Source organism: Chrysemys picta, chromosome 15 (assembly GCF_011386835.1).
Source record: "Chrysemys picta bellii isolate R12L10 chromosome 15, ASM1138683v2, whole genome shotgun sequence".
NCBI classification, from domain to species: Eukaryota; Metazoa; Chordata; order Testudines; family Emydidae; genus Chrysemys; species Chrysemys picta.
In genome coordinates, this window is record NC_088805.1 from 3,975,262 (window position 1) to 4,119,440 (window position 144,179).

The 144,179-nt window shown below is 47.6% G+C and overlaps 1 protein-coding gene and 1 long non-coding RNA gene across 4 annotated transcripts; one reads left to right on the forward strand and one right to left on the reverse strand.

Annotated features, from left to right (window-relative positions):
- Positions 1–2,562: 2,562 nt before the first annotated feature.
- On the reverse strand, positions 2,563–98,317 carry MORC2 (MORC family CW-type zinc finger 2). 3 transcript variants are annotated; one of them, XM_065568250.1, is made up of 26 exons: positions 98,053–98,317; positions 89,361–89,414; positions 88,222–88,256; positions 85,677–85,745; positions 68,184–68,274; positions 59,349–59,457; positions 58,792–58,951; positions 58,575–58,686; positions 56,145–56,270; positions 43,974–44,053; positions 34,353–34,435; positions 33,212–33,297; positions 21,593–21,733; positions 20,463–20,617; positions 20,186–20,314; positions 19,173–19,278; positions 14,698–14,830; positions 13,761–13,835; positions 13,254–13,640; positions 12,541–12,687; positions 12,400–12,454; positions 10,052–10,193; positions 9,572–9,763; positions 9,376–9,469; positions 8,267–8,455; positions 2,563–2,897 (listed from the first exon to the last, which is right to left on the reverse strand). In XM_065568250.1, the coding sequence occupies exons 1-26, from the start codon at positions 98,118–98,120 to the stop codon at positions 2,829–2,831; spliced, it is 3,087 nt and encodes a 1,028-aa protein (XP_065424322.1). In that variant the 5' UTR covers positions 98,121–98,317; the 3' UTR covers positions 2,563–2,828. The 3 variants fall into 3 exon arrangements, with proteins under 3 accessions (XP_065424322.1, XP_065424323.1, XP_065424324.1); XM_065568251.1 differs by having other exon boundaries at positions 12,541–12,684; positions 98,053–98,267; XM_065568252.1 differs by lacking the exon at positions 88,222–88,256 and having other exon boundaries at positions 98,053–98,148.
- Positions 98,318–140,082: 41,765 nt separating this feature from the next.
- LOC135975810 (uncharacterized) lies at positions 140,083–142,909 on the forward strand. Its single transcript, XR_010592857.1, has 2 exons — positions 140,083–140,220; positions 142,403–142,909. It is a non-coding gene; the product is annotated as an uncharacterized LOC135975810 (long non-coding RNA).
- The last annotated feature ends 1,270 nt before the right edge of the window (positions 142,910–144,179 follow it).

Sequence of the window (144,179 nt, forward strand, 5' to 3'; positions counted from 1 at the left end):
TCTCTAGGAGCCGCCAGGGTTTTGAAGGCTCCCCTCTCTTTGCCACTAGCAGCACGAGTGCCCCTACTCCAACATGCAGCACATTCACTCAGCTTTGACCTCTGAGCTAGTTTTTAACCTACCCGAAGGGCAGAGGATCCACACCACCAACTGTGAAAGCGATGGCTACGGACCCAGGAGACCAAAGCAGCACCCACATGCTTCTTCCTTTCACCACGGGTCATCGGTTTACATGAGTTTAACTCTTTACGACTCTTCAGAAACGAGTTGCTGAGGGTTCAGGTTTTAGTGGGGTTGGAGTAGCCGACCCTATGGATGGATCTCTTGTTCCCTTTCTGGTTTGGCAGAACCTCCTCTACGCCAGGGGAAAACATTTTTCCTAGTATTTGCTTGGACATTTCTAACAGCTGTGGGGTCAGAGGGCTCTGCATCTCTTGCATATTTCTCTGTGCATTCCTCAGCAAGCCAGGCTGGGTTTGGTTGTGTGGCCAAATCCTCCCCCCACCAAACAAAAGCTTTAATTTTCCCTAAGGGAAGGGATCCCTCGGCTTCACACAGCCACAGCGTTAGCCTCATATTATTTACAGGCCTCGTTAATATCTGCTGGTTTTGAGTACTTTCCCTGGGGAGGTTTCTGTTGCTGACATCCTTTTAGCATTGTCCAGCTGTTGGACCTGTTGGATGAGGGGCCCGTAGGCTTTATTATTTGAATCGCGGTGGAGAGTCTGATCAGGGCAGTACATCCTGCTCCTGTTTGCTACAGGCCATGAAGCCATTAGAACAGCAGTTTGCTCAGCAGGAAGTAGTTGGTAATAATAAAAAATAATAATATATGCCTATCTCATAGAACTGGAAGGGACCCTGAAAGGTCATCAAGTCCAGCCCCCTGCCTTTACTAGCAGGACCAAGTACTGATTTTTTGCCCCAGATCCCTAAGTGGCCCCCTCAAGGATTGAACTCGCAACCCTGGATTTAGCAGGCCAATGCTCAAACCACTGAGCTATCCCTCCCCCTTGTTAGGAAAATTATGGCCCTCCAATGATTTGTAGTGCCGCAGTGCCTACTGAGGCCAAACACCTGAGGTTTTTGGAGTAGGGTGAGGGTGCAGGAGAGGGAGGCTGAATATGTTGGGAGTTGACACACTTCTCAGTGATCTGAGAGTTATAACACAATCTCCCTTCTTGGTTTTTGCTTGTAGGAAGAGGTCACCTTGAGCATGCCGCTCCTGCTAGAATGCCAGTGCCTCTCCCAAGAGCTTTTCTGTTAACACTATTTGCATTTCCTAGAGCAGTTTTGGCACAGAGCGAAGAGCAGTGATGAGGCTTAGTGAGCACTGATGGCTATTGCATAAACACAGTACCAGCATGCCTGGGGTGCCCACTCTGTGACAGACCCTGGCCCCCACCACAGGGGTTCGCAGCCTTTTCCTTTCTAAGGCCCCTGGAAACATGCTCTAAAAACTCCAGGGGCCACCTAAGCCCAATGAAGCTAAGATGCTCAGGCTTCATCTTCAGCCCCGGTTGGCAGGGCTTCAGCCCTAGGAGGTGGGGCTATAGCTTTCTGTCCCAGGCTTCAGGGCGGCTAACACTGGCCCTGCTTGGCAGACCCCCAAAGCCTTCTCGTGGTGCCCCAGGGGGCACTAGACCTCTGGTTGAGAACCACTTTTAAATACAGCCTCCAACCCCCGCATTCGAGAGGCTAGGGCTCTTCCTTGCTGCTGAGCTGGGGCTGGGTGCAAGCCAGTGACTCAAAGGGGAACGGCTCCATTTCCAGTGCTCTGTTTAAAAACAACTGGAAGAGTCCAAGTGGAGCAAAGCAAGAAAGAGCCAAGGGCGTGGCACTTAGAACACAGGGTCAGCTTTATTTTGAGCTGGTCCGGGAGTCCATCTGCCCCTTGCAACTCACATCTCACAATGGCAGCCCGGGTGACGACGGTGCAACAGGGGGCTGTAGAAGTGGTAGGAACCTTGCACTCCAACCCTCGCCCTTCCCTGCGCTGAGAAATCACAAGGTACCAGGACCCCCGCAGGCTCAGTCCCCTTCCTGTGAGCCTCTTCTCCCCCCCCCCCTCCATTAAAGCATCAGTGGGTCTAAGTTTCCTGGGCCTGCTAACAGAGCCCCATGCCCCATGGCTGTGTAGTGAGGACTCTGAAAACCTCTCATCCATGCTCAGCTACAGAGTCGTTAAGGTTCAAGCCCCACCCCATCCATGGCGAATGTGTGCGCCACTCCCTTTGTGTAGACAGACACCCTGGCTCTGAGCCTCCTTTGGCCCAGTTACCATAGTCCTGAGGTCCACGTCCCATCCAGCTTCTGCTCAGTGCCTCGAGGCCTCAGAATAGGCGTTTCCGTTAAGGTGGTGCTAGATTTTTCCCTTCTTTATCTGAAGAGGCATCAGCTACAAGGTGCTGGATAGGATGTTCTGGTGCCAAGAACTGGGCATAGATCTCCAACATACCCCAAAAGGAAAAAGGTTCTTGCATTGTTACTGTACTTAAAAAACAAACAAAAAACACCCCCCACAACACAGCTGACCTCCCGTCAGACCAGGCACAGTTCCTGTTTCTTTTAAAAAATAAATATTTATAAACAAAGGGAAGAGAGTTGAAGAACTACAATGTTAAAAACTGTCCTGCCAACAGCACCAATGTCTTTTGCATGTAAAATCACAAGAACAGGTTGTACACCGACACATCAATATAATACACAGTCGAACGGCCCTCCCCTTTCATGCGCTGCTCGGGTCCCCTCCACTGCAGGACTCCACACCTCCGAGATCACAGGGACCAACTCCTCCATGCTGCTCGCCAGTGCTGGGTCGGGACTGCTCAGTCTCCCTTGGTGATCAGGTCCTCAATATATGCATCCAGCTCATCATCAGTATTAATATCGATGTCCTGAAACCAAAGGCGCAAGAGGTTACTTACCTGTAACAGGAGGTTCTTCGAGATGCATGGTCTCGTATCTGTATCCCACTGAGGGTTCACACATGCGCCATGTGTCCAGAGCCAAGAATTTGAAAGTAGTAGTGTTCACTGGTATGCACATCTGCCCTTGCTTCGCCTCATGGTTTGTCCAAGGTAATAAAAGGCAGGGCGGACTGACCACAGCCTCAGTTCCTTCTCCCCCACAAACTGAACAGATTCGCAGCAGAGGGAAAGGAGGGTGGGAAGTGGAATACAGACAGGGAGCACACATCTTGAAGAACCTCCAGTTGCAGGTAAGTAATCTTCCCTTCTTCGAGCGATGGTCCCTACTGTATTCCACTGAGGGTGATTAACAAGCAGTACCTAATTTGGAGGAGGGTGCAAGGAAGAGGATGGAATGGTGCACCGGAAGACAGCTGTGCCGAACAAGGCATCCCTCCCAGAGTTTTGCACCAAAGTGTAATGAGCAAGGAAGGTTCGTACTGAACTCCACATGGCTGCCCTGCATATGTCTGAAAGCGGTACATTGTGAAGGGTGACCGTAGTAGATGCTTGAGCTCTTGTGGAATGGGCTCTCTCCCCCCAAAGAGTGGAGGCTGTCCCAATAACCAACAGCAGAGCATAATACACCCTGAAATCCACTTAGACATCCTCTGTGTGGAGATTGCCTGCCCCTTAATCCTTTCAGTGACAGCAATAAACAGTCTAGGGGACTTCCTCAATGGTCTTGTCCTCTGCAGGTAGAAGGCCAAGGCCCTGAGGAGGTTGAGGGAGTGAAGGCGCCGCTCCGCTGCTGAGGCATAAGGCTTCGGCAAGAAAGCAGATAAGTGCATGGGTTGGTTGAGATGAAAGCAAGAAACAACCTTTGCAGAAACTTGGGATGCTGGCGCAGAGGAACTGTGTCACTATGGAACACAGTGAAAGGGGGGGTCTCCCATCATTGCCCCAGTTCACTGATCCGTCTCACAGGAAGTAATAGCTCCAGGAAGGCACGGAAAGGAGGGACAGGGGACATGAAGCCAGTGGCTCAAAGGGCAATTTCATTAAATGACAAGAGAACAAGGTAGGGGTCCCATTGGGGAGCAATAAGTTGAATGGGTGGGGAAGGTTCTGAGGAGACCCTTTCAAAACCTGGTAGTCAACAGATGCGTAAATAGGGAGTGCTCTTCCACGGGGGAAGTGGGGGGGATGGAAGGCACTAAGAAGAGGAGGTAGTCCAAAAGACAGGGAAGTCCTCAGGGACAAGGCCCCTCTATTGGGCCCAGGAGGTGTAGCGCTTCCACTTGGCCCACTAGGAATACCTTGTGGACTCTTTCCTACTGCTTGAGAAGATGTCTTAGAATTATAGGACTGGAAGGGCCTCAAGAGATCCTCTAGTCCAGTGCCCAGCACTCACAGCAGGACTAAGTATTATCTAGACCATCCCTGACAGGTGTTTGTCTAACCTGGTCTTAAAAATCTCCAGTGATGTATTGCCAACGAACATTCCCATTCTAGCAAAGATGCCCAACCAAAAACCCAAGCTCTGAGATGAAGGATCTGTGGATCAGGATGCCTGATCCTGCTGCCATGTTGCATGAGCAGCTCCAGGAAAGTTGGCAGAGGAAGCAGGGGAGAAGCTGACAGGAGAAGAAGATGGGGAAACCAGAACAGGGCCTGGCCAGAAAGGGGTGATCAGAATAATTGTGGTCTTCTCCCTTCTGATCTTGTGGGGGACTTGTGGCAGCAGTAGTAGAGGGGGAAAGGTGTAATTGATCCAGTCTGACCAGTGGAGGACAAGGGCATCGCCTTGGGAATGGGTTCAGAGCCCCCCCGGAGCAGTACGTACTGCACTTGCTGTTAGTGTGGGAGGCAAGGAGGTCCCTGGTTGGAGTCCCCCATAGGCTGAAAATGTCGTTAACTACCGTGTTGTGAGGCTCCCAATCGTGATCGACTACGTATTTTCTGCTGAGAGAGTCCACAGTCATGTTCTGAGTCCCCAGAAGATAGGCTGCTGACAACAGGATCTTATGGGCAATGCACCAATCCCATAGATGAACCGCTTCCACACAGACTGTAGTTGACCTCATGCCCCCTTGTTAGATGATGTAATAAATGGTGGTGGTGTAGTCAGACACAATGAGAACATGATGAGAGTGAATGGACAGAAGAAATGAGAGACTCTCTCCATACCACCTGAAGCTCCAGGATATTGATGTGCATTCTAGATTCCCGAGGGATTCAAGACCTTTGCATCATGTGCTCACCCATGTGGGCACCCCATCTGGCGAGTGATATGTTCGTGATGATCGTTGTGTCCAGGAAGGATGGGAGGAAAGGCATCCCGGTGCAGTCCTGGCTCAGGTCCATCCACCACCGGAGGGAGGAAAGCACCTCGAGGAGAGGGGTGGGGGGGAGAACTGACAACAGAAAGTCCATAGTATGTCACATAGGTGAATAGACCTTCTGGAGCCACAGCTAAAGACGGCCAAGTCGAAGGTGAGTGAAGGCGATGACATACGTGCAAGCTGCCATGTGGCCAAGGAGGGATAGGCAATTCCTGTCCGGAACAGAAGGACCGTTGACTACTCAAGTGACGAGTTCCTGCACGGTCTGGGACCTGGGACATGTTGAGACCATGCTGATGGAGGCCCCTATGAAATCCAGGGACAGTGTAGGAACCAGAGTTGATTTTTCGACATTTACTGTTGTAGTTATGTTCCTGAAGTGGGGATAGGGTCAAACCCTCTCTTGCTGAACGGGAAGATTCTGAATGTGGATATTGAGGCCAGGACCCCCAGTGCAGCCAACAGGATGGATCCAGCAAATGCTGCAGAGGGCCCCATGGAGTGGGTTACTAGTGGCTTCTCTGCTGGGGGAGAGGAGGGTACTGCTATGAAGCTGGAGACCCCTTTGGGTAACTTGTAGTGGCAGTAGCGGATGGGTGGCCCTTGTGCTCCATCCAAATCCTCTGATGATGAAAACTAGGATTTCGGTTCCAAAGGTGGTATTGTTGGAACCCTATAAACCAGTGGTTCCCAGCAAGGGTCCGGGGCCCCCTGGGGGGCCGCAAGCTGGTTTGGGGGGGTCCGCCAAGCATGCCTGGCGTTAGACTAGGGCCCAGGGCAGAAAGCAGAAGCCCCACCATGGAGGACTGCAGCCCGGGGCCCTGAGCTCCAGCACCTGGGGCTGAAGCTGAAGCCTGAGCAACTGAGTTTTGCGGTGGCCTGGACAATTATCACCGGGCAATTACCCTGCTTCCTACCCTTAATGCCAGCCACAGCTTTTATACGGAGAAAAACAATTGTTGTGGTACAAGTGGCCCGTGGAGATTTTGTAGCATGTTGTGGGGGCATCAGAAAGAAAAAGGTTGAGAACCCCTGCTATAAACCATAGGGGAAAGGATAGAAGCACAATTCGACTGAGTTAAGTCTGGGCTGGAGATTGTACTTCCCTAGGCACAGACTGTAGAGGAAGGCTTAGGGACCTCGCTTCCCCTATAGCGAACCATTCATGAGGCCCAGGCGCCATCTCCAACCTCTCCAGAGTCAGTGGCATGTGCTCTGTAGCTGGAAGCGGAGCTGGAGCGGAGGACTGTTTCAAAGCCGCCAGTTCCCTTGACTTAGGGCAGGCTGACTTGGAAGGTGTGTGCGTCTTGGTGCTCGGTACTGGCCGATCCACTGGCCTGTGTGATTTCTTGTCATGCTTGTGAGCCTGCGAACGCACAGCTTCTCCATGGCTGCAACTCGTGGAGGGTGCGTCCTCCTCCTTGGGCCTGGAGGAAGACTTACTGCTGTGCATATGGCATATGCTTCCTTGCCTCTCGAGTAGACCCCAGCATGGGGTCCGTTGTACTGGTACCAGCAGAACTGGACTCGATCTCCGTGGTCAGAGACGCGTTCTTGGGTTTCTCAGGCTGATGTACAGCGGGGGTGCCCTGGCCTGGATCTCATTGCAGCTGCATGGAGACCTCCATGAGGTGCTTCTTGAGGGAGAGAGCCCGCCTTCCTGGTTACAGCTTGGGAAGGACAAGCAGATACTACACCTAGATGAAATGTGGGCTTCTCCCAAGCAGTAGAGGCAGCGTTGTTGTTCGCTGCTGATTGAGAACAAGCTTGGGCAGGAGGCGCAGACCTTAAACCCTGGCATCTTCGATATAATCCAGTACAGGTATGGGTGCTGGGTTGGGGTGGAGAGACAGGTAAATGGATTCCCCAAAGTCTCTTATCGCCTAAAAACTTCTACTAGACACCAAACTACAGTAAAAACAGCAAAAACTAGGCTAAAACCAACTATGTAAAACTCTGACTTTTTTTTTTTTTTTTTTTTTTTATTAAAGTAGGTATGACTCAGATCAAGTGGCGGTGAGAAGGAACTGAAGATGTGGGCAGTTTGCCTCGCCCTTTGTCACCTCAGACAAAACCATAAGGCAAAGCAAGGGCGCGTGCGTGGGCCAACTGACACCACCACTTTCAAATTCTCTAGCTCCGGATGCATGGCACATATGTAAACCCTCAGTGGAATACAATCGGGACCATCACTTGAAGAAGAAGAGATGTTACGGCAGATACATCGGGGGCAGGGGATGGGAAGCAGGGAGAGAAGTGCTGTGATCTCTCTCTTCAGACGACTCTGCAGCAACCCTTGCCATAACTTTCCTGTCAATCCCCCTCAAGCCCAGCCTGCAGGACTCATTGTTATTCCAGGAGTGAAGAACTTCACGTTTACACTGCAGATGAATACTTACCGGTAGTACTACCAGCTTTCCTAGCTGTGGCCTCATTAATAGCCAACCAGGCCCCAAAGCCTATCAAAGCCCTGATGCTCCCCCCTCCCACCTTACAACCCTACACTCAAGTTTCCACATCAGACACCGTCCTGCTTTAGAACTGGGCAGAAATTCTCTCCAGAGCACATCACCACTTCTTAACCAGTCCCAAGGATTGCTACTGAGACATATGAAGCACTCTCTCCCCCCAGGAGCAGAGCACAGAGCTTCTTCTACACACATGGTCCCTGGTGACACAGAAAGCCAAAGCCAAGGGATGTTTCTCCTCTGCCTAGCTGTTGGTATAGTCAATGACACCTGAGGACACTGGGGTGTAAACCAGAACTCCCCACTCACTCACGCAAAGGGCAGCATCACGGACCCACACACAAGTTATAAGACAGTGAAGAATCAGGCTCTGGGAATTTAACCCCACCTGCAACACAGAACACTGAGTTACTGAGGACCAAAGACAAAGCTGGAATGTAATCAAGTCGTGGACTAAGTGAAGTCCTAACTTTCCCCAGCATCTCAGCTGGTCCCAATCCAGTGGCACTCAGTAATTCTAGTCTGCACCTGGGGTCTCACCCACCTCCTGCACTTTCTGCAGAAGTGCCACAATATTAGTCCTCAGTTTCTGCAGTTTCTCCTCTGTTTCCTTAAGTTTTCTCTCTGAGCTGCGGAGGTTTTCCTCACAGACTTTGGCCCGGGCGTCAGCACGAGTCTGATAGGAATTGCACAAGTTCTGCAGACCCATCTCGTACTGTTTGAAATATTCTTTCTGTGGGTAGACAAAAAAGTGAGTCAATACGCTGTGACAAGTGGCAAGATCAAGCAACACCAAAGCCCCACGCCCAGCAGAATTCCCCCAACAGCTGCAATCTGCCCATAGTAATGAAGGGAACTCCAGATGCCGACCTCTGATACTGCCTGGGAAACAATAGAAAAAGAGTCACCAGTTACACTGTTCATTTCTGGATTTTACCATAGAAAGTTAGCAGACAGACAGGCTGCCCTGTTCCTCCAAGAGCAGAGCCCAAAGCTCAGAAATGGACTCTAACATGTATCCTTCCTCACTCTGCAGCCATAGAAGTCCCACACACCCTGCTCCCACTGTTCCATTGTAGTTTCCTCCCTGGTTTACTAGTAGAAGCATCCAGGCAGAGCTAATATAAAGTTGATTTGCCTAGCAAAGGACATCAGCATCTGATCACCATCCATCCCATTTGTTTTACATTATGTAAACTGTGCCTTCATTTACCTGATTAAAAAAAAGAAGAAAGATGGATGGAAAACCCCTGAGAAAATCCAGTAATAAAACTGAAAGCTTTGTTTCACAGGCTAGTTAAGGTTACCTTGTGACAACAAAGTCCTAGCATTTCTAAACCTGGGCAGCATGACCCTCAGTGGATCAAAAGAGGCACTTGCTGGCTCACACTGCATCTGCTGACAGAGGGATGAGGAGGGGGAGAAATCAGCAGAACTCCATGATCTTTCACCATTTGGCATCCCAACAGATCTTCTCTGAAGAGCGATGATTTGGTAAAATAAACGTTGTGTTCACATTTCCTCAGGAGGATGAACACTCCAGAAACATCCATTTGACCCCCCTATTCCCAAAGCAGAGAAACCCAGGATCTGAAAATTTTCCATTTGTAGACCCAGCACAAGTTTAGAGTAAAAGAGAGGCACTGAACTCACCAGAGGAAAAGCCATCAATTCTTCTGAACTCATGGAACTCAGCTCCTTCTTGGAGATGGGAAAATTTGGAGGTAAGAAGTACCGCAAACAATTCCTACCCAAGAGAAAACAAGCACCCACAGGTAGCGTTTAAATTCTTGTTTGGAGATTGAAATGTTCAGAAATGGTAACTGCTGTGAGCACCAAATAAACCCACCGGAGTGTCTGGACTAGTAAATCCACAGTCTCCTGGTTGCTGCTGGGACCGGTGGTGTCTGGCTCAATTCGGGCACAGTCTGAGGTAGACGGCTCAGCTACAACCTCCTCTTCTTCCTGCTGTGTGTCTGGACTCTGATGCTCTGGAGAGGGAGGCTTCATCAACCGTACATCCTCACTGCCCTTCTCTACCCTAGGGGGGTAGCAGGGAGTCACATACTAGCCAGACCCTGTCACTCTGACAACAGCTCCTAGATTACACCGCTTCTTCCAGAGCCACCCCCTACATACAGATGCCTGTTCCCTTCACAATCACAGAGCAGCTTTCTCCAAACATTCCCGTGTACACAATCTTCCCAACGTAAGAACGGATTATTCCTCTCTTCAGCACCTGTGAAAATATAACAGGGTCCCCCCTCTCCTCCCTGTTGAAGGGGGAGCATCTCCAGAGCTCCCGCAGCCAAAGAGAATGGTTAATTACCAGCGATCTCTTGGTGTGGTGTCTGTAGGTACGTAATCGAATTTCACCTTCCAGCGTATGGCATGCTTGCCCATCTCCACAGCCGTGACACGGCCTGTGAACCATGCCTTGTTCACTCGTACCTCCACATGCAGCCCTTTGTCTGAGACACAGAAGAGTAGGCGTTAGGGGGTTTGGACAGAGGCTGAAAGCACATTTCACACAGCTTTTTCAAGAGGGAAGCTCATGTTTCCTCAGTACTCTGCTGGGAATGAACCCAAGTTTACGGAGGCGACGCTCCCGAGCTTCCCAGGTGTGGGGCGGGAAAGACTTACCGATGAAGCAACAAGCTGCGACGTGGGCCTCGTCGAGGCAGTAAAGGCACCTCTGATGCTTGTCGCTCACAGAGAATGAGCACGGGCAGGAAACACAGTTCTTAAACCCCAGAATGCGGGGCATAGTCCCAGGGGAAGAAAGGTCCCCGAACTAATGCTAACTTACTTACTAATTAATTAATCCATCTATAACTACTATATACACTAGCAACAACTATATACAACTACCTATGCAAACGGAGAAGGTCACACACTCAGTCAAGCTAAAAGTGCAAAGGGACAGGGGTTCCTATTCAGGCCATGTGGTGATAAGAGGGAATTGGAGAGGAACCAACCTGCACAACCTATTAGCCCCTCAGCTGTGAGCAGGGGCGGCGAGTCGTATGGGCCCATGGTGCCCAGGCTTCACCAATATTCAGGGGCCACGGGCCTAGCTCCACCAATGTTTGGAGCGGAGACTCTCCCTCAGCCCCGCCTGCTGCCCCCCCCGTGCCTCCCCCGGCTCCCCCTGTGCACCTCCTCGGGTCCCAGAGCGTCCCTGCCTCTCCCCTGCAGCTCCAAGCTGACTCTGCTCCGCTGAGAATCAACTGCTGCCGCAGGATCCTAGTGCCCCCACCCCCATCCACCAGTGGCAGGGCAGGCTGCCCTTACCCTGCCCTTCCGCCTCGGACCCTTCCCTTTTCTGGTGGGACCCTCCACCAGCACAGCCCCCCTACCCACAGTCACTGCTCCTGCCCCACGCTGGACAAGAGGAAGCCCCAACCCTCACCCCCAGTGAGGGGCAGCAGCAGGGGAGGAGGTGCACATGTGATGGAAGCCCCCCCAGGCACCCACCACAGGGGAGGTGAGGAGGCTTCCTGTACCTGAGAAGGGGTGCAGTGACAATGGTGCGGGGTGAGTGTGCTGCCGGGGGGTGGGGGGGCCCGGGGGGGCCCTCCCCCAGAGCTCACTGCTGCCAGCGGGGGGAGGGTTGGGAGGAATCCTCCTCTCTGGCCCCAGCCCCGGGGCAGCCTGCCTGCACCCCAAACTCCTCATCCCCGACCCTACCCCAGAGCCCACACCCCCAGCCAGAGCCCTCACCCCCCACGCCCCTACCCTCTGCCCTAGCCCTGAGCCCCTCCCACATCCTAAACCCCTCATCCCCAGCACCCTACCCTCTACCCTAGCCCTGAACCCCTCCCAAACTCCCCTTCCCCAGCCCCACCCTACATCCCTCACCCCAACCCTCTGCCCTAACCCTGAGCCCCCTCCCACAGCCCAAATCCCTCATCCCCAGCCTCACAGCCCTCACCCCTGCAACCCTCCTTCTGCACCCCCTCCCACCCCCAAACTCCCTCCCAGAGCCTGCACCCCAATTTGCTGCCCCAGCCCAGGGCTTGCACCCCAGACCTCCTCCCCCGACCCAAACTCCCTCCCAGAGCCTTAGGCAGGTGGGGAGCAGAGTTTGGGGGCGGGGGGTGTGGGTTCTGGGCACCACCAAAATTGCTATAAACCTGCCACCCCTGGCTGTGAGCACAAGGGGACACATGACGCATGTGTGGGTCAACGGACACTGCTAAGGAAAGCTTCCAGGCTCAGGCGCATGGCATCCATGCACACCCACATATGGAATACATACAGGGACCGGCACTCAAAGAAGAACCTAGAGTTTTCACCACCCTTCACGTGTCCGGGGAATGGGACATGAGTCACTCCCCTTTGTGGAAGTTTTTCTTGTAACCCACGACACGGATCGAACTGCCTGGGAACGAGTGAGGGGGCTACACTCCACAGACAGCCCTGCTGACCCTTTGCGGCAGTACACTACAAACAGGAGAGCTCACTGATTCATGCAATAAGGCCCAAAGCCCCCTTCACCGTTAATATAAATGTGCAGCCCAGAGATTACAGGTCCCAGCATGCCACGTTTCAGCACGGTCAAAGCAACCTTAGCCACAATCAGTTAAAGTGTATGTAAATTCCTTGGGGTTGGGCAAACCATGGTCACTTCTGGCACAAACATGGTAACTCCAAGTTTAATGGTTTGCTCCTCACCTTTTTGGGCTTTTTTCAGATCTGCTAGTTCCTCCTCCCCTGCACTGTCTGTGAGCTGTAAGCATAAGGAGCTCATGTTAGCCATCGCCCAGGAAGATCATGAGAGCTCACTAGCCACAGGGAACCCACTGCAATCCTCACCTCAACCACCACCTCGTTTGAGTCCTTCTTCTCCTCTTTCACTACCACAAATTTGCCCCGTTTAGTTTTCTCCTTCTTCTGCTCCACTTCTTCCTCAGCTCCATCCTCCACGGTGTTAAATGTCCTCTTGCGGATGCTGGAGGCCTGCTGAGAGCAAGTGATTTCTGGCTGAATCTCAAGAGTGCCACCAACCATCCATTTCAAGGGGGTAGGCTTTCACACGAGCTCAGTGCCTCTACAGCCACCTAAATAAAGTAGCCAGGGTTTCAAAAGAGCTCAGCACCCAGCAGGTCCGGCTAAGGACAATGGGAGCAGCTGGGTGCCGAGCCATTTTGAAAATCTGACCATAAGACTTTCTACAGAAGATCCTAGCACATATCATATCACACATATATCCACCCATGTCACAAGGGATAGCCACGAATACCACCAGTATCCTTCATCACCATGCACCTGTTGCCATGTTTCTACCCCATGCAGGGCAATCACTGGGGTCTCACAGCAAGCAGCTGGGGCAAGTGATCCCACTGAGGATATATCGTTGAGCTCTCCCCTAGCACAGTATGGTTCTTCTATCCTATGCAATTAATATAGTGTGCGGGGAGGGGTCTCTCACACCTGGAGGTGAGGAAGATGCTGGGTAAACACTGGGTTTGTCCAGGTTGAGGGATAGGGCTTTGATGATCTCCCATCCTACCAAATAACAGACTCACCTGGGGAGGTTTGAGTGCTGCAGGTTTTTTCAGCACCGGCGTCTTTACAATTTTGGGGCTGGGAGTCTCACGCTGGCTCATGGAATTCTGCAGAAGCATGGGGGGTGGCCTCCCCGCCTGGATGGGTTTGGCAGGAGTCCTGACAACTGTGCTGTTTGACTTTCCCGCAGTCACAATATGCTGCTGTGTCCTGGAAGTACTAGCTTCCTCCCTGGATAGCACACTTGCCAGTTTGGGGGTGCTGATGGCTGGCCGAGCCAGGGGGGCCTTTCGCAGTTGGCTGATGGACTTGGGGGGAGGCGGCGGCGGCCTGCTGGGAGCATTTTTAATTACATCAGGTAAAGGAGGAGATCGTGGGCGTTGAGGTCTGCTCAGTGATTGGGAGTCCTGAGAGAGGAGAGTGCGCAGGATAGAGGAAGAATAAAGAGTCAGGAATGGCTCACAGAATAGTTCAGTATGGTACTGGAACACACAGGTCTGCAGCAGTATAGGAGCTGTGGTACTTACCTCCACGATAGGCCGTGTGGTCACTTCTAGAGGCAATTTCTTCAGGTCAGCCTGGGACCGGATTGGAGTTGTTTTCTGTGGTAAAACAACAGGAACAAGGTCATTTTAAAAGATATCAGTGTTTCCCTGAAACCCACCCTGTTAGCAGGTGGTGATCGTGCGGGGAATGTTAAACAGGTACTGCTGGATCACTAAGGCAGGTGGCTCACCACCCCATCTAACTATAAAAAAATGTGGAGCGGCCCAATAAAGAGAGGACACAGGCTGTGGACTGCTCAGCCCACAGGGAGGAGTCCAAAAAGAAGCGAAGCCTGAAGACTGAGCTGAACTTTGTTTTACTGCTGCTCGTTTTTTTACTAAAATAAACCCCAGGAGGTTTGAGGAACAGGATTTGGACTCTACGCCGCATATGTTCTCCAGTTCCATGATGCCTCCATCATCCAATTATTAAATTTTCAAATAAGCACCTTCATGCTTTCTCCTTTGCTGACCCTCACACGTGGGAGAAGCTCCCCATAAACATCCACAAAACGAATGCACTAACCTCCTTCAAAACACTCCTTAACATTCTCTTTTTCCATTATGCCTACAAAAAACTTTACAGTGGCTAGTCTGCTGGTATGCTAAGCCTACTGCCTATCATACTGACCAGCATTGTCCTTGTTTCCTTGTACTCTCTAGTCTATCTGCATCTATCTGATGTCTTGTCTTACACTTAGATGGGAAGTTCCTTGGGAGAGTGAATGTCTTTTTGTTTGGTTTGTACAGAGCCTAGCACATGGGGGTCCTGATCCTTGACTAGGGCTCCTAAGTACTACGGTAATACAAATAAAATGAGAGAGGGTTGAGAAAGACATTTAACTCAGCAAAATTCATTTGCCCAAGGAGGCGTCTCAGATTCTCTCTACCATGCTCAGCTCTAGGTCTCTAGATTCACCTGCAGAGCCTCCAGTTTCTCCTGCTGCTGGCGAATTTTCTCCGTCAGCTGCTTCTGCTTCTCCTCTTGTGATCTGAAGTCCTTTTTCAGTGTTCCCAGGGGCACCTTCTGCTTCTGCTCTGAAGCTTCACACCTACAATAGAGGTATAGATAATAGACAAACTCAGCAAGAGACCAAAACGTGACTTTCAACAAGCTTTTACAGTTAGGGAGAGCAATATTGGCCTCAAAGAAACCTAGTTGTTTCCCTACTACTGCAATACCCTAATCTCAAGAACAATCAAAGATTCACAGGTTTTAGCCAGCCAGAAATGCAAACACAGAAGCTTACTGGCTTTACAATTGAAGGGTTAAAAACATAGTCTTTAAAACACACCTGTTTATGCTGGGAGCTCACTGGCATGAGCCACCCATTCAGAGAGCAGGGGCCACACAGGGAAATGCCACAGTTAACTATTCCGGCCAATGTTGCCTCCAACTGTCAGTTCCTTCATTACTGCTGACAACTGAGGAGATCCCTCTGGCTACCATCATAGAGTCCCTTTTAACTGGTTTTCCATCTATTCCTGAATTTTAAGCTGACTGGCACCAGTTTTCTTGCCCATCAGTTCTACTGCAGAGGGTGATATTTTGTGGGTTAATGATCTGGTATTTCTCTGTTTTCTGTATAGAAACACTGCCGTGGCTACCACAAACCCCATGAAAGGTCTCTGTGGTGCTTCTGCTTGGCAGCCTCGCTCACCTCAGACTGTCCTCAAACATACTCTACACTGATGGTTGTAGACCCCACACTTGGCCTGTTATGCATATGTCAGACTCCAGCGGCTTAATTTTTACTGCAACCGGACTGGTGTAGATGTGTGTCTCGTGGTTTGCACTGGAGTTCACAAGCTGTGGAGACCGAGCTTCACCAAGAACACCTGAGGACAGTGAGGACTCCTCGTCCCTACACCAGTACACCGAAGGAAGAGCATTAAGGAAACACTTGTGCTAGGGCAGTCTCCCTTGAGGAGAGGACAGTAGAAAGTGGTCGATGTGGTGGACAGATCAGTGTTCTCCCTCATGCTAACGAACAAAGGGGAAGGGTGATGAGTAGCTTGAACCATACTATGAATGTTGTCCCATGGCCATAAATGCATTGGGAGTACCCAACACATGCATTAGAAAAATCTCTGACCCAAGAGATCCTTGTGGAAGCAAGCATCACTGGGACATCTGCAGACAACATCTAGGCCTCTCTGATTAACAGGCTGGTGTGAAGCTATTATAGTTTACTGGATCCTTCTCTTTCCTGAACGTCTACCAGGGTCCTTCCTAGTTTAGGTACTGTATTTAAAGCACATTGAAGTCTTCTTCCCCAGCGGATGCAAAAGGTGTTCCACCAGGCAGCCCAGGGAAAATATCCAATTAGGAATGGGTTTACAAATGCTGCCCATTCAGATTACAGTGATCAGATGTGTCCACCTGCGCTGCAAAGCCCACACAGACACACGCTACACCCTGGGATCCTGGCAGCTTTGCTAATGAGAACACACAATGTTTTGGAGAAGAGGGCAGTCCCCGTGCCCTAAGGACTTTCAGACACTGGGTAATCCAAAGAGTGATGCCCTCACTCACATGGATAATCAGCCCACTGCACCGTGTATAAGGAGAACATGGCTGCAGACAGTTGGAGTCCATTAATGATATAATCTCATGAGTAAATTCTTAATCAGAGAGTACTGGATCAAATCTTCCTCCAGTGGGAATACCAGAGGTGGATCTCTTAGGCTGTCTGTGCAGTTTTTTATTCTTGGCTTTAGGAAGAGACTGTTTTAGCATGGAACACTTCTCTCCACTGGGGAAGGAGACTCCTCGCTGCTTTTCCACCTGTGACTTAGGTAGCAATGGTCCTGGAAAGAATTCAGGAGGAACTGAAGGATCCGATAACCCAACAGCCTCACGTGGGCCAAGGCAGTCTGGTTCCTAATTCTGTGGCAGATACCCAAAGATGAATTTATCAGGCAAAAAGTCTAGCCTCAGATCCTCAATCAAAGCCAGTGCACCTCGCTGCCCCCAGCTTAGCAGCTCTGTCCCTGAGAACTTGGCTCATAAAAAGGCAAAGACCTTCAAACAAGTGAGATCAAGCTACCAGTCCCTCCACTGTGCATGTAAAGGTTTACAGTGGGGTGCAAACAGGTGCACAAGGTCTTTTCTTGTTCTACACAAAAAGACTGCTTTGCTATTTTGTCACTTCTGAGTACAATTTAAAGACCAACTCCACCTTGTCTATATGGTAACTGTTTCAGCCTAGGTAAAAGAGCATCTGACAAAGCTAATGACAACTGCTGAGCCACTCAGTACCTGCAAGTTCAAGTTTCTTACATGGCAGATCATATTCCTAGTGGCAGTGTCTTTAGCTCGAAGAGCTGCTAAGTTTCAGGTACTAATAACCCACCTTAGAGGAGATTTTACAAGGATAAGTCTGATTCATCACAATGTCTAAGTTTTATCCACAAGGTGGTGTTAGTGTTCCAACCTTAATAAACCTATCATCTGTCAACAAACTGTTCACACCACAGGCCTATCCCAGCGAGCCCTCTTCCACACTCTCAGATGCAGTTAAGTCTGAAGAATTCTACTTGAAACAGATTAGAAGCACCAGAGTTCACGCAACTCTTAGTTTACTGGATATCAATTCTTAGTGTATGAAGACTTCTATCGCATTCCACACTATTATTGCCTAACTCATGTTTGCCTCATATCATAAGCATCATTTCCTGCCAGCCCCAGCGATGCTGCAGTGTACAGAAGTATGCACTCGAGCGATGATTCACCCCTACAGAAAAGGAATAGGTCTCAATTTTAAGTTTCCACAAAACCTCTTTTCAAAATAGGGAGCACAAGTTCTCCCACCTCCTAAAGTTTTTATTTAATTCAGGAACTTTCTTATTCTGAGCTAGCCAAGAAGGCTATTTTGTTCAACTCATCCTCAAGTCTTTCTGTTTTTATACTTCATGCTTGTCTGGAGGTTTCTCTCCTTCCCCCAAACAAATCATCAATAAAGCTAAATTCTGGCTTACTTAATATGGCCTTTATTACTGCCTGTGTAGTTCTTCGCTTCCATTTGAAACACCCCTTGAGCTACTTATTTTCCAAGAGTGGGAATCCTATGATAATAGCATATTTAAGGAAACAGAATTACAGGTAAGTAATTTATCCTTCTTTAAAAGACATCTCAGAATTCTCTTATCCACCACCCCTCTCTAATAGGGATGTGGAATTTTCTTCCTCCCTGGAAGGTGAATCTGTCATTGAGACTGCATGGGTGCCAGTGTTTTTATGGAGGTGCTGACCAACTCCATAGTTAAGGCTGAGTTCCATTTTGCACTTAAAGCAGGGATTCGGACTTTGTTTTTATGAAAAAATACAACCCACCCTCCCCAAATTTGCAGTGCTTACTTTGAGTACAGAATGAATTAATTGAAAACTACTCCTTTAAGAAAGTTAGCACCTATGTCAGACTTTTCTTTTCCTGGATATTAACAGAATTACGCACACGTCAAACTTTCCAGGTAGTTAAAATTAATTTAATTTATCCAGCATTTTGCAACCCTTAACTTGTACCTCATCTTTGTTCTATGGGTGCCCCCAGTAATTAGCCCAACACCACTCTTCGCTTCAGACATCCCAACTGAAACCAACAAAGTGTGCGAGAGAGGGGGAAGCGGGAAGGTCCCCCCAGAGGAAGAGTGTCAAAGAAGATAATCCCCTCATTTGGGTTGCCGCAAACAAATTAGGTCACCTAATGGTAACGTTGTTAACTAGTTTCAGAGTAGCAGCCGTGTTAGTCTGTATCCGCAAAAAGAAGAACAGGAGTACTTGTGGCACCTTAGAGACTAACAAATTTATTAGAGCATAAGCTTTCGTGGACTATAGCCCACTTCTTCGGATGCATATGCTTTCGAAGAAGTGGGCTGTAGTCCACGAAAGCTTATGCTCTAATAAATTTGTTAGTCTCTAAGGTGCCACAAGTACTCCTGTTCTTCTTATTGTTAACTAGTTCACTGAGGCTCATTTTCAGTAGAAACATCCGGATTCACTGGGATTGTGGTCAGAATCTTGTGATGTAGGCAGAACGCCATCACCTACCCAGTCAAGTGGGAAGGAATTTTTCTCCAGGGCAGATTGGCAGAGACCCTGGAGGTCTTTCGCCTTCCTCTGCAGCATGGGGCATGGGTCACTTGCTGGAGGATTCTCTGCACCTTGAGGTCTTTAAACCATGATTTGAAGACTTCAATAACTCAGACATAGGTTAGGGGTTGGTACAGGAGTGGGTGGGTGAGATTCTGTGGCCTGTGTTGTACAGGAGGTCAGACTAGATGATCATAATGGTCCCCTCTGACCTTAACGTCTATGAGTCTATAAGTGCCCAAAACAGCACGGCGAAGGCACATTAATGCCAATTCCCTACCATGGCCCTCACTCATACTCACCTATCCTGCTCAGGGTCAGGGTTCATGGAGCACACCCAAGTATCCGGGTATTCCTTCTCCACGGAGCTCAGCTGGAATGGGAGGGTCCGCCATTTCAAACACATATCTGTTACACAGAACACACGATACAGTCAGCACACAGATTATGAGCCTGTTCTCTGGGTCCACAGCAAGCCCATTTGGCCGTTGAGGCCCTCACAACTTCTCAGGGCATTAGTCTGGTGACAACAACCCTTTCCAGCTGCTGGAGCACTTGGCATCGGGGACCAACTTCCATCTCCCTCCAAGACACTCCACTGTGTTGCAAAGTTTTGTTTTCTTTTAAAAAACAAAACCAAAACAATCAGAAAAATAATGGAAATGATCATCAGGAAGGCTGAGACCCATCAATGCCCAGGGTCTCCTTTAGTGGCAAGAAAGGCAATTGTGTGGGATGTTCCCATTTGATACTCAGGCTATTCCCACTCAATGTTCCAAAGGGAGGGAACACTCCCCAAAGTCCTAGAAAATGCAGCCGTGGGTGGGGAGGGGTGGGGGGAAGAGAGCGGGGGGGAGGGGGGGGAGAGAGAGAGAACTGAAGTGCAGTTCTGTCCTAGTGAGGGACTGTAAAAATGGCCCTGTGAGACTTTATGTTCAGCCACCAGTGATGATTACTCAGTATTCCCAGCTTACAGTTAAGTCTCCTTTTTTTTTTTTTTAAATAAGCTGCCAGCCCCCAAACTTCTCTCTGGGCTCTGAATGTCTGGCTTGTGCATCGTCACCAGTAAGATATTTGGCAATTAGAATTGAGATTACAAATTAACAATCTGGTTGATGAAGCATGAGTCAGAAAAGAATCCAGCTCCCAGAGCTGTACTGGCTTAGCTAAGTAGCAGAAAAACTAAGATGCTAAAAACCATCTCGTGTCCATGAGCTGCTTTGTCCTCTGAACAGTAGTTTCTACTCCCTAGCCCACATGGCAGAACAATCTCCTAATCCCAGCCACCCTGCTCCCTCTGCCTGGTCAGACGCACCGCACTGAATTGTGGTAGGGATCTCCATGGCTCGACGGCGTTTGTAGCGCAGATCACTGGAGGGAGGCTGGTTCCAGTTTGCTGATAAATAGCCAAATTCATCCCAAAACTTGATTATACCTCTCTGGGCTGCACAAAAAACAAAACAAGAACATTCATCATGCTGTCACTATCAGCAGCATGAATATCAAGTCCTCCTCTGGTAAGCTCAACCCTCTGTCCCACCAGCCATCCAGACTCCCCTCCCCATCCCTGTAAAGTTGTGAAGCCTCATTACCAATAGCAACATCCTTCCAGTACTGAGCCAAGTGGTCCCCCATCGCCCTCAGCAAGTGTCGATACTCTTTAGCATCTGCGAAGTCCTGTTTATTGTGGGTGGGCTCGAGAACCAAGTAGGGTATGTCCACCACTCCTACCACTCCACCACATGCCCTGGGGGTGAGAAACAACCTTAATACACTGTCCACTGCTAACATCCACCAAGACACTTGTCCAAGGGAGCAGCACTGAACAGCAACCAGTTGGCTCACTGAGTACATCCTGCAGCAATATGCGTTTCAGACAGTGAAACTCTGGTGCTGTTTTTTCCAATATTAATGTAGTATCAACCCCTTAACACCACAGATTTAGGGCTGTATTCTGAAAAAAGTTTTCTACTGTCAAATGTCTATTCCTGGGAGAATTCTGCACCAAAAAATTAGAAAATCTGCACGCAATATTTTAAACTTCTGCATATTTTATTTGTCAAAACAACAATATAATCATCGGGAGTCCCAGTCACCGTGGGGCTAACAGCAGGAATATGGCTGGCCTGCCGTTACTGTTCCCTGCACAGCTGGGTTGCCATTCTTTATTCCACATAGAAATCACAAATTCTGCAGGAAAAAATAAAATTATGTGTGGAACATTAATTCTGCGCAAATTCTGCATTGCACAGTGGCACAGAATTCCAGCAGGAGTAAATCTCTTTGTTTTCCTCTTTGTGCACAAAAAGGGATCTTTGCTTTCAAGTTCTGAATGTTCAATTAGTCCCAATAATCCTGCCTTGCCCCAAGGGTTAGTCTTGTTTGTGACACAGGCGTGGTTAGTAAGTTTAGTGAGGAATTGTCAACTTTTATTCGGCAGGCTTCTCTGGGAAGGGCCCAGTACCAAATGCTGGCACAGAGCAGAAAAACCTTATGTCACTGCAGGGCAAACTCCCGTCTCTGGATGCAGAACTTTATCTTCACTGGGAAATCTGGGGCTTTAAAATACATAATAAAACAGAACAGACTAGGACTGTGGCTGATACTGAATGACTGTACTGTATCTGGAGGAAATGGTTCATGCTGCCTCTCTAGCTCTGGTGTACAAGCCAATTTCGGTCCTAAGCAAAGGGAACTCTGAAGATTTCTGAAAGGAACTCACATGCCACCCTCCAACTGTGGGCCGACCTTCTCATACATCTTAATCAGCCGACTGCAGTTATAGATGAACATGCCATCCAAATCCCGCTGTTCGATATTCACCCCGAAGATGAAGTTCAACTCTTTAGGCTCCTTCAGTGCCCTGGAACAAGAGGCATCAAGAATCAGAAACCTCCATGGTATACAGAGAAGAAAACCCCTCCCCCCCCCAAAAAAGTGACCTAGACCAGCTCTTTGCCACATCCAGAGACATGACATCAACAGCCATAAAAACCCCACTACTTGTGTCCATTCAGGACTTACAGGAGTATTTCCTGATGATGTCACTGTTTACATTTTTAAAAAAATATTTACTGAATGCAAATTACAGGTTCATTTTTGCAACACTGACATGTACATTTGTTGAGCTAACTACAGATCTGGCAATCCATAATTTTTGACGTTTTAAGAAGGGGCCATAGTTCTGGCTTCTGGTCCAAGTATTTTTCTTTTAAGCTGTCAAGGAAAAGGAGTTAGAGTTGATCAAAGTCTGTAACTTGTCTGTATGTTTTGTAGCAGATTATGCCCTTTAATGGTAACACTTTCATTGTTTCATGATTTGTGGGTTGCAGAACATGCTAACTATGCTTTGCAGGCAAAACTGGACTCAAAGGTTTCAATACATACCTAGCACTATGCCCGACAATTTCAGTACATAACCCTTGGATTTCCTGGGGATGAGGGCTTATTTTATTATGAATACTTATTCTGCAATACCGTTCCAATAGATTTCAAGCTGCAGACACACCCACACAGCACACAGAGCAGAGCTCCTTTCTGGGCATTATGGGCCAAATTTTCAGAATTCCACTTCCATATAGGTACCTAAATAAAGTGCATGGATTTTCACCAAGCAGCTTCCGTGAAAATCTGTCTCCAGTTGTAACTGCTGAACACTTTTGAAAACCTGACCACACATCTTTGACTACTGGGGATTATACCAGTTGGCATGTAGAAAAAAAATGGTTACACACCTTCTCGTAACTTGCTCTTTGAGATGTGTTGTTCATGTCCATTCCAATCAGGTGTGCGCGCGCCATGTGCACACCAGCCGGAAGATTTTTCCCTTAGCAGCATCCATAGGGTCAGCCTGGGCGCCCCCTGGAGTCGCGCCTTCATGGTGCCCAATATATAGCCCTGCCGACCCACCACCCCCTTAGTTCCTTCTTGCCGGCTACTCCGACAGAGGGGTAGGAGGGTGGGTATTAGAATGGACATGAACAACATAGCTTAAAGAACAACAGTTACAAGAAGGTGAGTAACCGTTTTTTCTTCTTCCAGTGCTTGTTCATGTCCATTCCAACCAGGTGACTCACAAGCCCAAGTTTAGGAGGTGGGGTCAGAATCATCCACTTATTGTAGCACCGCTCTCCCAAAGGCCGCATTGTCTCTGGCTTGCTGGGTGATTGCGTGGTAAAAGTGTGTATGGAGGACCACATTGCTGCTCTGCAGATTTCCTGGTTGGGAACCTACGCCAGGAATGCCGCTGAGGAGGGCTGAGCCCTGGTGGAGTGCACAGTGATTGAAGGAGCAGGCACCTTTGCCAAGCGGTAGCACTCCCATATGCATGACGTGATCCATGACAAGATACGTTGAGGAGACAGGAAGACCTTTCATTCTGTCCGCTACTACCACGAATAACTGTACCGATTTTCTGAACGGCTTCATTCTCTCGATATAGAAGGCTAGCGCACTGCGGATACCCAGTGAGAGAAGCCTTTGCTCCCTGGTGCTGGAGTGCAGCTTAGGGTAGAATACAGGGAGGAAAATGTCCTGGTTGACATGAAATTGGGAGACAACCTTTGGGAGAAAAGCCGGGTGAGGCCTGAGCTGAACCTTGTCTTTATGGAATACAGTGTAAGGGGGCTCTAATGTTAGGGCCCTGAGCTCAGACACCCTCCTAGCTGAGATTATCGCTACCAGAAACGCCACCTTGTATGAGAGATAGAGCAGGGAGCACGTCGCCAAGCACTCAAATGGTGATGCCATAAGTCTGGAAAGGACCAGATTGAGGTCCCAAGCCGGGATAGGCTGTTGGACCTGCTGGAATAACCTGTCCAGACCTTTAAGGGAACGTCTGACCATTGGGTTTGCAAAGACTGAGCAGCCCTCTGTGCCTGGGTGGAAGGTGAAGATGGTGGCCAAGTGAACCCCTATTGATGACATGGACAGTCCCCGCTGCTTGAGAGGGAAAAGATAGTCCAGTATAAGTGGCACTGACGCAAGCGTCGGGGATGGAAGATGCTGCACAGACCAGATTGAAAATCTCTTCCGCTTGGAAAGATAGGTAGCTCTCGTGGAGGGTTTCCTGCTACCAAGAAGAACTTGTCTGACTTAATCAGAGCAAGAGAGCTCCACTGAGTTCAGCCATGGAGCTTCCACGCTGTGAGGTGGAGCGACTCGAGGTTTGGATGTTGGAGGTGGCTGTGATCCTGCATTATTAAGTCCGGGAAGAGCAGCAGGGTGACCGGGGTTTCCACGGATATTTCCAGGAGTGATGTGTACCAGTGCTGGCGGAGCTATCAATATTACTAAAGCTCGGTCCCTCCGAATCTTGAGGAGCATCCTGTGAACGAGAGGGACAGGCGGGAACGCGGCTCCTCATGGGCGAAGGAACGTGTCCGTGATGGAGCCCAGGCTGTGACTCAGGAAGGAGCAGAATTGCTGACACTTCCTGTTGCGTTGTGTAGCAAACAGGTCTATTTGGGGAAAACCCCACCGATGGAAACTGAGTTTACTATGTCCGGGCAAAGGGACCAGTCGTGGCCATGAAGCGACCTGCTGAGATGGTCTGCCAGCTCGTTCTGTATTCCAAGGAGGTACAATGTTTGGAGGTGTATCGAGTGCTCTACACAGAAGTCCCACAGCATGAAAGCTTCCTGGCAGAGGAGAGAGGAGCATGCATCCCCATTTGTTGATACAAAACATTGCCGTGGTGTTGTCTGTCAGGACTGATACACATCTCCCTGCTAGGTGATGTTGCCCAGGGACCGAAACCTCGCTTCTGGGAGGTATGCCCTGGCTTGTGTCGAGCCCAGTACTGCCCCTATGAACTCTTTTCTCTGAACAGGGGACAGCGCTGATTTCCCTTCGTTTAGAAGGAGACCCAGTTCGCCAAACGTCATTCTCAGGAAGCCGACCTACGCCTCCACTTGAGACCTGGAGCGGCCCTTGACCAGCCGGTTGTCGAGGTATGGGAACACCTCTACCTGCCACTTGTGCAGGGACGCCGCCACGACTGCCATGCACTTGGTGAACACTCGAGGAGTCGCTGACAGGCCAAAACGGAGGAGTGAACGGATAGTGGTTGTTGTTCACCACAAACCTGAGGTATTTTCTGTGGGGCGGAATTATTGCTATGTGGAAGTACATGTCCTTCAAGTCGATGTTGGCATACCAGTCTCCTGGATCCAGTGAGGGGATAATGGAGGCCCAAGAGGCTATGAGGAACTTGAGCTTCTGCATGAACTTGTTGAGTTCTCGCAGGTGTAGGATGGGCCTGAGCCCACCCTTGGCTTTTGGTATTAGGGAATACCGGAAGTAGAAACCCTTGCCCCTTCGCTCCGGAGGAACCTCTTCCACTGCCCCTAGAGAGAGAAGCGAGTGCATCTCCTGAATAAGGATTTGCTCGTGAGAGGGGTCCCTGAGGAGGGATGGGGAAGGGGGTTGGAAGAGCGGGAGGGCACATAATTGGATGGAGTATCCCCTCTCTACCGTGCGTGATACTGGACCATGCATGGTAGAAAGGAGATAGTTGGGACGAAAAGGTAAGGTGCGGTAGATCCAGTTCTTGTATTGGTGCACCGTCCTTGACCGCACGCTCAAAAGGCCGGTCTGGGCCAGGAGGTGGCTTGGGCTGGCCAGAGCCCTGGCCCAAGGACTGGTGCTGTCTTTTCCTGCCGCTCCTATTCCTCCTCCGAGAAGCGTCCTGCTGGTTCTGCAGTTGGTAGAACTATGAGGGAGGCTGAGGCCAGAAGTGCCTGCGCTGAGTGGCAGGCATGTGGAGGCCCAAGGACTTGAGGAGGGCCCTTGAGTCCCTTAGACTGTGGAGTTTTTTGTCCATTTTATCAGAAAATAGGGCCGAACCCTCGAAGGGGAGGTCCTGGATGGTTTGTTGTACCTCATAGGGGAGACCAGAGACCTACAACCAGGAACTCCTCCTCATTGCAACCCCTGTGGCCGTTGTGCGGGAGGCCAGGTCTGCCGCATCCAATACGGCCTGTAGGGAAGCCCGAGAAATTAGTTTCCCTTCCTCCACCAGTGCCAAGAACTCCGCATGCAAGTTCTGCAGCAGCAGCTCTGCAAATTTGGTCATCGCGCCGCCAGTGTTATGCGAGTATCTGCTAACAATGGCCTGCTGGTTCGAAATGCGAGCTGCATTTCCCCAGTGGAGCAGTCTTTCCTCCCCAAAAGGTCTAGTCTTTTAGCATCCTTATTTTTAAGAGGAGGGCCCCGATGGCCCTAGAGCTCACGCTGGTTAGCTGCATCAACCATCAGGGAATTGGGGGGGTCGGGAGTATATAGGTGCTCGTATGCCTTTGAAGGGATAAAGTACCACCTCTCATTTCTCTTGGCCGTAGGGGACATAGAGGCCGGGGTCTGCCACAAGGTCTTTGTGATCTCGGCAATAGTCTTTATTAATGGCAAGGCTATACGAGAGGGTCTGGAGGGGGCGAGGATGTCAACCATCGGGTCAGCGTCCTCTTCCACCTCCTCTGCCTGGATTCCCAGGCTTTGGGCCACTTGTCGCAGCAGCTGTTGCAGGACCCATGTCCCCGCCATGGTTTCATCTGGGGAGGATGAGGAGGAAAGTCTTGGCAATGGGCCCTACTCACTCCCCTCAGTGCCCAGGGGGTCACAATGCCGGCAGTGCCGATGTCGGAAGAGTCAGTGCCAGCGCTGCAGGTGAAGGTAGGGGTGTAGGTGGCACTGCTGCCAGCGGTGATTGCAGAGGGATGAAAGATGCCAAAGACACCGAGATGGACCTGGATCTTGACCCTTGGATTTGTCCCTAGCTCTGATGATACACCCAGGGTGTCCAGAAGGGCCGAGTCGAGGGTTGCCACTGCGGTGGCGACAGCGCCGAATAAGGTTGGCGGTCACGGCGGGACCTGGACCATCTGTTCCTGGTCCTATCGGAGCAGGAGGACCAGGAGAAGCAGTGTTCCGCTGTGCCTGCCAACAGTGCCATGGGACCAGTGTGGCTCCCCCACATGAGTGGACTGTGCTGGGAAGAGGCGCGCTGGAGATGGGGATCGGCGCACCATCATCGCCAGCTTGCCCCTTGATGGGAACAGGGGCTGGGCAGTCACCAGCGATTTGACTCTCCTCTGCGGTGAGGACGGCGCCGTGAGACGCATAAGGTCCTGAGTCACCTTGAACACCTCTGGCGTTGAGGGGAGCTGTAGCTGCCTACCGTGTCGGGCCAGAAAGCAATGAGGGGTCGGACTCAACTGGACTCCGGGGAGGGCAGGAGTCAACAAGACCCTAGGAGGCGGAGGAGCCGAGGTAACGTGGCCCAAATCAGATCTACCTGCCTCAGGCTCCTTGGGCTTGGAGGGGGAAGAGTAACCCCTCTCTGCCTCTTCTTTTTCTGGGGCACCGGGGATTGAGACCAATGCTTCACAGAAGACTGTCTATGGGCAGAGCTGTGGTGGTGCCCTGACTCCTTGGGGGTCCTTCCTCGTACCGGCTTGCGCACTGTCGGCACTGGAGCACTGTGCACCGACGAGGAGGTGCTGGGTGTGGATTCTGCCGACTCCGTGTCAGATTGTGGCTGGAGTGACGCCTCCATTAGAAGGATCTTGAGTCTTTGATCTTGGTCCTTTAAGGTCCTAGGGAGGAACCCTTTGCAAATTCTGCACTTCTCCTTCTGATGGCTCTCCCCGAGACACCGCAGCCAGGAAGAGTGCAGGTCGCTCTTAGGCATAAACTTTCCAAAGTCCTCACAGAGCTTGAACTGTGGGAACCCGGGCATACCCCGGTACCAGGGAAGAGTTGTTGGGGGGGACCCCCAAAAGGAAACTAAGAACTACTAAGACTATTAACTAACACTACAAACTATGAACACAAAGAGTGGACACTGCCCAAACGCGCTTGCAAAGTAAAAGCAACAGTTTGTTCCAGCGAGACATCACCGGCGGTAAAAAGGAACTAAGGGAGTGGCAGGTCGGCAGGGCCCTATATTGGGAACCATGAAGTCGTGACTCCAGGGGGTGCCCAGGCCAACTCTACAGATGCTGCTAAGTGAAAAATCTTCTGGCTAGCGCGCATGCAGCGCGCACACACCTGATAGGAATGGACTCAAAGAAGAAACATGGTGGCACTGATGTACCTTCAGTGCAAAATATTTAAAAGTACTTGTCTACATTTCACATAAACTATGGTTCTCTAAATTAGATTGTAAATTACTTGGGGCCCAATGATGCAGAGTGATGAGCCACCTGTGCAATCCATACTTAGCACCTGGTAGACTTTAGACTGGTAGATCCGGACCAGGAAGGGACTGCGTGTTCCTTTGGATCTTGTACAGCCCTGATCGCTATATCAGCACTTGCATCAGTAATAGTTACAGAGCAGAATATAGCCAATTTTTGTTTCCCAGTTTACATCAAGATTTGTAACTCTCATGTGCTTCACCCAGATTAATCATTTCATGCCTCATCCGGTGAAAAGCTAGAAGCCTTTTCTGGAGCTATTCAAATGTCTGTTCATAATCATAATTCACATTCTCTTGTTTTCTCTAAGAGTATGAAATGTGTCATGTATGTGTCAGTTCTGATGATTTGCAGTTGTTAGATGGAAGGTTATCCTGTGCTGCTGAAATATTTTAGAATAAATGTCTGACAAGTTGATTTATTCAATGTCCATTCTCTTATTATTTGCATTAATGTGATTCTATACTCCTGGATGTAGTCAGACTAGGAAATACGGGGATATTTTTAACTGCTGGGATCTGCTTCATGGCCCGATAGATCAAAGACACAAAATATCTCCTAAAAAAACTGATCCATTAAATACTTTTTAAGTTCACTTTCTGGAGCTTTTGGGCTGTCCTAGAACCAAGGTGTCCCAGTTGGGAGGCTAAGGGTACATCTACACAACAACAACAAAACCTGCAGCAGGGAGTCTCAGAGCTTGGGTCTACCGATTTGGGCTCATGAATGCTCTGGTTCAGGCTGGAGCTAGGGTTCTGAAACCACCCCTCCCTGGGCTTCAGAACCCAAGTTCCAGGCTGAGCTGCAAACATCTACACATCTATTTTTAGCACTGTAGCACAAGCCCGGTAAACCTGAATCTGTAGACCTGGGCTCTGAGACTTGCTGCTGAGGGTTTGGGGTGTTTTGCTGTGTAGATGTACCTTAAGTAATAAAGGCAGAAGCTAGGGACAGCAATTTCTTCCTTCCTTCAGCTGCTGGGTTAGTGTGTTGTAATCATCTCTTGGGACGCCACTGGCCCAGAGCAAAGCTGATATGGCAGCCTTTTAAAGGAATTCTTTGAAAATGTTGCTGTCTCATTAACAAAGTGATAAGTGCACATTACTAGGATGAACATTTTTATTAACGTTAACTTTGGAGATAAGAAGAACAGGAGTACTTGTGGCACCTTAGAGACTAACAAATTTATTAGAGCATAAGCTTTATGCATCCGAAGAAGTGGGCTGTAGTCCACGAAAGCTTATGCTCTAATAAATTTGTTAGTCTCTAAGGTGCCACAAGTACTCCTGTTCTTCTTTTTGCGGATACAGACTAACATGGCTGCTACTCTGAAACCTGTCATTTTGGAGATAAGGAATATCAGAAGGAGTGCCCACTTGGCTAGCAGTTGACAGACTTTATCTAGTGTTAGGTGATCATTTATTTTGTAAATTAGATCGATCTCATTGTCACATACATGCCCAGATATTTAAGAGACACAACATTCTTTAGTGGGGTAGGTTTTGATTGAACCAATTGTAGCGAGACTACCTGGAATATTTCTGTCCCAACTGATTTTTAATCCTGAGCATTTAGTGAAGGAAGCCAACATTTTGAATACTGCAGGCAGAGAAGTCAGGGTTAGGACAACACAGAAACAGGTAATTCACACAAAGAGTGTTTTGGTGTTAAACTTTGCCAGTTGAACTCCGGTGACTTGAGAATTTATGCCGATGTGAGCTTCTGTGACAAAAGGAAGGGTGACAGTGCACCTCCATTGCCTGGTGCCCCTCTGGAGCTCAAAGGCAGGAGAGTTATTTCCAGTTTCTAAAAGGCTTCTGAACAAGGTATGCAGTAGTTGTCTCACTGTACAAATTTAAGGGAAAGTCATTTTTCATTGGGTAGTAAGCAGGTTAATAGAAGCTTCTTTCAATGTGAGCTCTCGATAGACCTCCTCCTTCTTACCTGTTACAAGGGGCCAGAGTTGGTTGACTTATCTTGCCAGACAGACAGTGGAGTTCATAATACAAAGCTTGTGGCACCTTTAAGACTAACAGAAGTATTGGAGCATAAGCTTTCGTGGGTGAATGCCCACTTCATCAGACGCAAGAATGAGAAGTGGGCATTCACCCACGAAAGCTTATGCTCCAATACTTCTGTTAGTCTTAAAGGTGCCACAGGACACTCTGTTGCTTTTTACAGATTCAGACTAACATGGCTACCCCTCTGATACAATACAAAGCTTGTTATTAATTATTGTTGATATTATCAATTCTGTCCCATTTGGTACATTTTTGTTGACATTTCATAAGGGGCTGTCAGGTTGTGTTACAGAAGGTGCATTGGGTTTAGCATATTAATGAAATCAGAACCAATGTAAGTTAACACAGTAGGAAGATGATCTAACAGGGGTTGCAGAAGTCACCTATAATTCTCTTTTTTTAAGTGAAGAGTTTATTGGGAGTCTGGGGAAGGTGTTGTTTTGTACAAAAGGATTCCCTTTACCTCCTGGGACCTTGTTCAATATCCTGCTTTCTAGACTTCTATAGTTCTTCAGTTAGGGAGAGTCCTGACCTGTTTAAAATGTCTTTGCTTACATAGGGGCCTGGAGGGAGGAGAGAGAGAGAGAAACAGCACATAGGGTTTTATGCTCTATTTGCAGAGCTGAAGTTACTTGACAATTCACTAATTCTAGCTCCGAAATAAATTTGGCCAAATCTTTGTGTCTGGTTAATCAGGATGGGAGTTTTCAGTTTTTGTCACACACATTCATTTCCCCACCCTGTGAAACCTTTTCGGACATGTTTAGCCAGGGTTAGGCGATCTACTAGAGCTAAATTTGTTTTTGAAATTGAGAGCTTTAATGTCTGCTGAGGTTTTACAGCCTAGGTATATATTTTTGATTTCTGCAGTGGATTTCAATATTTATTTCTTTAAAAAAAATTTATATAGGGAAGTATGATCATGTATGTTAGCTTTAAAGGTTTCCCAACTACACTCGGGGGTAAGTGCAGTGGTGCTATTTCTAAAGCTTTCTTGAATTTTAGTTCTTATAGTTTCACATTTGCGGTTTAATAGTGGGATGCTGTATTTGCAAGAGGAGTTGTTTGCTGGATGCACTAGGTGCTTTATGTCTATTAATAAGAGAGAGTAGAACATCTCCTTGGGCCCCATTCATAGGATTCTATTTTATGCAGCACTTCCATCAGAACCAAGAAATAATTAATAAGGGAAAAGAAATTATGTACAAGGAATAGGAGGAAAACTGTCTCCCACAGGGATTTCTGCATCCCTGAAGTCACAACTCTTCTAAGATCAATTTTAAATTCAAACTATTTTCTCTCCTTCTGCTGTCTGTGGGAGAGTCTGTCTAGGTCCACATCTAGCAAAGAATTTAGGTCAGTGCTTCCCAAAGTGCAGTACCCTGGGGGGTGCAAGGGAATTTATGTGGGAGGAGAGGCAGGCAGACAGACAGACTTCTCAATTGTTCTCAAAGTCTCACCTTTCATTTTAAATTGCTGAGTCTCTAAGCTGTTATGGTTATGAAAAAAACCTTCAAAATGTGGAGTGAGTATAACCAATTCATAGACATCTGCTTGAGTTTGCAGAAAGCCTGAAATCAACAGATTCTGGCACGACCTACCCCAGTCATTTTATATGGGTGTTTACTCAATGACAATGATGACCATTAACAACAATGACATTTGAAGTATTTCACTGCTCATGAAAGCATGTAAGAAAGATATATTAAGATCTATACCTGCATTTCCCAAAGTGGGAAGGGAATTAATCAGGACATGTGCGCACAGAAGGTATACACATTAAGCAAGTTGGTTAAGTCTACCACCACCTTCTGGAGTCGCAGGGCGAATTCCATTTTCTTGAAGGAGGCTCAGCTTTTGATCTCATCATATGAATTTGCAATGGAAAAAAGGTCAACAAAGCTCCCACTGGCATACTACTGTTTTCTTCTATGGGCTCATCTACAGTAGCAAAACTACCAAGATGAATCGTGTTATAAGACAACAGTCACCCAATCCTGCCGTGACATGTTATTGAGGCCAGGTCTACACCTGTGAATTAAAATGGATATTGCTATATCACTCACACCGTAGTTAGGTCACTAATTCCCACTGTAGATTTTGTTAGTTTGACAAAAGAATTCTTCAGTCAACCTAGCTACTGCCTCCCAGAGAAATGGATAAACTACATTGATGGAAAAATGCCTTCAGTCAAAGCAGGAAGCTTCTACACAATGGCGCTACGATGGCATAGTCACAGTGCCATAGCTGTGCCACTGTAGTGTGGAGACAGCCTGAGTCCTATTACAGACCTAGTGCCACCACTGGGTAGCATGGTTATAGTATGATTTGGTCCCATCCACTCAGGCAAAGCCAAATCATGCTGGAATGGCTATGGCATTAGATTGCAACCCCTTGACCATGCTAGTGCAGCCCTAACCTCATCTTCTGGTAGTAAAGGAAGTCTTCAGGACATAACAGAAGTATCATCTTTGTGAGTTTCCAGCGCACAATATCTCCAAGAGAGCAGGGAACCCCCCATTTACCTCAATGGGAGAGAACTTAATTATGAACACTTAGGATGACCTCTCCGGTACTCATAATACTGAAAACGTCCAGCTAATGTGCTTATCCAGGATGGCTTTATGGACCCCTCAGGTCCGGTCTTTGCATTCATTTGAAATGATGTTTTATGGGGATACGCAGGCCATGTTGTCTAAACAAACAGTCCCTATTCTTTTCACTGCTGGACAATTACGTTGCTTGGTATCAACATTAAATTGCCCATCCCAAGAGATTACTATATGGATTACAAAACAGTGTGGATTTCTATAAAACCAGGCTCGCAAATCATAACAAATACATTTTAGCAAGTTCAGTAAGGAAGAGGGGCATGGGGAGCCCCAAGCTATCAGAACAGCACACTCCTCTCAACAAGGTCACCTTGCAAGGTCAAAGGTGCAAAGCTCTGGTTACCCTCACCTACATGGGCGTCAGAGTAGCACTGGATATGTTCCTCCAACAAGGCCAATTGGGTGGTCCCTTGGGATGAGGCAAGATAACAGAGGGACACCTGCTACAGCCTGAGAGGTCTATGGAGTAACAGCTCAGGACAACTGAATCCCCAAGTGGCTTTGTACTCACCGCTGCTTTGCCTCCTTGATCCGCCGCTTGACATCAGCCTCTCTACGCATGGTTATGGCTGTGTTCTGGACTTGCCGTAGAGTCACCTGCAGACATGAAGCATCTCTCAGTAAAACCAAAATTAAACATTTCTGTGGCATCTCTCCTTCCAAGGATCCAATAGCATTTTACAGACTTAGACACAGAAATCTTCTCACTAGCCACAGTGAACAATGAAAACAGCTACCTTTGGGGTGAAGCACAATTGTTTAACCACTCTCAGCAACATTACACAACAGATTAGAAGAGGAAACAAAGAATCCTGTAACCAACTGAAACAGTAGGGGGAATTTAGGAAGGCAAAATGGAATTTGGCTAAGACACTGGGACTAATACACCAACACAGTGCTGTGGATTAAGGAACGTCATTTTACAGTACTTCTCACGAAAAATCCAAGTAACCTCTAGTAGTAGGTTGATGGATTTTTTAATACTGAGTGCCACCTTACTGATCGCCTGGTATTTCCTTGAAAGTCTCTCATCCAAGTACTGACTGGCCTAGCCTTGCTTAGCTTAGCTTTCAGCGCTGGCATGAGTGTTGCACAAGGTGCGGCTTCAGAGGAATACCGCTTATGAGAAAAGAAAAAAAAATTCTAGCTACGAAGAGGGGAAAGTTAGGCCCAAACTGCAAGCCCAACAGGAGAGTGGAAGCCATAGAAACATCTGGAATTTTACTACTATTCAGGCTCTCTTCACTTTCCTCCACTCTCTTCTTTACAGCAATGGCACTGAACAAAGGACCTTTACAATCAAGCTGACCAGCACCCTACACGGACACTCTGGCAGAGTCTCGCCTGCCCACTGCATACACATCCTGGGGTACTTCACCCCATGCAGAAGCAATGCTCACATGACTCCCTCAACGGAGTGGAAACAACACACTGTCAAACCTTGCAAAATGTAGGCACATCTGTTGAGGAAAACAGACATTAAGGATGCCTGGGAAGACTGAGCACAGAATCAGCACAATAGCATCTCTAGCAGGAATGGCCACCTGTCCACACAAACACTGGTTAGTACTTGGTAATACCAACTCCACTTAGCTCAGGGAGGGGTGGCTCTGAACCCTCAGCAAACAGGCAGAGAAATGCAGACGTCTCACCCTGGAGTCTCGTGTGAGATCCCCGCCCAGGCGAAGTTCTAGTGCACGGGCTTTACTCTCGGCCTCGCGAGCCTTCTCCTCCGCTGGAAGATATACAAAGAAGTAATATTAATATTTAATACTCAAGAATGTGTCACCAGCATGCATGGCACTTCCCAGAAATACAGATCCCAGAGAGCTTACAGTCTACATCTGACTAATACATGCAAGGGAGAGATGACAAGCTGACATCAGAAGGTACACAATAAAATCTTGGACATGAGAGGTCAGACTACCAAATGTGAGCCTAAGGCTGGACAAATGAGGAGAAGCTAGTGCTACAACTGAGGAGAGTGGAGGAAAGCCAGCCACCAGTGAGTCAGAAGGAGATCTCTAAGCAGACACAAGGGTGTTGTGGGCACTGGGAGTGAGGGCAAGAAGTAGAAAGAATAAAAGGCACAACAGCACAAGTAGGACTCAAAGGGAGCATGAAGGTGTGAAGGATGGCAGAGAGCAGGTGAGTAGGGAGAGAAGGACTGAGAGGCAGAACTGTGCAATGCTGTGAAAGCAAAGACAGAGTTTAAACTTGATGTGGAAAGAGGCAAGAAGTTAGTGAAGGGACTTGAGTTGTGGGGGGGGGCATAGTGGGGTGGAAAAAGGTTACTGTAACAGTAATTTCTTAGAAAGGCTGAAGAGGGGAGAATCTTGGAGGAATTAAGTGACTTTTGCCTGGAAAGTCTCAAATTTGTGTTATGTACAAAGCACAAGGAACCCAATAGCATGAAGATTAATCTAAAATAACAATCTGAGCATTTTTGTCCTTAATTGCCAGGGTCTTCATGCACACTCACATCTACATAAAAGCCCATTTGGTAGCCTGAGACACTCAATTGTGAGAGGAGTGAAAGAGACAGGATGGTTCCTGACTCTAGCTGGTGGCATCAAAATTCAGACCACCTACTGGTCTATCTACTTGACACTCCAACCAAAGCCACAGCTATCTCTATGCATACCTCAATTAGAAAAATGAGAAGTTACTTATCTTGTACAATAGGAGGAGATCTTTAAGATGTGCTGTCCAGATGCATATTCCACTAATGGGTGCACATGCACTCCATGTGCTGCAGTTTGTAGTCTTTTGGCCAGCAGTGTCTGTATGGTGCAAATGTGCCAAGAGTCATCTCATGCTTCATGTCAAAGGCATACAAGGGCAGAGCAAGCCAACTGCCACTCAATTTCCTCAACTGCAGAATCCAGGTGTAAGGACTTTGACGTAGAGTGAACGGAGGGCAGGCAGTGGAACATGCATACGGACAAAACATCCTGAAGAACTCAAATTACTACAAGGTAAGTAACTTGTCATTCTCAGGTGCTTGTCCATATACACATGCGACTAATGGTGACTTCCAAGCAGTGATCCTGTGCCATGGAGCTTGGAGTCTTCAATAAAACAAGGACTGCAGCATCGCTTCAGCAAAGGCAACATCGGACCTGGAGGGATTCGGCCCGTGCAGAATGTTTTGTGAATGTGTGAACCAACATCCAAGTTGCCCATGCAGATGTCAGAGATAAGCACATTCCTAGGTGATGCTTCTTGAGCCATAGTTGAATGAGCCTTGAGTGTAGTAAGTAGGTCTACTTTGGCCAGCTTGTAGCAGGCTTTGACCCAGAGATCCAGTTTGACAATCTTTGCATTGATACAACTGAGACATTCATTCGCTCTGCAGTGCAGATGAACAGTCTGGGTGAGGAACTGAATGGTTTTGTCCTCTGGAAGTAGAAGGCCAAGGCCAAAGCTTTCCTTACTTCCAAGGTGTCAAGCGTCACCTCCATCCTTGATGTATGAGGGTTAGGAAAGAGCACCAGTGGTGGATTTGCTGGTTTAAGTAGAATTCCATGGCCACCTTAGATAGAAATTTGGGATGATGTTCTCAGAGATACCTTGTCCAGATAAAGGAGATGGAGAATGTGTGGGGTTGAGCCATCAGTGCCTAGATCTCACACCAACCCTTCTCACCAAAATAATGGCAATCAGAAATGTTGTCTTTGTATACAAGTGTAATAGAGAGCAGGTTGCCACTGGTTTGAAGGATGTGCCCATGAGAGCTGAAAGTTCTGGATTAAGATCCCATGGGGAAACACGTTCCCTAACTGGTGAAAATACCTTAATCAGACACTTTAAAAACTTAATTAGTCAGACAGGAAAAGACTGGTTTTCTGTCAGAGTGACTGGTTGAAACCGCTATGAAATGTACCCTGACCGAGTTCAAGGACAGGCTGTTCTGTTTCAGCTCCAGTAGATAATCCAGTGTGATAAGACTGCCCCTCCTAAGGTGCCCTCCAGCAGCAGGTTGAGGCAGAACAGGCATGCCTGCCTCAGTTTTCCTCCTTCAGAATCACCAGTGACTCCGCTCAGGCTTTCTTGACTCGGTAATACCTTCCTTAGGGATAGTTTATTACAAAAACGTAGTTCAAATGAGCCATAACAAAAATCCCAAACAATCAATTCCTCTCTCACAGAGCATACAGTCCTTAAAAGCCCACACTTTCAGGAAGGAGCTCCTGCTGGAGAATAGCAAGGAAGCACTCCCAGTATCTTCTACTATACACCAGGTCTTTTATAGCTCTTCTCCTTTACCAGGACAGCCACCCCAGCCCTTCCAGGTGGAGTGTCATACACCACTCTTCCCAGCAGAAACTGCCCCTTCTCCGCTAGGAGAGCTTCAGCACTCTCTGGCCCTCTGGCTCCAGCCGCTCCACTGCTCTCCTCTCTTCAGCCCTCTTGGGCCCTTGACTCTGGCTCTCCAGCTTAAAAGCCAGCAGCAGGGAAATCCCTCTGCTACTCTCCTGCTTTCAGCCCTGGCTCTCTGGCTTCAGGATTAGTTGTCAAACCCCTCTTTGCTACTCTCCTGCTTTCAGATACCCTCTGCTTCCTTCAGGGACCTTCTGCAATCTCCTGGTCTCAGGCAGCAATCACCTGCCAAAACTCTCACTCTCATACAGCTCTTGCCTGGGCTTTTCCTGACTGACTCCACTGGTGCTCTAAGGTAGCTCTGCCTCACCAGGAATCTTCCCCCTCTAGGGCCCAGTTACCCTCTTTTACACACCAACTGGAGTGAGCCAATGAATCAGAGGCACACTAGACTTGTTCCCTCTCAAACGAGCAGTCACCCTATAACACAGAGGCACAGAAGAGTGATGAGAAACGATAGATTTTCACTGGCATCAGTGAGAAAACATCATCCATTTTGTCAGGTAAGTTTGTCTCAGTCTTTTCTGCTATTCATGAGAACATTTCTGACTGGAGAAGAACAGGCATACTCTATAGCCAACATCCATTGAGGCCCGAGGTTGTGAGATGGAAGGATCTCAGTTCTGGATGCAGGATCTCTCCCATGGTTTGCAACACCAGAACCAGAAGCAGAGGTAAAGTCTTGGGCTGAACAGCTGATAGCGTCAGGAGGTCTAGGAACCAGAATCATCTTGGCCATGTTGGGGCTGTCAAGTGCAACCTGGCTGAGTCCTATCTGACCTTTGGAGCAACCTGGGAATCACAGGGGCCAGAGGATAGGCATGTATCAAGGCTCCCAACCACTGGATTAGGAATGTATCTGTTAGGGAATTTGGTTTTATTTTCCCCTGGAGCAGAACATCCAACTCTTTTTGCCATCTTGTGTTGTGAACAGGTTTCCTAGGAGGTGATCCCAATGTGCGAAGGTGTTCTGAACAATGGAATTCTTCAGCTTCCATTGTGATTGGGAGAGAAGTGTCTGCTCACGTTGTCTGCCAAGGTGTTCTGCAGATCTGGTCAGCTATACACTTACAGGAAAATTTATGCCTGATACACCAGTTCCATAGTCTGACAGCTTTTTGGCAGAGCGGGGAAGACCTCACACTGACCTGTTCAAAGCAGAACATGGTGATCATGTTGTCTGGCATTATTTGGACTGTCTGCCCTTTGATATGATGGAGAAAGGACTCAAAAGCCTTGGGCCTGGCTCTGAATTCCAGGAGACTGATGTGTATCCTTGCTTCTCTTGTAGTCCAGCCTTGTACCCAAAGGTCTTTCATGTGTGTTCCCCATACCATAAGTGATGCTTCTGTCACCATAATACAAACGCTCCCCGACTTACGCAAGTGTTCCGTTCCGGAACGCCTTGCGTAACTTGAATTTTGTGTAAGTCGGAAACATATCTCCAACCATTAAACAAAAACAAAACCCTCCTATTTCTAGCTTACGGAACTTTTTCCTTAAGTCCGGATTTGCGTAGGTCGGGTTTACGTAACTCGGAGAGCGTCTGTATGGGATGGAAAAGCAGCTAGAAGGGGGCAGGCATTTACTAGATCCTGCCACCTTCTCAGAGATGACAGTATTAGAGAGAGTACACAAAGAGACGTCAAGATGTCTGGTGGGCATATAGACCAGCCTGAACCAACCCTCCATGCAGTGAAAGTGAAGTCTGGTATGCAGCGTCACAAAGGTACAGGAGGCCATGTGACCTAGATGGGCATGACATATCCTTACTGTGGTAAGTCTGATTCCAAGTCAACAGATTCCAAGGTTGACAGATTCTCAAATCTGCGTTGGGGAAGGCAGGCCATGGATTTGGTGGACTTGAGGATGACCCCGACGAATATGATTCTCTGGATTGGACTCAAGTTCGATTTCTGTACGTTGACTTTCAGGCCTAGTGTGTGGAACAGACTGAATGTGAGGCCGATGGTCTGATAAGATTGCTCACAAACCAGCCAATTGCCCGGGTAGGGTTATACCACGATACCACTTTTTCTTAAGTATGCCTCTACTGTTGTTAGTGCTTGGGTGAATGTTCTGGAGAGACAGAGAGTCCGAAGGATAGCACATGGTGGCCCACCATGAACCTCATGTACTTCCCATGCTGTGGAATAATTAATAGGTGATATGTAGGGGGGTGGTCACCCGCTCCTGCCTTAAAAGGCTTAAATCAGCCCTGGGAGAGGGCTGAGGCTGCAAGAGGGCTGCTGCTAGGAAAAGCAGCAAACCTTGTCTGATTGAGGAACCAGCCACAGATGCGGCCACGTCCCAATCAGGGCCCAGCTGGCCCTTATAAGAGGGTAGTGGGCCAGGAGCACACAGACAGTCTCTCTCTAGCGGCAGAGAGGGAAGGGCCTGGCTGCCTGGAAGCTGAGAGGGTACCAAGACTGGAGCAGGGCTGGGGGAAGGCCAGAGGAGCTGGGGAGCTCCGGCCTAGAAATAGGGTTACCATATTTAAAAATTAAAAAAAAAGGACACTCCACGGGGTCCTAGCCCCCCCCCCAACTCCGCCCCCTCCCCTGAGCGCCCGCATTCCCCCTCCTCCCTCCCAGCCACGTGAAACAGCTGCCCGAGCGCTACCGGCTTCGGGCAGCCCCCATACCTCCGGACCCTGCGCCCCCGGAGCAGAAGTGCCCGGCTGGCGGTGCAGGGTCCGGAGGTATGGGGGCTGCCCGAGGCCAGTAGCGCTCGGGCAGCTCAGCTCTTACAGAGCTGAGGAGTCAGGGAGCACAGCAGCCGCCGAAGCCCGCTCTAAGGTAAGCCAGGGATGCCGGAAGCTGGGAGTATTTTTCCCAGACACGTTCGGCTTTTTGGAAATTCCCCCCGGACGGGGGTTTGATTACCAAAAAGCCGGACATGTCCGGGAAAAACTGGACGTATGGTAACCCTACTAGAAATCCCCCAGGCTGCAAGGCCTTGTTAAAGGCTAGAAAAAGGTACTGTGGGGCAGGGCTGGGGGAAGGCCCGAGGAGCTGGGGAGCTCCGGCCTAGAAATCCCCCAGGCTGCAGGCCTTGTTAAAGGCCAAAGAAGGGTACTGGGGCTGCAGAGGGCAGCCCAAGGGCAGGCAGAGGCAGCAGGTCCAAAAAAACCCTTGCCTATGAGGCTCTGTGAATTTTAGGAAGACAATGTTGAGGACCCACATGGGAATTGGCTCTCTAACTGAAGGGAGATATGAAGGAGGCTCTTAAGGTATTTTGTTACTGTCGGATGTGAAAATAGTACGGCTCCACTGGAGTGACACACACCAATATTGCTGCAAGGTAAGGTGACCAGATGTCCCGATTTTATAGGGACAGTCCTGATTTTTTGGTCTTTTTCTTATATAGGCTCCTATTACCCCCCACCCCCTGTCCTGATTTTTCACACTTGCAGTCTGGTCACCCTACTGCAAGGTGAACCATGAGAGAGTTAAATGCCAGCCCAGGATATTTCATGTGCAGTTTGTAGTCAAGCATTTTCAATATGAGAACCTCTACTGTTGGGTAAAATCTGTTTATTACCTGTTTTATGTAATGTCCATCTCGGATTTGTAAAAGGACAGCTAAGCCTCCATCTTGGATACCCCTCTCCTCAGATGATTTAGTGCCCTTTCGGCCTTTTTCAAATCAAGGAGGGGAAAGGTCAGGGCAGTTAGTCATGTGACAGCCATAATCTGCCTAGCAACTGCAAGTTATTTAGTGAGTGACACACCTATCACTCAAGGCTGTCCATCTGAGTGGCAGCCAGAGTCCCACACAGTTCAGCTAGCTGCCAGGAGCCCCCGAGGGACCAGGACTCATAGGAGTTTGGATTCTTGGTTTCTATTAACATACTTGCACTCAACTGCTACAGACCATTAGTGAGCGCATACTTGCACTGGACTACGAGGTCAAGCAGAGACTGCATGGACAAGCACTGAAGACTTATCTGAGGGAGAAGTTCTGCCCAGAGGACCTGTCCAGAGGGAGAAGAATACCCAGTTCCCAAGTTCCTGTTTGGTGTCCAGCGCCCCGATTTTCACCGCTATCCCTGTCGGTAGCCTGAGTGTTTGTCATTGTGTCCCTGTTTTCAGGATATGGTATTGTAATACCCACTGCGGTTTTCCTCTCTTTTACATCCATAGGTTAAGGGGGGTTAAGGGCTCTGAGCTTCACGCTCTGGTAACTGTTAACAACCGAGTGTGTCTTGCTTATGTTGTTTATTGTCTGAAGGGGTCCTTGTTTAGTTTACTGACTAGTGACATAATAAACGTGTGTGTGTTGCATCTTATTCTGCCTCTGTCTTAATAAATCACCCGATAATAGATGTGGGAGGGGGTGGGATTTGCAGACAGCCCAATCTTCTGATCTGCGTAGACAATAGTTAAACTGTTTTGGGCTAACACTACTGGGTCCAGATTGTGTTGGGCTGCCTATAAGGACATTTCCCTCCCACCCACACATTTTGACGAGTAGGTCTGTCTAGCAAAAGGTTTTATGCTTAGCCTGAGAATTTCCTGAACCTGCAGAGAGCAGTCTGTCAGTAGTGCTCAACCAGCCAACATTCAAGGCATCAGGTGCAATGACTGCAGATCTGACCTTGCTTCTGAGACATTATGTCTGGGCAGAATGGGAGGTGTACGTGAAGCTGCCTGGACATCTGCAATAGTCTTGTCAGTCAGCCAAACTGTCTCAGCCAGTAAGAGGTTATTGGGTAACAGAAGTTCATAGCCTTATCCAGTCTCATCTGTGGGGATCAAGGGATGCAGTAGAGAAGGATCAGTCCTTGAGATCAACCAAGGAGAAAGGTATCTGGTAAAGACCCAGGGCTCAGACCCCTCCTGGAGCAGAAGTATGAGCATTTGGTGTTTTCCTCTGTGGCAAACAGGTCTATTATGGGAGTCCCCACTGATGGAATACCAGCTCTAGGCCTGACTTCTTGAGCAGACTTGCAGTAACCAGCCATGAGTGGCTGCAGCAGAAGTCTGCTAGGTCACTTCTGATCCCTGGAATATGCACAGCCAATGTGGCTACCCTGTGTTTATGATAGGAAGCCATCAGATTTTGGATATGCTAACAGAGAGGGGATGACCGCTGGATAGGGACTGGATGAGGCTGGTTTGTTCACTACCAAGACTTTGGAGCTCTTCTCCTCTGGGTCTGAAAAGACTTTCATGGATTGGTACAAGAGAAGGCGCTTCAACCTTGCATCTCACAGGTCCTTGCAGAGAATGATAAGCACACCAAACATATCTGTATATGAGACTCTCCTACACATCTGTATAAGAGACATCTACTATATCCATCTTTCAGAGGTATGAGTCCATCACGGATTGGATAGGGCTTGAAGCCTGCAGATTTCAAGACCACCATGTTAAGAGGCACTGTATGAGAGGGTCTAACCATCACTACTCAGTCTAGATGAGCCAACATAGATCACAGTGGTAGTTTCAAAGAATCAGAAGAGTTCTGTAGAAGATTTTTGAGACAATTCAGCCAAACTAGGAATCATCGGGTTGGACACGCACCAGATTAAGACCTGCTGCCACAGGTGGTAAGAGGGAACTGAGGATGAGTCCCTTCCATGGGAGCATAAGGTGGTACAGGGCACATACACAGCTCTGATGGACACTGCTAATCAAAAAACCCTCCAGTCTCACGAACGTGGGCACTGCCAGTAGGATCCACACTGACACATACCTGAAGAACTCACTTTATTCATTTCCGTTAGTTTTCAAAGGTATCTTTGCATACATATAGAGAGGGGAGGTAAATGCTTCTCAACATAGCATTATGAATTTGTTCAACTGACCAAACCTAAGGTCATCCTGTACTGTCAGATTCAAATGCAGATTCCTCCACTGGACATTTCACCTTCTTCACAGAGAGGAGCAAGAAATCTTTATTCTTGTTAATAGATTTGGTTTTGCTCTCCGTGAAGGAGGACGAAGAGGGTATAGAATGACAAGGTGGGGAGAACCAAGATGAGTGTCCCACTCTGTAAAGTGAGAAGGGGACCCCTCTGCAGACACTTCCAGAGTAATTTCTAGAACCAGACTAGCTGAAACAATAAAAAGAAATCTCCTTGCGAGTGACTGCTCCTTTAAGGTGGGGGACGTGAAGGAATAACAGAAACAAGAGGTTCCAGGGCACTGAAAGAAGAGAGCAGCAGAATAGGGGAAACAAGGAGGAAGCTGCTACTTGGCTCCAAAAGGAGTAATGGAGGAGAGGAAAGACATACACAAATGTTTGGTAATTCAAGAAAAGGGAGAGAAAACAAAAGATGGTGCCAGAGAAAATGAAAGAGAAAGATGAAAAAAAAACTAAAGTTCCAGTGGAAACATGATTGATTCACCACCACCTCCATTTTCTCCTCACTCAGACTTAGTGACCGATTGTCAGAGCCCCCCTGCCCCACTCCCAATCTCTGCCAGATATGGGGGCACATTTATCCCTGTATGGAGACAAACTTCCCAGGAGGGAACAAAGTAATCAGCTCCAGGGAAAGGAGAAGCAAGTAAGGAAAACTAAGGTAATGATTTCTGTGGGGGGAGTTGGGGATAATGGTCCCTTGGGATAATACATGCACAGGTTAGACAATTAGGGTCAGAAAGAGGAGAATGTTTGTGTGCTTAAGGAAAGTGTTCTTTTCTGGATCTGAGCTCCATATAGAATGCTCACAGAAGGAATCATCTGAGAAGCTAGTTCTGTGCAACAGAGGGAAAAGGCTAGGCTTATCCATCTGACCATCATACATGTACAGGCAGGGCACCTGAGCAATCATGGTGTTCACGACAATGGTTGCCATTACAGGGCAAGTCAGAGGGGCAAGCCTGGCTTCACCATTCCTGCACTAATGCAGGACACCCATGCACACACCCAGCACCCACCTATCCGAGCCATGTGCTCCGCTTTCTTCACCTCCTGCTCCGCACGGGTCTTGAAGCGGTTTGAAGTGTATTTATACATCCTGGGATGAACAGAATGTATTTATTAGTGAGTCCATCAGCCAGCTCAGGCACGACTATACAAAGGCTGCATGTAGCAGGAATGGCAAAACAGTCCACAGGTTATGCAACGTGCCAGAGGCCACCATCAGCCTTAATAACCATCTTGTCCAGAGACTAAAGGTCCCCACATTCCATTCTCCTCACCAAAAGAGAGACCCTTCATCCAGCCATTCCCTCACCCAACCCGGAGCCTCCTGACCAAGATATGTTGATCTCTCAAGCAGTCCTCCCCCCAAAGTCTGCATTGCATATGCTATCATATCATATTTAAAGTAGAACTGGGCAAACATTGTGAAGATGGAGGTTTGAGAACCTCAAACAAATTTCTGACCTGGCAAAAACAGAATTTGTGAGCTTCATTTCTTGTCGTTTAAATCCATCCCATTTGGGCACAGAACTGGGAAAGGGGTTCTATTCTTAGTTCTCCCACTGAATCACTTTGTGACCTGCAAAAATCTCGAAGGAATCCATTTTCAAAATTAGTCACGGATTTTTGGCTTTTAACTTGATACCCCTCGGGTCTGGTTTTTAAGCGGTGCACAGAACCCACAACTCCAAAGCCAATGGGAACTAGGGTTTCTCAGATGGCACCAAGATCACCGTATTCTTAGCCCTGGTCTACACTTGGGGGGGAGGGGGAAGAATCGGTCTAAGTTACACAACTTCAGCTACGTGAATAACATAGTTGAAATCGATGTACTTAGATCGACTTACAGTGGTGTCTTCACCGCAGTGAGGCGACTGTTGCCGCTCCCCTATCGACTCTGCCTGCACCTCTCGCGGCGCTGGAGTATAGGAGTCGATAGGAGAGCACTCAGGGGTCGATTTATCGCGTCTAGACTAGACTAGATGCGATAAATCGATCCCCGCTGGATCGATCACTGCCCGCAGATCCAGTGGGTAGTAAAGACATACCCTCAGACGCTTCCAAGAACGGGGATTCCATAACCTCCCTTGGAAGCCTATTCCAGTGCTTAACTATCCTTATAGTTACAAAGTTTTCCATAATATCTAACCTAAATCTCCCTTGCTGCAGATTAAGTCGACTATTTCTTGTCCATTCTTCAGTGGACAGAGAATTGATCATTGTCCTCTTTATAACAGTCCTTAATATATCTGAAGATTTATCAGGTCCTCCCTCAGTCTTCTTTTTTCAAGACTAAACATGACCTATGAGGAAAGATTATTTAAAAAAAAAAAAAAAAACTGGGCAAGTTTTTTAAGCCTTTTATCATTTTTGTTGCGGTCCTCTGGACTCTCTTCAATTTGTCCACAACTTTCCTAAAGTGTGGCTTCCAGAACTGGACACAATACTCCAGCTGAGACCTCACCAGAATCAAGTAGAGTAGAACAGTTACCTCCTGTGTCTTACATATGATACTCCTGTTAATATACCCCAGAATGACACAACCCTTTGTCGCAATTGCATCACATTGTTGGCTCATTCAATTTGTCATCCTCTATAGCCCCCAGATCCTTTTCATTGTTCCCCATGTTGTATTTGTGCATCTGATTTTTTCTTCCTAACTGTAGTACTTTGCACTTTACTGAATTTCATCTTGTGGCATTGTCAATGTCATTTTGAATTCCAATCATGCCCTTCCAACTGCAAGCAATCCCTCCCAGCTTGGTGTCATCTGTAAATTTTATAAGCACACTCTCCACTCCATTATCTAAACCATTAATGAAAATATTGAATAGTACTGAACTCAGAACAGACTCCTGTGAAACCCCCACTAGATATATCCCCCCATTTTGACAGTGAACCATTGATAGCTATGGAGTACAATCTTTCAACAGTTTTATACCCACCTTATGGACATTATTTCCCTAGTTTCCTTATGAGAATGTCACTTAGAAGTGTATGAAAAGCCTTATTAAAATCAAGATATATCACTTCAACAGCTTTCTCCCCAGCCACTAGGCCAGTAACCCTATCTAAGAAGGAAGTTAAACTGGTTTGGCATGATTTGTTCTTTGACAAATCCAAACCAGCTATTTCTTTATAACCCTATTTTCATCTAAGTGCTTACAAAATGATGGTCTTATAATTTGTTCCAGTATCTTTCCAGGTATCAAAGTTAGGCTGTCTGGTCTAGAATTCCCCAGGTCCTTTTTATTCCCCTTTTTAAAGATAGGGTCTTCATGTACCCTTCTCCAACTGTCTGAGACATCACCCATCCTCCATGAGTTCTCAAAGGTAACTGCTGACAGTTTTGAGATTGCTTCAGCTGGTTCCTTAAGTGTCCCAGATGTGTATTGCACTTCAGTGTGTGTGTGCCCAGCGTGCTGGAACATTTTGTCTAGCAATACCCATAGAGAGATGGCACTCACGCCTCTTGGCTGTGGCTCTTCCCCTGGCTATATCAGGCAGTGCCACCCCAACCCCCATCAGTTCCTTTGCACCAGAAGTCTGATGCAGAGGGGATGGAGGGTGGGTTGTGGAATACACGCCTGCATCAGTTCTCAAAGAACCACAATGACAGTAAGTAACCATTTCTTCTTCTTTGAGTAGATGCAGACATGTATACCACTTTGATGCCTCACAAGCAGTACCCCAAATCTGGAGACAGGGCTTGGAGTCCGCTGGAATAAGGATCACAGGACCGCCCTTCTGAGGCCTGCGTCCACTCTGGACTATGCAGTAATAACATAATGGTCTGTAAACATATATGTGGCCAGACTCCAAATGTCCGGTATGGAAATATCATTGAGGAATGCTATCAACATCGCTTGCGCCCTCATGGAGTGAGCCCATATCCTCTGAGGAGGCATAGCCAAAACTATTTCATACGCAGTCTTGATACAAGATATTATCCATCTAGAGATGGTCTGAGCAGAGACCGCTTGCCCCTTCATGCAGTCCGCATAGGAGACAAACAGGCAAGGTAAAGCACGAAACGGTTTAAGTCCTGTCTAGATAAAATGCCAGACATCGCCTGACATCCAAGTTATGGAGACGCTGTTCCTAAGGGGAAAGAGGACCTGGGTTTTTCCCTAAGTCGCAAATTCAGGCAGTGTAACTGAGATGCCACCTTGAACAAAAACTTTGGGTGCAGTCAAAGTGTCACTTTGTCCTTGGAGAATTGAGTGTAAGCTGGCTTGGCCATGAGGGCTTGCAACTCTCGCACCCTTCTTGCGCATGTGATAGCTATCAGGGACATAGTTTTCTGAGACAGGAGGGGGAGTGGACAGGACTTAAAAGGCTCAAATGACAGGCCCATGAGAGCAGCCACAACCATATTTAGGTCCACAGGGGCACCAGTTTCGGATCGGAGAATGAAAGTGGAGAAACCCTTTCCGAAATCTTGTCACCATGGCATGGAAAAAAATGACTTACATCGGCCTAACTGTGTAGTGTAGACCAGCCCTTTGTTTTCCTTTGTCGCAAACAGGTTGATGGTCCAGAAACCCCCATGTTGCAAAGATGACCTGGAGGACACGCTCCTTCAGAAATCACTTGTGGTTCAGGGAGAAGACCCTGCTGAGATGGCCTGTGAGATGATTTTGCACCCCTGGCAAGTGGACTGCTACTGGAGTGATGTCTTCTTCGATGCAAAATTGCCACAGATTGATCACCTCCACACAGAGTAACCTGGAATGTGCTCCCCCCTGTCTGCTCACATAGTACATCATAGTGGTAACATGCGAACCACTGAGTGTCTTATGCGGTCCCCGAAGGCACAACATACATTGTGGATGGCCCAAATTTCCAACACGTTGATATGGAGCGAGGCTTCCTGTTCTGACAAAGGCTCTGCAACCTCAACGAGTCCAGATGCGCCCCCCACCCACCCAGAAGGGAAGTGTCAGTTGGAGAGGGCTAAGTGAAGGGGACTCCTTGGCACACATTGTGTGGGGACTCTCACCAAGGCAAAGAATCTAGGACTGGTGGATGCAGGTGAACCAAACTGTGTAGAGAATGCAGGGCAGGGTGGTAGACTGTCCTGAACCACATCGCCAGTTTGCGCCTTCTCCCTCTTCAGAACTGGACCACTTGCGTGCAAGTGGACATGCGACCCAATAGGCTCAGACACATGGCGACTGTCGTGGCGGGCTGAGATTGCAGACTGAGGAAGAGCTGTTGCATTGCCTGGAAGCGGTCGGTCGGCAGGAACACCTCGACCTCATGGAATCTAACAGGGCTTCAATGAACTCAATTTTTTGAGTGGGAGCTCAACAGGAGAACTGTATACTGAAAGTGGCATTCTCCTACCACAAAACAAAAACTTTCTATGGCTCAGGAGAATTGCCACATGAAAGTAGGTCCAGAGCAGCAAACCAGTCATTCTGAAATTGTGCGGGGAAGATCGCTGATAGAGTGATCATGCGGAATCTCACATACTTGATGGATTTGCTGAGGCTGCGAAGGTCGAGAATGGGTCTCATCCCCCCGCTGGATTTCAGTATCAGGAAGCACCAGGAGTAAAATCTGTGGCCAGAGTGTTCTGGCAGAACTTCCTCCACCGCTCCCAACGTCAGAGAGCTGACTTGCTCACTGAGAGTGTTTTGTGAGAGGGGTCCCTGAAGAAGGATGGGGAGGGGTGTGGAAAGGGGCTGTGGAGAGGAACTGGATTATGTAGCCAGATCTGACAGTGTCTAGGACCCAGCTATCAGAAGTAATCGAGTCCCAAGCACTGTAAAAGTGGGCCAGCCTGTCCCCAAAGGGATGGAGGAACAGAGAGGATGGGGTAATGACTGGACCAGTGCTCTGGACTCAAGAGTCAAAATGGGTACTCAGCCAGCGCCGGGGGAGGGAGCATGGAGTGCCCGAAGCCTGAGCCTGACTGCATCCTCTTTTGGGATCGATCCCCTCTTTCTAGGGTATTGCCGTTGTTCCAGGGTGAAAGACTGCACAAAGGAATGCTGTGGGCAATACTACTGCTGCACCCCATAGTGGCGTCTTTGCGTGGACAGCACAGACACTCCCAAGGATCTTACAGTAGCTCGGGAATCCTTAAAGCAGTGCAAAGTGTCATCTGTCATGCCTAGGAATAAGACTCAGCTGTCAAAGGGTAAATCCTCAATGGGTTTCTGGATATCCAAAGCAATCCCAGAGTTTTGCAACCAGGAAGCCATCCTCACAGTTTCTGCCAAGGTCATGACACTGGCCAAGGAGTCCACAACATTGCAGGGACGTTTTGGCTACCAAGCAGTCTTCCATGATGAATGCCCGAAACTCCTCACGTGAGGCCTTGAGCAACTGGTCATTGAATTTAGACATGGCTGACAAATTGAGGAAATCATATTTGGACAGCAAAGCTTGTTGATTTGTGATCCTCATCTGTAGGGATGATGAGGTATAAATCTTCCTGCCCAGAAGAACCAATCGCTTGGAATCTCTGTCCTTGAGGATAAACTGGAACCTACCCTGCTGGAACCTCTTACCACCACTACAACCAGGGAATTCGGGGCCCGATGGGAATAGAACCCCTCAAATCTTTGCATGGGAACAAAATAGCACTTTTCCATGCACTTAGTCACTGGTGGTACCGAGGCCAATGGTGTACAGCACAGGACTTTTGCCAACTCAAGGAGCACATCACTGATTGGGAGGACCACTCTCCCAGGAATGGCGGGCTGTAAAATGTCCACCAGTTTGGTGTGTTCTCTTGGAGAAACTCCTCCTGGATGCCCAGGGATCCAGCTACATAGCGTAAAAGGTCCTAATACACCTTGAAGTCTTCTGGAATAGAAGGGGAGAGTGAACAAGAAAGTATGGCATCATCCGGTGACAAGGACGAGGGTCTTGACTGAGCCTAAACCAGCTCTCGCTCCCAGGAAGACATACCCGGGAGGACTCTGGCAGCTCAGCAGAGGGGAAGATCATTGATGCCTGGGTTTATGGCTAATCCAGGTGACTTCAGCTTTGAACAGGATGAAGAGCAGGAGAGCAAGGAGCATCCCACTGAGTCCAAGGAGGCCACTGATATGGATAGGGCATTGGTGGCCAGTAGGGGCCAGGACACGGGCCTCTGTCTCAGCCACGGGGCATGTGCCAACTCTGGGAGTCATATTGGTCCACTGGCGGTCCCCGGAGTTCATCGGGTAATGCAGAGTGGGAGGATGATGACTCCAACTTAGAATCAGAGACCCAAGAGGAGCGACGCCTAAAGGCATCAACAGGCGTTCTGATTCATCCATCGCCCAGAATGAGGTGTGGATTGGTGCCCCCGATGAAGGCAGTACTATTGGCACCAACCATGCTGGTGCCACAGGCAGCGTCAGTCCCAGCGCAGACAGTGGTACTGGAGTGCCCGAGTACATCGATGTTGAGAGTTGTATGAGCCACCATGGGAGCACCTTTGGCGTTGACTGCAGCGGGTCCAAAGATAGTCTCAGTGCTGAGGTCCCCTGCACCAATTCCAGTACTAGCTTCATACCTGTCACAGGAAGAGAAGCATCTAGGCACGGTGCCAAGAGGCACAAAGGTTCAGTGGCACACTATATTGGACTGGCTGCCAAAGGCACAAACCTTGGAAAGCCCTGGACCAGCAGGGAGGACGGAATGGAAAGGCAGAGCAGGTCCACCACAGCCTGATACATTGACTCAGTGGATAATCAGTACCAGCATTGCCCACGTTGGTACCAGACTCAATGGACGCCCGGAGGCCAGAATCAGAGTCAACAATATGGGATTTCTGCCCTTGCCACTTGGTTCTTGGGAAGAGTCAGAGGTACCTGCACCATCCTGCATGCCAGAACGGTCCTGTGCTGGTCTTTGCTTTTCCTGGGGAGGCAGAGGAGTTAGCCCACGACCTGGAGCGGTCCCCACTGGTCTTATGACATTTTTTCCTTGGTGCCAATAACAGAGAACAGCTCCTCAACATCTTGGGAAAGTCGCCTGCTCCAGAACGAGAGTCAGCAGCACTCTCTGAACATGAGGGTGATCTTCGAGCCAAGTAGAGCCTCGGTACCGGATCAGGCTGCATAGCCTGGTCAATCAGGTGCTGTTTGAGACAAAGGTCCCTCACCACCTGAGTCCACTTCTTGAACAACCTACAGAATGACCACACTTTTTAAGGTGGGTCTCGCCAAGACAAAGCAGGCACAGCTTGTGGGGGTCGCTCTTGGGGATCACCCCTCCATATGAGGGACGACAACGAGGGCATCAATGGGGAACACTATCAACTAACTATACAATAAACTAAGCAAAGACTAAATGCAAGGTTGTGCATACAAAGCTCTGATTCCAGCTACAGGTCGTAAGAAAAAACCGAGAGGGGTCACGGCGGTGCCACCTCATATAGCCAGGGGAGGGGCCACAGTCATGAGCATCACCCCTCTACAGTTACTGCTATACAAAATCCTCCAGCTCCAGCGCGCTGGCATGCACACACCTGAGTGGAATACATGCATCTACGCGAAGAACTGCCAGCTCTACAGAACTCCTTTATCCCTTAGATTTTCTTTCCATGGACCTTACCTATCCATTCTGAGTTTGTTAGAGTCTGCTTTTTTGACGTCCTTATTCTGCTTCTCTCACTCCTTCCCCTTTCCTTAGAATTATGAAATCTATAATTTCATGATCATTTTCACGCAAACTGACTTCAACCTCCATATTTACAACCAATTCCTCTTAGTCAGAATTAAGTCTAAAATGGCTGTCCTCCTGGCTACTTCCTCCATCTTCCAAAGGGGTCCCCCCCCCCCCCCCCCCGGCGCTTTGGTGCAAGAGCCTCATGGCCCTTAGAGACAGAGTACAGGATCTTGAGACCAGAGTGGCTGAACTGGAGGAACTAAGGGAGACAGAAAGATACACAGACAAGATGTTCTGGAACACAGCAGAACAATCCAACCCACAGTCTGATAGCATCTGTGCTGTTGAGGAGGATGAAAGTCTCAGGGAAGGAGGAACATCATGCAGCAGCAGAGGGAATTGATCCCATAGTTGGGACCATCCTTCCAGATGATGTCATGGTATCCTCTCACACCGAGGATTTCTCTCCAGGGGAGGGAACACCTCTTATTAGGAAGAGGCAAGTAATAGTAATCAGAGAATCATAGGACTAGAAGTTACCTCAAGAGGTCATCCAGTCCAGTCCCCTGCTCTCAAGGTAAGTCTAAATATTATCTAGACCACCCCTGAAAGGTGTATGTCTAACCTGCTCTTAAAAATCTCCAATGATGTAGATTTCACAACCTCCCTCCGCAATTTATTCCAGTGTTTATCTACCCTAACAGTTAGGAAGTTTTTCCTAATGTCCAACCTAAACTGCCCTTGCTGCAATTTAATAATGTTGCTTCTTGTCCTATCCTGAGGTTAAGGAGAACAACTTTTCTCCCTCCTCCTTATACCAACCTTTTATGTACTTAGTTTTATGAAAACTGTTATGTCCCCTGTCAGTCTTCTCTTCTCCAGACTAAACAAACCCAATTTTTTCAATCTTTCTGCATAGGTCATGTTTTCTAAATCTTTAATCATTTTTGTTGCTCTTCTCTGGACTTTCTCCAATTTGTCCACATCTTTCCTGAAAGGTGGCATCCACAACTGAACACAATGCCCCATTTGAGTCCTAATCAGTGCAGAGTAGAGTGGAAGAATTACGTCTTGTGTCTTGCTTACAACACTCCTGCTAATACATCCCAGAATGAGGTTTGCTTTTTTTGCAACACAGTGTTACACTGTTGACTCATATTTAGCTTGTGATCCACTCTGACCCCCAGATCCCTTTCCCCAGTACGCCTTCCTAGGCCATCATTGCCCATTTTCTATGTGTAAAGCTGATTGTTCCTCCCTAAGTGGAGAACTTTGCATTTGTTCTTATTAAACTTCATCCTATTTACTTCACACCATTTCTCCAGTTTGTCCAAATTTTAAGCCTATCTTCCAAAGCACCTGCAATTCCTCCCAGCTTGGTATCATCCGCAAACTTTACAAGTGTAGTCTCTATGCCATTATCTAAATCACGGATGAAGATATTGAACAGAACCAGATCCAAAACGGATCCCTACGAGACCGCACTTGATAAGCCCTTCCAGCTTGACTGTGAACCACAGATAACTACTCTCTGGGAACAGTTTCCTACCAGTCATGCACCCACCTTATAATAGCTCCATCTAGGGTGTATTTTCCTAGTTTTTTTTATGAGAAAGTCACGGGAGACAGTATCAAAAGCAGTACTAAAGTCAGATAGACCACATCTACCACTTCCCCTGTATCCACAAGGTTCATTACCCTGTCAAAGAAAGCTATCAGGTTGGTTTGACACGATTTGTTCTTGACAAACCCATGCGGATTGTTACTTATCGCCTTACTATCTTCTAATTGATTTATTATTTGCTCCATTATCTTTCCGGGTACAGAAGCTAAGCTGACTGGTCTGTAATTCACCGGGTTGTCCTTATTTCCCTTTTTAAAGATTGGCGCTATATTTGTCCGTTTCCAGTCCTCTTGAATCTCTCCGGTCTCCCATGATTTCTCAAAGATAATCACTAATGGCTCAGATATGATCTCAGTCAGCTCCTTGAGTATTCTAGGATGCATTTCATCAGGCCCCGGTGACCTGAAGACATTTAACTAGTCTAAGTAATTTTAACTTGCTTTTTTCCTATTTTAGCCTTTGATCCTACCTCATTTTCACTGGCATTCACTATGTTCAATGTCTAATCGCTACTAACCATTTTGGTGAAAACTGAAATAAAGAAGACATTAAGCATTTCTGCCATTTTCAGTTATTGTTCCCCCTCCCCACTCATTGAGTAATGGGCCTACCCTGTCCTTGGTCTTCCTCTTTCTTCTAATGTATTTGTAGAATGTTTTCTTGTTACCATTTATGTCTCTAGCTACTTTAATCTCCTTTTGTGCTTTGGCCTTTCTAATTTTATCCCTACATACTTGTGTTATTTGTTTATAGTCATCCTTTGTAATTTGACCTAGTTTCCACCTTTCTTTTTTTCTTTTTCTTTTTTGAGTTTCAGATCATTGACAATCTCCTGGTTAAGCCAGGGTGCTCTGTTGCCATACTTCCTATTTTCCCTATGCAGTGGGATAGTTTGTTCTTGTGCCCTTAATGTTTCTTTGAAAAACTGCCAACTCTCTTGAATCGTTTTCCCCCTTACACTTGCTTCCCATGGGATCTTACCTACCAACTCCCTGAGTTTGCTAAAGTCTGCCTTCTTGAAAACCATTATCTTTATTGTGCTGGTTTCCCTCCTACCATTCCTTAGGATCATGAACTCTACCATTTCATGATCACTTTAATCAAAGCTTTCAAATTCTCAACCTGTTCTTCCCTATTTGTCAAAATGAAATCTACAGTCTCTCCCCTGGTAGCTTTCTCCACCTTCTGAAATAAAAAATTGTTTCCAATACATTCCAAGAACTTGTTGGATAAGCTGTGCCCTCTGTGTTATTTTCTCAACAGATGTCTGGGTAGTTGAAGTTCCCAATAACCTACAAGTCCTGTTCTTTGGACGATTTTGTTAGTTGTTTAAAAAAAGCCTCATCCACCTCTTCTTCCTGGTTAGGTGGTCTACAGTAGACTCCTACCATGACATCACCCTTGTTTTTTACTCCTTTTATCTTTACCCAGAGACTTTCAATAAGTCTGTCTCCTATTTCCATCCCAACCTCAGTCCAAGAGTATACATTTTTAATATATAAGGCAACACCTCCTCCCTTTTTTCTCCTGCCTGTCCTTCCTGAGCAAACTGTACCCTTCTATACCAACAGTCCATTCATGCATATTATCCCACCAAGTCTCTGATGCCAACTACGTCACAGTTGTGTTTATTAACACAAAAGTGCCGCCTCCTTATTCCCCATACTTCTCGCATTACTATACAGACATCTAAGATACTGATTTGATTTCACCCCCCCATGCTCTCTTGTCTCTCCCTTATCCCTGCTATAATGGCCCATGCTCCCCCCAGATTCCGAACCTTCTCCCAGGTCTCCATGTTTTTGACTTGGATTGGGGGGATTAGATTATTAGAAATACAGATAGTTGGGTATGTGATGTCCAGGAGAACCACATGGTGAACTGCCTGCCAGGTGAAAAGGTTGCAAACCTCTCAAGACATCTAGACAGACTTATGTGCAGTGCTGGGGAGGCTCATGGTACAGGTAGGTACCAATGACATATGGAAAGTCTAGGAGGCCAAATTTAGGCTGCTAGGTAAGAGATTAAAATCCAGGACTGCCTTGGTAGCATTTTCCAAAATTCTTCCAGTTCCATGGATAAATTGTCCTGTTCTGTTCGTTCCTCCTGATGCATCTAGCACCAGCCACTGTCAGAAGACAGGACTCAATATGGCCATTCTTATGTTCTTAAATAAAAAGTTGTCCCCAATACACTCCAAGAACTTATTGGATATTTTGTGTTTTGGAGTGTTACCTTTTCAACAGATGTCAGGATAAAGTTCCCCATTACTACCATGTCTTGAGTTTTGGATATTTGTTATTTGTTTTAGAAATGCCTCATCTATGTCCTCCTCCTGATTTGGTGGTCTACAGTAGACCCCTACCATAACATCACCTATTTTTTTTCCCCACAGTCTCACTTCATGGATTTGGAAGTTGATGTCTGAGTAGGTTTAAAATGAGGAAAAAACAACTTTGCCCAGACATCATATAAAGTTAAAACTGCTGTACCTAAAAAGACCACCACCACCACCACACACTTAGTGTTTCTAGACACTCCGCCTATTTTCATTTCCACATGATGTAATTTTCATAATACCCCAGGTGGGAATTTCCCAACCATACCAAACTGGTTATTGTTGTCTGAAACAAAGTTGTGACATGGCAAAGAACATGACCTTCACTCCTCTGTATGCCCTGAAAGGGAACTGAACTCCATCGGTTCCAAGGAGGATTTTCTGAAGCCTTGGCCTTTTCCTTGACCTTAATGAGAGCAGAGGTAGGCAAATGCTGATCACTACTGAAAATCTTGCTCTATGACTTCAAATTAGACACTGTCGCTTGATTTTTATGGCTTCTACATGGTCTTATACATGACAAACACACCCAGCAAGCTACCAGGGATATAACGGGACCACAGGGGCCTTGTGGCTGATCGTGGCCCCCCCCTAAGTCATGGCTCCTACCTGGGCTTGTAGAGGCAACAGGAAAGTCGCTTGGTTTGCACTTTGTGTCCGTGGATGAAGATCCTCATTCTGGGATCAATATAAAGGACAGCAGCATAGGCACGGAAGGAGCGACGCTCTGGCTTCCTGCAAGAGGAATGAGCTTACAGAAACCAGATAGTCCAATCAAACCCAAGCAGTGCCCTCCACTCCACATACCAGAGAAGACAGCCCATCGTATCCAACCCTGAGCAGCACCCCAACACTCTCCCCATACCAAGTCATAAGTCCCTCCCTTCCCCAATCTATTCCTGACCAATATCCATGGTCCAGGAAGCACTGCACAGACTCCCATGCCAATTCATCTGCCAAGCAATGTCCCACAACCCCTTAGTCAAGCAGAGATCTTGTCTTCATCCATCTTTCTTCCACACTGAGCACCTTCATTGAGGAGACAACTCCCTTGCATGTAATCAGTCCACAAGTACCACTGCATACTCCCTTCAGCGAAGAACCTTCTCCTCTATCTGTCCCAATGCTTCCAGGTTCCCATACATCAAAATGAAGACCCCATCTTTTCATATGCCTGTCCCCTACTCTGCTTTCCAAAGCAGAAAATTCCCCATCTCTGTTCCCAAGCACCTCCTACACTGTCTTCCCTTGAGCACAGGACTCACTGTGGCAAATGAAGTTATGAGGCTCCACCAATCTTTCACCAGAGACAGAATTTTCATATACTTGAAAACAGGGTGAGGTCAGGATGAATCAGCATGGCACTGTGAGGTAGCTGAGGCAGTTAGAAAAGGCTTCAGCAGGCTTTGGAGGTGGGCTTCTGTGGGAGATGGGCAATCTAAGGAGGGTTCATGCAGCCTGTTTGAGTAAAGGCCAAGGTTTGAGCCGCAGCTGGAGATTTTTAGTTTGGATCTATTTGGTTGGTTTAGGACCAGTTTATTTTCTTGCTATAAACCAGCTTGCAGGGTGGACAAAACTTCCTAGCTTGCTCGTGTCTGCATTCCACCATGATGAGCCACCCTGACCACTGCCCCCGGCTCCCCTTCACAGAGGAAGCCTTTGCCCATCCATATCAGTCTCCCCTTTACTGAGCAAAGGATCCTGTGTGTGTCTGACCAGTGCCCCAGGCTCCCCTACACTGAACAGAGGGTTCCCATCCCAAAAAGGCCCTACACCCAGTCCGTTGAACAGAGATCCCAACATTCAAATCCAGTCCTATTGCCCTCTCACCTTGGTTAGGCAGCTAGCATCACCAGAACTCCATGTCTGGTCACAATGTGGATGTAGCCACCCAACTCAATCACACTCAAACACAGTTTGAGAGGGAGGCCTAGAGATTTGCCTTCCATCCCAGTAATCCCTTCTTTCAAATGATTATAAACTTACTCTATACCCCAGGTCTCTCCCTCCCCCCATCTGAATTAATCAAGTATCAGTGCCACGTTTGCTAATGTGCTATTGTCCTCTTTGGCCATCCAGAACACAAGAAGAACTTCCATGAGCTGTTAAGTGCATCAACGTCAGGGAGCAGGAGGTAAATTCCCTCTAAGCTGCGTAGCCACACAAGCAGCCTATTAAGTGCCACGCAGGCGCTCAGGACTGCCACACAGAGAGATGCCTTTCCACCAGTCCCGGACCTGCCGTGGCCGGGGCAGAGGCACCCCTCCCCCAACCCAGCCCTGGCCAGGGGAGAGAGGCCCGTGCCCTAACCTGCCATAGCTAGGGGAGAGAAGCGCTCCTCCCCCAGCCCGTCCACAGCACCTCTCCCCCCCACCAGCCCAGGTGCTGCTGCGGGGAGAGAGAGCTGATGGGAGTCCTCTCTCCCCGCTGTAGCCCCAGGGCCAGCCTGCACCCCAAACTCCTCATCCCTGGCCCCACCCCAGAGCCCACACTCCCAGCCGGAGTCCTCACCCTCCTGCACACCAACCCTCTGCTCCAGCTCTGAGCCCCCTCCTACACTCCGAACCCCTCAGCCTCACCCCCATCACATGAATTTTGTTAGGTGAACCAATATGAAGCTCATGTGTCACATATCAGCTCCATATTGATACACCTCTACCTCGATATAACGCTGCCCTCAGGAGCCAAAAATATCTTACCACGTTATAGGTGAAGCCGCGTTATATCAAAGTTGCTTTGATCCACCGGAGTGCGCAGCCCCGCTCCCCCTGGAGTGCTGCTTTACTGCGTTGTATCTAAATTTGTGTTCTATCAGATCACGTTATATCGGGGTAGAGGTGTACACAAAATTCATTCCACACATGCGTGGGAAAAATTAGAGGGAACACTGAACAGGAGAGCCAAGGAACTTCTGAAATCCCAACCTGATGCACTCCAGAATGCAGAATTCTCATCAACTCACCTGCCTGAACAGAACATATCAGCCTACAAACACCACAAACCATTCACAGGGACAACCCCAGCACCTGTTGCACTTACGTTCCTTCAGGGGGGGTTTCTGCCATCTGGATATCTCGGGGGTCGGAGGTCACATCCAGCTCTGGCTCCCCATTATCCATCAGTTTGAGATTAAAGATAATCACTAAGGTCCCTGAGTAGGTGACAAACTTGAGGTTAGCTCCATCTAATGCAATCCAAATGCCTTCTCCTGTTTCCATCTCCAATTGCCCCATGCCCAGCATCAGCTGACACTTACCCTTCTCCCCAGGGATTTTCTTAAACTGCTCCATCACCTCTTGCTCTGACTTGAAGGGGGAATACTTGTAAATGAGCTCAGTCTCAATTGCAAATTTTTCCATATTATCGGTCATGGGCTCCTGGGTACGTGTGTTCCAGGTGGGCAGTGGGACAATCACCTGTGGAAAGGATTGGATGGGGATTAAGATGAAGCGCCAACACTTTCTCTTGATAAAAAAACAACACTTCACTGGCTCCCATGCTTGGGTTAAGTTATTTCTTCTGATGGCCTCTACATACAACATTGATCCCCTTCCTACCCCCTCCAATAACAGCTGAGTATTAATTCAGTGCCCACCACCCAAAAACCCTTGTTTCCCATCCCCTCGGATTTACCTTTTTATACAGTTTATTTTCTCAAACCAAGGTATTTTACCCCAAGTACATTGTAAACCACAAGAAAAATCAACTTCCGAACAGGTTCTTTTCCTCTTAGAGGAGGTACAGAAAATAACAGAAAGCTCATCTTAGCAAATACCTAGCATTATATTTTAGAGTGACAAAGGGCATGCAAACCTCATCAATCCCTTCTTCCTCGTGAAATGTGCGTGACAGGAAGAGGCAGGTCATAGTGGTGTCTTTCTTAGTGAACAGGATAAAATCCTTCCCAATCCGCATGGAACCCCTGGAGGCAGATTTTAGAGTGTGTGGAAAGTCAGTCTGAAAAAAATCAACACTTTCTACTACAAGTCCTGGGCTACCAGGGTCCCTTCCCCCAAACTATATTTTTTTTAATTAATTTTGAAATGCCAAACATGAGATAATATTCGAATATCTCAAAATGGTTTAAGAGAAACATCTTGTCATGCTGTACAAACAAAAATTCAAAATCACTCATGCTCTAAATAACCTTATTCACCCCACACAGATGACAATCCAGAAAAGAACATATTTTCGTAGGATTAGATCAGAGGTGGGCAAACTGTGGCCCGTGGGCCACATCCAGCCCACGAGACCCTCCTGCCCGGCCCTTGAGCTCCCAGCCGGGGAGGCTAGCCCCAGGCCCCTTCCCTGCTGTCCCCCTCCCCTGCAGACTCAGCTCACCATGCTGCCAGCACTCTGGGCGGCAAGTTCCTGCTGGGCAGTATGGCTGAGAGAGCTGCCGGCCTGCTCTGGTGCTCTAGACTGTGTGGCTGGCTCCGGCCGGGCAGCGTGGCTGCCAGTCCTGGTGCTCTGAGCAGCATGTTAAGGGGGCAGGGAGTAGGGGGGTTGAATAAGGGGCAGGAGGTTTCATGGGACAGGGAGCAGTTCGATGGGGCGGGGGGTCCCGGGAGGGGGCGGTCAGGGGATAGGGAACAGGGGGGGTTGGAGAGGCGTGGGAGTCCCGGAGGGCCTGAGAGGAGGAGGGGGTGTGGATAGGGGTCGGGGCAGTCAGAGGACTGGGGGGGAGGGGGTGCGGTCTCGGGGGCAGTCAGGGGGTGGGGGGTCCCGGGAGGGGGCAGATAGGGGACAAGGAGCAGGGGGGTTGGAAGTTCTAAGGGGGGCAGTCAGGGGGCGGGAAGTGGGAGGGGCAGATAGGGGACAAGGAGCAGGGGGGTTGGAGGTTCTGAGGGGGGCAGTCAGAGGGCAGGAAGTGGGAGGGTCAGATAGGGGACAAGGAGCAGGGGGTTGGGGGTTCTGGGGGGGGCAGTCAGGGGGCGGGAAGTGGGAGGGGGCGGATGGCGGCGGGGACCAGGCTGTTTGCGGAGGCACAGCCTTCCCTACCCGGCCCTCCATATAGTTTCAGAACCCCAATGTGGCTCTCAGGCAAAGAAGTTTGCCCACCCCTGGATTAGATGGAGGCCTCTGGGCTTGTTCCCCAAAACATCCAGCACCAGCTATAGCCAAAGGTAGGATCGTCTAGCTCCGCAGAAAACCTGCTCCAGACTCAGCTGGATACATATACGGTGCAAGGCCAAATGGGCATCACTTCCTCCAGCCACATGGGGAGCCGCAGCAGCAGCTAGAAGAGCTCACAGGGCACAAACTAGGGAATCACTACAACCTTCAGAGCTTCTTGCCAACAGTGGCCAGCACTAGCTCCAGGCCACTGGACCCAGTGGCCTCTCGAACAGCCCTGTCCAACCTTACCCTCCCTGTCCATTATGCTTCTCTCTCCTTTCCCATTTCTACACCTCTGCCAGTTTCCTTCTCCCCCACTCTTCCCACCATTCCCATCCCCTCAAGCGCTCCCCCAATAAAGAACAATGGAAATTACTTACCTGTAACTGGAGGTTCTTTGGGTACGCATGCACATCATGCGCCCAAGTCTGGAGATTTTTAGTAAGCAGTGTCCCGTGGTCCACACATGCACAATTGCTCTCTTTGTGCTCTGAACCAAGCGTAGAAGGGAAAGTGTGGAATGATGACGCTCCAGTTCCTCCTCTTACCATGAATCCAGTCATGATACGCAACAGAGGGGACGGACGACAGGCAGTGGAATACAGATAGGGACCACACACCTTGAAGAACCTCCAGTTACAGGTAAGTAACCTCCACTTCTTTGAGAGATGGCCCCTATGTGCATACATAGGAGATTAGCAAACAGGAGGTTGGTGCAAGGATGCAGATGGTATGGATATCTGCAGTACTGACATTCCCACAGCTGTATCTGCAGCAGATGTTTGGCCCAACGCATAATGTTTTGTGAAGGTACGGACAGAGCTCCAGGTAGCCACCCTACACATATCTAATAGAGGTATGTCTCGTAGAGGTGCTGTAGAGGTTGCTTGCGCTCTAATGGAGTGGATTCTCATGCCCTCCCAGGGTTGGAGGGAGGATACCTGCTAGTTAGTAGAGAAGGATGCTGCTGCCTGAGCTCCATTCAGAGAGCGTCTCTGGGTGGATAATGCTTGACCCTTGATCACTTTGCTGAGGCAATAAATATTCTATGTGTTTTCTTAATTGCTTTTGTTCTCTGCAGATAGAATGCCAGTACCCCATTGGACATCTAGAGAGAGTGAAGCCTTCTCTCCTCATCAGAAGCATGAGGTTTTGGGGGAAAAAATAGCGGTAAGTGGATGGTTTGATTTATGTGAAACTCAGGAATTACACTAGGGATGAATTTTGGTGGAGGCGAAGAAAGACCTTTTTATGAAAAATGGTATATAATGGATCTTCCATAAGTGCTCCCAGCTCGCTCACTGTTCTGGCTGATGTGATGGCAACTAGAAAGGCAACTGTCATCAATAGGTGGGACATGGAACAAGTGGCCATTGGTTCAAAAGGGGATGTGGTAAGGATCAGATTAAGATCCCTTTGTAGTGTTGGTTTAACCACTGGTGGGAAAATTCTAATTAGTTCCCTCAGGATTCTAATTCTCGTTGGATGAGTGAAGATAGTATGGCCTTCAATCAGAGGATGAAAGGTGCTCACTGCTGCAAGGTAGATTGAATTCCAGTAGGTTGATGATATGCATCCTGGCTTTTCAAGGGGTCCAGGTGCCTTGTGCAATGCGATTGTTCATGTGGGCTCTCCAACCTTAGAGGGAAGCATCCGTGACGATAGTCGCCTTGCGTGAGGGTGTGAGAAAAAGAACCCTCACAAACTTTTTCTGGGTTTGCCCACCAGGCAGGAGAAGCCATCGCCTTGGCCAGGATTGTTATTCTGGCACTGTCGTCTGGGGAGTAGACAGACCGAAGTGGAGGTGGAGCCTGGCAAATGGTGTTACGTGGGTGCATGAGGCCACGATGCCTAGAAGGGAAGGGCAGACCCTGACTGGAGTCTGAGATTTGCTGCAGACCTATTTTATCAAAATTGCTCATGGTGTGGAATCTCTCCATTAGGAGAGGTAGGCTCTTGCTGTAGTCAAGTCCAAAATCATTTCTATGAAATCTGTGGTCCTTCTGGAAATCAAAGTTGACTTTTTTCGCTGATACAGATTCCCAGGAGAGATAATAGGCAGACTAGGAATGAGGTTGCTGACTGGACCTCCATGCTGGATCTGGAAAGACAGTAAAGCTGTTTCTTCTCATCCAGGTTGCCACCATTGAAAAAGACTTTTGTCAAGACCCCAGGTGCCATAACTAGTCTGAACAGGAGGACTCTGAATTGGTAATGGTCTTTGTGGAGGAGCCGCTCACATGCAGAGAAGGTGGGGAAACCAGAATTGGCAAAGTCAGAATAGGATTATCAGAATAACCGTGGCGCTCTCCCACCTGATCTTGCAGATGACATGCGGCAGCAGCACTAGCAGGGGAAAGGCATAATTGATCTGATATGACCAGTGGATGACGAGGGCATCGCCTTGGAAATGGGTGCGAGATCCCCTCTGGAGCAGTATGCATCTGCTATTGCTGTAGGAAGCAAAGAGATCCCTGGTCGGAGTCTCCCACTGGTTGAAAACATCGCTGACCTATGGTGTCATGCCATCCATGGTCGGTCATGAATTTCCTGCTGAGAGCGCCAACAATCACGTTCTGAGTCTCTGGAATATAGGCTTCCGACAACAAGATCTTGCAGTTAAGGCACCAATTGCACAACTAGAGCACTTCTGCACAAAGCGCCAGTGACCAGATGCCCGTTTGTTGATATAATAAACGACAGCGTTATTGTCCAACATGACGAGAATATGATGGGAGCGAATAGATGGGAGAAATGCATGACACACCCTCTGTACCGCTCAAAGCTCCAGAATGTTGATATGCACTCTGGATTCCCAAGTGGTCCAAGTCCCCTGGGTCATGTGCTCACTCACATGGGCACCCCATCTGCGAAATGATGTGTCTATGATGAGCTTCATGTCCAGGAAGGATGGAAGGTCCCAGCCTGGATCCAATTGCAGCCTCATGACAACCTCTATGAGGTGCTTCTTGAGGCGGAGAGCCCAGTCTTCCCAGGTACAGTTTGGGAAGGACAAGAGGACACTGCACCTGGATCAAATGTGGGCTTCTCCCAAGCAGTACAGGGCAGCGTTGCTCATCAATGATCGAGAATGAACGTGGACAGGAGGTGCAGATCTTGAACCCCGATGTCATCAGCATAATCCAGGCATGGATGCTGGGGAATGGGGAACTGGAGAAATGGAGTCCCCAAGTCTCTTAATTCCTGAAAACTAACACTAAAACTGAAACTACTGAAAAAACAACCACCAAAACTATGTACAATTCTAAAAACAGGTGGTGGTGGTGGTTTTTTTAAAGTGCATCAGAGAAAGATGAGAGGACACCAGCAGCTTTGACTTGGATCATGTGGTGGTGAGAAAACTGAGGGCGCAGTCAGTCTGCCCCGTCCTTTGTTGCCTGAGACAAAACCATGAGATGAAGCAAGGGCACATGTGCGGACCAACAGACACTACTACTTTTAAATTCTCAGGTTCCGGATGCATAAGCCTCAGTGGAATCCAATAGGGACCATCATTAAAAACTCCGCTCCTGTAGGTGGAATGAAGTAGCACTTCTCAACCCTTTTTGGGAAGGGAGTGCATGAGGCAGGAGTGTGCCACACTACTCTGCCCTCACTGACTGGGAGGGTCACTTGACCGGGACTCGAGGGTTGTAAGATGTTTAATAGTCTATGCTGAGGCTCTTGGAACCTCCTTGAGCTGGATCTGCAGCTCAGATGCCACTCTTTGTAAGAGTTCATGATATTGCCTGTGATCATCAGGCAGAGATGGTGAAGATGGGGTGACTACTTCATTTGGCAAGGACGATGAAATGGCCGCCGAAACTCCTGAATCTGGCACAACTTCCTCCTCTTCACACTCTGATGAAGCCGGTTGGCGTCAGCTAGGAGAAGGTATATAAGGTTCATGCACAGATCTGGGGTGCCTAGATTAAGGGTCCCAGGGCCTCCAGTAATACCAGTATGAGGAGTGAACCAGTTGGAGCCAACCCCATGGCACTGTGAAGTCATATCTTGGCAGAGACAGGACCCAGATGTACTGGAGCTTCTGGCCAGACTCATCTCCCTATGCAAGGGTAGAGGTTCATCTGGAGCCTCTGACTCATCAGATCAGAAGATAGGTTCCTAATTGACAAGCAGAACCATTGGTACCGATGGATGAGTACTCAGATTCATGGATGGTAGAGATCACCCCAGTGTACTCGAGGTGGTTTCTTCCAAGTGTGATGTTATATCTAAATAAGGTTGGAGCTAAGAGGAGAAGGGATTGAGGACAGGGAGAGCAAAAATGTCCTCCAGGGAGACACAGGTCTCAGGGTGCTAGGTGTATGGGTGGTTGGGCCACCAGAGCTGAGACTTCCCTGGTTATAATGGACATTGGAGTCTGATCTGGATGTTGAAGGTAATGGAACACCTGTCCTTTGGGTTATACATCAGCACCACGACTGGTACCAATGGATCCATATTCCTGCGCACCACATTCTGCTGTAGAGGCAACTTACCTGGACCTACGTCCTTATCATCCATACGCAAGGACTCGCCTGACTTGGACAGAACCAGGGATGGATCTTTTCAGAGCATCTGTCCCGATGCTTGTGACAGTGCCCCTTACTCTAATTCATTCTCTGGGCTTGGAAGTTGTAGTCTCAGCTCCTGAGCTCGTGTTCGGAGGAGCACTGCCCATTTATTGAGATTAGTGTGCAGAGGGGGCTCCTTGGCCCAGATCGAACTGGGGTCTCATGGCTTTTTCAGTCTGAGCTCTCAAACCCAAGTCTGAGGAGGGAAGGAGTGGCAGATGCTGTAATTAGCAGACGTGAACCTCACCGAGGCAGTAAAGGCAGTGCTGGTGTTAGTCACTCACTGAAAAGAAGCAGGGGCAGGAAACAGAAACAGTTCTTAAACCCCAGGACACAAGGCATAGTCCCTTGCCTTCCAGAGAGAATTTTCCCAAGGCAGGGAACAAATATTGAAAATACTAAAATACTAAATAACTATTTAGAATATATAATTACAGATTAAAGAAAATGATAGAAGCAGCTGTAGACCCAGAAGATTCTGACTCAGGCCACGTGATAGTAAAAAGGAACTGGAGCAGGGTTGGTCCACACTGCCCATTGCACTCTTGGTTCAGAACACGAGGAGAGTAACTGCACATGTGTGAACCAATGGACACTTTTTACTAAAAATCTCTGGACTCTGACGCATGGTGCACTTGTGTACCCATATGTGTTATACACATAGGGACCATCACTTGAAGAAAACTAGAATTTCTATCACTTGTCTTTGCATTAGAAAACTGTTCAAATGAGAAGCAGCGTGGTCCAGCAGATGTTGCACTGGACCGGACTCAAGACACCTGGCTTTTATACCCAGTTCTGCCAATGACCTGCTGCATAACCCTGGGTGAGTCGCTTCTTTTTGTGCACTCCCCACCCTTTGTCCATCTTGTTTATTTAGACTGTGAGCTCTTCAGGGCATGGACTGTCGGCTTTTGTTTGTACAGTGTCTTGGGGTAGGTCTACACTTACCTCCGGGTCCGGCGGTAAGCAATCCATCTTCTGGGATCGATTTATCGCGTCTTGTCTAGACGCGATAAATCGATCCCGGAAGTGCTCGCCGTCGACACCGGTACTCCAGCTCGGCGAGAGGAGTACGCAGCATCGACGGGGGAGCCTGCCTGCCGCGTCTGGACCCGCGGTAAGTTCGAACTAAGGTACTTTGAATTCAGCTACGTTATTAATGTAGCTGAATTTGCGTACCTTAGTTCGAAATGGGGGGTTACTGTGGACCAGGCCTAACACAATGGGATTCTGATCCTGGTTGGGGCCTCTAGGAACTACTGTAATACAGAAACCCATTAATCTAAATTCTGTGTCGAACATTTCCCCCTGTCCAATTGTCCAAATTCACAGACTTTAAAAGAGGAAAAAAGTGGAAAAATTAGTGGTCCAGGCCACGCTTTTCAGAGGCGATTTGTGATTTTAGATACTCAGCTGACACCTACAATTGAGACACCCAATAGTCACTTTTAAAGTCTTGGTGCCCCCAAAATAAGCTTTCATTTTGGTATGTTACTCCTGGGGGAATTTCATCTGTCCCGCATAATTTTGTTTTTTCCTTGCATAAAATATATTCTGCCCAAGAAATGCTGCAGTTCCGCCTTTTGCCCACCAGAGGCCGCTGTATCGCCAGAACAACCAGCCACATGGACACAGCCAGCTGTTCTGGCGCCACAGCGGCTTCTAGTGTGCAAAAGGCAGAACTGCAGCACTTCTGGGGCAGAATGTATTTTCTGTGGGGAAAAAAATTTCTATGAGTGCCCAGTGCTGCAGACTTCCCCCAGGAGTAGAAGTTCATCACAGCACCCTGCCCGCGGAGCCAGGTTACGACAGAGTACAACAAGGCTGTTGGGGGGAGGTGTCACAGACTGGGGTTCAGAATGGCTAGTGTGGAGGACTAGTGGGCTAGTGCAGCATGGGCTCAGGAGCTTGTGGGGTGACCGTGTTGAGCCTGGGGAGGGAGGCTGCAGGAACACTTGGGGATGGGGGAGGAGGCTGCAGAGACCCATGGGGATAGGGGGGTGCGGGGACAGGGGCAGATGCGTCTGACTGAATGGGAAAGGCTAGAGCTTAGCCAGGGTCTGCATGGGGGAGGCTTCCCAACTCTCTAACAATCCTTTCCCCCTCATCCCCCCCAAAAAACAACACCTTCTCCCAACCACACCCAATACTCTCCAGCTTCACTCCCAGGCTCCTACTCTCTCCCTCAACTCCTATTACCCCTGATACCCCCAAGTCTTTAAACTGCTTCTGACAAGTGCAGGAAATACAGTTCCGTATTGTAATTTAAATGAATTACTCAAAGTTCTGTATTAATATTATTTGTAAAAAAAAATTTTCCAACATTTTTTTTTGGTCTGTATTATTAGACATATTTGTTGACAGATATTTTGAAATAAATGACCAAAATAATTGAAACTGGCTTTATTATACTGTGTTATTTAAACAACTAAAATATGCAGAAGTTTTAATTTTTTGGCACAGAATTCTCCCAGGAGTAGTATGTGCCCCAAACCAAAAGAGCAAATTCTGAGCAAATCGGAACTTCATTCCCAATAAAGATTCACAATCATCCCAAAAGATTCTTTAGGAATCCAGTACTGGTAGCCACGTTGTATCTACAGGATTCACCTTTAGAGGTCACCGTAGCCTCCTATTTGCAAATGGTCATTCAAGCCTCTAGTCTCAGTATCATTATGATATTGGCATGGAGTGTAAGTTATTGTGATGTCATAGGACTAGGACCAGCTTCATTGCCTGAGGAAGAGTTACAAGGAAAGACAGACAGACGTACACAAAGTGTATCCAAAGCTAACAAGTAAAGCCACCCATAACTCCCTTAAAGGTTGGTAGCTTTTTAAATGTGACTTTAAGGGTTTCCTTTTTATAGAAGTATATAAAGCTCAACATTTGCTGGCCCGCTATCAGCCAAACCCCAAGATCTCAGAAGGCTGGCTTCTGTTATACCTACGATTTCAAGCCGTTCCCATACTGCCCAATTTGAGTCGATTCTGGTGATCGTTTGGATGATTTACCAAACTGAATCACACTTGCGGCATCACCTGGAATGACAGACAGAAAAAGTGAGATCTACTTATGAAGTATGTAAAAAATATTTTTTAATATATCTATACACACACACACACACACACACACCCCTCTACTCCAATATAACGCTGTCCTTGGGAGCCAAAAAATCTTACCGCGTTATAGGTGAAACGTTATATCGAACTTGCTTTGATCTGCCGGAATGCACAGCCCCGCCCCCCGGAGCACTGCTTTACCGCGTTATATCCGAATTCATGTTATATTGGGTCACGTTATATGGGGTAGAGGTGTGTATACACACACACACACACGTTTTTTACAAGATTATCGTGATGACATTACACAGTGGCAGATTACATTACACAGTCCAAACAATGAAGGCCAGAAAAAAGGTTGGTTATGGGTGTGATTTTTTTGAAAAGATATTTTTATACCAGCAAAAGGAATAATATAGATGCAATCATAATGGCAAAAAGTACCTTTGCGAGTAACGCTTACTTCATTCGGGGCAACGGTATAAACTATTTTGCTAGTTGAAGCTGCATTTACTTTAGAATGGTTTGCTCATATAGTTATACCAGCAAACCTTTTCTAGCATAGACTACACCCTGGACCCTTCAGAATTCTACAAAGATACTGATCCTCTCTCACAAAATAGGGAAATCCTTCTTCTGCTCTTAGGTCCAAAACAATTCCAAATACCTTCAGGTTAAAAGTACCCAGCAGGATAACTACAGCACAGATTCTGCTGCAACATTATTCAATAATATCAAAATTTTGTAAAATACAAAAGCATAATACTGCACATAAGTCCATGCACCCAATTCCAAGTCCTTCTTCCATGAAGCAATGATCATCATTTTAACAAAATAGTACTAACCAACCAGCGGTATGCTGATAAAACAACTGTAAATTCACTGGCAGGTTTCTAGAGCATGGTATTAAAGCAGTATCTTTCCAATATGTAAACACAATTGTAAGATTTAATACTCTTTATTAGCATTGGACACATGGTGCAATCACAATGGAAAGGATGTGATGTGATAACAGAGAATATGGCTATTCTGAGGTTGTAGGGTTTGGAGACTATTTTTTTATTTGCCTTCCACCACATTAATTCAGGTCTTCCATTATATGCGAGATGGGAAGCCAGTATTTGAAACTGCAAGTGAAGTGTTAAGCTTCTGTAAATCTAAGGGATAATGGCTCAGCAAATGATTCTTTTGAGATAACAATCCCAATAAATTCTTTAGCCCTGGTGGGGGGAAAAAAAATCGATTTAAGTTACGCAACTTGAGCTACGTGAATAACATAGCTGAAGTCGACGTACTTAGATCGACTTACTGTGGTGTCTTCACCGCAGTGAGTCGACTGCTGCCACTCCCCCATCTACTCTGCCTGCGCCTCTCATGGCGCAGGAGAACAGGAGTTGACGGGAGAGGGCTCAGGGGTTGATTTATCGCGTCGACGCAATAAATCGATCCCCGCTGGATTGATCGCTGCCTGCCGATCCGGCGGGTAGTGTACACATACCCTTAGTGAGATAAGAGGTGGTTACTTACCTGTAACAGGAGATTTTTCGAGATGTGTGGTCCTTATTTGTATTCCAAACATGAATGTGCATGTGTGCCATACACCAGAGACAGAAGATTTTTATATCAGTATCCATTGGCCCACACGTGCGCTGTACGTAGCCTTGTGCCACAGGCGAGGTTATATGAGGCTGTGTGGGACAACACCCCATCGCTGTCACCCTCTCACCACCGAGCAACGTGGACCACAACAGAGGGGAAGGAGGGTGAGTATTGGAATACAAATACATCTTGAAGAACCTTCAGTTACAGATAAGTAACCTCCTCCTCTTCTTTTCCGAGTGACGGTCTCTATATGTATTCCAAACGCAGGTGAGTACCAAGCAGTGATTAGTGCAGAGAAGGTTGCGAGGATGCAAGAGGTATCACAGTCCGAAGGACACCACAACCCATGGCTGCATCGACTACTGCCCCCTGGGCTATAGCATAGCGGGCCATGAAGGTATGGACAAGACGCCATGTCACTGCCCAGCAGATGTTATGCCAGGATACATCTGCCAAGGAGGAGGAAGTGACTGCCTATGCCTGTGTCGAGTGTGCCATAATCCAGCCGGGCGACATGGCATTAGGGAGCTCGTAGCATGCACAGATGCAGGCCAAGACCCACTTCGAAACACATTGGGAGGAGAGGGCCTGACCTCGGGATCTGTCTGCAAAGGTGTGGAGAAGCACGGAAGTCACGGGTCCTGTCAAGGTAGAAGGTGAGGGTGCGACGAACATCAAGTGAGTGCAGGTTCTGTCTTCCAGATTGGCATGTGGCTTAGAATGTAAGACCGGGAGGTAAATTGACTGGTTGATGTGGAAGTCTGAAACCACCTTCGGGAGAAATTTGGGGTGAAGGCATAAGGAGACCTTGTCCTTATGGAAGACTGTATATAGTGTGTCGGCCATCATGGCGGCCAATTCGCTGATCCACTGAGCAGAAGTGATAGCCATGAGAAAAATGACCCTTATGGAGAAGTGGGAAAGGGAGCACATGGCCAGGAACTCAAAGTGCGGGAGAGGGAGGGGGTGTCTAGTGAGGTGGAAAGGACAAGGTTGAGGTCCCAGGAGGATTCAGGCATGATCACCAGTGGGAAGGTGTTCAGCAGCCCCTTCAGGAAGCGTGTAGTGGTGTGATGGTTAAAAATTGAGCATCCATCCACGGGGAGTGTGGGGGGGGAGAAGATACTGAGCGCTGCCAGGTGGACCAGGACAGAACTAAGGGAAAGGCCTGAGGTCTTAGGTTCAAGGGGGTAGGCCAGGACAGTAGGGATGGAGACAGCGTCCAGGGAAAGTTTATGGCGCCGAGCTCAGAAGATGAAACAGACCCATTTCACTGTATAACATGCTCTGGTGGAGGCCTGCCTGCTGTGGGTAAGGATGAGGCACACTGGTGCCAAGCAGGTATTATCTATGCACAAGCCCCATCCAAAAACCAGGCTATGAGACGAAGAGGGCCAGGACTGGGGTGGTGAACAGTGCCCCGGTCCGTGAGATCCAGGATCAGGCAGAGGTGGGATGGGGGGGATGGGCAGAAAGCCGGAGGAGGTCGGGAAACCACAACTGACCAGGCCAGAATGGAGCGATCAGCAGTATTGTGGCTTGTGTCCTAGCAGACTTTCTGTAGCACCTCGGGAAGGTGGGAAATGGGGCGGGAGGCATAGGGGAGTTTGCCATCCCAAGGCAGGAGGAGAGCACCACCTTGGGAGCTGGGTTCCATGGCCCCCCAGCAACAGTAGAGGGGGAACTTGTGGTTGTCACATATGGCAAAAAGATCCTGGCAAGGGGTATCCCAGGCATGGAGAGCGAATGGAGAGTGGGGTTGTGGAGTTGCCACTTGTGATTGAGGTATCAGTGCCAGCTGAGCACATTGGCCATGGAGTTCTGCGTGCCCTGGAGATATACTGCGTGCTGCGTGACATGATGGCAGATGCACCAGTTCCAGAGGTGGATGGATTCTGTACAAAGAGACAGAGGCTTGGTGCTCTCATGCCTGTTTATGTAAGCCACCACTGTAGTATTGTCAGAGAGAATTTGAACTGGCACAGATGAGCAGCAGGAACATGCGGCAAACCAAGCGGACTGCTCGGAGCTGGAAGACATTGATGTACTGGTGGGCCTCGTGCTGAGTTCAAAACCCCTGAGCAACGTGCTCACTCAGATGAACGCCCCAACCAGTGAGGGAGACATCTGTGGTCAAGGTAACAGTTGGGACAGGTGTGGCGAAAGGGGTGCTGAAGAGCACCTTGGAGAGTTGATCCACCAGAGCAGGGAGGCCCAAAGCGAGCACAGAACAAGCAGTGTGTCATCGAAGTGGGTGGCATGGGGCCAGGCAACTGACAGGAGCCACAGCTGTAGGACAGCACACATGTAATTGAGTATACAGCGTTACGTAGGTGCACTGTGGTGCGGGGGTTGCGGTGAAGGTCCACCACTACAGCCATCAAGGTGGTGAAGCAGTCTCCCAGGAGAAAGGCCCGAGCAGCCATGGAATGGAGGTGGGCACCAAGGAAGTGGATTGTGTGTCAGGATGAGCACTGATTTCATTGATGCAGACACAGAGTGGCGAGGAGAGAGTGAAGACTGTGAATGGCAGATGTTAGCTTGGTGCAGGAAGGCATGAAGAGAAGCCAGTTGTCCAAATACAGGAGCATGGAGTATCCCAGATGCCGGAGATGTGCTGCCACTACTGCAAACACTTTCGTGAAGACTATGGGGGTTGTCACAATGTCGAAGGGAAGGATCCTGAACTGGTAGTGGTTAGTGCCCTGTAAAGGTCCGGTGTGGGGGTTGGGCCCTCTCAGGGGCCGTCGGGAGCCAGGCCCCCTCACTACTCGGCCTGGATCGGTCTCTGCAAGGGGCTACCGCCCTCCGTCAGGGCTAGGCAGCAACCCTGGTCCGGGCTCCGGTTCTCACTGCCGGAGCTGAGAATTACAAAGTCAGTTAAGCCCACGCGCTAGCTCAGGGCGGGCAACACACAAGGGTTCAGGGGGGCTCAGAACCTTCCTGAAGGCTGAGCACTCACACAGTTAGTAGCTAAGGCCCGGCCCTCAATCAGGGCGGGGCGGCACACCATAGTCCAGGGGCTCAGAACCTTCCTTTAGGCTGAGCAGTAACAGTCAGGAGTTAATGCCCGGCCCGCAATCAGGGCGGGGCAGCACACAATAGTCCCGGGGGGCTCAGAACCTTCCTTCAGGCTGAGCAGTAACAAAGTTAATAAGCCCAGGCCCTTAGTCCGGGCGGGGCAACAAACAAAAGTTCAGGGGCTCAGGGCCTTGTGTTAGGAGCTGAGCACTGGCAAACTCAGGACGTCCCAAGCCCTTAGTCAGGGCGGGGCAACAAACAATAGTTCAGGGGACTCAGGTCCGTGGATCAGGAGCTGAGCACCAACAGAGTCAGTGAGCCCAGGCCCTTGGTCAGGGCGGGGCAACAAACAATAGTCCAGGGCTCAGGACCTGGCGTCAGGAGCTGAGCACTCACAGATTCAGTAGGCCCAGGCCCTTAGTCAGGGCGGGGCAGCAAACAATAGTTCACTTGCGATGCCGGAACGCTGGCTGGAGGGGGAAGCTGCCACCCGTAAGTGGGGTGGCAGGGGGGACACAGGCCCACCCACTCCACTGTGTCCCAGCCCGGGGCCCTAAGAGCGGCAGTCAGTCTGCCGCTGTGTCGGTGGGGTCCTGACCGCAACACACCGACATTGGCTCCTCTGCTGTAGCCAGACTGGGGTCAGCTACCCCCGGGCTACTTTCCATTTCCCCCTCCATTGGTACCTGCTCATCGCTGGGCTCGGCAGCGGGGTCCCACACCATGGGTTCCTCAGCTCGCAGAGGGTCGTCTGGGTCGGGCTGCTCCTCCGGTCTCGGGTCAGGGGGGCGCTCGGGCTCCCCCTCGAGGTACCGTGCCCGGGGCAGGCTCGGCCACTCCACTTCGGGGTACCTTGCTCGGGGAAGGCTCGGCCAATCCGCGTCGGGGTACCTGGCTCTGGGGAGGTCCGGTCGGCCGGCGTCCGGGTACCTGGCTCTGGGAAGGCTCGGTCTAGCCGGAGCTCGCACCGGCACGTCTGGCCTCTCCGGCCGCTGGGCTCCAACTGAGAGCTGGGGCCTGGCTTTTATACTTCCTGTCCCGCCCCTTAACTTCCGGGGGGCGGGAACAGGTGGCGGTGGCTCCGCCCACTTGGGTGCCTGTTCTGGCTCCTCTTTCTCAGGGGCCGTCGGGAGCCAGGCCCCCTCACTACATGCCCACACAGAAGCGAAGAAACTTGTGGTGGGCCAGGTGGATGTCGATATGAAAGTATGCATCTTTCATGTTGAGAGCTGTGAACCAGACTCCCCACAGAAGGGAGGGAATAATCAAGGCGAGCATGACCATATAGAAATTGGTCTTGCAGCTGATGGTGTTGAGAATGCGGACATCAAGTATAGGGCAGAGCCCTCCGCCCTTCTTCGGGATGAGAAATATGGAGAGTAGAAATCCTAGCCGATGAAGGGGTCGAGCACCGGTTCTATCGCGCCTTTAGTGAGCAGGGCATCCGCTTCGTTTTGTAGGAGGGCATGGTGGGAGCTATCCCCCATGGGAGTCCAGAGGAGTGGGGAGATGAGAAACTTGATAAAGTAACCGTGCCATACGATCCCCAGCACCCAACGGTCCATGGTGATCTTGCCCCTGTTGTGGGCAAAAGAGGAAAGACAGCCCCAAAGGTGACTGGGGAGAGGGGAGGACGAGGATGGTGATGCAGGGGACTCTCAGCTCTCAACTTGTGCATCAAAACTGGGCTTTGGGTGGTTGATGAGGTGAGGAGGAAGAGGTGGCTGTGGCAGGGGCCGAGGCCCAGGGCCATTGAGATCAGTGTCATCAAGGTGGGTCATCCTCACAGTGGAGACAGCGGTCTGGTATGGCACACAGGACCAGGGCTGGGAGGGTTGTCGTTGCTGTCTCCACCGGGGTGTTGGGATGTAAATGCCTAGAGACCAAAGCATCACCCTCGAGTCCTTCAAGGAGTGAAGGGACTTGGCAAAGACTGATGAGACCAGCTTGTCTTCGTCAAAGGGGAGGCCCTGAATGGTGGTCTTGACCTCCCATTGGAAGCCAGAGGATGGCAGCCACGACTCCCTATGCATGACTACGCCGGTCGCAAGGGAGCAGGATGGGTCTGCGACACTGACCACCTCTTGGTGGCTCATCTGGTCAGTTAGATGACCTTCTTCCACAAGAGCCTGGAAGCCTTGCCGTTTGTCCAATGGCAAGTCATCCAGGAACTCTGCTAGCTTGGCATAATTGTTCAAGTCATACTTTGCTAGCAAAGCCTGGTAATTGGCCATGCGAAACTGCAACACTGCGGAAAAGTAGAGCTTCCGGCCCAGAAGTCTGGCTGCCCTGTGTGCTGGCCATGTGTATGCTGCCTCGAGCGTTCGGTCGCCATGTGAACCACCAGGGAAGCGGGTGGGTGGTGTGAGTGCGAGAAAAGAAAGTCTGTTTCCTTAGAGGGAACAAAGTACTAGTGATCTGCCCATTTGGCCATGGGGGCACAGGAGGCAGGCATATGCCAGACCGTCCACGCTGGCCGCAGGACAGCATCATTGATGGGCAACATAGTGCAAGCCGGTCCTTGGGACTGGAAGATATCCAGCAACTGGTGGTGGTAGCGGTCTGGACCTCGTCCGGGGTATGCCCAAGTCACTAGCAACCCTCTGCAGCAGCTCCTGGTACTACTTATGATTGTCAAGTGGTGAGAGGGTGGGGGGGAAAATCAGGGTATCATCCAGCAAGAAGGCGGTGATAGTAAGGACTGTTGGTTCCACTTCTGAGTCTGAGCTGTCTGGGTCTGGCACAGGGGCCCGGACCGAAGGGTGGGTGGCCTGAGGTGAATAAGGCCAGTGATAAGGGTCGCAGGATGGCCAATACTGCCAAAAGGTCGGGTCCTCATGGTATGGTGGGACCCAAGGGTAGCAGTACCAAGGAGTCAGCGGGGGGGAGGGGAGCATACCCGGACATATACACCAGCCATGCCTGGGAGTCTGAGCTGTGCTGGGACACAGGAAAGAAGGACAAGTTTTCCCCAGAGAGGACTTCAGAGTTGGAGGAGACACCCACTATCGGGGAAGCTGTTGGTATGGACAGTCTGCAGCCAAGGGCCAGTCAAGGTCTATTCCCCAGTAGGAACAATGCGTCTGCTGGAGAGAGGGGTTCCAGTCCCTGAGCAGCAGAAAAGATGGATAGGGCAGATCCATGTGTGCCACCAGGAAGAGGGCATAAATGCCACCAGGCATCCAGGGCATGTCTCGAATATCATCAGCACAGCATGGTGGCATCCGCGGTATGGAGTGCAGAAACAGCTGTTGCACTGGCACTGTGCACGCCGGAGAATGGTGCTGGTGGCCAGCCAGTGCATTCGATGCTGTTACTGCCACCTCCCGCTTCTTTTTAGCTTTGCCCTCAGAATGAGGAAAACTAAGGTGGTGTCTGCACATAGTATCTCACCCGACCGGGCGCCGCTCGGGGAGGGAACACTGAGCTTGGCAACTGTCTGTGACGGGGCTTGCTACGATGCCCATGAGAGCGTTTGCGACTCACACTGGGACTTCTCCGGCACCAGCTGCACCTTTGGATCTGAGGTGCAAGAAGTGCTAGGGGGGGCTCACACTGGTGAAGGGCGTTGCACTGTCAGAACTGACAGTTCCTGGTCAGACTAGGCATTCATCCAGGGAGCCTCTTCCAGGAGGAAATTATGGAGGCGGAATAGGTGAGCCCCACAGGTGCACAGTAGAAAGGAGTGGCAGATTTTGCAATGGGCAGCTAGATGAGCTTCCCCGAGGCAATAAAGGCAGTAGTGGTACTCATGTCTCATGGAGAATGAGCGAGGGCACGACTCACAGTTCTTGAACTCCGGAATGTGGGACATAGTCCCCTGGAGAAGCAGGGGGAGAGCCTGGCCCCAGACTGGGCGAAGGTTAAGACTAACTACACTAATTATAATAAAAAAGAAAGAGAATACTAACTATGTACAACGGACAAGCATTCTTGCAGGCAAGCTGCAAGTATGGAGTAACAAGGATTCCAACTCCAACCATGCAGCGGTAAGAGGGAGCATCGTCCCGCACAGTCTCATATAACCTTGCCTGCACCATGAGGCTATGTACAGCACACATGCGGGCCAACCGACACTGCTGAAAAAATCTTCCGGCTCCAGCGTACAGGTGCACCCGTGTTTGGAATACATATAGGGACCATCACTCGAAGAACACTTATCACAAAGAATCTATTGGGGGGAAACTGAATCTACAAATTCAAAGACAATGTGAAATTCCTTAGTTCAGACAAGAAGATTGGAATGCCAGGGGGATCAATATGACTGGCTCTATAGGTCTAATTACTCATGGAAATTCCATCTTGTGTCAAGTCAAACTAAATAGGTGAGGACACTTCAGAGCAGCTTTTAAGAGCTGCAGCGATCCATCTCCTCTGGGAGAGGGGGCTAAAGAGTGCCTTCATCTCCCTGCCCCTAACAACCTGCCAGGAACCCTGAAATTGCTAAATCTGTGTCCAGAGAAAACAGACTGAGGCTTTATTGTGGTAGTAGCAGTAGAGACCCCATCTATGTGTATGTTTCTTTGCCTGTCCTTTTAAATTAGGTTTCCAGCCTGCATGACAAATATCTTTAGTTAAGCTTTATGTTCATGTTCCTTGTCATATAAGTTTTTGGTGAATAAATGGTATAGCTGTATTGCTTTCTGACTGCACTGTATTCTAAAAGGAGTTGCTCGTGGATGTACCTCTCGGGACCAGCTACCATGATTGGTCCTCATTAGCCAAGACAAACAGATAGAGTGTTTGAATCACATCTGCAAAACCTAACAAGGCTCCTTGTTTTGTCTACTAATCCTCAATAGGCTTCTGGAGTCCATGAAGCTCCGAGGGAAAAGAGAGACCTACACATCACAGGGTGAGTGCTATAGCCTTGCCATTGAAGCACAAACTAGTTGGAGTGAGCAGTAACGATGGAACTTGTTTATACTATAACTTTAGCCATATTATTTGTAGCTTAGTTGTTGTTTGTTGTCCACCGGGCACAGAGCAAAGAACCACTGAACAAATATCCCAGTACCTAGAACCACAAAACAAGTGGTTGAGTTAGTGGACTTGAATTACTGAAGAAAGGAACATTTTCAGATAGACACGTTTTCCCGTTCTTCATATTCAGGTCCACTGATCCCAATCATGGGACTTTAATCAGAAATGCAGTTGTACAGTGAAGGTATTAGTTTGGAGCCAGAATTTGCCCATTGATCCATGGTATTTCTAAGGCACATTGGTATCTATGCATAGGGAAAAAAAAAAAAATCTATGCACAACAAAGGCTTGAATTCATTGTGATGCTATGGCATCCAGCGCTTTCCTGCCAAAGACCAAATTGGAACATACTTGTGTGTCTAATTTCAAGTGTAGCAAAGGTACAACCCAGGACCATATAGTCATCTTGTAGATTTGCATATTTCTTCAGAAAGGGGATACAACTTCATGAATCATAAGATCAAGGATAAACAAATTAGCTTTCAGAGGGAACCCTCTGTTTTACATGCTTCCAACACACAACACCATAGCCATGTGATCATGAAGGATTTAGAAGTCTAAACCCTTCCTTCAAATTAATGTTTGAATAAAAATCAGATCCATTCAAAAATTAAAGTACCGCTTCTTTGGTGTGGCAAGTGCAATGCTATCAGCATTCTATGAATAAGGCCTCAACATATAAGACATGAACATAACCTTAGATGACAGAATAGACATTTGGTAAAGCTAACAGTTTGATAAGTTTATTATGGAGGTCTGTGAGCAGCTTATGTATGAATGATTCTAAACCTTCCGGGTGACTGTATGGGAGTAAATCTTACCTGGTCTACAAATTCTCAGGACATATGCCTATTGAGGAATTTTCAGGCCAGCTGAGAGGCATGCATTAGTCTAAGGTTTGCTTATTTCTGCCTCAGTGTTTAAATTTCAAGCCATGTAGAGAAGTATTGTCTATTAGTAGAATGATTCCTTGAGAAGAATGGAAATTAATCAGAATATTCTTTTCTGTAACCATTTCCCCTGAAATCCAGTCCTCAGACGGCTCAGATAAGTCAGAGGACCTTTTCTGTACATTAGGCACACTAGCTGTTCCATGACCTCGTCTGTTAGGTCACAGAACTACAGCTTTCTCAGCCATAATGAGATGAGAATGACTAGACCTGGTCTCCCCTGAGCTTATGGAGAACCCTAGTTTATGAGCAGGAAGAGAAGAAAGACGTAAAGGTGGTATTTTACATACGACCACCCACGTCTGCTGCTTCTAAAACCTTATAAATGAGCAAAAAATATGGGTCTCTTAGCAACTTTTTTTTAGGTGGGGGGGATGAAACAGCTTCCTGCCCCTCTCTTTGAGTCTCTGAATTTTCTTGATGACAAGAGGAATGGGTGAAGGCTTCACTCTACAGGATCTATTTGCTGTCTGCTTAGCCAGGCAACTGAGATTACCTTTCATATAGAGCAGTGGTTCTCAAACTTTTGTATTGATGACCCCTGTCACATAGCAAGCCTCTGAGTGCAACCCCACCACCCCCTTATAAATATATAGATAAAAAAAGTGTTTTTAACTTAACACTATTATAAATGCTGGAGTCAAAGCAGGGTTTGGGGTTGGCAGCTGACAGCTCACAACCCTCCCCGTTATAACCTCAAAACCCCCTGAGGGGTCAAGACCCCCAGTTTGAGAACCCCTGACATAGCGGCTATACGAGAATAGGCAACTTTCCTACCCAAACTATGAGGAAATGAGCTTCTTTGTGTAGAAGAGCTTATCAGTTAATGTGTGGATCAGCTGTTGTGGTGTGTTTTGTAATCAGTGTCATGGCTTTCTAAGTACTGGTACAGGTATTGTTAGAAGTTTGGTCCCAGCCACATAGGCTATCATCTGTGGTCTCCACTGTCAATACTAGATCGGAGCTCGCCTGCTCTTGCAAGAACCTGGTCTTAGCTGACCATCTCTGTCAATTAAGATACCACGATGCACCAAGAGATGAACAGTAACAAGGGTGTCCTGAAGGGTCTCTCTTTTAAAGGAGCACAGATCAGTATTTATCTGAGAAAGGACAGACATATATACACCACTTTGTGTCCAGGCCGATATCAATACACTGGAACATTTCTGAACAGACTTAAAGGGAGGGAGCTACATTAGTGGGTGGAGCCCTGCAAATCTTAAGTATCCCTGATTGGAATATGTAAATATGCCTTCTTCAGAGATGGCAAGGGAAGTGGATTCTGGGTTTACATATGGAATCTTAGGGTATGTCTACACTTAACACACTACAGTGGCATAGCAGCAGCACTGCAACCGCACCACTATAGCACGTCACTGTAGACACTACAGCGATGGGAGGGATTCTCCCGTCACTGTAGTTAATCCACCCTCCTGAGAGGCAGTAGCTAGGTGGATAGATGAATTCTTCCATCGACCTAGCACTATCCACACCAGGGATTAAATCAGCATAGTTACATCTCACAGGAATGTCGATTTTTCACATCCCTGAGAGAGATAGCAATGTCGATATAAGTTTTCAGTGCAGACTGGCCCTTTATCTCTGGAGGTATCTCTTCTGGGCTTTAAGGTCCACCACCATCCAGATGCCACTAAACTTCTAGAGTAGAGCCTCTTTTGGAAAACTCCTTCTATAGCCTCAATTTAAAAAGGATGGGTAACAAACTTGTGCATACCTTGACTCTCTTGGACGTTAGTAGCCATAAGGAAAGACTAAACACGGCTCTAAGATAGAATGCCAGTTCTAGAGAGTAATTGCTTCATTCTCTGAGTTTGCTCTGTCAAAGTCATTTGCACCCCCCCATCCACAAAGAGGAGTCTCTCCTCAAAGTGGCTGGGTGCCTTAGACACTGAGCCTCAAAACTAGGTGTTTGATATTTTCTGGAGGAGGGAGCTGGTTTGAAGTCTCCCCTAACCTCTACCTCACCTATTATGTTTATTTCATCTTGCTTGGGAATAACCACTGCCACACTGTCTATGGTACCTGGAAAAGAACAGGCTCTAGACGAACAGACTGTTCTTTTGGAATGTCCTGTATTCTCTTGTCTGTTTAAAGGGAAGCAAAGATTTCCTGGGCCTTTTTTGATGCATCTGCCACTGCCTTAGCCGAGTATTCCCCAAACATCTGCCACATATTACAATGCTGCAAGCTCACTGGATTCAAGAATGGTTTTCCAAGACCAATGCTTTCCCACAATGCCACTTGAAGCCAGAGCTCAAGCTGAGAACAAGAGTACCACAGGGTTCAGTTCTGTTCCCCTAATATTCAACGTGTACGTGAAGCTACTAGAGGATACTATGGGGTATATCTGGGCTGCAATGCCGTAAGTATGGAGAGTTATGAAGGTATTTCATAGAATCCTAGAATCTCAGGATTGGGAGGGACCTCAGGAGGTCATCTAGTCCAACCCCCTGCTCAAAGCAGGACCAATATCCAGACAGATTTTTTGCCCCAGATCCCTAAATGGCCCCCTCAAGGACTGAACTCACAACCCTGGGTTTAGCAGACCAATGCTCAAACCATTGAGCTACCCCTCCCCCCTAATATGCTAGTCTCTTTTGTACTGAAGAACTACATGAACAGCCAGGGAAACCAAACATTCGTTCCCACACGTCGTAAGTTCCATCCTTCCTTCATTTGAGTTCCATGTTTAAATGAGATTGTTCTGGTCTGTCTACAGGGCAAACATTGCCAAGCCATTCTAAGACCACCTTTTTGGAGGGAAGGCTTGTACAGAGAAGTGTTTTACACAAGACTCTGTCTGATTTCTGGTGGTAGGAAAGTCCGGTAAACGACCTTCCACTGGCCCTTGCAAGTTTCATCCTGAAGTCAGCTGGCTGCAACATCTGCCGTGAGCGGGTGTCAGAGAGAGATCATCTCTGAGGTTGCTAGATCCTAAAACAGTCTAATATAAGAGTTGAGACCTTCAGGCAGATCCAGAATTGGATGGGGAGCCAGTGCAGCATGCACAGCAACATGTTCTTTTCAGCAGTTCTGTTCAAGGGGGAAAGGAGTCCAGGAGAGCTGGCTGTATTTTAAAGAATCCTTATTGAGGTTGCAAGAAAAAAACAGCCTGATGTGTAGAAAGAACAGTAAATATGGCAGGCGACCAGCTTGGCTTCACAGTGAAATCCCTGCTGATCTTAAATGCAAAAAAGAAGCTTACAAGAAGTGGAAGATTGGACAAATGACCAGGGAGTATAAAAATATTGCTCAGGCATGCAGGAGTGAAATCAGGAAGGCCAAATCACACTTGGAGTTGCAGCTAGCAAGAGATGTTAAGAGTAACAAGAAGGGTTTCTTCAAGTATGTTAGCAATAAGAAGAAAGTCAAGGAAAGTGTGGGCCCCTTACTGAATGAGGGAGGCAACCTAGTGACCGAGGATGTGGAAAAAGCTAATGTACTCAATGATTTTTTTTGCCTCTGTCTTCTCGAACAAGGTCAGCTCCCAGACTGCTGCACTGGCCAGCACAGCATGGGGAGGAGGTGACCAGGCCTCTGCGGAGAAAGAAGAGGTTCGGGACTATTTAGAAAAACTGGACGAGCACAAGTTCATGGGGATGGATGTGCTGCATCCGAGGGTGCTAAAGGAGTTGGCGGATGTGATTGCAGAGCCATTGGCCATTATCTTTGAAAACTCATGGCGATCGGGGGAGGTCCCGGATGACTGGAAAAAGGCTAATGTAGGGCCCATCTTTAAAAAAGAGAAGGAGGAGGATCCGGGGAACTACAGGCCAGTCAGCCTCACCTCAGCCCCTCGAAAAATCATGGAGCAGGTCCTCAAGGAATCAATTCTGAAGCACTTAGAGGAGAGGAAAGTGATCAGGAACAGTCAGCATGGATTCACCAAGGGCAAGTCATGCCTGACTAACCCAATTGCCTTCTACGAGGAGATAACTGGCTCTGTGGATGAGCGGAAAGCAGTGGATGTGTTATTCCTTGACTTTAGCAAAGCTTTTGATACAGTCTCCCACAGTATTCTTGCCACCAAGTTAAAGAAGTATGGACTGGATGAATGGACTATAAGGTGGATAGAAAGCTGGCTAGATTGTCGGGCTCAACGGGTAGTGATCAACGGCTCCATGTCTAGTTGGCAGCCGGTTTCAAGCGGAGTGCCCCAAGGGTCAGTCCTGGGGCTGGTTTTGTTCAAAATCTTCATTAATGATCTGGAGGATGGCGTGGACTGCACTCTCAGCAAGTTTGCAGATGACACTAAATTGGGAGGAGTGGTAGATATGCTGGAGGGTAGGGATAGGATACAGAGGGACCTAGACAAATTAGAGGATTGGGCCAAAAGAAACCTGATGCGATTCAACAAGGACAAGTGCAGAATCCTGCACTTAGGACAGAAGAATCCCATGCACTGTTACAGACTAGGGAGCGAATGGTTAGGCAGCAGTTCTGCAGAAAAGGACCTAGGGGTTACAGTGGATGAGAAGCTGGATATGAGTCAACAGTGTGCCCTTGTTGCCAAGAAGGCTAACGGCATTTTGGCCTGTATAAGTAGGGGCATTGCCAGCAGATCGAGGGACGTGATCATTCCCATCTATTCGACATTGGTGAGGCCTCACCTGGAGTACTGTGTCCAGTTTTGGGCCCCACACTACAAGGAGGATGTGGAAAAATTGGAAAGAGTCCAACGGAAGGCAACAAAAATGATTAGGTGGCTGGAGCACATGAGTTATGAGGAGAGACTGAGGGAACTGGGATTGTTTAGTCTGCAGAAGAGAAGAATGAGGGGGGATTTGATAGCTGCTTTCAACTACCTGAAAGGGGGTTCCAAAGAGGATGGATCTAGACTGTTCTCAGTGGTACCTGATGGCAGAACAAGGAGTAATGGTCTCAAGTTGCAGTGGGGGAGGTTTAGGTTGGATATTAGGAAAAACTTTTTCACTAGGAGAGTGGTGAAGCACTGGAATGGGTTACCTGGGGAGGTGGTGGAATCTCCTTCCTTAGAGGGTTTTTAAAGCTTGACAAAGCCCTGGCTGGGATGATTTAATTTGGAATTGGTCCTGCTTTGAGCAGGGGGTTGGACTAAATGACCTCCTGAGGTCCCTTCCAACCCTGATATTCTATGATTCTAAGTTTGCTGCTGCATAATGAACGAGGTAGAGCTTCCACATGGCTCCTATGTGGCCTTCATTACTGGCAGAACCCATTGTGGTCATCCAGCCTGGAGGCAATGAAGACACAGATCACTGTGATTAGGTCTGCATCACAAAGAATCACACTCTTCTGGCCTGCTGAAGATAGGAAGAGGCATTTTCTGGCAGTGTGGAGTCAGTAAGAGCTGCATATCAATTGAAATGGCAGATGCTCTCAAAGGGCAAAGACATGGTTCCATCCAATTCTTCAAAACACTTCCCCCCTTCCTACAAGCATCGCATCTATCCTTCCCAGACTGAGGTTGAACTAACACTTTCACTCAAGCACCAAGTCAGTTGGCAAAGGACATAATTCATGTCTGAGGCACAATGTTGTCATGAACGGCTACTACTGAAGCCCATATCATCCTCTAATATCCTCTAGTAGTTCAATATACATGCTGAAAGATAGACACAGGTCTCAATACTGCAAGATTCCACAGATGAGAGCGCTCAGGGAAGACTAGCAACCAACCACCACAACCCTCTTGGATATGTCCACAAGAAATGACACTTAGCCAACTCAGTGTGACTCCACCCATCCTGCCAGGTCACCCTGACAAGGCGGTAGTACAGGGAGGCAGTGTCAAAAGCTGCTGGTAAATCTTAAAATATTAAGATGGATGGCTGCCTTCTGTCCAAGCCCAAAAGACGAACATGTGTTAATCTTCAGGACACACTAAGACCCCAATTGTCTCCCTGGCCCACGGGAGGTTGATGGAAAGACGGAGGTTGGCACTTCAGAGGTAGTTTTGCTGATAGGTTGCTGCTGTAACTGTGCTCTCACTAAATCAACTGTTGAGTCTGCTATTAATTGGCAAACTGTACAACAGCACCAGAGCCTGGGATGGCTGCCCTTATGTAGTTAGTACAAACCTCAATCAAATAAATGACTGAGAAACTTCTAGGTTACTGATATATCAGGTGCTCCTGGAATCTTTTTTGCCCCACTTTCTTAACCTTACTCAAAGAAGGGAAGTAAGACAGGGCTTTAATTGGTAAGATCTTCTGCAGCCCATGTTAATCTATTGCAAGTCTTATGGCAGCCAATACCTTATCCAAGAGTGGTACTGATATGCTTTGGATCAGCAGATGATCTAGGTGGGTGTCACTCATCACAAGTAAAGAATTCATTTATGTGGTTACATGGACTTCCCACAGTACTTAGAGGTCCTGTAGTGATGTGCCTGAGTCAAACTTGTGAAAGGTCTTCAGAATCCATTTGCTTGGTCCTGGAAAAACTTCTGAGTTTAGCTAGAATTTTTGGAAAGCAAGCAGAGAACTCCTCTCAGCAGGACATATTTGGGTCCAAGGCAGAATGAAGGAAGTCTGGTTTAATTATTCTTGTCACAGTTTCGCTGATTCCATGGCAGAGGAAAAAGTGGCTCTTAAATCTCCCTTGCAGATGTGACATGGATTTGCATGGACTCCTTGTGACAATCAGATTCAATTTCTGTCTTGTGCCACTGCTGCTCTAATTGTCTGACCTAAGTTTTTATACCACATGCATCACCTATTGAGCCCATCAAAACCATAGAGATGTGACACTGGCAGAATACTTGCAAGGATTAAAGTTATTTTTCTCAGTGTGACACTGCAAATACAACTTCCTGTCACTTACTTGAATCCATTCCTGCTCCATCATCCAAAAAACATAGCATGAATTGACCTCGCAGGTCCTCTCGCCGTTCTACAACAAGAAAAGAATTAACAGAACCATTACACAAAAATAGGAAGGGGAATTAAAAATTGTTTGAAAAAGTGTCCAAACAGTTTTCATGACTGGAGTAGCACAGCAAGCAGGACTCAAACTTCAAGCTGATTTGTGTGTGGTACCACTACAAAATGATTAGACACCATCAATAAGAACTCTTAGTAAGAAAAACAGGAGCAGATGAAATTGTAGGTGTTATTACAGAAAAATTAATCTCTTTCATAGAATCATAGAAGATTAGGGTTGGAAGAGACCTCAGGAGGTCACTTAGTCCAATCCCCTGCTCAAAGCAGCAACAACACCAACTAAATAATCCCAGCCAGGGCTTTGTCAAGCCGGGCCTTAAAAACCTCTAAGGATGGAGATTCCACCACCTCCCTAGGTAACCCATTCCAGTGCTTCACCACCCTCCTACTGAAATAGTGTTTCCTAATATCCAATCTAGACCTCCCCCACTGCAACTTGAGACCATTGCTCCTTGTTCTGTCATCTGCCACCAATGAGAACAGCTGAACTCCATCCTCTTTGGAACCCCCCCTTCAGATAGTTGAATGCTGCTATCAAATCCCCCCCACTCTTCTCTTCTGCAGACTAAACAATCCCAGTTCCCTCAGCGTCTCCTCATAACTCATGTGCTCCAGCCCCCTAATCATTTTTGTTTCCCTCCACTGGACTCTCTCCAATTTGTCCACATCCCTTCTGTAGTGGGGGGGACCAAAACTGGACACAATACTCCAGGTGTGGCCTCACCAGTGCCGAATAGAGAGGAACAATCACTTCCCTCGATCTGCTGGCAATGCTCCTACTAATCAAGCCCAATATGCCATTGGCCTTCTTGGCAACAAGGGCACACTACTGACTCATATCCGGCTTCTTGTCCACTGTAATCCCCAGGTCCTTTTCTGCAGAACTGCTGCTTAGCCAGTCGGTCCTCAGCCTGTAGTGGTGCATGGGACTCTTCCTTCCTAAGTGCAGGACTCTGCACTTCTCCTTGTTGAACCTCATCAGATTTCTTTTGGCCCAATCCTCCAATTTGTCTAGATCACTCTGGACCCTATCCCTACCCTCGAGCGTATCTACCTCTCCCCCCACTTAGTGTCATCTGCGAACTTGCTGAGGGTGCAATTCACCCCATCATCATCCAGATCATTAATAAAGATGTTGAACAAAATCGGCCCCAGGACTGACCCCTGGGGAACTCCGCTTGATATCAGCTGCCAACTAGACATCGAGCCGTTGATCACTACCCATTGAGCCCGACAACCTAGCCAGCTTTCTATCCACCTTATAGTCCATTCATCCAATCCATACTTCTTTAACTTGCTGGCAAGAATACTGTGGGAGACCATATCAAAACCTTTCATCAGGAAAGGAAGGTAGCCTAAGCTCACATGCTAAATCAAAGCAAGCAGAGGAAGCTTATGTTTTAAATTTCTGAGAAGAAAATAATCAAGCTGTGTACAATTGTGGTCACCCATGTTCCAAAAAGATAAACTGGAACAGATGCAAAGAAGATCTACTAGGATGATCAGGGGAATGAAAGGCCCAGAGCTTGGCTTGTTTAGTAAAGCAAACAGAAGGCTGCAGGGGGTTTTCTGCTCTCTGTAAATACATTAGGGGGATAAATACCAGGAAGGGTGAATAGCTACTTAAGCTAAATGACAATGTAGTCAGAAAAACAAATGGCCATGAACAAATCCAGGCTGGAAATTAGAAGTAGATATCTAACCATCAGAGGGATGAGGTTCTAGAACAGTCTCCAAACAAATGGTGGGGGCAAACAACATTAAGAGATGGTCACAGCTGGAAATGAGACCTTGGGGGAGGCCCTGGCCTCAGAGATGACACCGTGCATTCTCTCTGTCAGGTGCTTGACTGGCTGGTTCTTGCCCATATGCTCAGGGTCTAACTGATCACCATATGCGGGGTCAGGAGGGAATTTTACCCTATGTCAGAACTAGTAGTGACCTTGGAGGTTTATTCACTTTCCTCTGCAGCATGTGGGTGCAATCACTTGCCAGGATTATCTGGGTTTATCTCAAGGAATCATTTCCCTGCCACTGCAGAGGGCTCTGGCACTAGCACATCTGGTCTCCTGTGGGGTGTAATACTTTGGTCTCATTTCAGTTGTTGGGTTAGTGCGCGGGTGCTGGGTGGTGTTGGTGCCCTGTGCTACACGAGGGCAGACTGGATGATTTATTGGTCCCTTCTAGCCTTAAACGCTATAAGATTCCTTTAGTCTGGTAAAGGATTCTAGTTGATTGAATTCAAGACCCATTTAAAGACAACGCAAGACTCCCCTCACCACCCTCCTACACCTCTCCTTCTGAATGATTTTTTGATGTTAGAAATGTAATGGATTTGAAGGCATTACTAATCTGTAATTTGCTGGGTGTATTTTGCAATCCTCCTGACATTGCTGACATCGAAGGAAAAGACAAGTCTGACTTACCTGTGTAAATATCTATTCTCGTGGCATCAGCATCTCTACAAAGTAACAAAAACACAATCAGCGTCCAAAGTGCGAATGAAGGTGAAAGACGCTGGGAGCCTGAGAGGATTTTGCATGTATGAGTAGGAATTTCAACAGGAGCTATCATTATGAATCAAAAACTGTCCAAGTCTCTAAGTATGCAGTGTTGTTGTAGCCGCGTCGGTCCCAAGATATTAGAGAGACAAAGCAAATTAGGTAGTATCTTTTATTGGACCAACTTCTGTTGGTGAGAGATGAGCTTACATAAAACTTTTCTTCAAGAGCTATGTTTACGTAAGCTCGAAAGCTTGTCTCTCACCAACAGAAATTGGTCCAATAAAAGGTATTACCTCACCCACCATGTCTCTCTAAGGCTCTAAGTGTCAGCACCCCTCAAAGAAATCCAAGAGGCTTTTGTGTACTATTGCATTTTTGGCCTTCCCTTGTTTGGATCCAAACTCCACCACAAGACACTGATGCTGCATACTAATTAAATCTGATTACAATGCAAATACCTATTCCATCATAAACACTCATTTTAGGAGGGAAAAATGAGTACATGAAGGAAAAATATCTTAGTACATCACGATGGAATAAGCCTCCAATTTCAAGCTTCTTTCAGCTTTTGAAAGACATCAATACTTCCGTTACATTACTTACCTTCTCCTCAAGGAAGAGTTCTTCAGAGTCTGTGCTCCCCTTTGTGTCTGGAACCTCCCTCCCTATCCCAATGCACCAGATGACCTAACTATTCTTCAAAATGGCCATAAATTCACTTTTGCAAAGCACAACAATGCACAACCACATCAAAAGGCTAGGGAAAAAAGGATATAAAATTGATCCTCCTTGGTCTCCCAACACACAGTGTATTTTCTAGCTGTTTATACTATCAGTTTTTCAAGATGGGGCCCGTCCTCCTCTTGGGCAGGGCCTGTATCTTATGTAGGATACAGGTGCACCATCACCATTCAGCTATAACATAAGCTTCTGTATTACATCTTTCTTCTTAAGATCTACTGGTAGTGAAGGTCACTCAGCTGCTTACCCTAAATATGTGAGCTAGTTAAACCACAGCAACTTAATTAATTCCCAATACAAATACAGTCTCAAATACATACCTGGCATTATCTACAAGCTCAGCAAGGGCACCAAACAAGAACTCATGAGTGGTTCTGAAATGTCAAACACTGAGAGTCAGGAAGGTTACTGCAATTTTGAAAGAGACTGTCTATCTCTCAATTTAATATGTATGTCAAACTGATTTTTTTTTTTTTAAAGTTTTTACCTAATTTGTAACATACTTCCCCGCCAATCAATGCAACAAAACTAGAGATCAGAGGTGTACTATTCATAGAATCATAGACGATTAGGGTTGGAAGAGACCTCAGAAGGTCATCTAGTCCTGTCAAAAACAGGAGACCAATAAGACAGCTACTGGTTAAATAATATTAGCAGTTTGAATCAAGAAAATCTAAACTATGATCTTTGTGTAGTGGCATTAAGAGTATTAGCTAAGGGGAAAATTATATTAGTTTAAAATTACCTATTACAAGGTGTCATAACAGTGACTCATTGACTGGCACTCTTCTATCAAGAAGCAATCAATTCATGTGAATCCTTGATTACTTATTATACTAACTGGTTCTTTTAAACGACAACTAATAAAACCTGCCCTGGCAATGATTAAACTGCACAGGATTGGAGGTTTCTTTTCCTTAAAAGCATCTCTTCAAATTCCAAGATTTAAATTTCTGATAAATATGAACTTGGTATGCATTCATATGCTTACTACTGTTGCACAAATCAGATGATATTTTCTGGAGAAATTAGTGGCTGCAGCTGTTGCTAATCCAGAAAAAGATTATCATGAACCAGCATGGTATGTTTCATCATATGATCTGAGGAATTCAATGTCAAAATTTCCCTGACTGAATCCCAATTCACTATAATCCTGAAGACAAAAATATTTGAGTCCAAAGTTCTTAACTGTCATCATTCGTAAGAAGTTCCCAATCCAAAATTGTAACATTCCACTTGGTTGCTCTGCTGCAGTCTTTTCCCACAAAGTCTTTTCCGAGTCTTTTAATGGCTCGTTCCCTTTTCTTTAAAGCCTTCGTTATTTTTTTGTCAAAGAACAATAGATGTAAAATCTCCGCTGTACATCCAACACGGTGATGCATCTTCAAAAGCTAATCGGTTTTCAAATGCAGACTACCTATGACCCTGTGAAAACTTCAGCTAAACTAGGGGAAACGCAGAAACTGGATGAATGGTGTTCCTCCCCAGGTTAAATTCAACGACCAGTATAGACTGGGCCACATGTAGAGCTAAAAAATGCACGTTTATTGACTCTGAACTTTACAAGAACACTTACTAGGGCTGTCAAGTGATTAAAAAAATTAATCGCATGATTAATCACACTGTTAAACAATAATAGAATACCATTTATTTAAATATTTTCGATGCTTTCTACATTTTCAAATATCTTGATTTGAATTATAACAGAATATAAAGTGTACAGTGCTCACTTTATTTTTTTTATTACAAATATTTGCACTATAAAACACAAAAAATAGTATTTTTCAATTCACCTCATACAAGTACTGTAGTACAATCTCTATCATGAAAGTTACATTTACAAATGTAGAATTATGTACAAAAATAACTGCACTCAAAAATAAAATGTAAAACTTTAGAACCTACAAGTCTACTCAGTCCTATTTCTTGTTCAGCCAAACGCTCAAACAAGTTTGTTTACATTTGCAAGAGATAATGCTGCCTGCTTCTTGTTCACAATGTCACCTGAAAGTGAGAACAGATGTTCGCATGGCACTTTGTAGCCAGCCTCGCAAGATATTTACATGCCAAATGTGGTAAGGATTCGTATGTCCCTTCATGCTTCAACCACCATTCCAGAGGACATGCGTCCATGCTGATGACTGGTTCTGCTCGATAACAATCCAAAGCAGTGTGGAGCGACGCATGTTCATTTTCATCATCTGAGTCAGATGCCACGAGCAGAAGGTTGATTTTCTTTTTTGGTGGTTCGGATTCTGTAGTTCTGCATTGGAGCGTTGCTCTTTTAAGACTTCCGAAAGCATGCTCCACACTTCATCCCGCTCAGATTTTGGAAGACACTTCAGATTCTTAAACCTTGGGTCGAGTGCTGTAGCTATCTTTAGAAATCTCACATTGGTATCTTCTTTGTGTTTTGTCAAATCTGCAGTGAAAGCGTTCTTAAAATGAATATGTGCTGAGTCATCATCCGAGACTACTAACACATGAAATATATGGCAGAATGTGGGTAAAATAGAGCCAGAGACATACAATTCTCCCCCAAGTTCAGTCACAAATTTAATTAACTTTTTTTTTTTTTTTTTTTAAATGAGTGTCATCAGCATGGAAGCATGTCCTCTGGAATGGTGGCCGAAGCACGAAGGGGCATATGAAAGTTTAGCATATCTGGCATGTAGATACCTTGCAATGCCAGCTACAAAAGTGCGATGTGAATGCCTGTTCTCACTTTCTGGTGACATTGTAAATAAGAAGTGGGCAGCATTATCTCCCGTACATGTAAACAAACTTGTTTGTCTTAGCGATTGGCTGAACGAGAAGTAGGACTGAGTGGACTTGTAGGCTCTAAAGTTTTGCATTGTTTTGTTTTTGAGTGCAGCTATGTAACCAAAAAAAAAAAAAATCTACATGATAAAGATATTGCACTACAGTACTTGTATGAAGTGAATTAAAAAATACTACTGATTTTATCATTGCAACAGTGCAAATATTTGTTATAAAATATAATATAAAGTGAGCAGTGTACACTTTGTATTCTGTGTGGTAATTGAAATAAAAATATTTGAAAACGTGGAAAAAATATCCAAAAATATTTAATAAATGTCAATTGGTAGTCTATTGTTCAACAGTGCGATTAAAACTGCAATTAATCACAATTAATTTTTTTAATCATGACTTTTTTTTTTTTGGAGTTAATCGGGTGAGTTAACTGCGATTAATCGACAGCCCTAACACTGAACACATAATTATAAAGGTACTTTGTCCAAATGAGCCTCTCAGACATAACAACTATGATTAAACTTTCATATCCACTACAAAAATCATTAGAACTAACCCATCAGCTGAACTCTGATTAGAATAAAAGTAGTAGTATTCAGGCTGTACCCATAGGTGCAGAAGGATGGGATGTTTCTGTTAAAGCGATCAGCAATGAAGAAGCTGATATTAGCTTTCAGGAATCACTACATTTATACTAATGGAGCCCTTCCAATCTTTCAGACTCTGTTTCAGTTTGCCTGCAGGCTAAGGATGAGAGCTCTGTATCAGTTTACATTTGGAAGGTTCTTTTCATAACCAGAAGAACTAGAAACTTTTTATTTTCTTTTAGAACGAAAGCTTAAAATTTGCACAGAACACAGGAATACTAGTAGCACTGAAACGCTAAATCCACAGAAAGGGCAGAAATTACCTCATGTACAGATTTCCAGTACTCCTATCAATTTAAGGACAATTACAAAAACCCACAAACATAGTCCACTGAAAATATATCTGGAGAATATTCCATATAATGGATAGCCACAAGCAAATGCATGAGTCGGAATTAATATACACTATACTTCTGCACCTTTGACTCTACATCCCAAAACACTTCAAACTACAACTCAGTGAATCAAATATTTGAGAATATGCATTGCTGTGTAATTAAAAAGATGTAAATATGGATTTAGAAACAAAAAGATCACAGGAAAGGGCTGAAAAAACAGATCACACCATAATCTACGGAGCGACAGAATGATTAATCCTTTTCTAAATAACTGTTTTTCCCACTGCACTCATCACAGTGGTATCTGAATGCCTACCAACACTGTAATCCCCTCATATCAGCTGAGGCAAAGAGATGAAACCTTGCTAAATCTGAGTGAAATGAAATCCAAAAATATTTATCACTAGCTAGCGCATATAAATATGTAGATTTCTTTGGAGTATGTATAAAATATATATACTATTACTGTCAAAACTAGCATCTTCTCAAAAGTCTAACGTTAACTTTAAAACCAAGCCAAGAGGCTGTTCTGCATTGTTATTAATGAATCTCTTCATTCATAGCAACAACATGCCTACTTCCTCCATGTCAAAACTACCCGACAAATAAGTACTTAACTTCCATCTATCCTTGCATGTAATGGCAGTGTAATGGTTCTCTCCCAAGATGCCCTCTTGTTGTACAGAAAAAAGCCCATGACCTGTTTCAGTTGCAAAGAACATGTCAAAAAACATGAATCAAACCTAACTGATGCAGTAATATCTGCCCAAGCTTGCAAAGAGTCTGAGACAATAGCTCTGAGAGGTGTGAACTATCCCTTTCACCTCAGTGTATATATTTACTCAGATGTCTCTACTTTAAGTGTCTTCATTGTTAAGCTTTTTCACTGCTCAATCAAATCATGTAAGAAGAGGAAATATATTTTGAAGATCTACAAAATCTACTCTGAGGGACAGTTCATTTTGAGAGCACGAAAGGGTGGGCTTGGGAAAGTACTATATTACTACCTCCTCCTACTCAAAAATGAGCACCACCAAGAGGGAGCCAAGCCCTAAGGAACCCAACAATGCCATGGGTGTGATGTATTCAGATCATGCTGAAAGAAAGCCAAATTCAAGGAACCCGGAAAGCATGTGTGATCATATTCTGAACATCTGCACAGTCTATTGAAAGCAACATCTGAAGGGAACAGGACTTATTTTGTGAGTGGAGCTTGGAAGAGTAACCTATCCTACCTAACAACCAATCTGATCGTACAGGTATGCAGAAGCAATGGGCACCTAATTAATACCACAGACTGATAAGTCAACTTCTCTGTAGCAAAGGTGGTCCCAGCAATGCACCAAATTCTACTTTGGGAGTTTGGCATCCTGTTAGCAAACAGAGCTGTCTTCCCTTTTTGTTACTGTAACAAAACCTTCATACATTGGCTTACTGTATCCTTCACTTGTAGGCAGAAAATACTTTTAATAGGTAAAGAATCTGCATTTTTTTTTTAATTTCTCAAATCTAGTGAGCAGCTGCTAGAGAAAAAAATAAAACTTTTGCTCCACTTAAATATACGACTGCCATTCTAACTGTGTCTAACAGGTCAGTTCTAGTTAAAGGGCCAGCTTTCGTTTTAAATTGGCCATAAATATTAACTCTTGACCGCGGGGTGCCATTAGAAGATTTATTTCCGAAGATAAATTTAGTGGTACAAATTTTAACAAATTGTTTCAACCAACTATGCATTACAAACACATTCAAGCATACAGAGACAAGTTAACAAGTTAGCCAATCTCATAGTTTTTAATAGTTTGTAATGACTGCACGAGCCAATCTCATAGTTTAATAGTTAATAGATTTTAACTTTTTTTTAAAAAGGAAAAAACACCATCTTATTAAAGTTTTAAAGCATCTGTTGTATTAGGGATCCGTAATTAAGTGTTAATTATAATAGCCATACTTCACCCTTACATTGAACTTTTCATGAAAGGATCGCAACGGTCTTTTACAAGCCTTAATACAACTCTTAGGTTTTGTCTATATTGGAAAAGTGAGTTATATTTAAAAACATATCAACTTAAATGCTTTAATTAGCAAGCTGTCAAACTCACCAGGTGATGTTTAAAAACATGTTAGTCCGTTAGCCATGACCCCTAAGGTTGACCTTTAGGTCATGGCTAATGGTGACCAGCTAACCCTTTTAAAAACATGAATCTACCTGAAATGGTAAGTAGTGTTTAGCAACGTGATAATTAAAACATACTAGTTCATGCCGGGTTGAGGGTTTTTTTAAAACCACAATTCATTTTCCTAGTAGACAAATCTTATGAAGTAAACAGCTATAATCAGGAACTATGTATTTTTCAGTTCTGCAGCCAGAGATTGTGCTTCAAAATCTAAGCTGTCATTTTAAAAGTTTCTAGCTCTCGTGACTGTGAAAACAACCATGAAAACATGACACTGTCTTTCTCAGTCTGCAACTGCCTGAGACCATGGTTCTGAAAGATGAATGCTTCATTCATCTCAAAGAGTTAATTCTGAAACAGATTAAAATTTAAAATGTCACTATTTAAATGATTTTACTATTGATCATTTTAGGGGAAAACATCCAACTAAGGTACCTATCCCACAATCTCAACATGCTTCTCATCCCTTGTTGGATGTCAAAAGCCCTAATTGTGCCTCACCTATTTTCCAAAACCTCCATGATGCAATTATGCACTGCAAAACCCATGGTATATTAAAGAACTGAAACTGTGATGACAGCATAAAATTATTTTAATATAAAAATAAACATGCATCACTATAATGACTGTACTAGCCAATCTCATATTTATTAGAAGTCTCCATTTTGTAGCTGAAATGCAGATGCTGCAGACTTTCCAATCTGCCATACTGGAGCACTGCAAAATCTTGGGGCCTCACAGCACAATTTAGATCCAGTTTGCCATGGAGTTGGATATTTTAATCGTTTCACGATTGGTAAGACTTGAGCCATAGAGGTGGAGCGACTTGACATCATGGTCACTTAGTCAATGACAGCACCAGGAACTGAACTCAGAAGTCTCAACTCCCAGTCCTCATACACCAACCAGAAGACCTAACACAACATTTAAAGTAACTAAACCAGTTATAGGGCAAAGCAACGAATGGAATCGCAGCACCATTGTCCCTCAGATGATATAGTGCCACTATTATCTTCTTCTGTGCCCAAGAGCTCTAACTGCTATTTTTTTTTTTTTATCATCCATGGGTTGAAAATAATTCCCATTTGCCAAGAGCAATCATTATAAATACTCAAAACTTTGCCAAGTAGTCCATCTCTATTCCAGTACTATTAATAAAAAACTTCACAATTTAATTTAGAACTAAACAACGTAAAACTCAGTCAAGGTTCTGTGCTCTGGCTCTATCCATAGAAGTCTAAAGGAGCCAGATGATGCCATAACATACCATTGAGGCTCCCTCACTCCCATTTTGCCTCAGTATTTGAAAAAGGTGCCAGAGGAAACAAACCATCAAAACCATTGCACTATATTTCTCCTAGTAACACAAGCAGACATAGTCAATTCTTCTACTTGCTCCCCCTTCTACAAAGGGGTCATAAAGACAAAGAGGGATGGTTCCTCTAATGGCCAACTGACCAGAATGCTGAGAATCCATCACTAGTTTGCATTGTTATCCCCAAACATATTACTGTAAGGACAACAAAATCTCATGCTTTATGATGGAATTCCCTCCCTCCTAGACAGCATTACACAGCTGATTACTTGCAATCTGCAGGTTTCTGACAGGTGTCAGTATACCAAATCTGATTTTTCTAAAATACCAGTGTCACTTTGACTCCAGGAGCAACACCGGGTATGTTCTAGACCAGTGGTTCTCAACTTGCGGACCAGTCAGCACAGAACTGCAACCCATGTGACATCCTCAGGGGCCATACAGGTAGTACTGGATGCAGCCCACAATGGTAAACAGGGTTTGAACCACTGTTCTAGACACAGATGAAAATAGCCAAACTCAAAACAGCTGAATCCTCTTTGGCTCTATCAGAACATTTTCTTTTTCTGGACTTCCAATACACTATACTAAAAGAGAACAATCCCTGATAGCCAACTGGGAGCAGAAAGGAAACTTGTATTTAAAAATACAACTGAACAAAACATTCAAGTGTTAGCCAAACAAAACGTTATAAAGGAGAAACAGCCATTACCAAGAAAGAGAGAACAAGAGAATGATTTCTCATAGCAAATCACTCTACGGAAAAGCATATTCTATAAACTCTAGGAAGTCCACTTTTTTCCAATCTCTCTCCACGTTCTGCACTTTACCTAAATATCTGATATTGTAGGAGAGCTGTGGGAAAGTGCCTATATTTTTCTAAAACAATACACATATAAGCAGATACACAAAAAGAGTCCCTTTTTTAATAAATGCTCCAGTGAGAGAGCACATATCGTATTTAAAGCAGGGGTCTAAGTGTTAAGACTCTTGGATTCTATTCCCAGTTTTGCTACTGACGTATGATCTCATACATGTCATGTCATCTCTGTGCCTCTGTTTACCCATCTTTACAATGGGTAGAATACCTACCTACCTCTTAGAGGTGTTGTGATACTTAATATTTGTAAATGCTTTGTGATCCTTGAGTGAAAGGCACAATGTATGTGCAAAAATTATTCCATGTCTTCCTTACCCTGTGATCTACAGAACCTTCAGGGAAAAGACTAATATCAGTTTCCTCAGCAGACAAGTTATTTTTGGGAGAAAATCAAACACAGAGGAATCAGACACAAAGAACATCCTTCTTGTAAATTGCTTTCAACTGTTCTGTTTTCTTTCTTGAAGACACCTCTAAAGGATTCTGCCTTTCTGTTGCTATTGGGTTGAATGATCAAGACGAGTACCCGGCAGCGGCATAAATATTAGATTCCTTCAGATCCACCATTGAGTTTCATCTGGTTTTGATATAAATGGATCCAGCTGACTTGAATTATACTGAAGATACAAACCATGCTCATGCAGCTGAAGCCGCTGTTCAACAAACCCTGTAGAGGAGCCTGGAGACGGGAAGACTCTGGGGACCCTTTCTGGATTAGCAAGGCAACTTGGCGTCGGTTCTTTGTAAAACGAGTGTCCAAAGTTCAAGACTGGCCACGAGTGACTGTGGGTTGACCGCCACCAGGCGACAGAGGCGAAAAGAAACCTCCAGGCCCAGGCTAGCGCACGGTAGGCAGGGCTCTGCAGCTCGGCAAGATACTCACGAGTTGGTATGCAGGTACTCGAAGGTCAGCTGGGCACGGTTCAGGCTGCTGTAATTGGTAAAAGCCATGGCTGGCCCAGGCTGCCTGGCAGCCCCAACACCCCACCTCAGGCGGACACTGGGCAGTGCCAAGCGAGCTCTTCTGTGAACCCGGCCCCGCTGTCACGGCCTCCCAGGCAGCGCCGGCCCCCGCGGCGCTGACCCGCCCCCCGCCCAGCGCGCCTCGGCGGGAACCTCGAGGTCTCCGCGGCCACCTCTTCCCCGCCGCCCGTCACGGCCCGTCCCAGGAGGCGCCACCTGCCCCGGGCGGAGCCGCCATGCGGGAAGGAGCCGCTCACGCCAACGCCGCTGCGGGCCCCGAGCCCGCGCCTCGCCGCCGACTGGGGCCAACGCCCCGGCAGGCCCCACCCGCCTCTCGCCTCCCGCCGCCGCGTAGGAGCCCCGCTCCCGCTCGCCGCCCCGGCAGCACGTGCCGGAGTCCCCTGTTGCCCCTCCCCCCACCCCGCGGCCTCCGCCTGCTCCTCGCCGAGCGGGCCAGGCCCCGCCGCCACCGCCGCCGCCGGTCCCGCTTTGTCTGCGCCGAGCTCGCTCGCGCGCACCGCGCTCGCAGGCTGCACCCGCACCGGCCCCGCCTCCCACTAGGGCGGGGCCTCGCCGCTCGCCAATGATTGGCCGGGCCCGGAAACACGTGACAAGTGAGGCATGGCGCCAGCAGCAATGGCTTCGCCCCTGTCACGTGACGAAGCCATCCTTTAGAGACGGCGCGGTGGCTGTGCTGGCAGCCTGGCGCGCGCACGAGGCTTTGGGGGGCAGTAACGGCGGAGGAGCCGCTGCGTGGGAGGACGGCTGGGCCCCGCCCGCGAGTGCGGATACCCCTCCCGCACCTTGATTGGCTGGGATCAAGCGCCAGCCACTGCAGGTGCCCCCCCCCCCCATACCTCCCGCCTTGCGCCCCCCCCCCCCCGCGTGTCTGGCTGTCCCCGCGTGTCTGTCTGCCCCCTCAGCCTTCCCACCATCACCCCCCGCGTGTCTGGCTGGCCTCGCAGCCCCCCCCCCCGCGTGTTTGGCTGGCCCCGCAGCCCCCCCACCACGTGTCTGGCTCCCCCCGCAGCCCCCCCACCACGTGTCTGGCTCCCCCCGCGTGTCTGGCTGGCCCCGCAGCCCCCCCACCACGTGTCTGGCTCCCCCCGCGTGTCTGGCTGGCCCCGCAGCCCCCCCACCACGTGTCTGGCTCCCCCCGCGTGTCTGGCTGGCCCCGCAGCCTCCACCCCTACCGCGTGTCTGGCTGCGCGCAGCTGTCCCGCAGGCCCCCCCCCCCCGCCTGTCTGGCTGGCCCCGCGTGTCTGGCTGCCCCCTCAGCCTTCCCACCACCACCCCCCGCGTGTCTGGCTGCGCGCAGCTGTCTCGCAGCCTCCCCCCCCCCCCCGCGTGTCTGGCTGTTCCCGTAGCCTCCAACCGCCCCCCCCCCGCGTGTCTGGCTGCGCGCAGCTGTCCTGCAGCCTCCCCCCCCCCCCCCCCTCGCGTGTCTGGCTGCCCCCTCAGCCTTCCCAGCACCACCACCCCTGTGTCTGGCTGGCCCCGCATCCTCCCCCCGCCCCCCCCCCAGCTGCCTGCTGCTGACCCTGCAGCAACCGCCCCCCATATATGCCTGACTAGGCTGTTGCCCCTACAACCTCCGATGGCTGTATACTGGTATCCTGCAACACCCGCCCCCCCCCTCACGTGTCACTACTTGTTGCTGCCCTTGCAACACCCCCCGCCTCCCCCCCCGACACACACACACATGCTTGGCAATGTGCTGCTGCCCCTGCACATATGCACGCACACACACCCTATGTGCCTGGCTGTGTGCTGCTGCCTGTGCAAATGCCTCCAAACCTGCTGCTATGCTGCCACCCTGACTACAGTAATTTCTGCAGGCTACCATATGCAAACTGGATCCTAAAAGCAGTGTCTCTTCTCTGTATGGATCTTACCCACTGTTGAAGTCCAGGACAAAGCTATCATGGATTTAATGGCGGTAGGTTTGGGCCTTATTGCTTAATGAACCTACTGCCTTAAAAACACATTTTAACATAGCCATTCAAATAGGAGAGAGATGGCAAAGGACAGAAAAGAGCTTGGTCCATACTAGTCAAGGAACCAAGTTTTCAGGGCTTTATTTGTCATCTTTGATGGAAGAGATCAACTTTTGCTACAAAACATTTTCACTACCTCATTGCTCCTGTCATTCAGTCTGCAACAAAAAATGAAGAGTTTGGATAATTTAGGAAGTGAAAGATCCCTTTTATTAAAAAAGCTACTGAGAAAGAGATGGTAAGGACATAATTGAAGAAATTAAGCATACGTGGACCAGCCCCATGACAGGAATCTGAAGATATTAACACTACTGCCCTACTCATAATTTTTTGAAAAATGGTAGGAAACTAGAAAGGGACAAGAAGATAAAAGAAAGTCAAACGTACTGACCTTTGGCAGGGTGATTCTCACCATTATCTTCCTGTAACTGCTTACTTCTAGTAAAATCATAAAAACAATCACTAAACCTTTGGAGAATAAAGGAACTCTGGCCAGCACAGATGCATAAAGAACAAATTTGCCAGACAAAGGTGACTCCTTATTGGTACCTGCACTATAGTTAGGTTTGGAAGGATTAGATTTTTAGGTCCATAAATGTCATTCACTGTATGTACCAAACTGACGAAAAAATAGTTCCACCAATAAATCATATTTTAGGCAAAGTAAGAAAAACACTGTTTGAGAACTTATTAGCGTTTGATGTACGGATGTTTACTTTGTATATTTTGATGTGATGTTGAGTTGACAATTTGTTTTAATGGTTATAAAACTTTACCTTTTTGAATCTCCGTGTCTGCTGTTGTTAAATAATTGTCTGATCGCCCATCATTTCTCACAACTAGAGATTTAAAAATTAAAAATGCTTAAAGCCCATTATTTTATGCAACTGAAAATTTAAATTTATAACAATTGGAAAAAAAGCTTACAAATAAATATCCATCAAAATTGTAAAAAAAAAAAAAAAAATTGAATTCTGCTACCTATAGTTAAGATTGTCACAGAGTTCAGTTTTAAGTTTTGTAAATATCTCACCAAAAGGGCAAAAAGCAAATTATATCATATGCTGAGCACAATTTGAATTTTTTGTGGTGATTTGATAAAAAATAAACTGATTCCAACAAAAATAATAAGTTTTTAAAAGGAGAGGCTACTAACCTGGTTCAATACCTGGAGTTTTGAGTTGTGTGGCTCTCTGAGTGCCCCACTTCAAGTCCACATGCACCCCATGTACCTTTGTTCAGAGATTTTCAGTAGCAATGACTTTTCAGTCTACGTCTGCACTCCAGATATCCTTGTGCCCAGTACAAAGTATATATACAGGTGCACAGGCATGGGATGAAACTCCAAAGCTGAGGAGAATGAGGGCTGGTAGTGGAGCACCCATAGAGATGCATGTTTCAAAGAACGCCAGTTACTGCACAGGATGATTAATTTTTCCTTCAAGTAGTGTTCCTGTGGGTGCTCCAATTTGGACGACTCCTGAGCAGTATCCCCAGGAGGAGGAGGGAGCTTCAGAGTTGGATAAAAACAACAAAGAGTCTGGTGGCACCTTAAAGACTAACAGATTTATTTGGGCATAAGCTTTTGTGAGTAAAAACCTCACTTCTTCGGCTACCCCCTGATACTTGACAGAGTTGGATCTAACACAGAAGAGAACTGAATTGCCAGCCACAGAATCTGATCTGGAAGTATGAATCAAGATATCAAGTTTAGAGACCGTATGTATTGAGGTCCAGGTTGCAGCTCTGCAAATTTCAACAACTGGAACATCTTTCAATAGTGTCATTGAAGTAGACTGTGACCTTGCAGAATGGGCTAGTGCTCTAGAAGGATATTTAACATTGGCAGCCTCATAATAAGAGGTTATACAACTAGAGATCGACCTTGCGTCTCTGGGTGGAAATTGTAGCTCCTTTGGATCTGTCCACAAAGGAAACAATCTGGAAAACTTTCTAAAGCATTTGGTCCTAGCCATACAAAAGTCTAATGTCCTTCTGACATCCAGGGCATGGCAAGCAGCTTCCTCCCAGGTCTGGGTGTGGCTTGGGGGTGGGAATGGAAGATTAATAACCTGGTTAATATGAAATTCAGGAGATACTTCAGGTAGACATTTAGGATGTGGCTGCAATGAATTTTTTTCCATGAAGAATACGGTAAAGGGAGAATCTGCCATTAAAGCCCACATTTCTCCGACTCTCCGGACAGAAATCAAGGCCATCCAGAAAGTTGTCATAGATAGGTGAAGCAGAGAATACATACCCAATAGCTCAAAAGGAGGCAATTAAGAACCAAGTTTAAGTTCTATACAGACGCTTCCCTGGTTACGCGAGACCCGACTTACGCAAATTCGACCTTACACAAAAATTTCCATAAGGCATAAATAAAATTTTTGAGTTGCAGAAAATATTGTGTAATGTATGGAAACACAAAGTACTGTACCATAATGCGGTGTGCGGAGGAATACAGTAGTAGCATCTCCTACAAGGGAAGGTTTTGCGTTCTCACAGCCTCTCAGTCTTGTGTTATTTCAATGATACTGTATTTCTGTGATTTTACCCTATTATTTCATTCAAATCATGCCTGGAAAGCGACGAGGTGATAGCAAGAGTTCAGGACCAGTTCGTAAGTGAAAGAAGATTGATTTAGAACAGAAAATGTAATTGTTTGTTTTTTATGCTTGCACAATATACGTTTCCGACTTACGTAAAATTCGGGTTACGCAAGGCTTTCCGGAGTGGAATGATTGCATAAGTTGGGGAGCGTCTGTACTGGGGTGGGCTCTTTAATTTGAGGAAAGAAAGTTGTCATTCCCTTGACTAATCTTACTGTCGTGGAGTGAGCAAACACTGAGAATCTTTCTACTGGTGAATTAAAAGCGTTGATAGTGGCCAGATGAACCTTGACGGAACTCATGGAAAGACCTGACTTTTTTAATTCCAACATGTAATCAAGAACAGCAGAGAGAGAAAGAGAGAGCGAAAGAAATGAACAGGCAAAAACTGTTGCCGGAAACACCAGTCTTGGAATCGCTTCTATTTTTTAGCGTATTTTGCATAGATATATTCCTGATGTTTAACTGTACTGTTACACTTCTGCTGAATACAAAGTCTGTATCCCTGAGAATCGTTGAGGAGCCAACCTCTGAGCTGAAGAATTCTCAGGTTGGGGTGAAGAGTCTGACCAGAGTCCTAAGACAGGAGATGGGGAATGGGTGGAAGTCTCAATAGTCGACAAGAAGTAGATGAATATCATACATGTCTTGATTAAGTTGGTACAACCAGAATGACCCTGGCTTTATCTTGTTTGATCTTGTTCAACACTGTGACCAATGATGTCAGTGAATATGCATAAAGAAGACTGTTCGTCCATGAAATGAGGTAGGCATCCTCTATGGACTGACGATCCAGCCCTCCTCTCAAGTAGAATTTTCTGCATTTTCTATTAGTGGTGGTGGCAAAGAGGTTAACTTCTGGAAGCCCCCAGGTCAGGGAAATAGGTTTGAGAATTCAGAGTCCAGCTTCCACATGTAATCTTGGGAGAAGCGTATGCTTACATCATCAGCTATGGTGTTTTGTATGCCTGGAAGATGAGGCTGTAATGGGCTGTACACCAATTCTGTAGTCTTATTGCTTCAGTACAAATGGAGGAGGATCTCGCCTGCCTCCTCCCCCCCCAAATGATTTATGTAGAATATGCAGGCTATATTGTCTGTCATGACTTTGACAGATTTGCCCCGATTAATGGAAGAAAGATACATGTGTTCCTGACTGCTCTTAGTTCCAGGAGGTTGATATGCAGAACAGGCTCTTGGGCAGACAACTTGCCCTGAACGGTGTGCATGGCTAGGTGTGCTCCCCATCCCACGGTATAGTGATGGTAGGAAGAGGTTGGGTGAAAGGAACGGGGGGGGGGGAGGGGCGGTGTCTGTGAAAGGCACAGACTTTAGACAAGTCTGTCCACTACTTGAGTGAGTCCAGTACTTAGCCTGAGATAGACAACAGCCCATCTACTCTGTGTTTGTTTGTGATAGACTGTTCTGAGCCCTACCTGGAAGCAGCAAAGATGTAACCTGGTATGTTGTGTTATGAAAGTACAAGCTGCTATATGTCCTAGGAGTTGAAGACAATTTATTGTCAACATCTGGGAGCTTATTTGAACCTTGGAAATGAAGTTTTTTAGGATCATAAACCTGTCCACAGGTAGGTAAGCCTTGGTTCCAGAGAAGCCCCTATGAAATCTATCCATTATACTAAGGTCAAAGTGGACTTTTCAATATTGAGTTGAAGACTTAACCTGTAGAACAGGGACATGGATGTCTGTACTGTGGAAGGAACTTCATCTTACGACCGGCTGTTGAGCAGCCAGTTGTCAAGGTAAGGGAAGATGATTATAGCTTGTGTAAGTGAGCAGCTACCACTGCCATGACCTTTGAGAACACCCTTAGGGGGCAGAGGAGATGCCAAAAGGCGTCGATACTGAAAGTGATCTTGGTTGACAGTTGTGACAATGCGGTTCTGGCGGAACCCAACTGAGAGTGCCAACTCTGGACAAATTACTCAAACAGGGCAGTTACAGCCCAAGGCTGGGGGTTTTTCCACCTCTAAGGCAAACTAGACCAGCCAGACTAAGAGGACTTCGGTCTCACTCCACTGGCTAACCACAAGTCTCACAAGCAATCTCCTTAGACACTCCAGTTTCCCAGTATTGCCACCAGTGCCACTCGTTATGGGGACAAATGGTTATGAAAACCAATACCCAAGTAAAAGAAAAAGGTTCTCCTGATCCCAAAGGACCAAGCCCCAGACCCAGGTCAATATACAAATCAGATCTTACCCACAAATCACGCTGTTGCCAATCCTTTAGAATCTAAAATCTAAAGGTTTATTCATAAAAGGAACAAGATAGAGATGAGAGTTAGAATTGGTTAAATGGAATTAATTACATACAGTAATGGCAAAGTTCTTGGTTTAGGCTTTCAGCAGCGATAGAATAAACTGCAGGTTCAAATCAAGTCTCTGGAATACATCCCCCGCTGGGATGGGTCCTCAGTCCTTTGTTCAAAGCTTCAGCTTGTAGCAAAGTTCCTCCAGAGGTATGAAGCAGGATTGAAGACCAGATGGAGATGAGGCATCAGCCTTATGTAGTCCTTTCCAGGTGTAAGAACACCTCTTTGTTCTTACTGTGGAAAATTACAGCAAAATGGAGTCTGGAGTCACGTGGGCAAGTTCCTGCATACTTTGCTGAGTCTTAAGACATATTTGCCTTCTCTCAATGGGTCCATTGTATAGCTGATGGTCCTTAATGGGCCATCAAGCAGGCTAGGCAGAGCTAAAACCAGTTTGTCTGGGATGTCACCCAGCAGCATAGCATAAGTTTGAAATATAGACAGTATAGAGCCAATATTCATAACTTCAACTACAAAATTGAAACACACATATAGACAGCATAATCATAACCAGTAAACCATAACCTTGCTTAGACACCCCATTTGACCCCCTTTATACAAGATTTGCGTGCCACTACAGGACCTTGGTTGCAACAATGATCTACATGGTCCCAGATTATATCCATAACGTCACAACAGTAAAATGAAGAAACCTCTTGTAAGATCGGTAAATTGCAACATGAAAATACACATCCCGAAGGGCGAGGGTCATGAACCAATTTCCAGAATATACCGTAGGAATTACAGCTGCAAGAGTTACCATCCTAAATTTCTGTGATCTCACAAAGATGTTTAGGCATCTGAGCTCTAATAGTGGTCTCTATCCCCTGTTCTTTTGGAGTACCAGAAAATACTGGAATAGAATCACTTTCCCCGTTGCTGTACTGGAACTGGGTCTATGGCCCTGTAGCAGGGTGAGACTCACCGGCGTGGCACCTCCTGCTGGTCGTCTTGGGAATTAGCTCTTCAGCCTCATAGCGCCTCCTGGTGGCCAGTGTCTCGCCTGCTGCTGGCCCCGTGTCCCTCTTGGACCCCGATGCCCTTTACCTTGGGGTTCTGCCCTAGCAGTACCCCCTTGCTCTGGGTCTCCCCTCCCAGGGGAACCCCCTAAACCCACCTGGCCTCAGTGGCTACTGGCATCATCATCTAGCCCCGCTCACTTGGGCAGACTGCAGTCTGTAATGACCACTCATCATTGGCAAGGGGTTAGGACCTGCTGGCTTTGCCTATCCCCAGGCTGCCCCTTTGCAGCCCCAGTACCTTTCATAGGCCTTCAACAAGGCCTGCAGCCTGGGGAGTTGCCAGGCTGGAGCTCCCCAGCTCCTCTTGCCTTTTTCCCCCAAACACTGCTCCGTTCCCTGTACCGTGACCTTCCAGGCAGCCAGGTCCTTCTCCCTCCACAGCTAGAGATAGACTGACTCAGCCCCTGCTTCACAGCCCTTTTATAGGGCCAGCTGTGGCTGCCTTCCTAATCAGCCTATTCTTATTGGCTCCCAGCCCTCTCCAAGGGCTGGCTTTTAACCCTTTCAGGGCCGGAGTGGGGTGACTGCCCCGCTACAGGCCCCCTTGCATAGAAGGGTGATGACTTCCTGCATCTGCCCTTCTGTGCAAGATGGGTCCTGGAGGAAGGATAGAGGTAAAATGGACAGAGAACCTGATGTTATACCTTTCAGAAACCATTTATCAGACAGTCTGTTCCCATGGGAAAGTTGATCTCCGAAGGGTGGGAGGTGGATAGACTGCAGCTGAAAATTCCCTAAGCAGGCATGTTCTAGGCCCTTGACTAAACCATCAAAATTGATAGTTAGTCACAAATGATGGTTGGGTGGTGGTAGCACTCATGGATAGGAAATATTTTCTTTTGAAACCTCAGCCTTTCTTTAGGTGGTTCTATAGATCTATGATAGTTAGAGAACCAAACCAGTCAGGATCTCTGTCCAGTTTGAGATCTACTACATTTATTTGCAGGTATGTAAATACTGAGCAACCTGAGTGTGGCCATTGAGTCCTTAAAGCTATTATGAAGAGATTTGTCTGTACGCTGAAAAAAACTTCAAGTCCATTGAAGGGGAGTTTTTCCATGGTATTTTGGAGCTCCCTAGGAAAACCAGACAGCTGCAGCCATGACATTTAATGCATGATGTTGGCAGTGGAAATGGACCGAGCTGCAGGGTCAACTGTATGTAGGAAAGCTTGCAATTATATCCTCGCTCAGAGCTGACTCTCAGCTATGATGTACTTGAACTGTTCTTGAAGTTCCTCGGGAAGTCGTTCAATACAATTATTGAATTTACCATAATGAGTGTGGTGGTACTTCACCATCAGAACTTGATAATTTGCAATCCTGAAGTAAGGCATTGCTGAGGAGTAGATCTTACACCCAAAGAGATCGATTCATTTCTGGCCTTTATAGTAAGGCATAGACTTTGCATGGTGTGGTCTGCTACATTCTTTAACCATTTGCACAACTAAAGGATTTGGTGCAGGTGGGATGAGAAAAATTCTGATTTTTTTGCTGATATATAATACTTCTTGCCTTTCAGTTTACTCACAGGCAGTGCCATGGCAGGAGTCTGCCAGATGGTCTTAGAAGGTTCTAGTAGAGTCTCATTCACTGATACTCACACTTGTCGAAAGGTTGTGTAATTTAATAATCTCTTAATACCAATTGGCAAGGGGGTTACAGGAATATGCTGATGCTGGTATATACTTTCTGGTTCACCAAAGAATGTCATGTGAGGTCGCAAATGAAAGCCAGGGTCATGCTGGTTATTAATATAATTGTGAAATATATGTACAGGTACCATGTAAGGAGAGAGAGGGAGAAAGAGACTAAAATATGTGCTTAGAGTCTGTATCATGGTATTAGTTACGAGCGGAGTTGAAAAACAGGTAATTTGTCTGACAAAATACCTGTTTACTTATCTCTGTTTGGATGTAAATTGAGCATGGTAAGCTTACACAATAGATATCCATTTACATACAAAGTCAAATGTTAATGAAGAGATGTGAATCAACAGGAAAGGAACATACAGGAAGAAAACAAGCCATGGGAGGTTATCCTGTCTGTGAGTAGAAAATGAACTTTGGAGGTATTTCTAGAAGGCAGACATCTGGCAACCAGCATCTAGGAAGTAAACAGTGTGTTTGCATTCATGAAAGTGGGGCCTCAGCCAACCTTGGTTGAAAATGCTGGAGAACTTTGGGTGAGATAAATTTCTTTAGACGGGAGGTTAACCTCTTAGTTAAGGTTAGTCTCTAGGAAGTGTGTTATGATTTTGTTTTATATTAACCTTTTGTTTCCAGTATCCTTACTCACTATCATGTGACTGTTCTTTGATAATAAACTTACTCTTGTTTTCACTATAAATATACCTCAGTGCTATGGTTTTAAGTGCTGGTCTGAGTTGAATCTTACAAACTAGTGTATACTAGTTCATTTGGGAGTGGCAAACCTGGTAATTCTGTGAGTGTTCAGTGGATAAGGGGCTGGATGCTGCAATAAATGCTAGCTATATAGAGAGAGAGCCTGTGGAGGCCTGGAAGGCAGTGCTTGTGTTGCCAGTGGCTGGTGAATTCAGGGAGCTGATCCACAGCACAGACAGACATGACGGCTTCATGCTAAAGGCAGATGGTGGTGAGGTGCCACACAACCCTTGGGTACCCCAGGGCACATCACAGGTTGTTGTGTCTAAAATGTCTAAAAGCTTATGTTGCAACTCTCTAATCACTATAAACCACCACATCACTCTTCCAGAGCCCAGAATAGAATCCAGGATTCCTGATTACCCATATTCTACTGCTGACAGTAAATACTTGTGCAACACACTGGGAAATTGTGTCAAGTCCTTCTGCTGTGGCTGGTCTACAAAGGGGCTGGCCATTACGCCCTTACTCACAGTAAGGGTCTAAGATAGGGTTTAGAAAGTCCAGGCATTCACATCTTGCTGTTGATCTATGTGGGGGATAGGATGGTTGCAGCTGACTTGCACAGTGAAAAGACCACTTTAAAATAGGTTTTGTTCTTCAAAAACTATTATCCATCAATTATATTGTGACTCACCATGATGCACATTTCCCATTTCAGATATTTGTCATGTGTTTTGCTTGTGTCACTTACTGATTAGGGGGTGTGTTTTATAAATCCCGCTTTTGGCCCAATCCACAGAGAATGAGAGTCTGTGACAGTCCATATCTTGAGTGCCTGGCTGCTTAGCACAAGATGTAAAGATTTATACTTTAGCTCTGAAAGTCTTTAGTTCAGTCCCTGATGTTGGTCAAAATGGCAGCTGTCACACTTACAGGCAACCTGTATTGGCATGTTTGAAGACTGAGAAGTGTGCAGTGCAACAGGTAGCCTCCTGGGGTAATGGCAGCATGTGAATGTTTCTGGCTGGCCCCTATTAAAAAGATCTTGAGAGGCTATAGCGCATCCAGGAGGTGAGTGATGGCACAGAGGTCCCCTCCAGCTGATGGGTTATGTCGTCATTGCTCAACATGGAGGGTTGCTCTCGCCGTACTTATTTTCAGTAACTTTTAAAAGGAGAGAAAAAGTTATAGACAAAGAATTCACCGATGCTGGTCACAGCTTCTCACACCCTTCAGGAGGATCAGTGTAGTCAGGGACAGCTTTCAGCTGCACAGTTCCTCCCTCTGATTCCCAGGTCGCTGCAGTTCCTCTAATTCCTTACTCTGGAGAGCCATACACTGAGGGACACCAAAGATATATAAAAATACTAGGAATTTCACAAACAGAATCTATGAGATTGTAATAGGACATGTTTCATCCACCCAAATCCTTAAAAGAATGGAAATAAGAGGTTAAGGGGAAAGACTTGTGCATTCCTTTCTGCCGTTATATTGCCTACAACACTGCAGACATAAACTGTCATGGGATAAGAGGGAAGGTCTCATGGATTGGTAACTGGTTAAAAGATAGGAAATAAAGGGTAGGAATAAATAGTCAGTTTTCAGAATGGAGAGGTAAATAATGGTGTCCCCCAGGGGTCTGTACTGGGACCAGTCCTATTCAATGTATTCATAAATGATCTGGAAAAGGGGGTGAACAGTAATGTGGCAAAATTTGCAGATGATACAAAACTACTCAAGATAGTTAAGTCCCAGGCAGACTGTGAAAAGCTACAAAAGGATCTCTCAAAACTAGGTGACCGGGCAACAGAATGGTAGATGAAATTCAATGTTGATAAATGCAAAGTAATACACATTGGAAAACATAATTTCAACTATACATATAAAATTATAGGGTCTAAATTAGCTATTACTACTCAAGAAAGAGATCTTGGAGTCATTTTGGATAGTTCTCTGAAAACATCCACTCAATGTGCAGCGGTAGTCAAAAAAGCAAACAGAATGTTGAGAATCGTAAAGAAAGGGATAGATAATAAGACAGAAAATATCATATTGTCTCTATATAAATCCATGGTACGTCCACATCTTGACTACTGAGTGCAGATGTGGTTGCCCCATCTCTAAAAGGAGATACTGGAATTGGAAAAGATTCAGAAAAGGGCAACAAAAATGATTAGGGGTATAGAATGACTGCCATATGAGGAGAGATTAATAAGACTGACTTTTCAGCTTGGAAAGAGATGAATAAGGGAGGATATGATTGAGGTCTATAAAATCATGACTGGTGTGGAGAAAGTAAATAAGGAAGTGTTATTCACTCCTTCTCATAACACAAGAACTAGGAGTCACCAAATGAAATTAACAGGCAGCAGATTTAAAACAAACAAAAGGAAGTATTTCTTTTTTTGAAATCAAGATACTAATGTTACTCTGGCACTGCAGCCTTTTGTTGAGATCAGGGAACTTCCTCTGCCGACCACTTTGTGCATTCCACGTTGCAGGTTTTGTTCAGGATGGCTGGGTTCGATGTGCTCTGCCTCTGGATGGGCCATCTCTTATGTTGGGAAAGACCAGGTTTGGTACCAAATTGTTTGCACATACCTCTCAGGTCCAGTTGCTGGCTGGCGCCTGTGGTGTCACCTCATGGTGTTTTAGGATGTGACAGAGGGTGCTGTGAACATTTCTATTAGTCATCTCAATCAGGGAGCATTGATATTCCACACCCTCCTTACCGTGTTTTCTTTGAGGTGGATGTTCAGAGCAGCTGCCTTTCCATGTGATCTCTACAGAAGAGGCACACTCAGTTATGATCAGGCAAATGCACCAGAACCTTTGGCTGTGCCCTTTTCTCATGTTCCTCTCCTGACACCATGAGCGTGGAGAGGGGACTGCTGGAATTTGTGGGGATACTGCCATCAATTCTGTCTGCCAGTTACAGGACAGCCCATAGTTCCCTACTTCTCCATGGCAGGAGTTGTTTGGACAGAAGATTTAGGATATGAGCTGAGCCTCACAGATTCACCGAACCCCACGCTGTAAATCGCCATGAAAGAGACTGAAATGAACTACACAGCCTTAGCCTGCGCTACAGTAGCATTACTGCCTGGCCCTGCAGTGTTCATTGTCTGCCGGGTCCCCATGTGGGACACACCTCGCCTTTGGTAACGTCAGGGCAAATTTCATCTCTACAATGGTACACGTCCCTCTGAAACAGTTCCTGCGGGAGTTCAGCTGTCTGACGATGAACTTTACGCCCGTCCTCCTGACCCACGATCACCAAAGGGTTGGTTAGTAGATCTCATCAAGTTTGGCACATTAAATGGGTTTCAGATCCTGCATGAGCGTTTATGAGTGGCTCAGCATTAAATGTTCAGATAATTGCAGCTCTCATCAAACCATTTGGACAATGTTATGAGTTTCTAACGCTACATACAGTGAAGAAATACTTCCTTCCAATTATAGAAATGGTTCCACAGTTTTTAGAAAACTTAACTGATGATGAACTGAAAAAAGAAGCAAAGAAAGAAGCCAAAAATGATAATCAAATCTCTAAAGAACTTAGCTTCAAGAGTCCCAGGACAAGAAGAAACAGTAAAAAACTTAGAAATATTTAGGTTAAAAATGATACTTAGATTATCGCAAATTTCCTCTTTCAATGATAAAATGAATGCACTAAACAAAGTGCCACTGATATGAGTGGCTTTGCCTATGAAGTCCAGGGGATTGGTTGTGTGATGGAGGCCTCATCCCAAGGCCCAGTATTGGAGTTGGCAAGGTTGGCCACTTGGCAAAGGCAATTTCAGGTACAGAGACACCACCAGCACTTTAGTTTTTCACCGTATGTTACTACTTGTAGGCTGGTGAGCCAAACCAATGGGGGGTTGAACCTGTCACAGTTGAGCCATTGTTAGGTATCTCCCAGAGGAACTGTTTCAAATGGGAATCCCATGGAGGTAGAAGTTTCAACCTGCAAGTGAGTAACCAGACCCTCTTAAGAGAGTCATATTTAATCCTGAGAAAAGTCTGTCCAACCCTGGTGCAATGTTTCCTGAGTTGCTTGCAAATGCTGTTGTGCTGTGTATGTGCACAGACAAACACACTCAAAAACTTGCAGCATGGTTAGGAAAGTAAAAATGCCTTGGAACACCTCCCTGGCAAGTGACCCACAACTTCTCCGGAAAGAGAACGCAGTGTGGTCACAGTCCCAGGTATCCAATGTCCCAGGCTTGGGTAGCTGCTGCCACCACTAAGCTTCATATTCTGAAATTATATCATGTCCCCGCTTACTCTGTGCTCTTCTTCCAAGGAACTGGTCCCCAGAAGTGGGTGTTCACTAGTACATATGGGAAGTACTCTTCAAAGGCCACTGCAGAAAAAGCAAGACTTGGTTAACAAACTCTTACTTTAAAAAGCAAACTCTTACTTTGTTATTTCCAGATAAACCCATGAATGACCTCAGTTATTGTTCATCTAGAGGTGCCCTCTTTACTCTCTCAAGCACAGGAACGTCTTACTACAGATCCCACTTCAGACCTTCGCAGAAGTTGTTGAGTCCTACTTCCGCTGGACTCATCTCAAAGCCACTTTCCCAGTAGCCTGGACCCATACAGTCCCTGATGCCACTGGATGATCTCCAGTGTCTTGAGACCCCATTCCTGGCACCTTCACTGAGATGCCAAAACAACCCACCTCCAGCCAGCTGGCTTCAACTCTCCCCTCCAACGGTCCTCACTCAGCTGCTGGCATTTGAACAAACGTTCCATGGTGGCTCCTAGCAACCAAATGGGCCTTTACAGAACCCCCGTGTTAAATCAGCGTCTCCTAGCCAACAACAGGTTTTACCTCCCACAACCCCATGTGTAAAATAACATTAGGTAAACACATTACCTAACATTCTCCACAAGTGTGATTGTTGAGCTAAAGCTCTGCCTCTGGCTTTGGGTGTAAAAGCTCCTGGAAGAACCTGGGTAGGTGTTGCAAGAGTTACGGTCCCGTACCATTTTTGTGCTGACCTCATTTACAAGGTCCTTCCCATGAGAAATTAAAGCGCAGCCACAGGCAACTCAATAGCTCAGTAGCAGGGCTCTCAGTTTTTCCATTGCCCTGATTTTTTACAAGGAACTTCAAAGGGTCTCCTGTAAGGAGCATAATTAAAGACTGAGAGCCTTGTGCTGGTTCACAGCGCTCTGGCTGTACTTGTTCCTGTGATATCATGCCACACTCCAGGCTCTTCACTGAAAGACCCCCTTGGGTCCTTTCCTCCTGGAATCTGACTCTTCTCTAAAGTGGAACATGCAGCTCAGCTCTCTGTACTCCACAAAGCACCCCAGATTGCCTTGTATTATTTAAATGGGCAGTGCCCATAGAAATGAACCACAGCATTCAGTGAAAACACTCTGTAGTTTACATGACATGTGTGGGATCTCTGAGGATTTGTTCGATTTGCTGCATGTGAGCTCAGAAATTTAGAAGAGCCAAGTGTTTTCCCCCTAATTGCTGCTAATGGGGCGTTTTGCGCCAGCTGGGTGAATGTGGACCCATTCCTTTTATCTATAGGCATGTCTGCCCAACCACTCCTAAAGAACATTGCTCATTGCTGGCTTCACCTGCCTCAGGTAGCAGTTTATATTTGCAGATTAGTTCAAAGGGGAAATACCATGAACCCCCCTTTTATGGAAATGTCTTCTTTTCTGTTACTTAGGGAGCTTCATTCCTGTGCTTTGCTCCTCTCTAGAACAGCCTGATTTAACGAACAGGTAGGAGAACCTCTCTGCATGAGACACTCAGCTCAAAATGTACAAACTTGATGCCTAAATCAATACCTGGGCAGCTAAATAAAAGCCTGGGGGGCTTTCCCACAGTGCTGAGTGTGGACTTCATTAGGAGCTAGAGGTGCTCAGTTCCTCTGAAAGTCAGGTCACTGATTTTGGTGCCTAAAGATGTGTATGTAAGTGCCTAACTTTATTCAGCCAGGTTGGAAAATGTTGGTCTAGGAATGGAAAATTGAGATACTGGCTGCCAAAAGTGAGTGTTAGAAAATACAGAGTATTCTGAAGTTCATATGGAGGTCAAAGGGGAATGCAGATTGGAGCTGTTGGTGTGGAGTAGATCCTGGACACTTAGGGCTTCTCTTCTCAGGGAAGTCAGTGCAGAGCAGGCTAGGGTGTGAATTTACAGCACACTAGCTTCTCTGCATGAAGTCTTGTGATGGGGTGAACCAGGCCCTTTGAGGCCATCTGCTGAAAGCTTTGTGGTCCTACCACACCTGTCCCAGAAAGGAGCAGTGGACGTAAGTCCTCCAAGCTGCATAGAGAGGTTGCAGGAGAAGCAGACAATCAGAGAGGCTGTGGGGAGCAGCCAATCAGGGCCCAGCAGGCTCACATAAAAGGAGCTGTGGGGCCAGAGACAATCAGTTGCTGCCTAGAGCCTGAGGAGTAAGGACGGTGTTCCTGGCTGGCTGGCTGAAGAAGCAGCAGGACCGTGAATAGAGCAGTTGCTGGCAGGGACCAGGGGAGCAAGAAGGAGCTCCTGGATGGCTGCTGGGACAGAGTACGAGACGTCAGCCCTACAGTAAGAGTGAAGTGTTTATGAAGGTGCTGGGGCTGTGGGGAAGGGAACCTGAACTATTTAATGGCCTACCTGGAGAGCTGGGGCCAGAAAGGGTGAAGAGTCTCCAAGGAGGAAGCCCTGTGGGCATGGCCCCATACCAGAGTCAAGGGACTATTGGAAGGCTAACCCAGAAGGGGCTGCAGGACTGAATAAGGACTGAGCCAAGGGCGGGCTGCAGGAAGACACCGATGGAAAAGGGGTGCTGGGATAGGCCCTTGTTGGACTGTTTATCCCAGAATGGGTGTTTTGGTTTGTGCTTCACATATACACTGTGTGAGACTCGGCCAGAGGGCTGAGTCACTGAAGACCTACTGCAATCACAGAGAGAGTGAGTGCAGGCACACGCACTCGGGCAGTGGGCGCTTGCAAGAGGTGAGTGCCACCCTGTTACAAGTTCCTGTATGGACATTATTGCATAGTAAAAGTGCCTTTAGGCAGGTTAACTTAATACACTTTCTAGAGCCCAATAAGCAAAGCAACATCATGTAGTAAGAGACAAGAAGTGTGTCGCTGACTGCCCCTTTAAGGGGAATGAGGCTCAGCTTTGCCAGTGACCATTGATCTCCAGCTAATCTGAACTGGCTGAGAGAGTAAGAGGGTTGCACAAAAGGCTAAGAGAGCTCCATTAGGACTCCTGGTGGCACTTAAATAGGGTTGCCAAACCTCCAGAATTGTCCTGGAGTCTCCAGAAATTAAAGATTAATTTTTACTTAAAGATTATGTCATGTGATGAAACCTCCAGGAACACATCCAGCCAAAACTGGCAACTCTACAGCTAGAGGATAAGGCCCAATTAAAATTGAATCCCAGCTGTGGGGGGAGCTGGGTGGTTACTATAAAGAGAGGAAGCCCAGAACAGAAGAGAGCTGCAGGGAGAGAGGGAAAGAACTCTGCAGTGCCTCTCTTGGCAGTAGAGAGTGGAGCCAGGACAGACATGGAGAAGCCACTGAGATGAAGCAGCCTTTGGTGGTGAACCCTGATAAAAGGGCAGGGGCCAGGCCTCCAGCCAAGAACCCATGGGAGGGGTTCATCTGAGGAACAGAGCATGGGGGAAGCTCAAGAGGGATGAAGGTTCAAGACTGAGGAGGGTAGTCATGGTTTAAAATTTATATTTTCATTTGGGATTGATTGGGGTATTCCAGGATCCCTGAAAGAAGGGTGACCCTGGGAGGATAGTTCACGAAGCCCTGAGACAAAGGGGTACCTGAGACTCTGGGCCCAGAGTCAGGGACCAAAGACCTGACACAATGTCATTGAACTGTTAGTTGGACTTCTGTTTATTGGAGTCTATTGTTACATCAGAAGGGCTGAGATTTTCCAGTGACCTGATGGGAGGGCTGAGTCACGAGAAGAGAGAGACCACTGCACAATCGGAGTGGCTGTTGGCAGGGGAGTGCTAGATGAATCTGCTACACCACATCCTGGCATGGGTGGACACACTAGCAGGGAGTTCACTCTTCTGCAAAGTGCTATGTCGAATGGCCCTGTGCGATGACCTTGAGCTAAGGCCACCTGGGACAAGTCAGACTCACAGTCCTTTTCCTTTCCTGGGCCTGCTGCTCAATTTATGGGCCAGGCAAGGAAGAGTTAAAGGCCTGGAAAATCAAGGCAGCAGGAATATGTCAGTCTACCAGGCCCAGCTGCTTCATGTGCTAAGGAGGAAGAGGAAGACAGCAGCAGAGTGAGGAAGACGCTACCCTGGCCAGAGGGGAGAGTGGGCTGTTCAGACTGAGAAGACTTTTGGGTATTTTGAGATTCTTTGTTTCCTGGAAGGGCAGCTCTTTATTTTGGGTATGTAAGAGCTCACAATGTGACACTCCTGAAGAAACCCAAGACCATCTCATTGGGTGGACATGTGTAGTATTCTGTTTATGAGCAAAGATCATGAGGGCTTCATAAATACATGTGAGTGGTATTTGTTCTGGAGGAAAGGTGGAAGGGAAATTGAAGTCACTGAAAGAGAGATTCAGGAACCCCAATCAGATTGTGACCAAAGGGAATGATCACCGGAAGACTCTTTTGATGGGACAGGGGTGGAAAATGAAGGAAGATGGAGGGATGTGAATGGGCAACCTTAATTCTGGTATTAACTAACTTTTGAGTGCTTGACTTTGAAACCTTAATGTTCTTTTAATGTAAATTTTCGGATGCAGTTTTCTAAGGGTTTTTATAAAACTTTAGAATTTTAAATAAAAACAGTTATCACGTGGAAACAGATTGATCCCTGCCACGGGGTCCACTCATCACAGGTGGTGCCTCCTCTTGGCTGCTCTGGGGAGTAGTTCTTTCCAGGCCCAAGGCCCTCTTCTGCTGCTCACTGCACACCCGGCAGTCGCTCTCTCTCGCTCTCATTCTCTGTGGCTCAGGGTGCTCCCTCTCTGTGACTTGGCCCTCCAACCAGGTCACTCTGCATGTTTCCCCCTTCCAGGTATCGGAGTCTTTCCTTACCAGAAGTTTCAGGCAGTCTTCCCATTCGCTGCCTCATGGTGCCACTTCCCCAATGGCTGGTAGAGGAATCCAGGCCCACCCTCTACTCTGGGTTTTGGCTCATGGACCCTCTAATCAGTAGACAAGGTCTGCACCTTCCTGAACCTTGCTGCCTTTTCCCTGAGCCTTTCCTACACCTTCTGGCTCCCCCACTCTGGGTTTACCAGCCCAAACTCCCTCCTCTCAGGGCTGGTCCACACTAAGCCCCCAGTTCGAACTAAGATACGCAACTTCAGCTACGTGAATAACGTAGCTGAAGTCAAAGTATCTTAGTTCAAACTTAAAGGTACTTACCGCGAGTCCACACACAGCAGGCAGGCTCCCCCATCGACTCCGTCTACTCCTCTCGTGGAGCAGGATTACCGGCGTCGATGGTGAGCACTTCCGGGATCGATTTATCGCGTCTAGACAAGACGCGATAAATGGATCCCAGAAGATCGATTGCTTGCTGCCGAACCAGCGGGTAAATATAGATGTACCCTCAGGGAGTAACTGCAGACTAATTTCTATAGCCCCAAACACACCTCCTTCCCCCAGGGAGTGGCTGCAGACTACTTCCCTGCAGCCTCTTTCTGCCACCAGCTCCCTGGCTTTATAGATGCCTCAGCTGTTCCTACATGGGTGAGCTTCCCCTAATTAGGGCTTTCCTTTCAGCCTAATAAGTTAATTGGCCCCTCTGTTAACCTCTTCAAGGTGAGTGGGGGGAGCACACCCTGTCACAATCCCCCACATGGCTCATGAGCAAGGGTGAGACCTTTAGATTCACAGCCCAGTCCTCTGCCATTTGAGCTAACAGAGTAACGGAGCAGTAGAAGGCTATTATCTATCTACTGTGTGGACCTGCTATCACTTTTGGGTTTCATGCCTATTTGCAGACAACAAAGGAATGCCAAGACTCAGGAATCCAGGTTTAATTCTAGATTCTGTAGGGGGGCATGTCCAGTGGTTGCAGACCATTCTGTCTCTCACCTCACTTTTTCCTGTCCCATTCTGCTCTTGTCTTTCCTTCTCACCAGCTCTTGCCACCCCTTTTTCATCCCCAGCTCCTGCCCATGGTTCCCCTAACCCCTGTCTCTATCTTTCCCCCAGGCTTCTCCTTCCCCCTTTCCTCACTCTTGCTCCTATCCCCCTTCTGGTCATCTTCCCTCCTCTGTCTCTGATTCTTCGCCCTTGTTCTTGCCTCTATGCCCCCTTCTGGTTCCTGCTCCCACCCTTATCACCCCAACCCCCACCCAACCCCGCCTCATTTGAATAAGGGGCTTTCTTCCTTCCCCTCTTCCTCCTCACTGTCTGGACACCAGCAGGGAGGTATTGAGAGCACAGGAGAGATGGTCTCCCTAATTTCTCTCTGGTCCAGTGTCTAACATCACAACAATCTCGGGAAGCCAGGACAGGAAATTGCAGGGAAAGTCCTGCTTGGCCTGTGCAGGCCAGGGTGGAGCACACTCCATCACTTTGTGGGAATGGTTCATTCACAGTCTGGGTGTACATAGGAGCAGGGAGGGATGGAGCATGCTCAGTGCAGGTTGAATTTTTGGAGAATTTAGCTGCAAACCTCTAACAAGTCTCAACTGAGTATGGGCAAACAGATTTTTCAAAGACTTAAAATTTGACCAAATTTGTGTGGTTTGTCACAGGAGTGGCAAAAGACACATCCCTGGCACCAGGGTATTTCCTCCTGCCAATTTCATGTCCGTGCTCCAAAGGATAGTGGCACTAAAGTTTCTTGGCCAAATGATTGTAAAAAAAAAAACAATTAACATGGACAAAACAATGCATTTCCCCCATCATTAGACGAAATGCCTGAACCACTTTATCTGAAATTTAAAATTAGCCTGAGACACAGACCTGGTACGGAAGATTTCAGCCCAAGTGGTTTACATTTGGCAAAGTTATAAGCAACTGAAACATGGTCTTATAATAGAAAATGGTGGGCAACCTTCAGCATAGGCGCCAACTTCCCCCTCTGCCCTGTGGGTGCTCAACCACCACCACTACCCCTGGCCCCACCCCTGCCTGCCCCTGCACCACCCTCACCCTGCCCCAATTCCACCCCTTCCCCCAAGCCTCTGCCCCGCCTCTTTACGCCTCTTCCCCCAAGTGCCCATGTCCCCACTCCTCCCCCTCCCTCCCGGAAAGTCCTAAGCGCCGCCAAACACCTGTTAGGCAATGGGTGGGAAGCGCTGGGAGGGGGAGAAGCAGGGACACAGCACGCTCAGGGAAGGAGGAGGGGGTGGGGGCAGGGGGAACTTGGCTGCCGGTAGATGTCAAGCACCCGCTAATTTTTCCCCGTGGGTGCTCCAGGCCTGCAGCACCCATGGAGTCGACACCTATGACCTTCAGTATAGTGTCACTACCTGCACCACCCATAGTATTAATAAATTCATAGCGTTTAAGACCAGAAACCACCATTAATTAGATCAACTAGTCTGACCTCTGGTACAACACGTAAAACCATTACGTTTTTTAATTTCACCCAATTATTCCTGTGTTGAGCTCAATAACTCGTGAGCATGATCTCCCAGAAAGGCGTCAGCCAGTCTTGATTTGAACCATCAAGAGCTGGGGAATCTACTACTTCCCTAGGGAGTTTGTTCCAATGGTTGATCACCCTCACTGGTACAAGTTTGCATCTTCATTCTAATTTGAATTTTTCTGGCTTCAGATTCCAGCCATTTGTTCTGCCTTTCTCTATAGAGCCCTTTAGCCCCTAGTATTTTCTTTCCATTCTCTCCCCCATTCCTAATGTGTGAGGATGGCATCAAACCGTTTTTTGTTTTCCCTTTAAAAAAAAAAAGGGCGGGGGATTTTTTTTACTAGTTTTTTACATTAAAAATATCAAGCCTGATTGTCACCTCCCCTCCTCCCCTCCCTTCTGGTCTTTTTACCCTGACGCTGAGCAGGGTAAATGGGAATCAGGCCTGTTAGGACAGGCAGCATGAGGTGAGATAATGACCTCACAGTAACTTGAAAGCTGTGCTGCGGGGTTGCCAACCAGTTTGTGATGTCATGTCCCACAGGTGTGCTAATCCTCCTGCAGAAATTAGCACCTACTGACTAACATGGGAAGTCCATTTCCCAAGCACTAATCAGACCAAGGGGTATGATCCACATGTTGGGGTTTGCACCAGGAATAAAACAGGGAATTGTCCTTGAAAAACAGACCCTGCTTCAGAGTCCTCATACTGTAGTGAGGGGGCATCCCCACCCTTTGAGATTGACCGGGAGGGATTGGTGGGCGGAGCCAGGACACCCTCGCCAGAAGCAGAGGGGTGGGACAGGGAGTATAAAAGGCAGGCCCAGCTGATAAGTCGGGCTGGAGCTGTCAAAGGTGACAGATGCCTCACGCCCACCATTGGGGCTGGAGCCCGAAGAGGATGCCTGCAGTGCTGAGGACTGGCCGGAGCTGCCTGAACTGTCTGCTGCCAGAGAAACCAAGTAGCTGCTGGGACTGCTGCTGGCAGTGTACCCCGAGGAGACGGAGGACAATCCTGAGATACAGGTACACCCTGAGGGGAGCGAGGGAAGTAGCCCAGGGATACCAGATGATACTCTGGTTGTGTTGTTGCCTGAATATAGGTCAGCGTGTTTTGGGCAGATCCCTTCTGAGCCAGTGGTGGAACACTCCACCATCGTTTGGGCCCTGGGCTGGGACCCAGTGGAGTAGGGTGGGCCCAGGTCCCCCTACCTCCTCCTGCCAACCCCACCCCTTAGGTGTTGGCCTCTCCACCTTAGGCCAGGAGGCCTGCATTTGTCTACCATCTGTCAGAGCTAGAATATCAGACTGGTGCTGTGCCCTGCCTGAGGGCCTGAGCCCCCTAGACTGTTCCTCTGCCCTGCCTGCAGTCAGCGCCCTGGACTACCTGTTGCATGGCCCTGCTTAGAGGGCCCAAGGCCTTAGAGGCTGCTAATCCCCTCTCTAATCTTTGCCTAGAGAGGGATCTGAGAATGAGGGGGTGTGGCCACCCTCTGAGACTGATGAGGAGGAACGACCATGTGTCTGTTTCCTTATAATGTAGGGGTCTCCCTGCCACCCCCTCCTTTGGTTGAGGAAAGAGCGTGCTCAGGAGCCACAAGCTCACCTTGGCAGTGGAACTGCATAGTCTGACTTCCTCCCTCCCACATTCTGCCTGTTGTTAGTTGCTGCCAATGCCTCTGATGGGGTGTGTAAGCCCCACACGGGGGAACCAAGGGTTAATATGCAGCTCTGTGCCCAGAAGGCCCCGCCTCAGAGAAGCTGAAGCTGCAGAGAGGCTGTGGGAGCTCCACACTGCCTGGACTGGACCCCACTGCTGAGCCACCAGAGGCCCCGTGGAGACTGGGAATAGAGAGCTGCAATTGGAGGAGAAGAACCTCTGGATGACGGCCAGGTGGACACCTGCCCATGAGTCCATAAACTGGCCCCTGCTGTGACTTCGGAGGGGGAGAGGCTGCGGTAGGAAGTGCCCAGGAGGGAGCAGGCCACATATACAACCTGCTAGTCATAGGCCCTGGATCTGAACCCCCTGGAGCAGGGAGGGCCAGGTTCCCCTACTACCAGCCCCACAGGCTCTTGCCACTGGGCAATGCAGCCATAGACCCTCGCCACTGGCAACACTCAGTTCACAGCAGCAGTCACAAAGCTAACAGTATGTTAGGAACTATTAGGAAAGGGATAGAAAATAAGATTTAAAAAAATCTTAATGCCGCTATATGAACCCATGGTGGACCCACGCTTCGGATATGTAGTATTAGGATTTTATGTTTTATGTATTTGATATAATTTAGAATGAAGGACAAAGAATAATAACATATCATGTATTAAATGTATTGATGTATGATATGATTTGACCATATTCTGCCAGCCACCCTTCCGGAAAGCAGAAAGGAATGGCCTCGTGTGCCAGAATCTTGTGTCTGAAGCTGATTTCAAGGCAGTAACGGACCTTTAGGGTCACCACTTTGTTGTAGGTTTAGCATTTTGAAATAAGTAAAAGAATGCCGGGATTGTTTTCTCCTGCATTGCAATGTGATGTTCCTGTTCAAATGCTTTGTGTAAATCAATCCTGTGTTGTGTGTGAATGAGGAATGTGTGTTAGCAGATAAGTGTGAAGGCCATCACCGGACCAGATGTTCTAGGGTGGAATCAAGGGCGGACGTAAAGGCATCAGGAGATTGCAACACGCTCCTATTGAGATGTCCAAGAAGGGCAGACTGATAACTCTAAAAGATGTGGCAGGCACCCATCAATGGGGACAAGAGAGCTGTGATCAAACCCAGCCTGGAGTAACTCCCCGAGAAACTGATAAAAGAACAAGATAAAGGATGAGAAGAACAATTTAAAAAAACAAGCACTTGTCAAACGACAATTGATTACAGCATGACGATGCAAAACTCATTGATCTCAATGAAGTATGGGCTGGATGAATGAATTATAACAGGGGAGGCCAACCTGAGCCTGAGAAGGAGCCAGAATTTACCAATGTGCATTGCCAAAGAGCCACAGTAACACGTCAGCAGCCCCCCATCAGCCCCAGTGTCTCCCACCTGCCAGCAGCACCGCCGATCAGCACCTAACCCTCCATCCCTGCACTTCCTGCCCGTCGAGATCAGCTGTTTTGTGGTGTGCAGGAGGCGGGGGGTGGGGGTGGGGGTGGGGGTGGGGAAGGGCATGGCAGATTCAGGGGAAGGGGCGGAGGCCTTGGGGGAAGGAGTGGAGTGGGTCTGGGGCCTTGGGCAAAGCCAGGGGTTGAGTAGTGAGCACCCTGTAGCACATTGGAAAGTTGGCACCTGTAGCTCCAGCCCTGGAGTTGGTGCATATACAAGGAGCCGCATATTAACCTCTGAAGAGCCGCATGTGGCTCCGGAGCCACAGGTTGGCCACCCCTGGACTATAAGGTGGATAGAAAGCTGGCTAGATCGTCGGGCTCAACGGGTAGTGATCAACTGCTCCATGTCTAGTTGGCAGCCAGTTTCAAGCGGAGTGCCCCAAGCGTCAGTCCTGGGGCTGGTTTTGTTCAATATCTTCATTAATGATCTGGAGGATGGCGTGGACTGCACCCTCAGCAAGTTTGCAGATGACACTAAACTGGGAGGAGTGGTAGATATGCTGGAGGGTAGGGATAGGATTCAGAGAATTAGACAAATTAGAGGATTGGGCCAAAAGAAACCTGATGAGGTTCAAAAAGGATAAGTGCAGAGTCCTGCACTTAGGACGGAAGAATCCCATGCACTGCTACAGACTAGGGACTAAATAGCTAGGCAGCAGTTCTGCAGAAAAGGACCTAGGGGTTACAGTGGACGAGAAGCTGGATACGAGTCAACAGTGTGCCCTTGTTGCCAAGAAGGTTAACGGTATTTTGGGCTGGATAAGCAGGGGCATTGCCAGCAGATCGAGGGACGTGATCATTCCCCTTTATTTGACATTGGTGAGGCCTCATCAGGAGTACTGTGTCCAGTTTTGGGCCCCACACTACAAGAAGGATGTGGAAAAATTGGAAAGAGTCCAGCGGAGGGCAACAAAAATGATTAGGGGGCTGGAGCACATGAGTTATGAGGAGAGGCTGAGGGAACTGGGATTGTTTAGTCTTCAGAAGAGAAGAATGAGGGGGGATTTGATAGCTGCTTTCAACTACCTGAAAGGGGGTTCCAAAGAGGATGGATCTAGACTATTCTCAGTGGTACCAGATGACAGAACAAGGAGTAATGGTCTCAAGTTGCAGTGGGGGAGGTTTAGGTTGGATATTAGGAAAAACCTTTTCACTAGGAGGGTGGTGAAGCACTGGAATGGGTTACCTAGGGAGGTGGTGGAATCTCCTTCCTTAGAGGTTTTTAAGGCCCGACTTGACGAAGCCCTGACTGGGATGATTTAGTTGGGGATTGGTCCTGCTTTGAGCAGGGGGTTGGACTAGATGACTTCCTGAGGTCCCTTCCAACCCTGATAGTCTATGATTCTGTGAAGGAAAATCACTATATAAACAGGGGGCCTTGCCATGAAACTTTGGATTTGTCCTGCCAAGACTTCCCTGGAGCATCGTGTTGTGACTGACAGAACCTGGCTCCTCTCTATCTGTGATCAACCTAGCTGGCCATTAGATTGATCCGGACTCTGGCGTGGTAACTATAACATCGACTGGCGGGACAGTGTGTGTGTGATTGAATTACATGTGCTAATTGTTGTATCTCCAATAAACGCGACGTATTGACTTGTCCTCTGAAAAAGATCCCATGTGCTTCTTATAAGCACCACATTTTTGGTGGAGAATTGCGAAAGGGGGAAGACGTGCACCGTGATTGTTGAAAATACTGCTAAAGGTATCCCATCCGTATCAAGTGACCGATCAATCAGGTGTGCACACCCCCGGTCATAGAGATACTGGGCAATAGGGGGAGGATTAGAGCCCTCGGAGCTCCTACCCGTCTGTCGGGGAAAACTATACAGATATATATGTAAACGATTTGTACAAACTGTCTAGGTGTGCACACCCCCGGTCATAGAGATACCGGGCCATAAGCGAGAGGATTAAAGTCCTCACTGCTCCTACCATACCACCGGGGAAAAATTACAAAGGTGAATATACCCTCGGTCGTAGCAGGATCAAGCCCAAAAGGTGGGGGGCTTAGCGTTCTCCCCCATCCTGCTCTGTCAGGGTTTTTAGTGGGTATAGACTTTGTGTTGTGTAAGTCCCAGCACAAGTGTGGGCTCAGAAAAGTTATAAGGGTAAAAGAAATTCATAAAGAAAATATGTTCAGGTGAAAAGAATCCCCTAAGGACAACGCTCAAGAAGAGCAGAAAAAATTACCAATCATACAGGAAACTACTCCTTTTAATAAAATTTTGCAAAAGTTTGGTCATAGCCCATGGACTGACCAAACATTAGCCGATGTCCATACTACAGCTGAAATAGAAGAATTGGGAAAGCCCATCAGTGCATCCTTATCAAAATTGTCATGGGGTTGTCAGGGAGGGGTAGTACCTCTGATAGGGGAGCAGTCGTACTCCGAGGAGTAGCTCATCCACTTTGGTCCCCACTTGACACCCAGCTCTCACCTGTGGCTCCAAGTAGCTGTCAGCATGCGACAGCGGCCACACCCCGGAGACCGTCTCGACTGGCAGGCTAAACCAGGTGAGGGTAGCCGATGAGTATGAGACTCTCTGTGAGTTAGGGCCTGTCTACCCATTGCATGCGAAGGCTGGATCCGGCTGACTGAGGCAACCTGGTTGAACCTGGTTCAATGGTCAGGAAGGCGGTGACAGCAAGCGTTGTGGAACGCTTAAGAGCACAACAAGACACGTAGGCGCCCTGGTCATCCACTGCGCCCTGCCCTATCTCCAGCCGTCTCGACTTCTGTCCTGCCACTGGATACAGATAGGAACTGGGAAGAGAGAGTGAGGCTGACGTTGCGCAACTCTCCCTCACTTTAATCCAATTCACGCGCAAGTCTCCACATCATATCATATCATATTACATCATATCGAGTCCTGTGGCGATGGGCGAGCGACGAAGCAGCAGGTGTGGATACACTGGGAGCTGTAGCCACGGACCTGCACATAGGTGGCTCAGGCATAATGGTCGTTCCTCACTGACCGAAGCAGCAGTGGAGCTCAGCATCTTCTTGAGCGACTGAGCAGCCCTATTCAGGATTGCACTGATCACCTCCGTAGAATGAGGAGGGGGCTAGAAAAGGTGTCCTAAACATTGCCTGCTTCACCTTACCCTGGCCAGCATACCGCGGCTGGCGGGGATCCCACAAAAGCGGTCGAATAAAAACAAAAACAAAACTTAGAGTGACACCGATCACTATTGGCACATGGAATATGCGCACATTACTGGACAATATCACGGCAGACAGACCGGAGAGAAGAACAGCACTTGTCGCTAGAGAGCTCGCACGCTACAACATTGACATTGCAGCCCTTAGCGAAACTCGCCTTGCTAATGAAGGACAGCTGTCCGAGTCAGGCGGTGGCTATACATTCTTCTGGAGTGGCCGCAGCAGTGATGAGCGTCACGAATCTGGAGTTGGCTTCGCCATCAAGAATCATCTTGTTCGGAAACTTGCCAGTTCCCCCAAGGGTATGAATGACCGGCTCATGACAATGCAGCTTCCGCTTCAAAAAGGAAAACAAGCTACTTTGATCAGCGCATATGCTCCTACAATGACCAACCCAGAGGATGTGAAGGATAAATTCTACGGAGAACTAGATACTCTGCTATCGTCAGTGCACCGCACAGACAAGCTGATTCTGCTTGGCGATTTTAATGCAAGAGTCGGATGCGATGCCGCAGCCTGGGAAGGAGTCATCGGGAAAAGTGGAGTGGGAAAGTGTAACAGCAATGGCCCGTTACTGCTGAAAACTTGTGCAGCACATGACCTTCTGATCAGCAATACGGTCTTCCGCCTTCCTACCCGTAACAGGACTTTGTGGATGCATCCCCGTTCCAAGCACTGGCATTTGATCGATTATGTCATCATCAGGAGAAGGGACAGACAAGATGTCAGGGTTACAAAAGCTATGTGTGGCACTGACTGTTGGATGGATCATAGGCTCATAGTATCCAAAATGAAGCTCCATATCATGCCGAAGAGACGACCACAAGGCTCTAAGGCTCTCAAAAGGATCAACGTGTCGAAGCTGAAGAACAGCCGCATCAGTGAAAATCTAGCGGAAGACCTAGAGAATGAACTTGCTGATCTTCGTATTGAGGATGACGCTGAAAAAGACTGGGAGCGATTCCGCAACACTGTCCATACAGCTGCATCGAAGATATTGGAGCCCTCCACATGCAGGCAGCAAGACTGGTTTGACGAAAATGATGCAGAAATCCAGGTCTTACTTGCTGAGAAGCACCGCCTGCATCGTGCATATCAAAACGATCCATCCTCAGTGGCAAAGAAGACCGCCTTTATCAGCGCTCACAGAACAGTACAGAACCGACTGCGCAAAATGCGGGACTTGTGGCTGAGCACCAAAGCAGATGAAATACAGGCATATGTGGACAGGAACGACTATAAGCAGTTTTATGAAGCCCTCAACACACTCTATGGTCCACAGTCTTCTGGGAGCTTTCCCCTCCTAAACTCTGATGATACTGTGCTCCTTACAGAGAAGACGCAGATTCTCCAGAGATGGGCTGAACACTTTGAAGCAATTCTCAATTGCCGCTCAGTCATCAAGGATGAGGCCATTGACAAGATGCCCCAGGTTGCAGTCAATGACTCCATGGATGCTTCACCAGAAGAGGACGAAGTGAAGAAAACTATCAACCAGCTGTCAAGTGGCAAAGCCCCAGGGTCAGATGCCATACCAGCAGAGGTGTACAAAGTCGGTGGACCCGTGCTGCTACGGAAGCTCACTGAGCTGTTTCAGTCCTTCTGGAAGCAGGGAACCATTCCACAAGAATTTAGAGATGTGTCCATCTTGCATCTCTATAAGAGGAAGGGCAATCGCCAGGTATGCGACAATCACTGGAATCTCGCTGCTTTCTACAGCGGGGAAAGTTCTTGCACGGGTTCTGTTGAACCGATTGATCACTCACTTGGAGAAGGGCTTACAGCCAGAATCACAGTGTGGCTTCCGCAAGGGACGTGGGACTATTGACATGATCTTCGCTGTGCGTCAGCTACAGGAGAAATGTCAAGAGCAGAATCGTGAACTCTACACGACTTTTGTGGACCTCACGAAAGCATTTGACTCTGTCAGTCGCCAGGGCCTGTGGAGGATCATGTCGACATTTGGCTGTCCAGACAGATTTATACGAATTGTACGTCAATTTCATGACGGTATGATGGCTCGTGTCCTGGATGATGGTGAAACATCTGAGGCCTTCCCAGTCACCAACAGCATCAAGCAAGGGTGTGTTTTAGCACCCACTTTGTTCAGCATGATATTCTCTGCCACTTTGACTGATGCCTTTCAACACTGCACTGAAGGAGTAGGCCTGAAGTATAGAACTGACGGGAAACTATTCAATCTGAGGCGACTGCGTGCCATCACCAAGGTGAAGAAAACTGTACTTCGAGACTTTCTCTTTGCCGATGATTGTGCTCTGAATGGTAGTACAGAGCCAGAAATGCAAGTCAGTATGGACAAGTTTTCAACTGCATGCAACAACTTCGGTCTCACCATTAACATCAAGAAGGCCTGGTCTACACTAGGAGGTTATGTCGAATTTAGCAGCGTTAACTCGAATTAACCCTGCACCCGTCCACACAACGAAGCTATTTATTTTGACATAGAGGTCTCTTTAAATCGATTTCTGTACTGCTCCCCGATGACGGGAGTAGCGCTAAATTCGACATGGCCCTGTCGAATTAGGGTTAGTGTGGACGGAATTCAAGGCTAATAGCTCCGGGAGCTATCCCACAGTGCACCACTCTGTTAACGCTCTGGACAGCAGTCCGAGCTCAGATGCTCTGCCAGCCACACAGGAAAAGCCCTGGGAAAATTTGAATTCCTTTTCCTGTCTGGCCAGTTTGAATCTCATTTCCTGTTTGGACATCATGGCGAGCTCAGCAGCACTGGCAACGATGCAGAGCTCTCCAGCAGAGGTGACCATGCAATCGCTGAATAGAAAGAGGGCCCCAGCATGGACTGATTGGGAAGTCTTGGATCTGATCACTGTGTGGGGTGATGAGTCCGTGCTTTCAGAGCTGCGATCAAAAAAACGGACTGTGAAGATCTACGAGAAGATCTCCAAAGCCATGACAGAGAGAGGATACAGCCGGGATGCAATGCAGTGCCACATGAAAATCAAGGAGCTGAGACAAGGGTACCAGAAGACCAAGAGTCAAACGGACGCTCCGGATCCCAGCCCCAGACATGCCGTTTCTATGAGGCACTGCATTCCATTCTAGGTGCGGCCGCCACCACTACTCCACCACTGTCCGTGGACTCTGATGATGGGGTATTGTCGACGGCCGCTTCCTCGGAGATGTTCGCGGACGGGGAATATGAGGAAGGAGATGAGGGGGATGAGGCAGTCGACAGCGCTTTCAACACTGATTTCCCCGACAGCCAGGATCTCTTCATCACCCTCACGGAGACCCCCTACCAACCCTCCCAAGGTGGTAACTCGGACCGTGAATCAGGGGAAGGATCAGTAGGTAAGTGTTTTTAAACATTTATTTTGAACAGAATAGGAATGGTATCTTAACAATGGGTTTTTTATGATTAGTTTGCCCTAGGTGCTTTAGTTTCTAGTCCTTGCCAGTGCAGCTACTGGAAAAGTTTGTCAATATGTCCGGTTTTTCATGATTAGTTTGCCCTAGGCGCTTTAAATTCTGTCAATATGTCCGGGGATAGAGCAGAAATCCTCCTGGGACATCTCCACAAAGGTCTCCTGGAGGTATTGTGAAAGCCTTTGCATCAGGTTCCTGGGGAGAGCAGCCTTATTGCGTCCTCCATGGTAGGAAACTTTTCCGCACCAGGCTAGCAGCAAGTACTCCGGGATCATTGCCTCGCAAAGCATGGCAGCATACAGCCCTGGTGCTTGCTGGCATTCACGCAGCATGCGGTCTTTCTCTGTCTCCGAAATCCTCATCAGAGTGATATCACTCATGGTGACCTGCTTTGAATTAGGGGAATGTTAGTATTGGGACTGATTGCCTGTTCCTTTACATAACTGTAACCGGCCGTTTACAGCCACGCGGTGAAGACGTGACAGGGGCAGCATACAGTGATCTTTCCCGGGGACAGCCACGAGGGGGGTGAGACAGGGGCAGAGTTCATGCTGACCGGATTGCCGGCAGCAGGAACTGGCCAACGCTAGGAGCATTGCTTGGAACGTGAAAGGAGGGCACTGCTATAAATTAAGCTTTAAGCAGCCAAAAGTCTACGGCTTACCATGTCAGCCTGCTACCCGATTTCCGCTGTCCTGCCCCGCTTGTGTGATCTGTACAGCAAGACCCCAAGAACTCAATGGGAAGGCTGAAAATTCGACCTTGTACTGAGTGCGCATGTGATAGGTGCTGTGCATGGTCTTGTTCACAGAGAAAGACTATATTCATTGTTCGCAAAACTGTATCTTTGTGAGGAATTCACTCCCTTTTTCCCATCCCACAGCTGTGAGTGTCTCCCAAGCTACCCCGGCATCCCCCTCCCAGAGGCTGGTGCAGATCAGGCGATGAAAGAAAAGGACACGGGACGAGATGTTCTCAGAACTTATGGGCTGCTCCCGAGCTGAGGCGGCACAGCAGACCCAGTGGAGGGAGAACATGTCGCAATACCAGCGATCACACAGCGAATGGGAGGACAGGTGGCGGCAGGAAGACCAGCAGGCGACTCAAACGCTCCTTGGAATAATGAGGGAGCAAACGGACATGATCCGGCGCCTTGTAGATGTTCTGCAGGACCGGAGGCAGGAGGACAGAACCCCACTGCATTCTCTAACCGCCCTCCCCCGCCACAAAGTCCCATCCCCCCCTCACCCAAAGTCCCAAGAAGGAGGGCGGCAGGGGCCGTGAAAACAGTCACTCCACCCCTGCAGACTGCTCAAGTAACAGAAGGCTCTCATTCCCAAAGATTTGATAAGTCCTTTCCTTCACTCCAAAAGCACCTCACCCAAGCCCCCGTCCCAGTGTCATCCCCTAACTGTGTAGTTGTTAATAAAAAAATACGTTTCTGTTAATTACTGTTTCGGTCATGTTCTTTTAGAGGACAGTGTGTTTGAAGGGGGGGGAAGGGAGTTGGTAATTGGAGAGGACAGTCACCTTTACCAGGGTACAGACACGGGGGCAGGTTCAGCAGAAGGTCACACACACATTGCAGTCACTAGGCACCCTGGTCAGTCTGGGAGGTGGTTTTCATGTTCTGTGTGTGGGGGGGGGGGCTATGTGAGTTTGTGGTGGGGGAGGGCGGTTACAGATTTTATGCAGTGGTCCTTAGCCTGGATGACAGAGCCACGCAGCAGGGGATCTGTAACCGTCCTCCCCCGCCACAAAGTCACATAGCCCCCACACACAGAGTCCCAAAAAGGAGGGGTGGCAGGCTCCGCTGAAACAACCAGTCCACCACTGCGGACCGCTCTAGGAGCAGGAGCCTGTCATTCCTCGAGTTTAGAAGTGTCCTTTCCATCACTACACCCGCTCTCCACCACAGTCTGCATCCCAGTTTCAACACTTTACCAGGAAATCCTTAATAAAGAAAACGGTGTTAATGAACAAAGTTTCATTTATTTTATTTTTAAAGGTGTGTTGGAAGGGGGGCAATGGGGTGAAGGGGGTATGTAACTGGAGAGGATAGTCAACATTAACTGGGTAAAGAAACGGGGGCAGGTTCAGCTTCTGTTTAAACAAACTTAATAGTCACAGGTTACCCTGCTCACTCTGAAACCTAGCTTTCAAAGCTTCCCGGATGCACAGCACATCCCGCTGGGCTCTTCTAATCGCCCAGCTGTCTGGCAGCCAGGCGATTTGCCTCAACCTCCCACCCCGCCATAAAGGTCTCCCCCTTGCTGTCACAGAGATTGTGGAGCACACAGCAAGCTGCAATAACAATGGGGATATTGGTTTTGCTGAGATCAGAGCAAGTCAGTAAGCTTCTCCATCTCCCCTTGAGATGTCCAAAAGCACACTCCACCACCATTCTGCACTTGCTCAGTCGGTAGTTGAAGAATTCTTTTTCACTGTCCAGGGCGCCTGTATAGGGCTTCATGAGCCAGGGCATTAGCAGGTAGGCTGGGTCTCCGAGGATCACTATAGGCATCTCCACATCCCCAACAGTTATTTTGTGGTCCGGGAAGTAAATACCTTCCTGCAGCTGTCTAAACAGACCAGAGTTCCTGAAAACACGAGCATCATGAACCTTGCCCGGCCATCCAACGTTGATGTTGGTAAAACGTCCCCTATGGTCCACCAGTGCTTGCAGCACCATTGAAAAGTAGCCCTTTCGGTTAAAGTACTGGCTGGCCTGGTGGTCCGGTCCCAGGATAGGGATGTGAGTTCCATCTATAGCCCCACCGCAGTTTGGGAATCCCATCACTGTGAAGCCATCTATGATCACCTGCATGTTTCCCAGGGTCACTACCTTTGAGAATAGTAGCTCAACGATTGCGTTGGCTACTTGCATCACAGCAACCCCCACGGTAGATTTGCCCACTCCAAATTGGTTCGCGACTGACCGGTAGCTGTCTGGCGTTGCAAGCTTCCGGAGGGCTATGGCCACTCACTTCTGGACAGTCAGTGCTGCTCGCATCCGGGTGTCCTTGCGCTTCAGGGCAGGGGACAGCAACTCACAAAGTTCCAGGAAAGTTCCCTTACGCATCCGAAAGTTTCGCAGCCACTGTGATTCATCCCAGACCTGCAGCACTATGCGGTCCCACCAGTCCATGCTTGTTTCCCGGGCCCAGAATCGCCGTTCCACAGCATCAACATGACCCATTGCCACCATGATGTTCACGGCGCAGGGTCCCGTGCTTTGTGAGAGGTCTGTGCCCCTCTCAGACTTAATGTCCTCACCGCGCTGCAGTAGCCTTCTCGCCCGATTTCTCAGCATCTGCCTCTGAAAAAGGTGGATGATAAGGTGGGAGGTGTTGACAATGGCCATAACTGCAGTGATGATCGCAGCAGGCTCCATGCTCGCAGTGCTGTGGCGTCCGCGCTGTCAATCACCAGAAAAGTGCGTGAACTGATTGCCCGCCGGCGCTTTCAGGGAGGGAGGGCGGGAGGGAGGGTTGAATGACGACAGTTACAGAAAACCACCCTCGACACATTTTTTGCCCCAGCAGACATTGGGGGCTCGACCCAGAATTCCAATGGGCAGCGGGGACTGCGGGAACTGTGGGATAGCTGCCCACAGTGCACCGCTTCCAATGTCGACGCTTGCCCCGTTAGTGTGGACTCACAAAGTCGAATTACTGTCCTTAGTGTGGATACACACGTTTGACTTTGTAATATCGGTTCCACAAATTCGCTTTAAGTAAAATCGAACTATTCTCATAGTGTAGACATACCCGAAAACTGAGGTCATGCACTAGCCAGCTCCCCACGCTTTGTACTCAGAACCGTCCATCACTGTAAATGGACAGAGACTTCAGACAGTGGACCACTTCACAGACCTGGGCAGTACCCTTTCCCGAGCAGTGTCAATCGATGATGAAGTAAACTGCAGAATTACTAAAGCCAGCTCTGCATTTGGCCGATTGCGCTCCAGCGTTTAGGAACGTCGAGGGATCAGCCTACCAACGAAGCTGAAGGTCTACTGAGCAGTGGTGCTTCCAACTCTGCTGTACGCCTGCGAGACGTGGACTGTCTATCGGAGTCATGCACGAAGGCTCAATCACTTCCACATTTCCTGTCTGCGAAAGCTTCTAAAAATCAGATGGCAGGACAAAGTGCCCGATACTGATGTCCTTACTAGAGCCAGTCTGCCGTCAGTTCACACATTGCTGATGAGAGCCCAGACCAGGTGGGCCGGACATGTCATGAGAATGTCAGACGAACGCATTCCTAAACAGCTCTTCTACGGAGAACTACTCAGGGAAAGCGCTCCCATGGAGGACAAAAGAAGCGGTTCAAGGACACGCTGAAGACCTCTTTGAAGTCCTTCGAGATCAACAACGCCACATGGGAAACCTTCGCACTGAACCGTCCAGCATGGCGCAGCCTCATTCACACACCTTTGAGGCGAGGCGTATTGCTGAGGCTGAAAAAAAGCGTGAGCAGCGCAAGTCCAGAGCTGCTTGTACATCATCGACAGTGCCATTACATGTCTGCCCGACGTGTGACAGGACGTTCCACGCCCGAATCGGACTGATCAGTCATCTTCGGACACACAGAGCCCGGTCATCGAAAGAATGAGTTGTTGAGGTCTTCATCGATAACGATGGACGAACATCATCAAAATTAGAAATGGGCAGGGCCGGCGCTTCCTCTAGGCGGTCGCTAGGGCGTCAGGATTTGGGGGGCGGCATTTTGCCATCCTTGGCGGCAATTCAGTGGCGGGGGTTCTTCCGCTATGCGTCTTCAGGGCTCTTCGGCAGCGGGTCCTTCACTTGCTCCGGGACCCACCGCCGAAGTGCCCCGAAGACGCGGAGTGGAAGGACCCCCGCCGCCGAATGCTCTGAGGATGAGTGCTGCTGCCTAGGGCGGCAAAAACCGTGGTGCCGCTCCTGGAAATGGGACAACAATTCTTTTCTAAAATACTGCCAGTGTGGCAACAGCAAGGAAAGCAGGATCAGGCCCAGACAAGCAGGCAGGCAACAGATAAAGAGGTTGGGCACCCTGAGGGGCAGAGTGGCAGGGGTAAGGAAAGGAGTAAGTATAGGCCTGGGGAATTCAGAGCCCTGAGACAATACTTGGAATTGTCTGGGCTGATGGAGTTGTCATTTTGGGAGATAAGCAAGTGATTTTAAGGAAAGCGGGTGAGACGTTAACTCTGCACAGGCTGGAGGGAATTAATGTAGTTGAACCTTGTAAAAATGTTAAAAAGAAAAAGTCTTATAGGAAGAGAATTCTTGGTTTCTTTGCAGCCATTCTGAGGGGGAAAATGGGCCCTTTTCCAAAGGAATGTCTGTAAATAAGCCAGGCAAAGAGACAATCTGATTTAAATCATCTGACTATGAATAATTTAGTCAAATTCACTAAAAGAACATAAGGGGTTTCTATTGGAACTTAACCGCCCACAAATGTAATCTATGTACAGTTGTGTAAAAATTAACGCAGTGTAAGGGATGTTAAGCAAAAAAGTGTGTGTGTGTGTGTGTGTGTGTGCATATATATTGTGTCAATACGTGAGGTTTTTTACACAAACACTCCTGGTTTGTAAAAATCTTGTTTTGTAGATTTAAGATGAATTGGTTTAGTTTTGTTTTTAAATAATGCCACTAAAAATCCATTTGAATCTTTAGGTCAAAGTTTCAAAACTGAGGGACACTTTATGCCAGACACAGGTAACTAGCGGTGTTTGGCTTTGGTATTTAGCATTTAACCCTTAAGGTACCTCAATGCTTTATATCATTCAATATATTTTTAAAGACCAAAGTCGTGGCTGCAGCAGGGCAGTCAAACCCAGGAGGATGGGAAGAGAGTCTGGATTTTTTTTTTTTTTTTTTTTTTGGTAACGAAATAGCAGATAAGAGCTGTAGTAAAAGAATAAGAAATTAAAAAAGACAGTGCCCCTCTGGAGCAACAGTGGGGTGAGGTGCACCAAAAAAAAGCAACATCAGGAACACTGAGCCGTAAGGTGGCTCTGTGTAATCTGACTGTTACCTTGCTAAGGGTACATGAAAACTCTGTGAGCACAAAAGGAACCGTTACACCTTATGTACTAATTGATACGGCTAATGTTATAGAAGTTAAACTAGGGAAGGAATGTGCATTTTCCCCAGGACATGTGCAGTGTATATTGTAGAAGGGGTAAAAGAGAGGCAAACAAAACATGCTACTTAATTAAAATCCTATTAGGGCTCCAAAGGGAGCCACAGCGGGTTGTTTTTTGCTGTGTGTTTTGGAAGCAGGAGTTGAAAGTGGAAAGAAATCCAAACTCTGGTGGAAGTTAATTGTGTCCTTTTTAAGACAGAAACTCTGAGCTGCTGATGGCTTTGGATCCAAAAGCAAGTCAGAAAGTGTCTATGTTGATGCAAATTACCTAGCTGATAAAGGAAGGAGAGAACTGCCCGTAAGGGGCAGCACAAAGGAGCTGCAGATGAGGAACATACCTGGTCAGCAAACAAACTACCTGAAACCAAAAGTCTCAAATTATGACTCTCCAGAGGAAGGTGGAAAAAAGGTCAACCCTAAGAATACGAGGGACAGGTTAATCCTAAATAGAAAAAAAAAATGTGTGTGTGTGTGTGTGTGTGTGTGTGTGCGCGCGCCCAGTGCTAAAATCTGAAGACAGGTACAAAAGGGGTCTGCTTATATGCATGACACCCCTACCTTTTAATTCACCCAAACCCCAAGGATAGAATTCATGGTATAACGAGGTACCTTTACTAGATTTGATGCTAATGTTATTGTTAATATTGGGATACATTTAAGGTTAATAAGTACCCCTGTAACAATGTATAGTGTGTATGAATTTTGGAAAAAACCTTTAAGGTCATCTGGTAATGATGCTTCTCAGCTACTACTTGTGAATAAACTTCAAGCTTAGCACAGCAGAAAAACCATTACAAACCTGGTCTGCTGTATTAAAAGGGAAACTGAGGTACATCACTTCATGAATGTAATAGCTGAACAGTGGGATAATTCACCCTTAAAAGGTAGAAACCATTAAACCTGGCCTGCCTATAGAACAAACCCACAGGAGAGTATGGGGGTAATTCCTCTTTTGCCTGCAATCAGCAAGGCTATTTGTAAAAGAGAGGGAGAGCTTAAGCAATAATCTGCCCCCCAGAAGAGGTAGAAATTTGTTCTTTTTGTCTTTCAGAAAATCAGGAAAAGCTGGTACCAGCTAAAGAGCAAGCCGGAATACCGTGAATCTCCTGTCATGATGAAGATTGTGTTTTGTGTTGTTGTCTTGTTTCTAGCATTATTGTGTTACAAAAAGAGAGGATATTGCATTAGGCAGAAAAAAATTAATAATCATTTAAACTGTATTTACAGATAGAAATGTTGCAAAAGGGCGGAGGTCAAGGAACGCCAGTCTGTTAACAGGGTGGCAAAGGCACATTTAAAGGCAGAATATGCATAGGACACAAGGTTTATCTGGTGGTGGGAAGGGAAGAATAAACATAAACATTTTTGAAGCACAAAGTGAACTTACCAAGGAGAAAAACAGGGGGCTGTGAAAACATTGCTTGCTTGAGGGAGTGGGAGGAAATCAGTAATAATTGGCAAGTCTTAATCAACTTCCAGCACGCAAGCCCAGCTGAATGCACCTGTGTGTTGTATAAACTTGGATGTAAGGAAAGGAAGGCCATTGTAACACCTTCCCTGATTACTATAAGGGGCAGTACAGTAAAGGCCCAGTGCAGGTAATACTATTGCAGTGTGAACTACTGAAGGTTATTGGATTTGCCTGGCAGCCAGGAGGGGTGGGTAGTCTTTTTTTTTTTTAAAGCTCCCAAGAAGTATATTAAACTGCTTTGGGTAAAACTGAATTAGGAGTTGGAGTTCTGGATGCTACTAACATAGAGATAATGGCAAATAAACTAAGTTTATGTTACAGGCTGGTCCCCGACTTCTAAGGGCATATTGTCTATCATGTTTCACCCATTGCTAGTTGTGTTAATATTGGCCTGTGTTTGCTTGCTAGGAATGTGTTCTATGTGCTGTTGGACAAAAAGAAGGTTTGTTAAATTACAACCACAAGCTCAAATTGCCTCTCAGTATATTGCTATGAAACAGTTGTATAAAATATGACCCACTCAAGAATTAATCTTGAGGGGTCAGAAGGGGGATATGTAGTACTGGGATTTTATGTTTTATGTATTTTGTATAATTTAGAATGAAGGACAAAGAATAATAACGTAGCATGTATTAAATGTATTGATGTATGATATGATTTGACCATATTCTGCCAGCCACCCTTCCGGAAAGCAGAAAGGAATGGCCTCGTGTGCCAGAATCTTGTGTCTGAAGCTGATTTCAAGGCAATAACGGACCTTTAGGGTCACCACTTTGTTGTAGGTTTAGCATTTTGAAATAAGTAAAAGAATGCCGGGATTGTTTTCTCCTGCATTGCAATGTGATGTTCCTGTTCAAATGCTTTGTGTAAATCAATCCTGTGTTGTGTGTGAATGAGGAATGTGTGTGTTAGCAGATAAGTGTGAAGGACATCACCGGACCAGATGTTCTAGGGAGGAATCGAGGACGGACGTAAAGGCACCAGGAGACTGGCGGGACTGTGTGTGTGTGTGTGTGTGTGTGTGTGTGTGTGTGTGTTGTAGTGTGATTGAATGCATATGCTAATTGTTGTATCTCCAATAAACGCGGCCTCTTGCCTTTTCCCCTGAATAAGATCCTGTGTGCTTCTTATAAGCATAACAGATACGGTGTCTTTCTCTGGTTGCCTGTAGTGTGGTGACCACCCCGCTCTGGCCCAGGGGGTGTTAAAGCAGCCCTGGAGAGGGCTGTGGCGGAGAGAAGCTAGGCTGATTGGGAAAGCAGCCACAGCTGTGGCCAGTGCTATCAGGGCCCAGCTGGCCCTTATAAGGGGGTGGTGGGCCAGAAGGAAAGGACAGACTCTCTCTCTAGCTTCCTTGAGAGAGAAGGGCCTGGCTGCCTGGGAGCTGAGCAAGGTACCTGAGGTGGAGCAGTGCTGGGGAAGGGCAGAGGGAGCTGGGGAGCTCCAGCCAGACAACCCCCCAGGCTGTAGGCCTAGTTAAGGGCCCACAAAAGGTACAGGGGCTGCAGAGGGGCAGCCCAGAGGTAGGCAGAGGCCACTGGTCCAACCTCCCTGGCCGATGACGAGTGGTTTACAGACTCCAGTCCGCCCCAGGGAGCGGGGGCTAGATGATGACTGGCAGTAGCCACTGAGACAAGGTGGGGATAGAGGGTTGGGGGTTCCCCTAGGTGGGGAGACCCAAATTGTGGGTTACTGTGGGGGGGGGAGGCAGAACCCAGACATAGAAGGGCACTGGGTCCGGGAGGAACACGGGGGCCAGCGGCAGGCAAGATACCGGCCTGCAGAGGGCGCTCTGGGCTGGAAAGAGGTAATTCCTGAGACGACCAGCAGGAGGCGCTGCACCGGTGAGTCATCACCCCACCACATTGCCCTATCCCAAAAATGATATAGTGGAACTGGAAAAGGTTCAGAGAAGGGCAACAAAGATGATCAAGGGTCTAGAATGGCTTCCACGCAAAGAGCCTAAAAAGATTAGGGCTGTTCAGCGTAGAAGAGTGAGACTAAGAGGCGATCCGCTAGAGGTCTATACAGTCAGGAATAGTGTGGGAAATGTGAATAGAGAAGTGTTATTTACCCCTCCACACAATACAAAATCCGGGGTCACCTGATGAAATTAAGAGGCAGCAAGTTTAATACAAACAAGAGAAAGTATTTTTTCACACAACGCACAACTAACCTGTGGACACACTGGCACCGGATGTTGTGATGGCTGAAAGTACAAAGGGTTTAAAAAAAGACTGGATCAGTTCATGGAGGATAGGTCCATTAAGGACTACTAGCCAAGATGCAACCCCCTGCTCCGAGAGACTCTAACCTCTGACTGCTAGAAGCTGGGACTGGAAGGCAGGGCGGGCTCACTCCATAAGTGCCCTCTTCTGCACACTCCCCCTGAAGCTCTGGTATCGGCCATTATCAGAGACAAGATACCGGGCTAGGTGGACCACGGTCTGATCCAGTATCGCAGCTCTTATGTCCCACTGCCTGTTAAAAGGCCACTCCCCCACCCCACCCCACCCCACCCCACACACACCTTCCTGTTGCTGTTTGAGCAGGATTTTTTGTGCATCTGCACCTGGAGGGAATGCGCTCCTTTCAGGCCCCTCAAGACTGTGTTAAAGCACTGCTGAGGCTATATGATGGGATGTTCCCCACCCCCCAACCCTGAAAGGGTTAAGGAAGCTCAGGTCAATGTGATAGGTCCCACATGTGGGGATTAGACTAGAGGCAGGACCCCTGATTGGAGGATGAAGCTCAGCTGAGCAGGTGTGGGCTGGCAACTGAAAGGGCTGCAGTGAGGAAGTCTGCAGCCACCCTCTGTGCATTAGAGAGCGAAGGAGGGAACCCAGGGAAAGAGTAGGACCCTGGGAGCCTGGCCCTGAGGGCAGGGTGGAGAAGAGAGCCTGTCAGAGGTGAGTAGGAAACAGCCCAGAGAGTGAGCAATCAGGCTGGGGACTAAACAGACCTTGGCTGCATGTTGTAGGGTCCCTGGGCTGGACCCCAGAGAAATGGGTGGGCCCAGGGTCCTCTCCCAGCCACTGAAGGAGTGGCATTGCCTGGTCAGTGGGTCCATTGTGACTCTCTACCCTGGAAGGGGAACCCCATAGTGAGCTGGCCAGAGGGTTGAGTCGGGAAGAGGAAGCTGCAGCTCCTGGAGGAGTGGGGAGGGCTGCAGAGCGAGAGAGAGGACAATGGGGGGAGAGACCACAAGGTGAGGCGTCAGACTAATCCCCAGAACAGCCAGGAGGAGTGAGAACCCTGAGACAGGCTAGTGTGGCACAGGGCTCCTCATGTGAGCTGGGCCAAGCCATGTTAGAGCTGGCTCAGCAAAACAAAGCAAACGTGCCCCAGCCCTTTCCCTGGCTTAAGGAAAGGTTGGTCCTGCCCTGTGCTAATCCGGCTGGTCTCCAGAAGTGCTTTAACCCAGGTGGTGCCAAATAGTGGAGGGGGCCCTTTGATTTTCCTGGGGGGGACTACAGGGTGCAATGGCTTGTCCATAGCTAGTCCCTGTGGTTGGCCTCGCCACGGCTGCTAACTTTGCCCTGAGGTGGGGGGATGGGTGCATAAACCTGTGGCATAAGCCGAAGTATTTGAGAAATATACACACTGCCATTGAAAGGTTGGTCGACCCCCTGCGGGCCTCCCCTGCTGCATTCGGCTGCTCCATCTGAAGGTCCCCCCCCCCCCCCCAGCAATGCAGAGGAGGTTTCATTCCGGAGCTCTGGTTCCCCAGGTACACAATACATTCAGACCTTACAGCACTCATGGCCTTATTGCTGATTAACCACAGCACCATTTAACATGTGAAGGAAAAACCCCATGCTAATGACCCTGTATTTCCCCAATAAGTCCAGTTCAAATCACTGTCTCGGGCTATCCTGATCCATAAATTCCCCCTCTGGAGGGTGACAAACCCAGCCTGCCTTTGCCTAGATCAGCCTTTGACCCTTCGATGAGGAATTGCCTGGGGGCCTCACTCCTGAACCTCAGGAGAGAGATTCCCATTGGAGCTAGTGCCCCTTTAGGCCCTTCAGCGGTGAGCTGCTGCTGGAAGTGCCTCCGAGGGCTCTAGCTGGCTTTAAATATACAGCCTCAACAGGGCATGAAGGCCACCGCTCCACTCCTTGAACTGAGATGCCTTCCTGCTTGTGTTCCGTCCCACTGGTTTCCCTCAAACTGCTTTCAGAAGAGAGATGCCCGGCTGAAATCTGGTTCCAGGAGAGAAAGTCTGTGTCTCAAGGGTTTGTCTGCTTTTCACAATGCCTCTCTTCTCCCTCTCAGCTGCAAGGGAAGCATCTCTACGCTAGGATCCCGCCTGCAGGAGCTGAGTGGGCTGTCTCTCTGCTGGTGGCAGTCTCTCCTTTGCTATCTTCTGCCATCCTCTTTCTCTTGAATTCTCAGCAGTCCTCCTTTCCCATCATCAGCTGTTACCTCCTGCTGGGACCTTCCCCCCAGTTCCCATTTATACAATGAGTGGGCTGGTGCTTGTTTTCCCCCTTGACTGAATCCCTCTAAATTCTGGCTCTTTAGCTTCTTAGAGCAGAGAACAGAGCTTCTGTGACTTGTGCAGAGCTGAGCTCCCTGTCAGTGCTAATAACCCTGCTCAGGATGCCGGCTGTGTCACTGCGAATCACTGGGCAGTGCTGCTCACTGGTTAGCCCTGCCATCTGTATTGCGTTCACAGATCTCACAGAAAACAGGAAATTGGCCACATGCTGTAAAAGCCACCAAAGCTCCACAGAAAAACATGAAATCCCCGTGTTTGGCTTGCTGCCTGTGCACAGAGCTAGGCCGAGGGACTGTGCATGCGTGGCAGTGCCAGAGGAAGGGCTGGAGTCAGGTGGGACTGGCGCTCTCATGCTGAGATTACAGACCACACGACTGAGAGCAGGAGAAGAGGAAAGATCTCAAGGGAAAGGGCAGCCACAGCCCTTCCCCACAGGCCCTAGTGGAAACTGCACTATCGTTATTTATTGATGGGTCCCTGTCTCCTGGCCATCACAGGACGACACTGGGCAAGGACATAGGGAGAGGGAAGAATCTGTGGTAACAGCTTAGACAGAAGTCACTTATTTTCATTTCCTCCATCTCCAGTGGCAAAGTGTGTGCTGCACTGAAGGACTCCACAGGATCCGGCCGGCCACCTCCTCTTCAGTCTGGTACTTCTCTGGCTGCTCTATGCATCTGTGCAGGGCTCTTTGTGCACCAGAACGTCTCCCGGGCTTCCAATGTTACAAAGCTCCTGGACTACTTCCTGTGGATTTCCACGGCAGCCCTGCTCTGGCTGCCCAAAGCAGGAGATGCTCCCTGCTGGGTTCAGCCACAGCGTTGCCGTGCATCTTGGATGCCCGTCACTCAAGCAACCTGTGATCTGTGAATGTACTTTGGATCCAGCGTCATTACCGAGTAGCTCATTAACAGCAGATCCCTTTTCCAAACCGTAAATGGGGAAGCTGCTTGCCTGATGGATGGGGATGGAAAATGGGCAAAAGATTTAGAGCTGCAAGTGACTCAGTGCTTTGGTATATTGTATTCTCAAATATTTATTTTTATGTGCTTGTAAATTTTTTCTATAAGGAAAAATATTGTAATTGGCCAATACTTCACTGAATCTAAATATTTGGCTCGTTGCTTCCGGCCACTGCTTTCAGAGATTTGATGCTTTGCTGATTGCACAGCTCTCTCCCTGGACTCCACAAGGTTCCCCCACCCACACGGCACTCTCCAGTGTTTACTGATGACTCAGGCCTTAAAATGAACAACCTCCAAACAAGTAAGTGGCAAGAGAACGAAGAGACAATTTGTCCCTGGCTAATCCTCAGAAATGGTTCTGCATCTGGAAATCCCTTCTAATGAGAGTGGGGGAGATGGGGGGGCTTGTGCATGGGAAACAGCTGGGACAAAGAGATTGTGTGTTGGTTATGGAGAATTACACCATCAATCTATACCAGATACCCGCTACCCAGAACCCAACCAATACCAGATGGCTTTTGGGAGGCAGTGGACTTAATCAAGGTAAAGCTTATCCCCAAGGGTTCATGGGTGAGGCTGCCCAGAGGCTGACTACATTTGTGACACCACGGGGACCCTGAGTGCACTTGCATTCCCTTTGGGTTGGCAGATACACCAGCAGTTTTCTAGTGTTGGTGGGATGAGTGCCTGAGGGCTTTCTGGAATGAAATGTGATTTTCATTTTTAAATGGCATCCTGGTACATAACAAGGGGTTGGACCAATGCATGGAAGATGTAAGAAAAGCACTTGAGAGATTGCAAGGCTATGGGGTCAAATTAAATCTTGGTATGTCTGATGACATCCATACAGAGCCTGACTCCTGGGGAGTTTTATACAGAGTGGAGGAGTTGGAGCTGACCCTTGAGATGTGATGGACATTCAAAGTGTGCAGCAAAAGAGACCAGGAAGAGCCCAAGAGATACAAACCCTAATCGATGTCCTGGGCTACTCCCACGAGGCCAGGACATTGATTTATTGCATTGCTAAACCCTTTTGTGAGTTTTTGAAAGGACCTAATGAATAGAAGAAGAGTCCGAAGACAGGAAAAGGAGACGTTTACACTTACCTTTGGTCCAGAAAGTCCATGGACAGAAACCCAGTAGGAGACCTTGGGACATCTGGTGAACAGTTTACAGGCACACACAACTTCCTGTCACTACCTACCACCACTTCAACCAGTCATTTATTTTGCACACCAGAGCTTCCTCCAAGGGGCTAGTGCAATGCTGTGTCAGTGGCCAGGGGATAGCTTGTAACAGTCTACAGGTCACGATCACTTACCCATGCAAGAAAGCGCTACAGCTTGCAGTCAGGGCACTTAGAAGCCTGGCTTTGAAATGGGCTGCTTCTGGACAAGTT

What these genes read in the sequence shown, in the direction of transcription:
- MORC2 (XM_065568250.1), bottom strand. Translation starts at nt 98,120, where the DNA reads ATGGCTTTTACCAATTACAGCAGCCTGAACCGTGCCCAGCTGACCTTC. An exon ending in TGGAGCAGGAATGGATTCAA is followed by an intron (nt 68,275 to 85,676) that starts GTAAGTGACAGG and finishes CTGTCATTCCAG; the next exon opens with GTGATGCCGCAAGTGTGATT. An exon ending in GAAAATCCCTGGGGAGAAGG is followed by an intron (nt 58,687 to 58,791) that starts GTAAGTGTCAGC and finishes TCACCTACTCAG; the next exon opens with GGACCTTAGTGATTATCTTT.